General features: G+C 37.9%; 3 protein-coding genes across 7 annotated transcripts; 2 read left to right on the forward strand and 1 right to left on the reverse strand.

Annotated features, from left to right (window-relative positions):
- The first annotated feature begins 1,372 nt into the window (after positions 1-1,372).
- On the forward strand, positions 1,373-18,604 carry LOC102219078 (carnitine O-palmitoyltransferase 1, liver isoform-like). 3 transcript variants are annotated; one of them, XM_023345084.1, is made up of 19 exons: positions 1,373-1,478; positions 4,905-5,069; positions 6,234-6,376; positions 7,080-7,251; positions 7,936-8,037; positions 8,321-8,458; positions 8,605-8,682; positions 9,303-9,410; positions 10,941-11,028; positions 12,876-13,071; positions 13,771-13,959; positions 14,060-14,165; positions 14,648-14,761; positions 14,871-15,035; positions 15,327-15,458; positions 15,571-15,723; positions 15,849-15,962; positions 16,787-16,879; positions 16,971-18,604. In XM_023345084.1, the coding sequence occupies exons 2-19, from the start codon at positions 4,929-4,931 to the stop codon at positions 17,055-17,057; spliced, it is 2,319 nt and encodes a 772-aa protein (XP_023200852.1). In that variant the 5' UTR covers positions 1,373-1,478; positions 4,905-4,928; the 3' UTR covers positions 17,058-18,604. The 3 variants fall into 3 exon arrangements, with proteins under 3 accessions (XP_023200852.1, XP_005808901.1, XP_023200856.1); XM_005808844.2 differs by having other exon boundaries at positions 1,374-1,482; XM_023345088.1 differs by lacking the exon at positions 10,941-11,028 and adding an exon at positions 11,444-11,528 and having other exon boundaries at positions 1,374-1,482.
- A 3,807-nt stretch (positions 18,605-22,411) lies between these two features.
- Positions 22,412-49,250, reverse strand: LOC102221862 (SITS-binding protein-like). 2 transcript variants are annotated; one of them, XM_023342921.1, is made up of 11 exons: positions 49,008-49,250; positions 48,275-48,930; positions 45,726-45,897; positions 33,662-33,869; positions 33,430-33,580; positions 30,872-31,069; positions 28,440-28,708; positions 28,218-28,354; positions 27,401-27,522; positions 24,380-24,559; positions 22,412-24,235 (listed from the first exon to the last, which is right to left on the reverse strand). In XM_023342921.1, the coding sequence occupies exons 2-11, from the start codon at positions 48,743-48,745 to the stop codon at positions 24,062-24,064; spliced, it is 2,082 nt and encodes a 693-aa protein (XP_023198689.1). In that variant the 5' UTR covers positions 48,746-48,930; positions 49,008-49,250; the 3' UTR covers positions 22,412-24,061. The 2 variants fall into 2 exon arrangements, with proteins under 2 accessions (XP_023198689.1, XP_005808912.1); XM_005808855.2 differs by having other exon boundaries at positions 48,275-49,250.
- Positions 49,251-56,950: 7,700 nt separating this feature from the next.
- Positions 56,951-98,378, forward strand: LOC102219339 (39S ribosomal protein L23, mitochondrial-like). 2 transcript variants are annotated; one of them, XM_005808845.2, is made up of 5 exons: positions 56,951-57,089; positions 58,321-58,443; positions 73,975-74,057; positions 76,761-76,834; positions 97,426-98,378. In XM_005808845.2, the coding sequence occupies exons 1-5, from the start codon at positions 57,070-57,072 to the stop codon at positions 97,588-97,590; spliced, it is 465 nt and encodes a 154-aa protein (XP_005808902.1). In that variant the 5' UTR covers positions 56,951-57,069; the 3' UTR covers positions 97,591-98,378. The 2 variants fall into 2 exon arrangements, with proteins under 2 accessions (XP_005808902.1, XP_005808903.1); XM_005808846.2 differs by lacking the exon at positions 56,951-57,089 and having other exon boundaries at positions 58,307-58,443.
- Positions 98,379-144,179: the final 45,801 nt, after the last annotated feature.

Consider the following 144,179-nt stretch of genomic DNA (forward strand, 5'->3'; position numbering starts at 1 on the left):
CAGAAACCTTCCGTAAGTAGGAAAGAAATAAAAATACATTATAATTTGGACTATTTCTGAGTAATTATCGCGGGTAATAAATCATCTGACAGTTTTGATTGTGTCTCTGTTGTGTTCTAGTCTGAATGGTTTAAAGAGCTGCTTTCAGTGCCGCTCCATCTTCGCCTTAACAGATATAAACATTCAATAAAAAATAAATCGATTTTCAATCAGTGTTTTGCACCAAACAGTTAATAATAATAAACACGTTTTCACTGAGGCTCTGTAAGAGCCTTATGAATGAAATAAGTAATTATTGATATGACAGGAGCAGCGGCTTTGACACTTAGGTGTGTCGACGTGGGAGTGACGTCACCAGGTATGAATGGGAAGGATACTGGCTTTGTGTGTATTAGGAAGCGGTGAGTGGGGCGGTCAGTCCTTGCAAAGTTTGGAACCTGATCATCAAAATGGAATAAATCGATAATTGTGACAGAACAAAGAAAAGGTTTGGAGCTGATTGATACACGGACAGATGAGATTCCCCGAGTTAACCCAGTGCGGCCCTTTACCATCATTAGTTTGTCGTGTGTTTAATAATAAAAACTTGTTAACAGTAAAAACTGTTTGGTGCAAAACACTGATTGAAAATCGATTTATTTTTTATTGAATGTTTATATCTGTTAAGGCGAAGATGGAGCGGCACTGAAAGCAGCTCTTTAAACCATTCAGACTACGAACACAACAGAGACACAATCAAAACTGTCAGATGATTTATTACCCGCGATAATTACTCAGAAATAGTCCAAATTATAATGTATTTTTATTTCTTTCCTACTTACGGAAGGTTTCTGTTTATATCGTAGGTTTGTGGTGCCTTTCTATCCTAAAGAAAGATATAAAACTTCAGATATTTCACAAAAAGATACTAAAATTCATGGAAATACCTCACATAACCTTATATTAAAGCAGAAAGTACAGCGCCCACCGTAGGAAAGGCTTGCAGTATTCAATTATGCTGCATAACTGACCAGTACAGTATTGCGAGGTAACGCAAAAGTTTTGCGAGGTAACGCAAAAGTTTTGCGAGGTAACGCAAAAGGTTTTGCGAGGGAACGCAAAAGTTTTGCGAGGTAACGCAAAAGAAAAAAAATTCCCCATGTCCCCTAGAGGGCTCCGTAAGATACTTAACAGCCTGTGGGAACAGAATTAACATTATGTTCTTCAGGCAACCTACACTATCACGTCATTCCAGTTCTTACCTGTTCAAGATGAGCGTGCAACGTTTTCCATAGGAGTGTAACCGCCAGGGGGCGCTGCGTCCTCCACTCTGAAAGGAGTCATATGTGACGCAACCAAAAGGGGGGAAGGCCTTGTGTACAAGTCTTCGCTCCCATTCATGTAGAGTGCTGAGCTGTAGCAGCCATCGCAGAGTCCAGTCGCGCCACATCTTCGTTAAAGCAGAGAGCCTCGCCCTCCCAGACAGACAGAAAGAAGGTGTAGGTGAGATCTTTATTTTGTTTTTAGGAGGACCGCTTGTCTAATGTTGTGGGTTTCTTGCGTTTTCTCTTTTGTCGTAGTCGAGGTCCAGACGGTTGCTGCAGGGCTTTGAGAAAGGAGAAGCAATAGCTTAGATAAGTGAGAGGAAGCCATGTGAAAAAATATTTCCTTACTCAACCCCACAGTCGGCATAAACGTCAGCTTGTTGTGTTTCCTTGTTGAGGTTGAATTGGGTTAAAGGTTGTTGCTAAAAGACTGTTTGCGTCGTCATGACCTGAGGGCTTGGGAGCTTGTTTGGCCTGCAGACTCCACAAGACAAAGTTTGCGCTTTTTAGTTGCTGAAATGCACAATTCAGTGCTACGCCTACTGGGACAGACGGCTTAATATTTTATTTTTGAAATTCCTCCACTAAAAAAAAATACATTAGGGAAATGGCTCGACTGTCATTTTATTGTATTTTGTTTTAGGATTCATTTAATAACCTGTATGTAAATATTGTTGCCATTTCTCAGAGCATGAATGTAGGCAAAAGTCCAAGTAGAGGTCATTCACTGGACAAATCACTTGTCAGCTTCTTTACAGCACATAATTTATCCTGTTATTAAGTAATGTAATAATGCGAAGTGTGGACAGTTTTCTTCGCGTCTAATTATCGCAGTTTTGCAACTTTTAGAAATGTTAAATGTGTTAAAATGTCACCTGCCTGTTGAAGGTCAGTAATACCTGTCTGGTCACTGTGTCCCCAAGGTACGAGCATGATTAGATTTCAAACAAAAGTCATTGCTTTCCAACTTAAGGTTTGGTTTAGTATGGAAATTGATATACAAATGACCCTATTTTAAGTTAACCACGTGGGCGGCGTGGTTAACTTAAAATAGGTGATGGTGATGGAATACCGGACACGTTACCTATGTATTTTATGGTGAAATTGTTCATAAAAATGCTCCAGCTGATATTAGGTGCTGCAAAAGGGTTTTTAGCAGGTGGATGCTGACGTTTCTAGTAGCATTATTCAAATCGCCTCCACACAGCGTCTGGAAACAGGAGGGTGAGCCACATATTTTATCAGCGTTTGCCTTTGTTTTCGTATCTGCTTTTTCAAACAGAAAGAAAAGAAAAACGTAATCTGTTTGTTTTTAAACCATAAAGCCAGCAGTGCACTCCTGATTGCTGCATCGTCATCACAAATGACCGGGTTTGCTGGTTTACGAGGCGTTTTGCTCACCGTTGGCAGTTTTCTCCCTGTTTCTAAGCGGCGCAGCGCTGCGACCTTTCCCCTAGTTTCTGCAGCACAGGGTGGATCATGTGATGCTTCAGAGTGGCTGGGGGAAGGGACTGGCTGCTCAAACACTGCTGCTCTGTGGATGCTGCTCTGCTCCTTCCGACCACTGCTAGGGTAGACACGACGCGTCCTGATTTCAGAATGCACAAATCAAACCGCGAAATAGCAGCTTTGCAGGGACGTGCAGATGTATTCCTCTCTTCAAACATGGCTGAAACAGGGGAAATATGACTAAAGCTCTAGATTCTGAAATGCGTTTCTCGCCACAGAAGTTGACAAACTTGCAGTATTTAATATTTTAGATGCGCTGACCATGTGATATCTGGTCTTCTGTGAGGTCTGACCAATTTTACTTCCAAATGCTATATATAACATGCATGGAGGAAAAAAGGTGCCAGAATACAACAGAGTATTCCCCTGTTGTATATCAAAAATCATGTCCGCAACTATTTGATGTAAATCAAACTAAAAGAGCCAATTCAAGTACATGCTGTTGGTCTATCTATAGATTGATAGTATAGTGCAACTTATTGATGATACTATCCAAAATAATTATTAGATAATCTTCAATATAGCAAATTTTTCTGGCTGTGAGCAGTGATTGGCAGGTCAAATAGTGAAAGATCAGGCTTTTTATTTCTATTAGTTAAGATTAGGGGTGCATAACATCTGGAAAACATTCAGTGGCTGAATATTAACATTATAGATTATATTTAACTCATATTTTCTTTACTTTCTTTTTTACCCACCTCTCTTTGTGAGCTGAAGTGTCTAAAACACTAAAAATATACAGTGTGGGCATCAGGTGCATTGAAAGTCTACCCAATAGGCCAAAAATAAAACTTTTTGGGGTTGGTAGGCCTTTCTCAAAAGTGACAAGTGTCCAACAAAGGGCAAAAGAAACATACTGGACAAATGACTGCACAGATATAACAGCTAATGTAATGTAAACAGGATGGGTTACTTAATAATTTGTTTGGACTGTGAGAGGAAGCCAGAGTACCTGGGAAAAACTCATGCATGTGGAGAACTGCTGCCAACTGTCCCATCATGCAACATGTCTAGATAGTTTTAGTTTATATATATATATATATTCAGAACTTATGATAAATTTAAATGTGTGAAGATGTTGTCTTCAAAAAAGCAAAACACAATCTTTAAAGCACAAGTATTAATTGGCATTGTGATTATAGTGTTCTTTTCTCATGTTAATTAATCTTTTGAGTTTTAAGATTTTTTTAGCATCTTATTCAGTCTTATGTTTTTTTTTGCAGAGAATCCAATGTGATTGAATTGGATAATGCCCACTGTTATCACGGAATGTGGACTAGTGACTTTAAAGAACTGTGGCAGTAGCTGATCAATATGAGACATTGTTCTCTTTTCTTTCTGAGCTATTTCCAGCCTCATGCAGATATCGACATATTGGGACTGAATGTGTGCTATGATGCAACAGTTCTGCAAATCACCTAACCATGTTTAACTCTGATCTTCACACTGTGTAATTATTCCACCTACATAGTTATTAAACAGAAATGTTGCATGAAAAGGAATAGGACTGCATGGCATTATTAAAATGTCAGATATCACATTTAAAATGGTTAAATTCCTCAATCACAATATGAGTTACAATAAAGTGATTAAATTTAAAGATGTTTTTATTCAATCAATAATTTTTTTTTTGTTACTTGAAATGACATAGGCATCAACCGAAAGATAAAACAATGTACAAAAACAATTCATTATTTTCATCTACAGCAATAAATTGCTGTAGGAATTTACAGCAATTTAAAAATACGACTGGAAAATATTTACATTTTGTCAAATTAAAAGGTTAATTTTAATCTGTGAGGGGTATAAATACATTTGTGCCTAATTGTAAATGGCAACACGGGAAACAATTGCAATTTGCAATGTAAAAAAACTCAGTTGAGCTTTTAAGTGTAATACAGTTGCTAAATGTATTGGCAAAACATCTAAATATATTTTAAAACCTTTGCTACTGTAAACAAAAGCTAATTGCATTTCACTCTTATAATTAACTAATGTCATTTGCTTTCTTTGCAGTATTGATACTAGGCAAAATCAAGCTGCTGAATGATGATGCACATTGTGACATATTTGTTTTGTTTGTTATTTCAGTGACTTTACTTTAGAGCAGCCACCATGGCAGAAGCGCATCAGGCGGTGGCCTTTCAGTTCACCGTCAGCCCCGATGGCATCGACCTACATTTGTGCCACGAGGCTCTACGCCAGGTCTACCTCTCTGGCCTCCACTCCTGGAAGAAAAGGTTCGTTCGCTTCAAGGTAAGAGTTGCTGGATATGCTGAAGGGCAATGTCCAGATGGTTATCTGCAAAGAAAAAACAGTATTGACAAAGTAACTTCTTCATCTGGTTGATGTGTCCTGAACTCCCTTTTTCACTGCAGAGCCTGGCTTCAAAGCCGGGCTGAGCATTTTTGCATTAGCACTTCATGCCCTGTCCCACTCTACTCTCGAGCCTGCCAGACAGGTCTGGTTTGGAGTCAGCTGTTGATTGGTGCATTTCGCTGCGGGGCGGGACAGAGCCGAGTCTTCTTCCAGATCTCTGGGTCAGAGGAGCGCTCTTTCTCGATGTCTGTAATTTTAACATGCGACACCAAAAAATCCCATCATAATCTATTTTTACCTGTAAGTTTTTAAACGATAATGATGACATTTTCAATTGCATTTTTTTTTTTTTTCGGTTGAAATAATATTCAAAAAGCTGTACGGAGGATCCACATCATGTCATCACACATCAAGCAGATAAATGTATGTAGATTTTTTGGCAGTGAGAAAAAAAAACATACATTGATGTTTCTCCAATGACTGCATACAGACAATAAAATTAAATGATTGCAAAAATTCTGAGGTAAATGTTTCCCTCAGCTTTCTTGCTGACAAGTGCGTACAGAAAGAGCTGGACGCGACAAACAAAAACGAAAATATTCCTCGATCTCTGGGGAAATCGCTTCGGCAGCTTTCGCTGAAATTTGATTGACATGACCACCACTGGTCACCTTCGAAGCGACACTTTGCTCAATGCAAAACAACCAGGTCTGGGCTAAAGGGGGTCAGGCTGCAGTGCAAAAAGGCCTCTTTTCCAGTTTCTGGGTTTCTTTGCCTTAGTTTACAGGCAACAGAAACTTTCGACTGTCCACAGCACTATTCTGCCATACTGTAAATCTCTTTACTGTGGTGTTACTGTAAACTGTTACACCAGAAGGTTACCCCTGTCTGACACGAACTGCAAACAGTGACAGTAACCTTCCTGAGTGTTCTTTGTGTCCTCGCCTTTGGCCTAGTGGTTTTACACACAGTCACACTGAATCATTCAAAGACTTGCCACCTTTTTTTTTAATAGGCAATTAGTGTCTTTATCACCACGTGTGTTACAACATTTTACAGATTGTTAATCACAGCTTCTGAGTTTATGTTTCATTTTTACAGAATGGGGTGATGACTGGTGTGTACCCGGGCAGCCCGGGTGGGTTCATGGTAGTGGTCGTGTCATACATGTCATACAACAAATACAAACAACTGGATCCTTCTATGGGATTGATTGCCAAACTTGGCCAACACATACCTATCAGGTGAGTATGGTGTTGTTCTCAGTAAATAAACAGAAACGGTAACAACACCAATAAAACAACAGGCCGCTGAAGATTGGCCAAGAACTGTCAGCGATACTTTTTTATCCACAACACTTCTTTATTAGTTTTCTTCCGCGCCTTCTGTTTGATAACGATGTTAATCCCGATTAGGGAACATGTTGTGCTCTCTTGAATCCCATAGTACACCCTTTATCAACAAAGATGAGTGCTCTCCTCATTCAGTTTTTATTCTATAACATACAGCCAACTTGGGGCGCTGGAAATCCTTTGTAGTTTGGTTTTGTTGCATAATCTAAGAATATGTGGTGATGAAAGTCCTGTGTTTTTTAATGACGACCACACAGCGTTTATGATTTAATGAGTTGTGTTGTGTGTCTGCATGTGCACATGTCGGTTTGAATAATGCAACTGTTATCACTCATAATGCAAGCTGTCTTTGTTGACTTTAGACTAGGCCTTGTCTCACAGCTGCTGTGTGGCTCTTATTCTCCTGTGTTAATTGCGTGCTGCACAACACACTAGACTGGGATTTTTCTAAAAGTTCAGTTCTCCAAGGATCTTAGACACAATATTATGTCATATTTATTTTTGTCACATTTTACTTTCTAATGAACCTTTTTTTTTATAACATTAAGATGTGCCACTGAAAGCTTTTTATTCTTTTCTTCTCCTCTACCTGCAGCCGATACATGTCCACAGATAGCCAGAGGATACTTGGAGGGGTTCTGGTGGGTACGGGCCTCTGGGTCACCATCATAATGATCATGAGGAATGTTCTGAAGAGCCTGCTGTCATGGCACGGCTGGATGGAGTCACGCCACGGCTCTCTGCCTTTTGGTACTCGTTTGTGGCTGGTGAGATGTTGACGTCCTTTTTCAGCCTTACAAGGATCAGCTTAAGGAAAAAATATGTGAATAATATCTGTCTATAACAAAAGTTACATTTGGTACTTTTTCTTCGTCTATTTTTTCATTAGACTTATTTGTTTTGTATAATTTTACGTAAATGCTCTATATGCTTTCTTTTTTATAAAGGCAGGGGAAAAGTATGCAATTTAATTTGAGTATTTTCCAGGTTTGGATGAATATGGGAGAAAATAAAAGTACTAAAACATTTCTTTATTTCCAGAATTTATTTTGTATCTCGTTACATAAAAACTCCATCTATCCCTCCTTCTAAAATATTCGTTCTGTGGTTTTACACATTACATTTTTTTAAAGCCTGACCAGTGTACAAATATGTCATAAGTTCATAGCAAACACTTGTGCTTGCATTATAAAAAGGATTAATATCTTGGAAAATTTAAGTTTAGGAAAGTACAGAGTTGGGAAATATCAAAGGGTTAGAAATGTAATGTCTGTTAATATTGTTGGTAATTTAAATCTTGTTTGGTCTTATCAAAATTACAAACTAGCTTGTTGTTTTTTAGCCCTTTTTAGCTTAGGGCTTTAAGTACATATTTACATTTTGTATTCTACTCTTCAAAGAACAGATAAAGCAGAACTCTAACTTTGTCCTTATCTTTTCTATGTGTTCAGATATTGGTGAAGGTGTTCTCTGGCAGAAAGCCATTACTCTACAGTTTCCAGAACTCTCTCCCTCGGCTACCTCTTCCCACTGTCGAGGACACATGCAGAAGGGTAATCTTCCATTCCACTTGCTTTTGAGTTTGTACTTAGTTTGTGCCTATTTATTACACATAGTGCTTTTAGAGTTAGAAGGGAGATTATATTTGTGTTTTTGAGGAGTAGTAGAAAAACACACTAAAATGTTGAAAATCCTGCACAAAGATTTTTTTTATTTTTTTATTATTTTGAGCGACAGCAAAAAGAGCTTTCCAGGTTTTGTGGTATTTTTAACCACTCTCTTTCTTAAAATAGATAATTCCTTTGTATCTCCCCGTGGGACTCTTTCTGTTGACAGTACCTGGAGTCGGTGCGCCCACTGATGGATGACGAGCAGTTTGAAAGGATGAAGGCCTTGTCAAAAGACTTTGAGAAGAATCTGGGACCCAGGGTGCAGTGGTACCTCAAACTCAAGTCCTGGTGGGCATCCAACTATGTAAGCCAGAAGGAATTTTTTCTCCTTTATTTTTTTGTTATAATTTCGCACACTGTCCTTATTATTGAATAAGCTACATCATTAAAACCAGGTTGTCTGATTATCTTATACTATTGCTTTTTATCCTTTCTGCATATCTGGCACAGGTTAGTGACTGGTGGGAAGAGTATATTTACCTGAGAGGCCGTGGACCCATCATGGTCAACAGCAACTATTATGCCATGGTGAGTCACCTGTCTTCAGGTTGCAAGAAGTGATCTGGTGTTCCTTTTTTTTTTCTTTTTAATAATTTATTAAATTATTTTTGCCTCTTCTTTATTTTCAGAACTTGTTAAACTTTTTTTTTTCCAAATAAATGAAACACTTATTTCTCAAGGTGAGATTTTCAAAAGGTTAACTGTCAGATTAACATTTTGAAACAAATCTCACATTTCTCATCGGCTTGTCATGCTTCTAACAGTGAGGCATAAATTATCATGCGTTAGCCCAAAGAAAGCTTCATTATTCTAATACACTTTATTTTCTTGATTTTCTTTAATTTCTTGATGAGATGTCAAATATCCAGCAATAATTATGTCACGATCCTGTTGATGGCTACCAAAAAAATCTCGTGAAGGATACGCAACTTGCTTTTTCATTCTGGAAGAACTGTTCACATGCATCATTAAAAGCTCAAATTTATTTTGACATTTATGCCCATCGTGAGTGCATGTAAACTTCTGGCCAAACTCAGTCATTATAGTGATTACAAAGAATATCATACTGCCCTTATCTTTTTTTGTAAACGTAACCTGCTGAAATGCAACTGCTGATTGATTCATTAATAAGTTAATCTTTTTTGCAGGACTTTTTGTACGTGTTCCCCACGTCCAGCCAGGCTGCCCGGGCAGGTAATGCTGTTCATTCCATCATGCTGTACAGGAGAAAACTGGACAGAGCTCAGATCAAACCAGTGAGTACAGAGCCAGTTGGTCTTTTGCCTCAATCAATTCCTTTACTAAGTTGTACTTTGTCTATGCCAATCAAGCTGTAAATGAATAATTAATAACATTATATAGGAATATGTTTGACCATACCTTATTTTATAAATGTTTAACTTTCTTTAATACATTTTATCTCAGTGGGTTTGTCCTTTACGTTCACTTTAACAACTTATTTTTCACAACCTTTTTCTTTTTCCACTTTTAGGTAAGCTTGTTATCCACAATCCTACTAATTCTGCTAATATTAGGCATGGGCTGGTTTTTAAATCCTTAAAGTGTGAAAACCTGTTGTAAAAATACCAAAATATTTACATGAAAATCTAAAACATATTGCGACAGCTTTCTTTAAAAACAAAAAAGCAATAATAATTTCCACAACTTTAAAATTAAAACTTACAGATTATTATGAGAATAATAACGCAGTGGCCACTTTGTTTTTTCGTCATTCTCGTTTAAATAAGCACTTCTCTAACCTTTATTATTCAGCTTTAAAGTCTTTCATCAAAGAGTAGAAAAACAATTAGATTTTTCTGTATTTGTCCTGCTGTTTAAATTTAATTCAGATCTCTGATCAATTGATTAGTTAATATCTGTGAAACGTGTTTATTTTAAGCCAGACTTGTGTTAAAAATTGGAACAAAATTTTACTCCTATGTATTTTTAAATGTTTACAGTTTGGATTGTAATTATTTTGTGTTTTACTTTTTATGAAGTGGCAATAATATAACTGGCTGGTTAATTGATCCTGTTTTCAACTATTTATCTGTAATGCTATTAGTTTGCCAATAGTAGTTTCAAAATAGTGTCACCTTATTAAAAATATGTTTTAGTTAAATCGATTGTTCATTGATTTAACAAAAAATTTTCAAACTGACAATTTTTTTTATTTTTTGTCAGTAAGGGGGCAGGATAGTAGTCTTCTTTCAACCAGCTGACTAGCAGTGCGCAGCAACAGTTGGAGGCAGGGAGCTTGGTCCTACTCTCAGCTTGAAAATGCCGAAGGAAAAGAAAAAAAGTCCAGAAATTCCTCAGGAATCTCATAAATAGAATTTAAAATGTATAAATAGAATGACAAAAGACTTTAATGGTTTTGAAACTGTAACATTTTAAAACCTTGATATACCTCGATGCTAGTAAGTAGCCCATACCCGATGCATATTAACCCATCTGACTGTCCTACTCTTTAACTTTTAAAACCTCTGAGCTTTTTTGCTTTTCCTACTGGAAACACACAGTAGTGATAGCCGGCAATGCTTTGTTGTTTCCAGTTGCTAACACTAACTCACCGTCATTGGTTTAATTTTTTGATTATGATCTTTTCAGCATGCCTGTTAGAATTTTCATTCTTACCACAAAGTCGAAATGAATAGTTTGTTCTAAAATCAGTTGTTTGAATTTATATACAAATTCAAATGCATGAGCTCGCTGTGTTACACGCTCACGTTTGGTTGTTTCTGTTCTACTGTTTTGTTCTTTCGTTTTGACGGACGCTGCGTTAGATATACTTGCTGGCCAACAAGGTACCTCTGTGTTCTGCTCAGTGGGAGCGAATGTTTAACACCTCCCGCATCCCCGGTGTGGAGACAGGTAAGAGGAGGGCACAGCCGCCTTGCCCTCAGATCCTCAGCCATGTGACCCTACAGCCCTTGGAAACAGTGACTCTATCACTCATTCCCATCAGCACAACCCTGAAACAGTCCCATAGATCTCATAGTACTATTTCAATTAGTTTTTAATTGTCCAAAGTCTATTTAATTGTAAATAAAACCTTCTCGTTGCATCAGGGTTTTGATGGTGGCACTGAGATGGCAGCCAACTGGTTTCTGGTCCTTGCCTCTTTTCCTCTGAGGTTCTCCTTCCTAAATCCATTTTAATTCCTACTCCACTACATCCATGCTCTCCTCCATTTAGTCGTGTGTCTGCCGCTTCGTCTCTGGGGTTTTTAGTGATTTACTTTTATCATCTCTGTCTTTTTTTTTCACTCTCCCCTTTTGCTTTTCAGCTCATGCTCCTACAAACTATTCCCATGTGCTCAGCCCAATTCGAGCGTATGTTCAACACGACTCGTGTCCCAGGTGTAGAGACAGGTAGAGTCTTTAGCAGTGTCACCTCCTCCACTCTTCTCCTGCTGTCCTTCACAACAGGGCATTTCTGTGTTTGAATTAGAAATAATCAAACTTCCATGAATTAATAATGCATGCGTACATAAAAATGCACATTCAAGTTTTAATTTGCATGAGACTCGAAGCCAGTTTCTCTGTTTTGAAAAAAACTCATTGTATTCAGGTGTTCCAATCCGGTCCCAGTCAAACCTAGACATGTAGACGTGAAAGAATAGGTTGCTCCCAGAAACAGCTGCCGAGGCCATAGTGAACAGAGGTAGCCAACTTTCTGCAGAGCCAAATCTGATTTAGTCTTCAGATTAGCTCAACAACAGCATGGAGTGGACTTTGATGGCCAACTATTTGCATTCAAAGCTTATATCACTGACTACAATGCAAATTATTGGACTTCACTCTAACGTGTTCAACTTTATATGTCTCAGAAATGTCTGAATCACATGATATTTCTGATATCACACTGCCCCATTTCAGAAGGTTAATGTGAATAACAAAAATCAGGACTACCGCCAAAATGTAGTGGCGGTAGTCACTTATCTTAAAGATTAGTTAGGGTATAAGTAGATATTTCAACATGTATGTAAAAAAACAAACAAAAAAAAGGAAACATTCACCGATGTTATTGCACATTGCATGATATCCTAATGCCACCATACTTAGGTTGTTTTCTTGTGGTTTCCTCCTGGGTTTAAATACCATCTGTATATATTCTTGTCTGCTACATAAGCAATGCTTGTTTGAACACTTAATATCACCAGAAAATCATCAGTGAACTCAAAACTCAAAAGTAATTCTCTAGTTGTGTTTGTCTAGTTATGCCCTGTGCTGCTCAAACAAGCATTGCTGTAGTTCAATGTATTCCAGTCCAGCCCTTTCCCTAAATGGCTTTCCCGTTTCATTTTACTTCCTTCACATCCCTTTTCAAGTTACTTTAGTTTTGTAATTAGATGTTTGTTAACCACAAACTGCAGTTCTCCTGTAAATTTCACTCATTAAATGTTTATTTAATTAAAATTAAACTGTTTATGTCACATTGTTTTATTCATCAGTGTTGAATGGATTACTAACACAATTAGTGTTTTTAGAAATGGAACGATGTGACATTCATTATCTGTCCCTCAGTGTCTTAAAAAAACACAAAGACAAAAGTTTCTAACTTAACTTCAAAATGTAGTGATTGGAAACATAACAATAAGCATGAACTTAAAAAAATACAGTTTGACTGTCACCAAAACACATCTTTTCTCCAAACATGGTTCCAATTGTATTTGCGTCTCTGTCTCTTCTTTCCCCTCCCATGGGTACCTGTATCAGATACACTCCAGCACATGAACGAGAGCAAACACATTGCTGTGTACCATAAGGGCCGTTTCTTCAAAGTGTGGATGTTTTACGACGGACGGCTGCTGTTGCCACGGGAAATCGAGCAGCAGATGGAGAGGATCTTGGCAGATAAGTCTGAGCCGATGCCAGGAGAGGAGAAACTAGCTGCACTTACTGCAGGAGAAAGGTAGGTGGAGCAAGAGATGAAGAGACTGCAGTTGGGAAACATCCACAGCAATGTCTATTGACTACAATGGCTACAAAAAGAGCATTCAAAGATTTTCTTTCAGTTTAGAGCATAAGGTTTTTTTTTTGCAGGATCATAAATTTTTCAGGTTATTCATTTTAACGCTAGGCTTCAAAAAGTCTTAAATACATCAAAGGTTTCTGTTCTGGATTCTAGATTTAAGGTAACTATCTTGGATTTGAACATTTGTTCATAATATTTTTCTTCAGTTAACAGTTTTTGATTATTTTTTTGTTTTGTTTTTAGCTATGTGTTTACTGCCTTTCTTCATTCTGGGGTATTGTAGTTCGTCCTGAGGAATTCAGATGTTATGCTGAAGGAAAGCTACAATGATGCATAATTCAGAGCAGTTACCGGCGCAGTCCAGAAGGAATTTCAAAACATTCAGCATTCGCCTCTGAAACTGGATTATTATAGATTTTTCAGGCCAGTCATGATCTAACAAAAGAAAGGGAGGGGTAGCACCTCTTTCTACAAAAATGAAACATCTTTGTAGAGAATCTTTGTGGCTCCTGTCAGTTTATGCAGAGACCTAATTTATTTTTTGTTAGTACATGCAAAACCTTGTTTCCAGCCTTCTTGCTCTCTGCATTTAATACAGTATCAACACTTCCTTTTTCTGCTCTTTTATTTCTTTAGGACCCCATGGGCAAAGGCCCGAGAGCAGTTCTTCAAAAGCGGTAAAAACAAGCAGTCCCTGGATGCCATCGAGAAGGCGGCCTTCTTTGTAAGCCTTGATGACACCGAGCAGCGTTACGATCTAAACAACCAAGTCAAGTCTCTGGACAGTTACGCCAAGTCCCTGCTCCATGGAAAGTGCTATGACAGGTGAAGAATAACAAATAAAGATATTTTATTGTATCATGAACCATATTCAAAATGTTTATTAGTGGGCCTTGGATGTTGATTGGTTATATTTTTTTTTCAGGTGGTTTGATAAGTCCTTCAATCTGATTGTCTACAAAAACGGCACCATGGGACTGAACGCAGAGCACTCCTGGGCTGATGCTCCAATCGTTGGTCATCTGTGGGAGGTTCGGCACATGCTTTCTATGTTTTTATTGTTTAAATCAGTGCCTTTAAAACAACTTTCCTTCTTTGAACCTTTTTTACATTATAAACTCGAACCTCTATCTATATTGCTGCTAAGCTAATGGTATGTATGATGGAAAACTAATTCTTCCTTGTCCAGAGTTGATGGATGGAGCTTTACAGACGTACACCACACTTCTGGCTTTTTATGTGCCAAAGATTATGAAAACACTATTTTGGTCTATCGCATAAACCATGCGATGTTACATTACATTCAATGTAATGTAATACATTACATTGAATTTTGTGATCATCAGGTGATAAAATGTGAAAATGTTCACATGCTAGGAACATTTTTCAAACCACTACAACAAGAAAACACATTCAGTAACTATTGATCATTAATACACAAAAAATAAATGAAGGTGGGAAAAAAAATGCTAAAACATATAACATAGTCTTTTCATCTTTTCTTTTAAACCAGCATGTTCTGTCCATGGATCCTAAGCTGGGCTATACTGAGGATGGTCACTGCCAAGGGAACCCTCACCCAAACCTTCCTGGTCCCCAGAGGCTGCAATGGGACATCTCCACAGAGGTAACATTGGATACTTTACTTTTCTGAGTAAAACAGTGCATATGTTTTATTTACGTCACTTTGGCTCTTATTTTACAAACCAAACACCCGACTTTGTCCGATCTCATAGTGTCAGGAGACCATCGAGAGCTCACTGACAGTAGCCAGGGCTCTGGCAGATGATGTGGACTGCCACATAATCCCCTTCGATGACTTTGGAAAGGGGCTGATTAAGAAGTGCCGCACCAGTCCAGACGCCTTCATCCAGATTGCCTTGCAGCTGGCCCATTACAGAGTAAGTCCCAGTTGTATTTTCAGTTTCACTTTCCATGTACCAATTTACTGTACCAAAACACAAAACTCACCAGGGTGAGTCAGTGTGTTTAGCAATTGATGCAATTTCAAATTATCAACACTAGAGGGTGGTAACAACCAGGCCAAGACCCAAAGTAATTATTAAACCATTGCATGTTATTTGGATGTGCACTTTATGTATAAAAGAAAACTTCTTAATGTTGTGGTTCAGTTATATTTTTTTGTGGTATCACTGTTGAAATTGACACTAGATAATGTTCTTTCTCAACAGGACAAAGGGAAGTTCTGCCTGACATATGAAGCCTCCATGACACGGCTCTTCCGTGAGGGTCGAACAGAAACCGTGCGTTCCTGCACCATAGAGACCTGTGATTTTGTTCGTTCCATGATCAGACAGGAGACGGTGAGTTTTACTGAAGCCCTTAAACATTTTTGCAGTGCTACAGAGGGAGAATTGTTGCAATAAGAAAATCATCATCTCATTGTGGTTTTCTTCTTAACTCCTGACTGTGCAGAGAGAAGAGCGCCTCAAGTTGCTTAAAGTGGCAGCAGAGAAACACCAAAACATGTACCGCTTGGCAATGACAGGGCAGGGCATCGATCGGCACCTTTTCTGTCTCTATGTGGTTTCTAAATACCTTGGAGAGGAATCACCCTTCCTCAAGAAGGTCTGAACTATGTCTAAATATTTTTTCTGTACCTTACTTGTACAAAAAATAGTTTTTTCTTTACACTGGAGAACAATGTGTGTTTTTTCTGAACATGGGAATAAGTTGAATAACTTCCTGTGCAGGTCTTGTCTGAGCCATGGAGGTTGTCCACCAGTCAGACCCCTCTACAGCAGGTCGAGTTGTTTGATCTGGCCAGACATCCAGAGATGGTGTCCTCTGGAGGCGGATTCGGTCCAGTAAGTCCAATTTTCATCTGTCTGGAAAGTCACATTTAAAGTTTGAGGGAATGGTGGACTGTCGATCTAATGAGGCAAATTCTGTACTTTACAGCATCTTTAAAAAGTTTCCATTCTCCTTAAAGGGGACATATCATGCAAAATCCTTTAACCATTAAATAATTTTTTGTGTACTTTGAGTGTCTATGTGTGCAGAAAATGTACATTTATTTTCTCCCAGTGCTGTAAGATGGCTCTGTATTCCTTCTGGGTCACATTTCTCTGCCTGTTCATTTTTCTCAATTCCCTATTACGCTTTCTTGTCTATTATGTCAGTGCATTTACTGTGGAACTGCTAAACAAAGTCATGGATTGCTGGCTAATTGGTTTTGTGAATCTGCCATTTTATTTTATTTTTTCTTGCAGTGATTTTGTAGTCGAAGTTCAGATATGTTGAAGTTGCAAGTAGACAAGTCAAAGTGTTTGGTTTGGTTGAGTGGGGCGGATTGGAATGCTCTGCAGCCTGGAGGGGTCAGTCGGGTGTCCATGCTTGTTATGTGGACTTTTGCAAGTTTTGAGGAAGGCCACTTGTGACTTTCTCTGGATTTTTTCTCACATGTGGTAACTAATAGATGGATCTCTGTAGTTTCTCCATAGTTTCCATTGCTCTCCTTGCCTCAGTTTAGGTGAATGGCCTTATCTTCGCAGGCTTGGAGCTCTTCCGTGCGCTTTTAAATTTGTAATTATTGATAGAAAAACAAAGAGTTAGGTGTTGTTTGCATCCTTTGCCAGGTAGAATCTCCCAATGAAATTTGAGATAAAATATCAGATTTTATTTTCATTAGGTGGCTGATGATGGGTATGGTGTTTCCTACATCATCCTCGGTGAAGAGCTTATCAACTTTCACATCTCCAGCAAATACTCAAGTCAAGAAACTGTGAGTTTCCTAGTTTTAAGACATATCTTGTGCTCTTCTTTCAGGTATTTTGTCTTTCTAATGTTTTTTCTCTCTCCTTTTGGTGTTTCAGGATTCACGTCGTTTTGGTGACAACATCAAACAGTCCATGCTGGACATACTGGATCTCTTTCAGCTAGGGAAGACGGTGCCCAAGTGATGATTTTCACCATGTTTTTTTTTTTTCAGGTTTTCTGATTTATCAAAACTTCCTGTAGATTGTACAGAATCACTTTGTGGAATTGGGATTTCTATGTTAATTAATGTTACATAAATAAGGAAGGCATTAAAATGAGTCACTGTCAATATGTTGTGTAGAGATTTGCGTGTACATATTGGTTTAGGCGAGCCTCCAGCACAGGTGGTGTGCAGATCAAAGTATGTACTTGCGAAACCGAACTTTAGCGGTGCCTTAGTGACCCACTAATGTAAAAGAAAAAAGGGGCGGACATTCTAGATTGGGAACAAATCTGTGCTGTAACACTGAATAATATTCTGGTTGAAGATTTGTTCAGTAGCATCATCCAATTTTTAATGATGCTTTAAGTTGTAAGATGGTGCACTACTTTTATTAGTTTCCACCCTGTGCATGTGGGGATCATCTGCTTCCTTCTGTTGCAGCTATTGACTCACCATTACTGACTCAAACGGCAAACGTGATGTTAAATATCAGCTCGTTTTTAGGTTACACAGTGTCCACCTATTTCACTTGGTCCAGCAGATTAGATGAAAGTAAATTCTCCTAGTGGTGAAATTGTATATCTGTAATCACAAGAATCATAGATGGGAAGCTTTGATCTGATGTGTAACTCTGTCAGTGTGATTCTGAACAAAACGCAAGACAGGAAACGGGTGCCACTGTCTATTCTCCATGGCCTTTCTGTACAGTCTGTTCAGTTTTAGCTGCTATGATTTTTTATGAGGTTGCCATGAAAGCCGTTCTGATGTGTGCGTTTCATTTTCATACTCAGGTTTTGCTAAGCTACCCTGTTATCATAAGGTGCTTTCTGCAGCGCTCATTCTGGTTTCTGCGGATGATGATCCTGTTAAGTTTGTCGTTGGTATAAAGTAAAGTTTGTTTGAGAGTGAGAACTAGAATAACATAAGAGGGGAGGAAACTCGACACCATATGCTTAACTGTAACTTTTTATTCTGATTATTTAAGAAAATAATCTTTGAGATGATTTGTGAACTTTCATGGGCGATGTTTTGGTTGGTGGTAGTTGTACGGCTGTTGCCTCGTCGAAGTGTTTCAGAACCATAGCAGCCTGTTGGTCTCCAGGACTGTAGGAAAACTGAAGTTTCTCTCGAATAAACTCTCAAAAATGTTAGATTAAAGTTGGGAGTTTTATTTATATGTTGTCAATCCATTATGGTTTTTAATTTGTTTTTGTTTTGTTTAAACCTTCCTATCTCACACAAACATGCATATTTACCAGCTGAATGTGGTGAATGATGAGCACTAAGTTAAAGCTTGTTTTGATCTATGAAGATAAGTCATTTTTTGAACATGACATTTTTGTTATCGTACTTTGCCAGTCTGTCGTAGTTTGACTTTTTATCTCAGTAGATCTCATGTTTACACTGCTGCATGTTATTTGAAGATGATCTGTACATGTTTGCCTTTTAATTTAAAGTTGTGTAAAAGACAAGCAGCTGATATACCAAACAAAGTTTTAACAATAAAGTGAATGTCAGATAGCTGTACTGGTCTCATTTAGACTCTTATTTCTAGTGTGATTAACCTCATTTTTAAATGGACTTTATACTGAAAACCAGTAGTTGACATTTAGCACAGCTATTGTAATTACAAACATTGTTTTAATCACTTAATGGACTTCAGGGTCAATTTTATTTGATTACTTTTGAAGTAAATTTCTATTCTGCTCATTGTATTGTGTAGGTAAGTTTGCTCTCACCAACTTTGGTTCCCCAGAGAACATTATTAATTAAGTACTATTTGAAGAACGTGGCAAATTGGCCGGATGCTCTTTGCATCTCAAAATAAGTTTTGATTGATTTAATTGGTCTCTGTAGAGTTTGATTACTCTGTGTTTTACTCACAGTAGACAGAGTTCAGAAAAACCTTCAATTGGAGGAACGGATTAGTTCTCACCTGAAAGTCGGGTTAGACTTGTCAGAGTGGGACCAATTCACTCTGACAAGAGTAAATTGGTCAATATCACAAACATTTTTGTGATATTGAAACAATTGGATTTGAATAAAGTTTTAATTCATTCAAAATATTTGGGAGGCTTGTATATAACATCAAACAGACTAAAAGGTTAATTAAGATCATGCTTCTAAAAAATGTTCCATATGTGAAAGAAGTAATACAGTACTTCAGACTTGTTCAGTTTTGCTCAGAGTAAATATTTAAGGGGAAAAGTTTCAGTAGTAATGATTTTGCAGCATGTGATCTGTACTGTCTTTGCAATTTTTTTTTAATTGCAAAAAGGTGTTTTGGATTGAAGATTGCTGCAAACAGACCAAAGAGACTAGGTGTATAAAGGGGGAACTCAGATATTTGGCTGCCGTCAGTAGTGGCGCCAGTAGGGCACTAGAGGGAGCTATAGCTTCCCCTTGATAAGTCAGCATCTTCATAGTGCCTTCAAGAAAATATTTGCGGTCTGTGTGGTCCCTGGCAAAAACACAAAAATTAAAATAGTTAAATTCTGTTGTATTTGTCCAACTCATAGCGATAATTCCTCTGTTTATGTGAGATACAAACTAAAGTTGCAATGTATTTAACCGTTGACACAGACAATTTCTATAGGTGCTGGGTGGCTCAGTTCATAGAGCACCCTCCCAATCTGCATTCTCAATGTGGGTATCTAGGGTTGGATTCTTTGCTATTTCCTGACAATTTGCTGTTCAGTAAAGGCCACCAGTGTCATAAAAATGTGATCTTTCCATTCTCTTCAATCTCTATTTAAAGGGAAACTGGCTGGGGGCCTTACACTGACAAGTGGACAGGTGGCTTGGCTCATGTGGTTGTCGCCCAGGAACCAGTTCTGGCTCTAGGGTTATTAATAATTTATTTGTCTGAGCTCTAACAATATGTATTCAGATTAAATTTATAAAAAAAACTTTTTACAAGTGAAAATTGAGCAGAAAGAAACTGATCACATGTGAGATTTTCTATTTTACTTCTAACATACCTTGACAATGACACCTTCTTCCTCTTACTGTCGCCCCTCCCTCAGCTTCCGATGTGAGGCTGACATTTCCACCATGCATGCCTAAGGTCTTCCCAGGAGCTTACTGTGGGAATACACAAGGTCAAATCAGGAATAAAGGGTTATAACTCATATCTTTCTTAGTTTATTGTGCTTCATGATTTTAACAAGATCTTGTAGTGTACATGTTTCAAGCAGATTAAGAAGTAATCTAGGAAAAGGTGGCAAACAGCTCTTTCTGAGAATAAAATTCAAAACATGAGTAAACAAACCCACAAAGGATTGATGGCTGATTGTGCACAAGCTTTTAAACCAAATCGTACATCTAATTGGCAAACTGGAAAAGCCATTTGTTCATGAGCAGACACTGAAACCTAAAACCTTGACTTGCACTTTCTAAAAGTAGACTTTGGAGAGATCCAGGGCCTCTGCTTGTCACCAGTTTAATTCATGTGCCTCCTGCTCCACAACACACTCAAAGAAAAGTGTGGAGCCAGTGTGGCCCTATCTTGTTTTATGAGCTTTTCATGCACGCACCCGACGACTTTATTCCATTTTGTCACTCATAGTTGTTAACAGAGAACAACATTGTTCAAATTGTTGCTACTGTATGTAGTTTATATGTGCCATTCTTGATTTGTTTCTTTGGCAGGACAGCTTGTTTTTCTCGGTCCGTTGGAGAGGTTACGTAATTCTCTCTTATGCTCAAAACTAATTGGGTTGAATGTTAAATGGTTCTTCAGTGAATATGCAGAACTTCGGTGTTCTGCAGCCAGCAGTCTACGGGTGGGCGCCTTGAACCACAGCTTTTCTCGAAAGAGATCGACTATTGTGGTGGGGATTAACTTTAAATTTTTCTTAAACTCTAGACAGAAGAATCAGTAATGAACACATTCCTTTTATTTCCATGAATAGCTCCAAAGAAAACTAAAGTTATGATGATTTATAAAAAGAAACTGCAAAACGAATGAAAATGAGAAAAACAAGATTGAGCGAACTTTGAAATAAATTCGCTCAAGTCTCTCACATTGTGACTCCATCACCTCACAAACCACAGACCCACACCAACATATCAGGAGAACCTTATCCGACTGAGAACTGCACCACTTTTAAGAAGAGCCACATGAGTCTGTGATGAAGTAAAGGGTGTAAGCGGAGAGGGGGAGCTCGGTGGCGTGGAGGAACCCTGCAAGTCTGCCACCAGCTGCACCTGTCTAAGAAGCAGGGACTCACTAGGGCCTCAACATGGAGCTTGGCCAAGCGGCTGTGGGAGAGAGGAAGGTAAAGAGGGGAAGCTGAGAGACGGCAAGACTGAATATAAACCCACTGAGGATCTCTCCCACAGCCTCCACCAGACCTATAAATAACCTTCAGTAGATTCAAGTGGAATTAAGAGTGGAAATCCGTCTCTTGTGGAGTGCTGAACTGAAAAGAGAAATTAGGTTCAGTACCTTGCTGCTCCTCCTCTGTCTTATAAACACATGGACTTGGCTAATGAAACAAATAATTTTTTTTCTGACATGTTCTCACATTCTCATCCTAGTTGATTGATCATAGATACATGTAAAACATAAAATTCATGTCTCTTCTGACAAAAAAGTATAACACTAATTAATGGTAGTTTGAAAATTGTAGTCATTGCCAGATACCTTTCCAATTTACACCTGGAAAGGTATCTAGTTGCTGTGGGGTTGCAACCAGGGCTGTTGCTTGTCACATGGTGCTTACTCAGAAACAGGAATGACCAAAAACTAAGTATTTTTCAGTGCATGCTGCCACTGCCATGTTCCAACTTGGGGAGAGAGTATTTGTGGTAATGTGTAGTTTTACACACATTGTATTTTGCAAAGAGTTGGCCAATTTTATGGCCAACATTTTGGTCTCATCTGAGCAAAACATCTTTTTCATCAAGGTTATTTTGTCCCCTGTATTGTTTTATGGCTAATTGCAAACAGGCAATTAGCCATATCAATAGATTGAGTCTTCAAACAAAGTGGCATTCAAAAAAATACTTGAGAATAAAAAGGTGCATAATGCCATAAAGACAATTTGGACACAGTTGGAATCTGCCATTCCTGCAAAGAAAAAGCTTGAGAATGCGACAAGGAAGAAGTGGCAAAAATGACCAAAGGACAAAAAGAGGTTTTGTTGCTAAAAGAAATTTCTAGAAATATTTGTTGTGGAAGGTTCTGGAACCAAATTTTTTTCATTTCGTTTTCATAATGTTTGTGCCATGTGAAAGTCATTCTATCTGTTGTTGTCTAATAAATGCTGCCAGTGCTGCCCCTCTGTGTCATGAAACAAACATGAACTTAAAAAATTGGAGGACCTGAAATAAGAAAATGTAAACTTTATTGCATCATTCTACAATCCCAATTTACAGAAAAGAGAAAAGATAAACACATGTAATGGCACAGTTGCTAATACAGCAATAGTCCAGAAACACATCTTAGTGTGAATTTTAAGTTTAGCACATTAATAAGGCATCTGGTTCGCTCCATCCGTACATTAAAGGACCGACACGCAAAAGCTCTTCCTGCAACATGTTTAAAAAGAGCAAAAACATTCTTTTAAGATTTCCCATCAGAACTAGAACTTCTCACCAGAAAGGCTTTGGAAAATCCTTGTGTGCACATTGTACATTCTGCTCTGTGACAGATTAAGACATCAGTGTGATCACAATATACTAAGCCGCTATAAGACATTTGGTGAACTGATAAGATTCATTAGACCTGAGTGTATTAGCTGATTAGTACTGATATCTGCTCAGCTAATTTATATGGAGACACAAAGCCTGTAATATCACTGCTGGCCAATTAAGATAGTTTTGCAAAGAGCAAATCAGTTAAGAAAAACTTTTCTAAACATCTACAACAACCATATAAAAATACAAAGTGATTAATTATTGAGTAAAAAATCTTTTCTTTTATCTGGGCAGATTTTGAATTTAAACACAAATCTTATAAGAGCATTGGTTCAGAATATTAATAAGCTATTAAACCGAAGAGAATGACGTATGTGAATGAGGCCGTCTAAAGACACAGAGCCAACGAAGCCAACTAAGACACAGAGACTATTTGTGACAAGAATCCTATCAGAAAATTTCCAAAGTTTTACCAATAATTGTAAAAAAACAAAAAAAAAAACAATCAGATTTAAATGCAGAAATATGCACAGTTATAAAAAACAGTGGCTTGGCCTCAAGTTCATGTGAATACAGTACTAAGAATGTCCAACAGAGCTGTACTAAATTAGTTAAACTAATCACTGAAAACATGCTAGTTGGTGATCAACTGTTGTAACAGCTTCACAAAGCAGTGAGCATCCGAAATCTGAGGTACATTCATAAAGCATCTGCCTCTCAGCTCTTTTGGTTCAAGTAAAAGCCTTTTTTCCAATGACTGAGCAAGTCCTTCAATACCACAGTGCTAATATCCCAATTTGTGACTTTTGGTGTGTGACCCAGTTTTCTTCTACTAAGCAGTTCCCTCAAAAATAGCTGTTTCAAAAGTCTTCCTCTATTTTTCCATTTCTTCATTTGGTCTTCTGGAGAGATTCTTTTAAGCCTACAATGCTTTGTTCCTCTTTATGAAGAGAACCAGCAGCAACAATAACAACAACAACAAAAATTAAAGACTGTTGAAAGGCAGTATGTAAACACACAGATCTTTCAGGAACTATACACAAGAAAGATGATTGAATAAAAAATAAAAGCCCAGAAAATCAGCCGGGAGGTAACACTGATTAACTTAAAAAAGGAAGAAAACATATCACAAAGAGAAAAGGGTAACAATTTCAAACTTTAAAGTGCAAGTATAAAAAAAAAAGTCTTTCTACATGTCATCTCAAGTCAGACGTTGAGACAGTGTCAATGGTCTTTAGTGGAAAAGTGCAAGTTGAGATCAGAACACTTTCAGAAAAATATTTTTTTAAGAATTTGATTCAAAACAGTAACAGTTGGGCGACTAAAGAGATTAGTCAGGACTCAGCTTCTCCTTATGAAAACGGCCACCTCCTCCAGAGGAACAGGGTAATCCTCCAGAAACGTCCCGCCATCAAACACCTGCTCACTCTGGCTGTCTTGCCACTGGAAGCCCCCATCTGGTAAATAAATATCCCTCTGGACTGCTCCCTTCTCCACTATTGGTGCCACCAGGACCTGAAAGCACAAGAGTTCAAACCTGTTCATTTTACCAAAACTGATCTAGTGGCCAATTGGAAGTTGGATGGGGAACAGAGGCTGAAAACGTAAGCTAGATCCTCTCCCATCAGAGAGGGATCAGGTCATCAGGTCACTAGTCACCTCGTCTCCAATTAAAAACTGGTCATCGGTGGTGAAAGTCATGGGGTCACTGGGACTGAGCCACCACAAAGGACGGTAGATGGGGTTTCCGGTCAACTGCCACTCCTCTGCATACTTCTGTAGTAGTGGAACCACATCCGTCTGGTGCTTTGTGATATAAATCCGGGTCAGATTCAACACCTGGAGGGTTGGCACAGATCATAAAGTTAATGCGTATGGGCTTGTACTCTGACGCAACACCACACAGTGTAACTACCAGTCGGGTCAAGCAATGTAGTCTCTCTCTTTTACTTGTACGACTTCTTTTTTTGATTCACTGTCAAACGGTAAACCAAAGTAATGGCGCATTACTCCCCCCAGTTGATGTTGATCTGCATGTAAACTCTATGTAATCTCTGAACAGGCCAACTATTATTTGGCTGCTCTACAAATCTGGTTTATATGACGAAACCACTGTTGAAAAATAAAACTTAAGAAGTTATATGGAAGAAGGTGCTCTGCTGAGATCAGACTAAAGCTGACATTTTAGGCCAACAGATATGCAAACACGTTGTGCAAAACTATCATCTTAAGCACATCATTCCAATGGGAAGACACGGTAGTGGCAGCAACATGTTTTGTGGATGCTTTTTTTCCCAGCAAGTATAAGGAAGCTGGTCAAAGTTCAAGGTTCATCTTCCAGCAAAGCATACTGAACATACAGCAGGAGCCGCAATGCAATAGTGCAGATCAAAGCATTATTCCTCTACTTGGATGACCTAGTCAAATCCAGACCCAAGACTAACTGAGAATTATATCCACTTGCCAGTTGTGCACTACTTTGTGATGATCTATAATCATACCAATAAGATGCATTAAAGGCTGTGACTGCACTGTGAAAACTGTGAAATAATTTAAGGGGTTTAAATTCTTTATCAGCGTCCTGTGTTTAATAAAACAGTGCCTGCCAGTGCAGAGTGCTTCATTTTTCCTTACAGTGACTCCACTGTCCAAGCACAGCTCTGGACTGCGTTTAGCCAAACGAATGTAGCATTCCTAAAAAGGTCACATCCTCCTCAGTGTCCCGTGACAAAAACCTAATTTGACCACATCTATTAAAAAGAAAATGTATTTTCATGAGCTGGGGATTGGGAACATTTGGAATGAGCTTGAACTGCTGCCCAGGTTTGAGTGAATCTTGCTCTAATTGAGAATCCAGGCGTGTGTGTGGCTTTGAGGTTTTCGCTGCTATTTGACTCCGCTGCAGTTGTTGCTGTGACCTGTCTGTGACTGCATAACGTCTCACAGATTCTGAAAACAAGGTGCACCAAAGTGCAGTAAAAAATGCCATATTAAAGTTATTTACAACATGTATTTCAGCAGACTGTTTTACAGTAAACGTCACCTCGGTCTTGCGTCATTCAACTTTACAAGTTGAATGCTGCACTACATACCAAAGTGGAAAACTTGCTGTTGTCTAATGTTTAGCAGAACTGTCCAAAAGCTCTATTTTTACCTTTGTCATGCAATACAAATTGCTACCAGTACGCTTCCCTGCTTCCGTCCTAATTGCTATTGGTACCGAAAAAGCAATTCATCATTTTAACTCTGTCACAGTTGTCTATCATTAATGGAAACCTTCATTGCGACAGTAAAATATTTTTGCCAGAATTTGCCTTGGAATCATTATTCCAGCTGAGGTGACTCTAGAGAGTGAGAGTGAGCCATAAATCCAGAACAGGGATAGTAATTCAGAACAGATGGACTCTCAACCACAGGTGACTGAGATGACGAAAGACTGGAAGGACAGGAGGGGTGAAACAGCTGTCATCCTCTAGAAATAAATGCAAAAAATATTTTCAGAAATCTGAGCTCTTGCAAGTTGTTAGGAAAAGCATCATGGTCCATCACCGGAGATTGGTCACTCTGTGTTTCTGCTGAGCTTAGTGAATTGCTAATTTCTTCTTTCCTGTGTAGAAAAATGTTACAGTGCTACAAAAGCATCAATGAGAACAACTGCCAGTTTTCTTTTCTTTAAAAGTAGCTGCTTCTGCCGCTTAACCTTTTTAAGACTTTAAATAAGCAGACATCCCACCTTTCTTTACCCTGAATTTTATTCATTTTGAAGAAAATTGCTATCAAAATGTGAAACTTTAATTTTCTCACCTTTAAAAGAGGTGCAGCTCAGTAAACTGGAATATCTTTGAATTTTTTCATTCCAGTATTTCAAATCAGGGGAAGCCCATATATAATACAGATTCATTTTGTACAACCTGTGCAGTGAGGATTTATTTATAATTTTTATGATTATGGATTACAGCCAAAGAACCCCCAAGATTCATTTTCTCAAAAAAAAAAAAAAATAGAATATTACCAATTAAAATGAATTAAAGGATTAAAAAAAAAAAAAACAGAATTGTCAGATTACTACAAGGTATGTCTGCAGGAACTTCAGTGGACTGTATCACTGTGGTCCAAGTTCGGCCCTTTTTGCTCCTTAGCCTTGGTAAGACACCACCAAGTAGTCTCCAGGTAGAAATGTTTTAGCACAGGAAATGCAGCAGCTGCCATCTATGTCCTCTGCTTCTACCAAACTGTTGGAGTATTTTACGTCACAATACTCACAAAGCAGATCTTTTCCCTCTCGATGGGCAACTTTTCTACCATGTCTTCCTTCCACTCAACTTTCCATTATTCTACAACCAAGATTGTGGAGAGTATAAGTGACTGCCGCACAGCTCGCAAGCCAGCAGTTTTACCCAGAATCATTTGGGCCACAAGGTAACATTTTTGACAAAAAAACCCCACTTTTATTGTGATTATATATTTGAGAAGATACATTTTGGCATTTTCATTAGTTATAAGACATAAACACGTGAAATGTAATTACTGAGAACTTACTTAGTAATTCTAAGTAAGATTAATTATGCTTTAATTATGCATTATTAAAGCATAATTAATTCGCTTTAATTATGCAGATTAAAGATGGAATGTATGGTCTGTGATTGGTTAAGAGTATTGTCGGATTACAGTTGCATATACCTGGTCCTCACCAAAGGCCCAGGGTGGCGTATGGAAGCTGAGAACAGGAAGAAAAGCTGCTATCTCCAGCCACCGGATAAACAGCTCCTTATCGGTGACCAGGTCTCCAGACAGAGAGCCTCCTAAGAGAATAATAAGACATGACTCAGGGGCTAATAATAGTTCTAGAGCTGATACACTGAATAAAAAGACAAGAAGCTTTTGAAAAAGACAGAAATAGATATGTATTACTTAGACTTTGACTTTATTTACAAAAGTAGGAGAGTAATATTGCTTTAAATATTCACACAAAGGCTTTAAAATCAACTGCAACTTTGTATGTAAGGTTTACATTAGACTAGTGAGTTTTGACTGTGCTTCTCAGTGCTGCCAGTTCTTCATGTTTCAGATGAGTCTCTGCTCCAGCACACCTGATTCAAATGATTTAATCAACTCCTCATACTATAATTAAATGTGGCAGAAGCCCATTAATCACTGGTTAGTTTCAGTCAGGTGTGTGTCAGCAGGGAAACACCTAAACACACAGCACAGTCGGCCCTGAGGGCCTCAGAGAAATACTGAATTAGACTTAAGACAAATTAATGGATCACAGTGTTTTTTTCAGAAAGTGCCTCTTTTCTCCACTTCAAAGAAAATAGTTTTCACCCAGACATCATCTGTCTGCTTGGCTGCCAGCCACCATTGAAGGAATGTAGAAAAGGACTGGAGTATGCTTGATTTAGTTTTTTGCCAAAAACCAAAGTTTGTATATTTCAAAAAAAGCATCTTACTGAAACATTACATTGCAAAAAATGTAGTAAAGAGGCTGTTGTATTACCTACTGCATCGGGAATGAGGAAGTTGTATCCCACCAAGGCATGGTGCAACAAGGAGGGAATGACTGCCCTCAAACCCGTTGGACTCCAGTCAGATTGTAAGGGTGCCATCTTGATGAACAGAGGCATGTGGCTTGACCTGAGACACAAAATGTTTGTAATTAACAACCCTTGATATGAAAATATAAATGTCACATACTTACTTGAACAGGAAGATGCATTACCTAGTTCCAGCTGTCATGATGGTGGAGTCTCCTATGCTGGTGGCCATGTCAGCCAGAAGTTCAATGTATTTATCTCCACTCAGAACCAGCGGTGTTCGCAGGGCCTGCTCCTCAAACAGATTCCCCTCTCCCCCCTCCAGTACAATGTACTCCATCCCTAAATGGGCCTGCAGGGACTCCACTCTGTCCAGGAACCAGCTCACAGCGGCTGGGTTAGTGAGGTTCAGCTTTACACAGAACTTTCCTCGCCACTGGGTCAGCACAGGGATCTGCAGAAACGGACCAGGAAAACAGTGTAAGTGAAATGCCACTGTAGCATTTCAGTTTTGTAAGATCTAAATAATACCTTGATAGATTTTATGAACTTGGTTATATTCAGTGTTCTTTTTTTGAGCGTGCATAGCTTAAAATATTTACTTTTAGAATATTTGGTATCTATTTCACAATTTGAATGCCATTTATTTTAAAACCAGTGCAGGATCAAATGCTGTACAAGTAATCAAGTAAAAGTAATGACCCTGGGTCAACTTACCCCTTTGCCAATTCATAATTTACAAGCAAGCCCATAATCATTCATGGTTATGCATTTGATAGGTGCTTTTATTCAAAACAATGAGGATATAATAATGCAGTTAATATTAAAACCATCATGGCCGGGGCAGATTTAGATAGTGGTGGTTTTAATTTGGCTGTGAACCCTGAATTACATCAGCAAAAGAGGCAGGCATTTCTCAAAAAATAACCAAGTATTGTATAATGAGTGCCAATTTTGAAAATACAGTACATGTTTCTGTTTATATCCACACATTTGTGTTTTGACAATTTGTCATTGCTGAAGAGCTCCTGTTTTTCACCCTAATCTTTATTTCCCTTCACAGATTTTTGATAAAATTCCAATCCAGATTCTGGCTGTAACATCTGGCCGGAGGTGGCGTTGGACCCAAACGCAGACGTGAAAATGGCAACCTCATGTTCATGGTAAAGGAATTTATTTTAAAAAAGACTTACAAAAACCAAAGAACTGGCACAGAAGTACCAAGGAGTAAACTAGCTGGGATGAACAACTGAAGAACCAGCATGGGAGGAAACAAATGATGGAAAACTCAAGAATCCAGTGAGGTGGTAAGAAAACTGGCAATCTTTTAACTACGGGATGATGGGTAATTGGCATAAGAACCTGTTATGACTAAACAGATGAATGCAGTGCAGCCAGAGAAGACCCTAACCAGGGAAAATGAAGGGGAAGGAACAAATGAGCAGAAAATGAAGGCAGAAGGAACGACCACAAAATGGAATCTGAACCACAAACTAAGGATCAACACTTAGAGAAGAAACTACAGCAGTACACAACAAGCAGAACACCAAAAAGAACTAAACAAGTCAACACAAAGTAATTAATCAAGTATTCAACACCCTTAATGTCAGGAATTAACTGCTCAAAATAATACAAAAAACACAATCTAGTGAAAACCAGAAACAGAAAATCCCCATTCATTATGACACTGGCTCGGCCGCCCTACAGCGTTACGACTACATCCAGTCAGAAGAAACATCTTTGTAAAATTAAAAGATTACTTTAAACCAAGGGTAAGAATACCTTTGGGCTTTACTTTCTGTGCCTTTCTGTTCAAGTTTAAAACTCACATCATCACCATTACATAAACCATTTTGTATCAGGTTATTTCTTATGATAATCAAGTATTTTTGATTACTTTTGATTTTTAAAAAAACTACACAGTAAAATTCCAATATATAATTTTACTCATCTGTCCATTATCTTTACAGTTGATTCTTATGAAATTTGATAAATTATTAATTTGATAAATTATTAATCTTTGTCAAAGCAAAAATTACACTAAGTGACTCCCTGTTGTTAGATACTATTCATTAGAATCTTAAAGCAACATATTTTTACAGCAGGCTCTAAATGCAATCTGGAGAAGTCTTTTAAATTACGGGGTCAAAGAAGGTACATAATGTCCCTGTGGCAGAGGGTCACTACAAAATAAATCGTTTGTCTAAAACTATGTTTTACCACAGAGTTTAACTATGTGGTAAAACTAGTCACCATATAGTTTTATGTGGTAACTAGTTTTACCGCATAAAACTAGTTACTTTCTCAAAATCTGTGAGTGATATAGTTAACTTAAGAACCATGTCACTGAATATAATTTTTTAACATAGGTGCAAATAAGAAAAAAAAAAATTAATGATTCCCTTCAGACATTAGGTCCGACTTATGAGACACATGTTTTGACTTTCACTTGAGGCATTATTTGCAAAAAATAATAATAATACGATAATATGTAGGGGAGTAAATACTTTTTCACATGGAATATGCAAAGTAATAAATCTAGTTTAGGTGAAATACTGTAAATTTTAAGTGGTGTGACTGGTGAACATGGTGAATGTTTTTGCTGCTTGGTTCTCACCAGTTTCCCCTGAGTGGCTGAGGGAAGACTGAGCCAGTAGTCCTCTGTGCCGTCAGTGAGGGAGGTGTGGAACTGCGTGGTGTCCACGCCCAGGAAAGGAGACAGGGTGATGGAAATGTTAAGAAGCTTGACAAGTGGGAGGTCCCTGGTCAGTCTCTTGGACATCCCTCTTTTCCTGCTGTTGAGGTAGTCGTGGTCCTATAGAAAGAAACAGAGATGCCGAATGATGCTTTTCAACAGGGCATTTAGGTCACTGTGGACAATAAAAACATTCAACATGAGTTCTCACAAATGGAGATTTCACATTACGTAAGTGTGCAACCAAAGCTCTTAAGAATATAAAGTTTTATCCCAGGATGTGAATGAACTGTGGAAACAAAAGCTAGATTAACTTATATTGTGTAAGTTTCTGGGTTTGCTTTGTAAATTATGTATGAAAGCATGATTAGTTTACATAAGAAGAAACAAGAAAAACAAAAGCTCAATTTTAACCTTGATCTTTGTTCAGAAAGATGACAAACAATGAAAAGAAATAAATGATGGAAAGCCAGCGTAGTTGATAAAAATCTTTGTAGGAACTGAAAAGGAAGGGCAAAGTCCAGCTAATGATCTACTTACTCCTCTACAATATTGGATTCCTTTCAACTATACTTGTAAAAGTTTTCCATAACGCACTGTAGGACTGCTTGCATCTACCGTGTATCAAAATAGGGGATGAGGAGAGGAGAGGAGATTTTAGAAAAGTCTCATTCACCAACTACAGATATGTGTTATTACTCCCACGATCTACCTCCTCCCTTTGTCACTTCACACCTACTGATCTGTAAAAAAAGGAACATACAGTTACCATTGTGTATTTACAGTACAAACACAGATCCATGAACTCCTCATCTTTCCGCTCCAGTGCGGACTCCCAGTCAGATCGCAGCATCGCACTGGTGTCAGGATCACCTGCTGGAGTTGATCTTGGCTGAGATCCCTTTGAACCTCAGCACACCCAGTTCTTCGCCATCCTGCAGTTACCACACTCTCAGCAACCTGAGATCCTTCTGAGTGGGAGGCTCTATTTATTTTCTCCAAACTATATTTGATTTGTAATGGAACATCACCAGGTATTGACATGGATCCACTTAACTGTGGTGTATGTTTCTGTGCAGTTTGGAATATCACTCAGAGGATGCTACTTGATGGACATGAAACCATCACATACAATTCATAATATGCTAGTTTTATCCCAAAAATAATTACTTGTAAAATATAACAAAATCTTTGAGGAAGTTTTTTTCTTTGCTTTGCCATTTCAGTGAATCTGTTCCCCCTCTTTTGTTCCCTGTCTGTTTCAGTCACAGTGGAGGTCCACTTAAAAATATTCCTTCAGCTGTGTCAGTTTTATGCACATGACCTGTGAACCCTCACCAACCTCACAGCTCTAACTGTTAATTAGGAAGATCACAAGAGCCACACATTTTAGAAAAAGAACAAATGAATGAAAAAGCAAAACCCTAAAAAGAAAAAGTTGGACATCTTCAGTCAGTGGCTGACATTGGTGTCTACTTTTTTGTGACGCATGAATACAAAATTCCTGTGGCGATCAGACAGGGCTAAACTTGAATCACCTTGAAATCTTTTAAATCACTAAAGTGAAAGACATCATTGTACTTCACCCAGTAACACAGTTGTTCAAGAAAACTTGAGTTCATTACATTACAGCTTTCAGCTTCTATACTGTAAGCTGTAACATTTAAATAACCTGACCTTGTGAGATGAACATTATGATGCCAATAAGTGTGCTATCTGAGTTGTAAATGTGTCACATCAAAATAGACAATGTTTTAATGTTACACACACTCTCTGCTGCATTAGCCTGGCTTTCCTCTAAATGCCACATAAAAACTGCAGGACTGTAACTGTATTATTCAAATCAGAGGTTTATTTATTAATTGTTATATTTAAATTGCCAAAATGCATTTTAGGTGTCAGGATGTTACTGTAGCTTTCTCAACCTACTTGAACCCAGTTGGACTAACTTGTCGAGGACAATATGCAGAATCTCCAGTTGGGATAAAACATTTGACAGGAGAGTCTGCAGGATCGGATGAGGAAGTGATTGTTCTTAAATGTGTCAAGTCAGTATCAGAGATAAAAAATCTCTGTCACACATATCTTGGTGAAGACCACTGAGAAATTTGGTGTAATTCCTGTTAATGGACTACTTATTGTCGAAGCATATACCTAAACGTGCCAAATCAGCTACTTTTGGGTATCTAATGCCAAAATTATATTTTATTATATTGTTTTAAATACGTTCAGGCAAGAATGGGTGACAAAAAAGCTTCACTGGATCAGTATTTGTAGTTATGTTGTAATGTGATTGTATTTTTCCAGAAAAGCAGTTTTGCAATAATTATGGTCTTAACGTACTAAGGCTTTAAATCAAAACTTAAATCTGTCCCTCATTTGAATAGGCCTTTTCAGGGTAACTATTTAAAATCTAAACCTGAGAATCGATTTAGACATAAAAGTCTAAGTCAGTGCAGAAACGAGTGTACAGCATGTACCATTTCTGAAAGGAGGGTGGTGGAATGTTCATTGAGGCTAATGACTCCCTCCCCCAACTGGTGTCTCCTCAGACGATTGGAGAAGGTTCGCAGCTCCTTCTCCACTTTCGGCCCCGTGTCCACATTGGTGAGGAACTTCCAGAACGGCAGCCTGTCAGAAACACAGGGCTTGTTTATGACTCATGACAACTGAAGGGGAATAAATTAAAATCTTTGTTTAGCCCGAACTCACCACAACGTTTTCATGTTTGGCAGCTCCCTGCTAAGCTCGGAAAGCTGCTGCACGGCTTCCAGGTGAGCGGCTTTAACGTTGCGGGCCACACACACAGTGTACTGGAGAGGGAGGCGCTCCATACTAGGCAGCGACTTCAAGCAGAACTGCTGTCTACAGTCCAACCCGAGCTGCATGGGGATGTCAGGAGATACAAGCACTGTGACTCCTGCATAGTGGGAAAAAGACAGGGCAGGGGGTCATTAGTGTACTGCGTCATTGTTGTCAGAACCAAATAAATATTACATTTGGCAACCTTTCGCACAGATTTTATAAAACAGAGCCACGCTGACACAGGGATTTAGTCATACACTTTGCATTTAGTTCTCTAGTTGGCTTCCAACTGGAGGTAGTGCAAGTGAGATGATCCGTTGCAGATTCCACTTCCATGACATAGTGTATGAGTGTTACTGAGACCTGGATGAGTGCGGCAGATTGTTGTGGGAGGCAGAGAGCGGTCTGTGTCAGCTGATATCAGATGTAAGAAAAACACTGCCTGAGATGAGCAGTGGAAGCAGCGCGCCGTTGAAGGAGGCCGTTGGCAGCAGGTTGCACTGCACACCTAGGGTAGAAGAGTCAGTCGGGTAGTTGGGAAAATCCCTTTGCTAGTAAAAATTCACCAGCAGTGAAAATGCAGATGACTAATTCATGTTTTCGATTGACACAAGCGATGAAGTTTGGAAGAAAGACCATTTTTGCTATACATACGCAACACTATGAGTGGTAGAACACCATTGATATTATGAGACATAATGCTGGCTGCATCATACTGTGGGAATAATTTTCCAGCAGGTTACAGGGAGGTCAGTCGCGATGGAAAGATGGCTGATGTCCAGTGCAGGGCGATCACAGAGGAAAACCTGAAAAACCTGAAAGCCTGTAAGATGCATCTCTTATTGTTTATTGTTGTAAAATGATAAAGTATGAAAAGGTCCATCGTGTATGAATACTGTTGTGAGGTGCAGTAACAGACGTGAAGATAGTTTGGCTTAGAAAATATAAAGAAGTGAGGAACAAATCAAGACTTTTGCTGTGCAGTGGAAGTGTCCCATGAGCTCCAGTGTAGATAGTCCTTGCAAGCAGTGAAACTATAAAAAAATGCACGAGAAAATTTTGTCCCCAGATGTAACTGTTGCCCTGCAAGGAATGTCTTGTCCATCTCAGGTTACCCCTCCCCTCACCACTCTCCTGCTTTAAGCACCCGCTCTACCTCTCTGCTCTGTCCGGCTCCGGGCCATTCCCATCTAAGGCCAGCAAAGTCTGCTATCGATCAGTGCCGTTAACCCAGACTCTGACCCCGGCCCCTGGCTCAGGTTTTTTTTTGTTGTTTTCTTTTTGCCACAAGCTGCTTAAAGTGCCCAACCAGAGGATTTCAAGGTCTGCAGCTGGTCTATGAAGAGATTAAATAGTCTGAGAAGCTGGTGAGCGCTTGGCCTGCTTCCGCCACCCTCTCTGGTTTCAATGCTGTTACTGTTACCTACTGTTCTCATGCAGGCCACCACCAAAAGCGGGCAGGGTACACATGTACCAGTTTATAATCAGATTAATAGTTTCAGAGACCCTCATTTAAGTGCTGCATAAGGCCAGGGAAGAGCCTTTAACCAGAAGGTAATTCTCATGTGTTTGCAATGGATAATGTCAAAGAGATACTGGTAACACTTCAGCTGCTTCTCACAAGGTATTAGGTCACCACTTCTCTCCGTCATACAGATTTAAAGAGCTAAATGTTGATTTTTGCTTATAAAAATTGTGAAATATATTTGTAATTTGCACAGCACAACCCATGATACCTGTACATGAATTGTACTGAATTTAATAGTAAATTACTACAAAAGAATATTGTTGAATTAGTCTGTACTAAAGCAAATGTGTAGTGTAGCTGAAAGTGGAGCAGTGTAGAATTTCATCCCTTTATGACTACATAAAGGGATGAAAGTGAAACACAAGCAGTGAAAACAGATGAAGTGAGAGTAAACCAAACACCAAGTAGATGCACAGAATGATGAGCAGATACCGCAGGCTGCATGCTGTGTTTTACTAAAAGTGTGCACAGGACGGAACGTGTCACTTGAGTGTGACTTCCAAAGATGCTTACAGTTGAAACCAGATATTTGCATACAGCACACTGTATAGGAATATATGTGTAATCTTTTATTCACACTGTCTGACATTAATTCACACTAAACTATTGGCAGTTTATGACAGTAAGATTTAGCAAAATTACTGATATTTACAAAATGGTGGAATAACAACAAAATTTATACCTCTAGATCTTTTACTTAAATTTAGATGTTTGCATAAATTTCTTTCCTAATTAGAATTTATTAACCACAATAATTTGGTCTATCCCTCCTTGTAGAACTGATATAGCTTTACCTGGCTTCAAGACTGCTTTGCTCACATTCACCTTTTAAACCCTTTCCAAAAATCTTCTATAAAAGTGCGATCAGGTCTCAGTGCTGGCCACTCCAAAACACCAACTTTGTTGTACTTAAGGCATTTAGCAAATAATTTAATTCTATTCTTAGGGAACTCAGTCATTTGAAAGCTATAGATTGTCTCTAATCTATAGCTTCCTGGCTGATTTCTTGAGATGTTCTTCATAAAGCAATATATTTTATGCACTGGCCTTTCTTGTAGCAAAACATCCCAAAAACACAATGCCGTATATTTCCTACAGTCTATGCAAATAACTAGTTTCAACTGTAATTCTTACTGGCAGTAAAACAGAAGTGAGTCAAGGAAATGGGACAGCATCATCCAAAACTGCAGCAAAATCTACAGATCCAAAGTTTTACTAAATCTTATTTTCTATTTTTATACAATCTAACTCCCTTTGCATACAGCATGATGCTTTTTGCTGTCCAAGCGGAGTACTACAAGCTCTTTGCTTTGGTAAAAAACATCGCATATCTCCAAATTCACCACGCGAGAGCAGGAAATGTAGAATTTGAAAGAAAATGACGCAAAATTGAGACCTTGGGTAACAGCCAAGGTGGCATAGTGAGGAGGAAGCAAAAGGGGCGACCCTATTTTTGGAACACTTATTTAAACGTTCCGAGCTTCCCATAAAAAGAAAAAAATATCCACCAGCTCTCAAAGGTGAAATTATTTGCTTTACTGGAAGTATCCTCTTACTTTCAAAGCAGCAGCACAATTTAATGGGCTCAAATGAGCGATTTGACACATGCATTCCTCAATTTTACAGTTTGTGAGCAAGCGCACAAATCAAGTAACTTTCACACACGTGGATATGCATGTATTCACTCACACACTCATGTACACCTACCTTAGCGGAAAACTACAGACATCCAAGAAAAACAGGGTAGGTCTTATGGCACCATAAAGGCTCCATGCACTTCCTTTTTGCTGGGGCAGAGGTGAACACTTGGAGGTGGCATGTGGAGATAGATTGATACGCTTTCTCAGGGGTCAGAAAGATTTTAATGTGACATCTAGGGCCTCTAAAAGAGGGGGGAAAAAACCCGCTGCTGCCTGAGTTCCTCCTGCTGCAGACCAGATGGGCTGCACTCCTTTACCTGTCATATTTATACTGTTATTTATGATGCCAGTGCACCCTGACAAACCAGACTTCAGTTTTAAAAATGTGCACAATCCTCAATGCGTGTGGGGGTGGGCGTGTGTGTGTGTCAAGGCATGAATTTCCTTAACAATGGAAATTTAGTTTCTGTGCCCAACCTCAAGTAATTGATAGCCACAAAACTGGGTTCCTGCCATGTTAGTAAATTTCCAATCCCCCCTTATTGAAACAATAATGACACAATGAGGAACCTTCATAGCTCGACTCCTCTCATCACTCCACTTCATTACTTTCATGATTTTGATGAAAATAAAAGGTGGTTGACTGGAAAATGTTTCAGATTAATGTTTGTCGAAAAGAGTAGAGTTTGAGTTTCACCATAAACTTACTGGTGGCCTAATAAGGCAATTAAAACACATAACTGGTTCTAAACATCTCCACTCAAAAGTATAAAGAAGCAAAACAAAACATGACTATTTTTACAAGCTTTATCAATTATTTCTTCTTACTTAGTTTAAATATAACTGTAACTAGATGGCTACATATGCTGTATAAAAATACCCGGCTTTGTTTGCCATAGTCTGAGATTAAATAAATCTGAACCTTTCCTGTTTTTGTCATAATTCACAGCTGTTTCTGTTTTGGTTGTCACATTTAGATATTTATATCATCTTAATGTAATATTTTCTTCCAACCTAAAACCTAAAACATACAAGATATGTCAAACAACAAGAGGAAGGTATTTCAGTTACAGCTTTGTTACGTCTATTATATATTAACAGTTTTCTTCCTTCTTCTACTTTTCAAACTTATAAATTCTGTCACTTGTCCTAACTTTTATACATTCTGCTTCTGCTCTCCAGTTTTCCATTCATTGCTGCTATTTCAGTTGTTTGCTGTATGTTCTCTCTTAGTTTTTGAGATGTTACATTTCTGGCACTTTGTGGCTCCTTTCATAACAGGGGGAATTAGCTGAGCTACTGCTGCTAACAACTTAACATTGTCATTCTATAGATGAGAGTCTGGACCCGGTCTTTTAGTGTCTCTCTCCTAGACACTGACATTGGTTGAGCCTTTATTGCAACTAACAGTCTGTGGTCTTACAATCTGAAACCAGCTCAAAGCTTATCAGGTTCACTATGTTTTTCTCTGCGATGAAGCCATTAAAGGAGCTATTACTGCCATTAACTTTTCTTTGTACTCCTAGATCAGTGCATCTGTTTCTTTTTTTGAGTGTGTAATGCTCTGTCTTCTCAAATCCCCAGTCGGTCATTGTGGCAGATGGCCGTTCACACTGAGCACTGAGTTTTCATTTCCTCCGTCGTTACATGCATGCTCAGTATGAGGGGAAGGAACCATCAGCGACACAAAAACAAGCAGCTGACCACGGTCGCTTTGTGCTCGTCCAGGAGGAGGGACTGCTGCAAGTCAGTGACATAATGCAATCTTTTTTTATGAAGTGCCTTGAGATTACAAGTGTTATGAATTTGTGCTAAATAAACTGAATTCAAACGAATTGAAAATAAAAAACACAGATATTTTAGTGTGATTTTATGTGATAAAGGAACACAAACCACACCTTAATTTCTGCTGGTTCAAACACATGAAATTGCACTAAAGTCCATTAAAGTCTGTGGTTGTAATTAAACAAAGTTGAGCTATATATTGAAAGTAGCTTATCTGGTGAATTGTCAACAGATAATCTTTTACCTTCTGTTTTAGTGGTTTTATTACATCTTGTGTTTGTGCTTTCAATAAAACTTTAAGAAAATACTTTCAAGGTTTTATCAGCTTTGCATATCATCAAAAAGCTCAGTTTGATTGCAATCGAGTCAATGCAAAAGAGTCAAAATCACATGCATGACGGTTTTACAGCTCTTATCTCTGACTCAGTCATACTTGGCTGCTGCCTACTTGAACACACAAACCGTAAAGGAGCAGCAATCAACTATCATCCCACATGGAAAAACTGAGTCATAGAAGGAAACAAAGAAACATGGAAAAGAAATAATATTTCTAAGAGTTGTAGTTTAAAAAACGAGACAAGCTAAATTTCGATCTAATTTTTCCTCTGTGTCTAGAGAAATGCAGACAACAGAAAAAAAGTACTGACTCAGCACAACTTTTCCACATTTTTTAATGTTACAACCACAAACTTTGATGGTTTTTTTACTGTGATTTTATGGGATAGATCAATTCATAAAATTTTAAGGTGGAAGAAATAGGATACAGATTTTTCAGTTGGATTTAGATCTGGACTTGGACAGAGGCATTAAAACAGATAAAAATGCTTGGATCCAAACAATTCTCTTGTGCCTCTGTTTACAGTCGTCCGGCTATATGGTGAACCATCGCCCAAGCTTCAGGTACTTTGTAACGTCTAACAGAGTTTCTTTCTGGACTACCTTGAATTTATCTTCACCGTTCCTCCAATGAGTCCTGACCAACTTCCCTGTCACTGACAAACAGCGTAATGCCTCCACCACCATGATTTATGGTGGGGTAAGATGTCGTGTCAAGGTGTTGTGCTGAGGTGTTAGTTTGACTCCACATACAGCGCTGTTAGATTTTACAAGCAGATTTCGGTGTTGTGCCACAAACTGCACAAAACTCAATCACAAAGGGTAAATTGCCTGTAATTGTGTGACTCTTTATCAAATCCAGAGGATCCCAAAGCACTTCACTCTACATTCATTCCACCATTCACATGCTGATGGTGGCAAGCAACTGGATTGTAGCAACAGCTGCCCTGGAGCAGATTGACCTGACCACCACAAAAATAAATAAAATCTTAAATTGACTGTTTCTATGTTGTTGTTGTTGTTGTTGTTGTTGTTGTTGTTGTTGTTGTTGTTGCCATGACTTGAGTAATATATTCTGTGACACTTGTTAAAGGCAGCAAACATATTTTGGAAGGTAAAGATGTAAAAACGTAGGCAGGTAATTATATTTTCCTGGCAGCTGGATTCACGTTTGTGTTTGTCTTTTGTAAGTCATTTCAAAATTGAAACTTTCAGTAATGTTATTTGATATTAGAGGTTTTCCTAATCATGTGAAACCCTATTACAAGTACACATTAGTGACTGTGGGTATTAACCTGATTGGTTCTGATTCTGAAAAGCAAGCTCACAACATACAACCCAAACAATATGACACGTCCCAGGATAACTTCGGTTATTTTATGTCCATAGGCTGATAGCTTAGAGCGTCTATGGAAGGCGAGCAAAATCTTTTTAATATGCAGCTGGTCATAATGGGAATGAACAAAACAGATTAATTATTATAAAGTTAGAGTTGGATAACATTCATAGTATTTATTTATTTATTTACCATGGAGTAACAACACTCCCCAATATTCCTGCACACTGCCTGTCAGCTACCTGAAAGAAGGCCACTCCAACTTCTACCATTACATGAAAGACAAAAATTTGTTTGGAAAAATAAACTGCTGTTTGATCACAATAAACATGGACAGCCTCAGTGTGGACAACAAATGTGTGGCCATCACCATCTTTTTATAGAAGCATTGTACTAAAGGTGGCTCAACAGTGGCACAGATGTTAGCACTGTTGTTTTGTAGCAAGAAGGTTCCGGGTTCAATTCCGGGCCTTCACTCTCTGCCCTTCTTCCTGTTCTCCTACTAATGATTATCTGTCTGGATGATCTCAGTTTCCTTTTGAGGATATATGGCTGGAGCAGTTCCGTTAAATAAATGGGTGCCAAACAATTTAACACTTTAAAGCTAAGTATATTCTTGGAAAGTCTTTGAAGTTAGGAGACCTCATTATCATCACCCTAATCTTTCTCTCCCTTGACTGATTCTCAATGGTTGGTAAAACTAAATAACTTTGAAACTACATGCATTATTTTGGCCTTTGCTGTATGTTAATTATTTGCTAACATGTGTTGCATTAAATTAGATATACAACTTTTCAAAATAGATGCATGTCCCGGCAGGGAAAACAACGTTTTTAGGTGTTCCTCAGAAACGTTATTGTTAGTTTACATTCCGGTTTGGTAAGCTTTTTGCATTTGAAACAGAGTAAAATCCCACCTCAACTTGAGCAAAATGTTGTAATATTGACTGATCTGCTCCTCACAGCTCAGTTATGTTTGTATGGATAAAGACAGGTGGAGCTGTGAGACGTTCCCCTAGCTGCCAGCATTCTCAAATGTCAGCCACTCCTGTACTTCCATATATCCTCTATCTAATCTTTCTGCTTCTCTGCAAACACTTCTGCCCTCTTGGTTCTGCTCAATACATCTGTGCCAACAGCCGTCCGATATTTGTGTGTCAGCAACAAAATCTTCAGTTTCTTTGACTCCCAGAGGTCCTATTAGGTTGCACATGTCACTCAGAGCCTACCACATTTATAATGTGCTCCACTGACTAACTAAAGTAAGTGAAGACAGGTCACATGCCCGGACCCCGTGTGTAATGGTCAAGGAGTTCAAGCAGCTGTCCTAATATTATATCAAAGCTGCAGTATATTTGTTCCCCTAAAGCAGAAATGGAAAGAAAGAAGCTTCAGCCTGAAGCCGAGATGGAATTTCTTAATGACATTAAATAGTTATATCACTCAGCAGAATGTTGTGGAGCTGTGGTCGCTGTTTTACATTTGGTTATTTTCGGAGTATTTCTTGAATCTGTTAAAGGGAAACGTTCAGACAGCGAGTCTCAGATGAAACCAAAACAAAGAAGGAAAAAAAAACAGCAACAACATTCTTTTGATTTCATTAATTAACAACTTAGTAACTCAGTTGGAACTTCTCAATACTGTGGTGGGGCCCATTGATTATACCATTAAATAATGCAATTATTTTAAAATGTTAAACCTGTATGTTATCAGTATCAGGTATCGAACCATGCTGCTGGGATCTCTGAAGAAACCAAAGCATTTTTGAAGCTTGTTTGTTGATAGGGTGATGGTAAAACGTATAGCAGACACAGTATGACTTGGAGGCAATAGTGCAAAAATCAGCTATGCACTATATGCAACTGCTGTTGATCAGTAACAGAGTCACGGCACTGATTAGGGACCCCCTCCGTTCCTTGATCTCTCCTCCTGTCCCTTTGTTCCACACACACACTAAAGGTGATCCAGTGCGTGCCCTTTCGAGATCACGCTGTGGTGAGCCTGTTCTCAATTGAATCTTGTTGTCATCTGATGATATGGAGCTAAATATGGGGAGGCAGAAAAGAAAGTTCTTGGTGCAGAAAACAGAAGCGACATAAGAATAACGATGTCATAGGGATATAAAAAAAGGGGTTTCCAAAGCGGTTCAAAGACAGTAGATAAGTTATGCAGGTGTATGAAGAGGAGGCTTTTAAATATTTGGTCACTGCTGTCTTGCAACTACAGCAGATTATAACAAGAACAAAGAAGGAACTTGTTTTGAGTTATTTTGTTGTTCAGGCAGTAATAATTTGTTTAAATGATGAATCATAAAAGAGGTACATTTATAGAACTTGGCAGTGATACACTTGAGTTTAAATGTCTTCACTCAGTATAAAACTACAGTACTGTTCTGATATGTCTGATAAGTCTGACCAGTTGCAGCAACCAGACAGTAACTGTTATCCAACAATTTAAAATTAAAAGTCCATTTAAAATTAAAAGTTCATAGTTTTTTATGGTTTGAGAGCTGTATTCTTTAAACCTACTAAACACAAAGTTCATATCATTAATCTGTGAGGATAGAGAAAAAGAAAAAGGAAAGAGAAGAACCAGGACAAATAGCAACATGAATCAATTTTGTTAACATTCTTCCACAGAGTCCAGGCTAGTGTTCAATCGTCATAATTTAACATTTTTTAGGAACAATGTTAAATTGTTCCTAAAAAACAATTTAGGGTGCATGGAGTATTGGGTGCTGCTATTGTTACATTTTATTAAATTATCACGCAATTTATTTTTTGTTTTTGTTGAGCTAATCAATTATTTGCTAACCCTGCTGCAACAAAAAACTAAAAGTCTATGAGGGTTATGCACTAGAGCATTGGGGACCATATTGTGTCAACATAGAACTCATGATGTACACAGTTGTCCCACTGTGTGCAGGTTTACAGACGTATGAAAATTCTAGTTTACATAAATAGCTATATGAAAACAAGCTTGTGTGTGCTAAAAACCTGATCTGAAATGGAACAGAGTAAATCAATACAAATACATGTTGCTGCTTGGTTTGTTATTTGACTTTTCATTGAAGCTCTTGTTCAGTTCTTCTCCAAGTTCTTAAGAGTCTAAAGAGCGTTGTACAAAGTGAAGGATTGTGAGACTTAAAAAAAGAAAACTTCTGTTAGGATGTTGGTGTGTAGTTTGAATGGGAATTTATTATTTATTTGCAAAAGTTAAAATCAAATGTAGTGATCAAAAGGAGCCTATTGTTTTTTTTTATTATTAGTTACTTAATTTCCATTTGGAATACAACACATATTTTCTATTTGAATTAAATTGCTGTGGTTCAGAAATTAAAACTCATATTCAGCAGAATTATGGAGAGAGATTTTATTTCAAATGAAGTAACTTCTAGCTGCAATACATGCGATGTGAATTTTCTCCAGACTCTTTACAGGGTTTTGCATCACAAATCTTTTAAGGCTGGAGTTATTCCTCTTGCGCATGCATCTTTTGGTACCACAATTTTTACGTCCAATAAACTTTCCATTAATATTCTTAAAGTCATCACTCTTGTGAACATTTTGCCATCTTTGAACTTTAATTTTGAGGTGACAACTCATGTTTTCAAATACATGATCTTGTAACTTGTGCAATAAAGCATAACAATAATTCAAAAGTTAGGTAAAAAAATAAAAATCTTAGATTAAATCCAGAACTAACTGAGAAATATTCATTTTGTAGGCAAACCTTAGGAATGAAAACATCCTTGTACTTTTAAGATATCAGTTAGTTAATCTATAATGCCCAAACAAGCATACAGTATGTGTCTTTATTTGAATAACAGCTTGTCCTGTTTTAAGTCTATATACAGTACACAACATATCTGTCACACACTAATCAGCCATATTTGAGATATTTTAAATTCCACAGATAAACAAAGAACCAAAACATGACAAGGTTCTAATAAGTGCGCTCATGTCTTACAAGGTTAGAAGAAGGGATTTAGGTCATGTGACTTTCTTGTTAAGGCTGCATTGGTTATGTAACACACTGAAATGTGTGGATTTAGCTGCTGGGGTGTGTGTGGATTTATGCTATATGAACAGTAGTGATTGTGGTATAGAAGGAAAATTGTGCAGATTCTATTTTAGCAAATAATAACCTGAAAATTATAGCTTGCCTTTGTTTTCAGCCCTCAGAGTCTACTTTACATGTCTTCATTTTCAACAGATTTTCCGCTACGATTGTTCAGAACATGCAGTAGCTCCATCCATCACTTCATCAACTCTTTCCTACCTTCTGAAGGTGGCATGATGCTGCTGCCAGCACCAAATGTTATGTTTTACATGGGAACAAATTCATTTGGCCAGAGCACCTGCTTCTGGATGTTTGCTGTGTCCCCTCCATGACTTGCAGCAAACTGCAACAGGGACGTCTAAGAGTTATCTTTCAAAACTCATTTTCTCTTAGCACTTTTTCAAAAAGCTCAGGTTCATGGAGTTTAAATAGTTAATAGTTAGGTTTTTTTGAGATCCGATCTACTAACAGTCGGTTTGTAAAACACCTTTGAGAAATCATGGCATGACACCACCTCAATTATCACTGCGTTGCATAATGAAATATAGTTATTCGGTTTTAAATCTTTGAGGAACGAAATTTAATTTGTTGGAGAAGCTGCTCAGAGGCCAAACACCGGATTAAGACAACTTCAGAGTATTAAGTTGCCAAGGTTAGTGCTGTACTTTACCACACAAGCACATGTACACATTCCCCATCAGTCACATTAACCATTTACATCCGCTGGCGGTTATTGGGTTCCCGCTTTGCCCCCTGGATAAAATCTAACACCTCCTAAAAATAACCCAGGGAGTTAAACAAGTCGGGAGGGCTCTCATCCAAAACTGTCCTTTTAATAGAGACAAAAGGCAATTACGCCTGGATCCCAAAGAGTTAATTTAAGATGCCAAAGGTGGTTTGTTTCCCTTTGTGGTTTAATCCTAAAATTAATATAGCGGGCTGCCACAGACAGGATTATGTTACCCTCTATTTGTGGGTCAGACATCATACCAAATCAGCATTGTGATTTTTAAGTGCTGCCTTGAGAGCTGTTTCTTTGTTATTATTATTATTTAAACACAAACACGTGAGGAGTTTCAGATGCACTAAAACACAACAACACAACAGTCTCCGCTGGGCTTCCCTCACACTCTGCGATTGCAAATCTGCTAGTGCTGAGTCAGATTTCCACAATCCTTGATAGAAGTGTGCAGAAACAGCTGGCTCTGTGTCATGTTACACATTAGAAATATATCTCTGTTTGTGTGTTTATTTTGTGTGTGCGTGTCTAACAATGGCACCTTACCCGATGAACCCAGGAAGTAGCGTTCCAGTGGAGAGCCATATCCAGAGGGACTGTCCTTAAGATTGCTGACGATGTAGGGCTGCATTGTGATGTTCTGATCATTAATGGGCCAAGTCTGACCCTGGACATTCGCACCGCCGTACCAGGAGACATTGGCCATGGAGAAGCAGTCCTGACAGGATACAAACATACAGTCAAGCAATGAACCACAACTTGCAAGCAAAAGTTACACAAATACAGTTAAAGATGCATAACAATAAGTTAAAATGTAGAACGGATCAGCAATGCTTTTCTTGATAAGGAGGCTCTGACTTTCTGCAAAGGGTGTCAGTCCGTTAGTGACTCTAAAAAAACCTTTCTGTCACAACAGTAAAGGGTGTAGATTCCTTTTCAGCGCTAAATTAAAAGCACTGCAGCTGATCATATCTACTTCTTAATCTAAACTACTAACTGAGCTAGAGCTTAATGTGATCATTTCCCAAAAAATAGTTCTTTAAAACTTGGTTTGATATTTATAAATGCTTAATTCTACTTGTAAAAACAATTAATTCAAGAACCACCACTTTGGGTAACAAAGGAAGACTTGGAAAAACAACAGAAAGCAATAAAAAAGATACAATGCATCTATTACTACCACACTTAAAGGTAGAATAGATGATTAGAATATTTATGCTGAAACACAAATGTGGGTCACATTAGGGCTGTAGTGTATTTAAATTAGGCCTCAAAGATAGTTAGAAATGCATCTTAAAAATAACCTATATCACCTTTAGTCTTTTTAGATGCATGCTTTGTGTTCATTAAAATGAAGAAACCTGACTGCAGAACTGAAGAACCCAAAGTGCTGTGTGATGCAGGAACATGAAGCCATCTAAGAAAGTACAGCACGCAGCAGGGATTGAATGACCAAAGGTTTTCTAAAGGGAAGCCTCCATGTAAAATGTACAAACATGTCAGCAAATCTGGCCTCCGTTGCCAAACGGTCACCTGATAGGCTCTGCAGACGGAAGGGTTTGAAAAATTAGGACAACAAAGGCGACCTGGGCACAAAAGGATTTGCTGGGAACAGTCACGCCACAAGTTATATGGTGAGGAATGTTCCAGTGGGAACAGATTAACCTCCCTAAACATCATAAATGCTTCTGAAATTTAAGCTGGAGAGAGGGATGGGTGGATTACAGTGAGTAGACTATTGGATGTAAAGTTCTTAAAAGGTGCAATTCAACTGATTGCAGTTTAGGCTGTTATATATGAAAAAAGAAACTGAGCTGACTGCATTGTGATTTTTGCAAATGCCAATTATGCTGATTTGACTTGCTTCATTTTAAAATAATGTAATAACGCAAGAGCACACATTGGCATTTACCGAAGTTCAACTTGCTAAAAGGTTTGTCTGGAGCAAACAAGTTAAAGTTAAAAACAAACTTAAAGCTAATAGGTGTAAAATCATTTTCTTTTAGCAGCAACAAATTTTATACCATACAAAAACAAACTTTCATATGCACATGTAATGACATCACAATAGGCATATATTGATCGTGCTTCTTTTGAGTAGAGCCATTCGTATTTTCTTGTGTCTTTTTTTATATTTGCATTTATATTTGTCACTGTCTTCTTTTGAGAGAACCACACAAAAACATTTTAGAGTATTGCATGGAATTATTTTAAGCAAAACTGTATAAAGACAACATATAGTATGTTCAATGTGTTACATTAAGATGGTTTCCCAAGTCCTAATAAGGTCTTCAAGCCCCACTATCACTTCCAACACTTTGACTTAAGCATAGCAGAAACTTTTATAACTAAGACGAAGCTCAAATGCCTCAGAATCCGAGTCAAAATTTGCCAAAAGTTACATGCCTGACATAAAATTTACTAATGCAAACCAATTAGCTCAACTGTTGTGTCTCTGTGATGTCAGCATCATAATTTCTCCCTTGTAAAGCTTTATATTTATTGAAAATTCTTACTTCATTACCCTGTGGTATCTTTTAGTGACAAACACACACCACAGAAGTGTATTTTTAAATTCTTTCTTTAGCTTCTCATCAACAAATCAACTCTTCTAGTATGATTTTTATTCATTAAATTAAATCCTAATTAAATCCTGATAATAAACATATCAGTCTGACTCTCTCTGGGATGGTAATCCATCAAGTCGAACAAAAATACAGGTTTCCTGCAACTACATCTTCAGCTACATTCTAATAATAGTTTTCAGGTAGGATTATTGATATTGAACATTGCACACTGTGCTTAATCAAAAAAAGTTGAATGTACTTTTTACGGTAATGTTTAATATCCGACACAGTCAAATTATTTAACCACATGATCTGTAATTGTTATTTTATCTATGTTGCAAACGTCTGAATGACAAATTTCTCACAATTATTTTATTGGACAAAATTAACTGCATTCGCACATGAATCAGAAGCTGATAAAACAAATTCAATGCGCGCAAAATGAAGCTGGAAACGTTTTATTAGATCTATGCTGTGCGGAGCGAGATTTTCCTCTGTGGACTGACTGAATCTTGACCGAACACCTACCTTCAGCTCCACATGACAGTTCACCGGCGTCCAGGCCATGCTGTAGCACTCCGTCTCTGCATCCTCGCTCGCCTCCAGCGAGATCTTCACCTCGGCCACCGAGTCCCAGGTGTAGCAGAACTCTGTTTTATTAAGCCAACACAGGTTCCTCACAAAGGGAACCTCGATGTCGGGGTTCCCCACGTTCCCGACGTCTATCTCCACGTAGGTCCTGTCCTCCATCAGAGTCTGTATGACCAGCGAATGGGTTCTTCTCTCCCAGATCAGTCCGCTGAAAGTTCCCCTGAGGATCCAGTTCTTGTTGGGCTGGTCCACCACTTGCCAGTAAATAATCCCGATGGTCATTACAAAGAAGACAGCCACCCCCAGACAGGCTATTGCCCCTTTCCACGTCTCGTTCATCTCCTTCAGTCCCGTGTCCCATGTTACCTCCGGGATGGGACTGGGGTTCCTATTTCGAGCGTGGGGCATGTTTGTTTTTCAGATCAACAAAGAATCAAACTTCAAAAATGTAAAAACATCCGTGTGTCAAAAATGTCTGTTGCATCATCATATCATACTCTTTTTGTTCAAACCAGTAAACCAGTCTACTCCTTATCTGTACACCGTTTACTCTCCTGCTCTGTTTTGCGCGTAATTGTGCCAGCAACAGTGACCTGTCACGTGAAGAAAGCTGTGAGAAAAATAAATCCCAGCGAGGAGACGAACAAGCATGAATTAACAATTGACTTACCGCATACTGTCGCTGCTTTAAAAAGCTTGTGTTTTTATATTGCATTGGCTGCAGTGAGCTCGGGAGCAGCCCCGAGCCGGGTTTGGCAGCAACATCTACGTTTAGCTCCTCCGAGTCTGCCTGTCGTGCACTTTCTGACGTAACACCGGGTTTTTCGGGGGAACGGCGGAGGGGGAAGTGGGGGATCAAAAAGGGGTTGGCAGAGTCGTGGAGTTGCCCACTTCGGGTGAGAAAGGAGCGGGCAGCCCGGAGAGAAGGAACCCCTCTCCCCTCCCAGTTCAGGTGCGTGCGCAACTTCTCCTTGCGCTCTCCGTGCGTAAAAACAGTTGTGAGATGTCATATTGAGAGTGAGGGGTCTGATTTTTACGTGACATTGCTGGGAAACATGTAAATTACTTTGTTAAAAATAGCATCTTGTGATGGTAAGCATCCATAAGTACATCTTAATAACTTAGAGTATGAACAAAAAGTTCATTTATTTTAAGAAAAAAGTCAATTACATATATTACACAGGTCCATTCCCGTGTAATAGAGGAATATTACACAGTTTTGATATCAACTTTGATGACTAGAAATTGTATTCTTATGATGAAAATATCAAATTATGACCAAATTATGGCGCATGGGACGGTCCGTCCTCGTCACATGTTGAGGACCCTGCCCAAGTCGTCAACTTTTGACGCGAAGGGAGTACCCTTCGCGTCAATATGTGACGCATGGTCAGAAATCGTCCCAACTCGTCAATATATGACGAGTCGGGAGTGATAATGCGTTGGGTACACACAATCATGGCGAAGTATGTTGCTGTCCATGAGACCCTCCACAAGGGGGGTAAGATGCCAATGGTCACTGTAGAGGTAGTGACCATTGGCAATGTATTGACATTGCTGTATGCTAGCATATTATTACAATGATATGTGGAAGAAAAGCATAAGGTTGAAAAATGTGCACACGCAACAGGGTACAGAAGAAGAATACGAGGCAAAACCCATTCAAAAGAGTGGAGGAGATTCACAACTTCAAGTCAGGACTTAAATGACTGCTTGCTGGATGATTTAAGGTGAAAACAGAGATTACCACTGAGGGCAACATGTTTAATGTACAATGTCTCAGTGCATCCGGACCAGTCACATTGGTTCACCAGGATGAAGCAGATCCTTGTACTTCAGTCAAGAATGGTTCTTATAAGTTATACACAGAGCAAAACAAAAAAGGTGTCACTCACCTTTGACATATGTGTAATCTTTTATTAGTTATCTGATACTTTTATATGTAATGTATTGAAATGAGTGATTTCTCCTTTGCCTTTTCAATGTTTACAATCTCATGTGTTTGGGATATTACATGCATGATTTGTGATTTATGAATTATCTGAAAGCTCAACAGAGTTTTTGACAGATGTTTTGTGACAGTCAGAGTCTCCACAAGGAGGGTTGGTCACTAAAATCCATTTCTGAAGAAGCTGGTTGTTCACAGTTTTTGTATGAATTATAGCATCAGTCCAGTGTGAGATGAATGTGCTCAGTGTGGCATCACTGAGGCATTAAGGAAACTAAGAGGTGGTTGATGTTGTCTCTGGTTCAGGAGGGTCTTAACACAATGAATGTGAGAGTTGCATGTAATGTTCATGTATGCTGTGGCTCTCGAAGCTCTGACACCAGTTTTACCTTATGAATCTACCCCAAACACTTCACTGGGATTTGCTTCACAAGGCTGTGTCATCCCTGCTGCTTGTGCTTTTCTTGTCCAGGGTCTGCTTTTCTACAGCACTATTTTTTTCTTCAACTTAACTTTCCTTCAATCTAGTGTTTTGCATACATCACTCTGCGAACAGTCCGATTTTTTTTGCAGTGGCTTACCTTCTGTGTGGATCATGTCACTGACTCTTTGTTGGACACGTGTTAATTCGGCAGTCTCTCCCATGATTGTAAAAGCGATAATTCAAGCGCTAAGTCATTTCTGTATATATTTTTCTTATATATTTTATTTTTATCCAAAGCTAAATTTTGGACTTTTATTAGAGAGCCCATAACCATAAAATGCTCTTCTTGTATTATAACAACAATAATAATATGAGATTCGGTTTTTAACTTATTTACTGATATAAATGCATTTTCACTGATATTCTGTATTTTGATGCGTTTACATAATTTAGATAGATAGATAGATAGATAGATAGATAGATAGATAGATAGATAGATAGATAGATAGATAGATAGATAGATAGATAGATAGATAGATAGATAGATTGACTGATATTCTAAATGTGATATTTTTGTCTTCCATTCAAAATGTGATATCTTTTTAAATCTGAGTGACACATGTTGCTTAACATGAGTAATCAGGGTTGTTTTATGTTGTAATTTTTTTAAATAAATCTTACTGATGCAGAAGAAAGAAGAAGAACATTATGTTACACTACAGTGACAAAATCAATTTGAACATTTCCTGAAAACTGATGTTGGCATGTTCATTAGTATGTAAGAAGTTTATTGTCCTTTTAGGTTCATGTTATCCAGAATATATCTGAAGACAATATATCTTCTAAAACCAGTTCTGCATTCTTTTGTGTCTCCTTTGTGTTCTCAAACCCCCAGTTACTCACAGCTGATGACTTCCCTTTCCATTGTCACAACATGCATGCCCAATATGACAGTCTGCTGTAAAATTTATGACACATTACAAACTGTCAACCATCGTCACATACTCCGTTCAGAGAAGAGTTACTGTAAATTCAATGATGTGATGCAAGTGTTTTGGTTTCTTTAAACAAAAGCATTTTTACCATCTGTTAGAAGAAACTCAACTTAACTGCATTGGAGTATAAAAAGTAGCAAACTGGAATGTACATAACTAAATGAAATGTATTATTTGCATCTAAAACTGTCTTTCAGGTGGGACTGGGTTGAATTGATTTTATATTTCTGTACATACATTTTTTGTTATGTAAAGTGCCTGTGAATTGGCACTATATAAATAGACTGAACTGAAATGGAAACTGAATGAAAGAATGATGTTTAAGAGTTCTCAAAGGTAGCGAGCGATTTGATTCTTCAAAAGTGGCATTTAGAGTCCGTTTTTATTGTTTCTGAAATTATAAGCTGAAGGAAACAAAACTATTTCATCATGATGAGTCAAAGTTCATGTAATAATGCACAGCAATTATGCATATCCATATACTTAACTCTAACTTGATGAAACCTGAACTATTTCATTCCATGTCAGTGTCATTATGTTTCTTTCAAGATTGTTCTTCATGTACTATTTTAATGACTACTAGCATGTCATCTGGTGCGAAGAAAAAGAGTAAGACAGAAGAAGCCATAACATTAACAATGTTGCCATAATTTCAGATTGAGGTCTTCAGTGGTACTGTCCACCAGATATCTTAAGAGTGTCGCCTGACATACCTTGCAGGTCAGTTGCCCCGTCCCTGTTTATGCATTTCAACCCCCCGATCCATCACATAACTCTGGCAGCAACGGAGACACTGGATAAGGCTGTGGGAATCCATGCAAGCACTTCTTCACTATCTATCTAAAAACAATCCTCAGGCTGTTGGTGATTTTTAAAAAGAATTCAAATTTGTGTCGTGCGTTGATAATGTAGAGAAAAGAAAGATTTTTTTGCTTTTAACAAGAAACAAAAGTGATTTTATTTTCACTAAGTTCTTTCATCACGAGAGACAGAGACAGAAAAGCACCACAGTCAGTGGCCTCCTTTGTCATATGATGATGACTGGATCACAGAGAATGAGTGTAGTTAGTGTTCAGTACCCTTTGTGTCTTATCTAAACTGCTTTTCGCCTCAAACAGCCTGTTGGATTTCAGCAGATCAAATCTTGCACATGCACAGTGCCTACATATGACTAAATCTTTGTAAGTCTGTGACCGCTCCTGTTGCATTTGTACTTCTAAACCTCAAGTTCACCAAAGGTCCTGTGGCAGCCATGCTCCTGGGTCAGAGGTCGAGCTTATGACTTCAACGGAACATCCGCGGGGAATGGTCTAAATTTAAATGCCATCCAGATTGCCCATGACCCTGCAGCTATTATTAGTTGGAGTATTGCTGCGTGGCATGCAGACCCTCGCTTTGACTATATGAACACAGAGCATGAAAAAAAGAGAAGAATCTGACTTTAGCTGGCCACTACTGCTAACCGCCCATTTGATGATGGCAAGGAGGCAAGAGTTTAATTAAGAGCGGTGTGAACAGACTAATGGTTAATGTTTTGTAGGTCAAAGTGGATTGACCCACTTATTTAGATTACAGCAAGCTGCAAGCTACTATAATGCTGAAATGAAATTCTTGGAATTAATTTAATGGCAACAGTAATGGTAATCTTCAACTATGATTGCAGGAACAATCCTGAAATGCTCTGTTAATTTAAAGACGGCGAAAAAAACAAGAGGCCTATATTATTGCTAAACAGCTACAAAAAAAAAGTATCTTAAGGAATCTGAATATTTTTAATTTACACCCTATTCTGGGTTTAAAAATACAGTTAAAAAGTGCTAAGCTTTAGCAAAGTAGTTTTGATAAATAAACTCGTGTATGGTAAAACTAGCATATTGACCTTTACCCAATATGATTTGATTTATGGAAATGATGTATTTTTTATAGTTTCAAAGTGATTGTTTTATATTGACATAAAATACAACTCTGCATGTAATTAAAGTTATACATTATATAATTAAAGTATATTTGAATGTGAATTTGAATATACTTTTTAAAAAGGTATGATTTTTATTAACAGGTTAAATTCTCTGCTCAGTATTTAAAAAATGTATTGGTAGGGAACTGCTGAACTTTAATCACAATTACTAACAGTATTTTAAATGGTAAATTATGATTTTAAATATGAACCTTTGTGTATAGACATTCTGCTCCTTCTTTAATTCAACCACAAAAATGTTTTCTAAGTTTGTTTTGTATACAGTGTAAGCTTAATATTTGTATTACAACATCATGCTAAGAGATGATGTCTGTTATGTAGCCGACACGCAACTTCATTATTGAGTCACCACATGACCATAGCAAATTACAGTCGCTGAGTCTGTCTCCGATATCGATTATTGGATGGGTTTCCTCACCACTGATGCAGAAGAAATGAATATGGCTCATTATTTTTGAGCAAAGGACACTCAGCTAGTGTTTATTATGTTTCTTGTTTTCAAAGTAATTTTTATGTGACTCTTTTCTCACAGACCACTTTGAATTACAATACATGAAAATAGCACACCACAAATATTATTGTCATGAGGTAGGTTGTGTAGATCTAATCAAAGAAAGAGACTGAAGAACACAGAATAATGAAACCTCAAAAACAACTCAAAACAACCCAGGCCATAACAATTATGAGGTTCCAGCCACAAGAAAAATAAATGTTCCACATAAAAAAGTGTATAGTCTTGGCTTTGTTCTGATTTTTAGTTATTAGCTACAATATACTTTATTATAAACAGAACATAAGTTTTGATAAAGAATAACCAATCTTTTTTTTTACTTACTTTTAATTCACAGTATCATTTCAAAATGCTTTAGTCTAGTCACAGCACAACTTGTGCCATGCAAAACTATTTGCTTCGGCTGACGAACTTTTCCGTCTTCATGTCTGGATCTTCAATTTACTGCTACCATTTTTTTCCCTCTCTTGGATATTCAATACCGACAACATCTCCTCTGACTGCCTGAGCGTTAGAGGGGGAAAGTTTCCATGCTGCCTTCATGCTGGATGTTGGCGGGACAATCCCACTGTTCCCCCTGTTCACCTCTGCAGCTAGTGCACTCACTTCTTTACCAGAACTTTTTCCCTCTCTGGGCTGTCACTGAAACACTTTTCCTCTGCCCCAGACCTGAACCTTCAATATTTTCCCTTTCTGCTTCTATCTCTTTTTTTTTTTTTTGCACACATGCACAGCAAACTGTTGTGTGAGTTAAATGTAGTTGAAGTTTTAAAAAAAAAAAAAAAAGATTATTGCAATGCTCTCAATTAAGAGAAAACAAGTCCTTTTGTTACTGCTGCTCAGGGTTAATTTGATTATGTCAGAGGCTGTGTGCATATTTCAGAGTTAAGAGTATGTGTTGCAAATGAAGCATGTGTCAGTAAAAATACCAAGCACACACAAAGCCAAGACATTTATCAGAGTCTAATTACTGCAAAACTAATTTATGTTAACATACAAGAAGGAATGGGATCAGTTAAGTTACTCCACAGCAAGCTATCAACCAGTTTTTGAAGAAACCACAAAAATCTTCCGAATAAAGTTCTCAATCTCTTTGTACCCAAAAATTTAGAAAGTTAGATTACATAATTAGTTTATTTGTTTGTTTAAGATCCCCATTGGTCTCTTCCACAATAGGAACTATCGTATTCATCTGGAGTTCACACAATAAAATCATACTTTTACAAATATTACAACACGAGTAAACATGAAGCTGTGGAAAACTCTTTCTAAAAGAATTAAAGCTTTTTTTTTTTTAAACAAACTGCATTGATCATATTCTCATAATGGGACAGAATACCTGTGATTTCAGTTAAATATTACACCCAGCTAATAATAAAAACCTGACTTCACTCCAGCACCCTCATTTACCCACATACACTCACACCACTCCATCTTAAGTGACGGAAGCTTCCCTCCAAAGCACAGTGTTGACTGTCACTGTGGCCCATTTCCATGTAGGTCTGTACCGTTTGAGCCCGAGACTCGAGTTCCAGGCATGAGGGTTTAAATCATTCCTCTACAGCATCAGCTGGGAGAGGCTGGAGCAGAGATAGGACAAGTTCTCCCTCTGCTGCTGTAGCATTGAGAAAAAGAACACACCAACAATCTGGACAAAAAGGGATAGGGTATTCATTCCTCTACGTACACCTAACACTTCCAAATACTTTTTTTATTTACAACAATAACATGTCATGAGTTTTGCACATGCTCATTCTACTGAAAATTAAAGAATGAAGACTAACTCTTTGTTTTTTTTTATTTAACATAAAACCCTAGAAGGTGTAGAACTCAAATTGGGAAAGAAATCAAGAACATTCCTTCTGTTTTAGATTTGAACAATAATTCACTAATGTCCTAGTTGTCTTCAAATTTTACTTTGGTGTCTTTTAATATTATTAAAAACACTTCTCTGAGTTACATCTTCTTATCAGCAGTACTTTTAACTTTTCCAAAAGTGCAATTTGTCTGTGTAACTCTTGAAAGAGCCATTTTGTTATGCCAACTCATTTGTTACATAAACAATTGCAGCTCCAGTCTAAAGAAAATAGTACGCATTTACTTTGATGATATAAATTCATAATGTGCTGCAGCATGGGGCAGTGTAATTAATTGCACAGTGAAATATGTATTTTTGAAACAAAGAAAATATTTAATGACGTACTTCACTAGCAATATACTGAAATCAGGTTAAGTATGTATTCAGTAGTCTAAGCATTTATGATTTTTTTTAATTTATAGAATTAGGACAGTTTTGTTCTCTAGATATGGACAGTCAGTAGCGCTAATATTGCTGATTAGTCTCAAGTTTACTTACTGTTCAGTGTACCCAACAAGATTTGTTACTGATTTAGAAACATCAGTTTAAATTCTTTCATGGAACTATAAACACAGGAAGTATTAAATATTTGAATTAATTTGTAATTTAAAAAATATATATATTTTAATTTTTTTACATCATTTAAACATATAGTGAAGTAAAAATGTTAAAGTATCATTTTATGTTATGTATTAGGTGAATTATTTACACATTTAAACATATATTTCTTTCATATAATTAGTTTAATCTTAATAAGATTACTACATACCTACATATTCACTTGATTCTTTTATCACAAATGCCACTTTTGGCTCTCTCAGTTTAGGAACCAAAAGACACGGCTCTTTTTTTGAACGAAGCCATGTGACTCGGATCTCGGAGAAAAGCCGGAATTCCCATCACTGCAGCGCTCTGCTCCCCCGGAAGCACATCTATTCACGTGTAGCATTTTTCAACCTTGAAAAACAACGTAGTAGAGTTGTTAGCATTTTATCTGTCTGATTATATTGCTACAGTGATGTCAGTAACAAAAATGGTGTAAGTAATAAATGTTTATTCCTACTGAATGATCTGAGACCTCGTTGCGTAACGTAGTCACCATTTGTTTTAATTTTGCAATATATCAATTACCTACGGTTGGGACCTAACATTGTCCTAGCCCTCGTCTTATGTGTCCTCATGTTGATTTTGATTAGTTTATGTAATACTCTATAAACGTGTTTTATTTTTTTTTTTACTTTTAACTGTAAATTGACAGCTTTCTGCACGGCAAGAAAGTAGTTAGCATTAGCAAGCTAAGCTAAAAACAGTCAGCACGCAGCTCTAATGGCTTAAAGTTGTAGTTTAGAAGAATTTATTTTCTCTTAGTTATGCTAAGCATCGTTCCGAATTGGGTTCAGCTAACAGTGCAGATTTAAGAAATTCTTGTAGGCATATTCTTTGAGAAGAGCGCTGTAATATTTGACATTATTTTCCGTAAATGTTAAAGAAATAGTGCTCATTATATCACGTGGCTTTAGATGGGATCATCTTTAATGTCCAAATGTAGTTCTGCAGGGAAATGTTTTACAGTTTTTATCAGAGCTGCTAGTGACTTTGCTGCGTTCCTGTCTTTGAACGAAAACACTCAGCTCTGCTGCTGATTTTTTTTTTTTTATTTTATTTTAAAAAAACGTCTGAAGATTTGTTTTAAAAAGCAAATATTAATAAAACTTCCAAAACCCAATAGCTTATATGTTTGCGGTACCTGAAAAGTATGCAAATGAATTTGCCTCATATAAATTATTTTCATATTTTGACTATATAAAGAATCAATATGTTTTGTCATAAAGAGTTTGTGCTGTCCTGTCAGACATCATGGAACATGAAATAAGGTCATAGCACCTACATGTTTTTTAATTAAGCATTTATACTCAGATTTAAGAATACTTTGTTAATCCCCTCATAGAAATTCCCAACTTACAAACCTTGCAAAACCATAATTAACAGTTAATGATGCATAATCAGTTTCACGTGAGCAATGATTTTTCTGAACACTGTGAAGAATAACATTACCATAGACACTGGCTATTATTTGGATTGTAGGAAACAATAAAAAATTATCACACTTAGTTTTTGTTTAATTTAGACAGTTTAACATTAAACATTTGTAAATAATTTATTCTCGTCAGAATAAAAAATAAAAGAGGATTTTTTTCTTTTTTTTTTTTTTTACACAATTTTATTTTTAACATTTGAAAATATTTCATTGTTTCATGTCTCGTCTCAGCTACCCTCTCTACCAGTTGGGAAACCCCCAGCTGAGGATCTTCAGACCCAACTGGCTTCTGACTCTGGTGAGGCCGGGAAAGGAGCAACCTCCTGATACTGTCCAGTTTCGTATCCCAATGGAGTAAGTTTTTAGTACTAAAAATACTGTCTCATTGTATTATGAGGTTTTTGGACAATTGTGTACCATTATATTGACTGTTGTATAGCTTAGTAAAAAGCATTTTTAGTACAAATAGTTAAATTTTGAGGTGACAAAATGTTAAATTTTTACTGTACTCAGTTTTCAAAAAACAAGATCACAAGAAGGAATTACGCAAATCATCCCTTTGAATCTGTTCTTTGGAGATTATAAAAAAATCAAGTGAAAGGTTTCTTTGTATGGCTCTTGTTAGTCTAAGTTGCTCCAATCTGTATGTTATATATATAGACTTGAATGTTATAATGTACACATTGTGATGAAGTTTTGGGTCTACATATTATGGCCTCTTTAATGTGAAACATGAGAGATTATTGCCTTAATCCTTACATGTATTGATTTATTTCACTGTCACTGGTGTCCATTTGGCTAACATGTAAGCATTTTGAGGGTGACAGTTAAGGTGTTAAATAAAATGTGAATTTAACTGTACTGGCCACCAGATGGCATGATCGCTTCAAGAATAGAAAAAGTCAAGAGTGAACTGTATGTACTTAATACTGTACAAATCTTAAATATTTGAGCACAACAGTTTCAGTGATGTCATTTGAAACACTGTCAAGACGAGCAATATAGGTGACGATTTTCAAAGTGCTTTTCTTTAGCGAGATTGTGGAAGTTTAGAGGAAGTTGTTGACAGCAAGATGTCAAACATCAATCACCACCAGGAGCCAATATTTACACCTCTGGGCAAGAGAAAATGTTCTTGAACGTTCTCCAATTGTCATATCTAATGCAGTATGCTAAATGTTTTACCACAAGACTATTTCCAGGGATTGCATTATATTGCTCCTGTGATGGATTCGTGTAAAAGTCCAATATAAAGCAATAAATGCATGTAGAGATTTACTTTGATGGTTTTGGACAGCTCATATTCTGCGATAAAACTCTTACGCATGACTACTTCTCATCTGTAGTCATCCCAACTACAGATGAGCAGATTTTTGGGTACATCTGTGAGCCAAGGTTACTGAGGCTTGTAGTGTTCCTCAGGCGAAGAGAGGCCCAGAACCCATGCTAAGGAGAAAAATTGAAGTTTGCAGCAGATCGTCTATGTGTCTCTGGTGGGGTTTAGACCATAATCTGTTCATCCAGGTGCTTGGCCTCCCACTCTGATTTTTGCCTCCTCTCTGCCAAACTCCTAGGGTGCTTATGTAATTGTGTGTATGTGTGTGTGCACGTGCACTGTTGTCAGTGTGGGCGAGTCAGTTAGTGAGAATGGTGTGCGTCTCTGTGTACACATGCACAAAAGTGGGTAAGTGCAGGGTGCGTGTGTGTTTTTGAAAAGGGTGTGTAATGTTATTTTTCCTTCCAGTCTTTGATGCCTGCGAGAGGTACACAGCTGATTGATACGCTGCTGGGGCCTCATTGTGTCCTCAAAATGTTGTTATTTTTCTGTATTTATTCGAACATGTAGTATGAGTTCCCACATTGAGAGACGATGACACAAACTAAAGGTCACTCCCACTCCCAGCTTATTGATGAGTGAGTCAGGAAGGCAGTGAAAGCTGTTGTAGGCGTGGAAGCGTGAGTACACTCTTGAACTGAGCAGCTGTTAATGAGGGCTAGTGATGATTGTATCATGAAGCCAGTTGGTACTATAAGACCATCTATTTTAATGACACCCAGGAGTTACAGACCATCAACGTATTCATAACCCCTTGAACTTCTGCACATTTTGCCACCTTGCATTGGCAAACTTTGATATATTTTTATTTGGAGTTTATCTGGCAGTCCCATCACAAAATAGTAATGGATTATGAAGTAGAATGAGAAGAATAATGGTTTACATTCCTAGTTACAAAAATTGTAAAAACTATAATGTGAATTAGTGTTACTCGTTATTCTAACACCTCTAAATAAAATCCAGTGTAACCAGTTGCCTTCAGAAGTAACCTAAATAGAAAATGCAGTTCTTCTTTTGAAGGACTTAGAGGTTTCTTAGAGAACATTAGTGAACAGAAAGACTCATGAAGACCAAGGAGCATGTCAGAACAGTCAAAAATAAAGTTAAAGCGATGTTTAAAGCAGAGTTACTGTAGATTATAAAGAAATGTCCTGGGATTTGAACATTTATCAGAACACTGCTCAGTCAATCTGAAAATTGAAAGAGTATGGCACAACTTCAAACTTACCAAGACATGGTTGCCCAGCTAAACTGATTAGCCAGGCAGGGAGAGCATCAATGAATTTGTCCATAATAACCCTGAAGGAACTGTAGCAGGACTTGATCAGTGATCTCAATTACAGGCTGCTGAGATTGCAGAATGAAATCAGAATTTCGGTGACAGTCCTTTATCGGACGAGCTGTTAATTGGTTAAATAGAGAAACTAGGCCATATATGAAATTATTCTTACTATTAGCCGTTTGTAGCTTAGCCTGGTAAAAACCAGCCCCTTTTTCTATGGTTTGCTTCGTACAAAGGGTCTAGACCTTTGGCTTTTGAGAAACGATTGCTTGCTGGAGGGGTGGACTGTGTTGAGGTTTTAAATTTTACCCGATCGCTAATGTTTGCCCGTGATGCATGCAATGTGCCACATTGATTGTGAAGAAAGGTACTCTATGAAACTGTACGCACTGTAAACAACCATCCCCAGCTCTTGCTCTAAATTTAATTGCTCAATATTTGAAAACGTGGCCAACAAGAACTGAATGGCTTTGTCCACTTCCTCCCCTGCCATTGCCAAACTACAACGATGATCACTTAATTTATTTATAAAGCTAATTTTATGTAAACTAACCATACTAATTTCAACATTAAACCCCATATACATATGTTGTTTTTCTTTCTAAAGTTGAAGGAGCGTGACTTATAGACAATCATGATTTCTCTGCTTTGGCCGGTCAACAACATATTTTAATATTTCATGATCTAAATCTGTTATTTCTGACCCCTACTTTGTACTGTGTAGACCTCCTCAGCTTATTTTATTCTAATTTTTTCTCATCTAATTGTCAAGTGCTATTGTTAGTTTCTGCCCTTTTCTCTGTGTCACCCTGATCTTTACTTTTTTCTGCTTTCTTAAATACTACATATCTAAAACCAATCTCTCTTGTTTGAAACACCTGGGCAGTTTTTGTTTCCTTTCAATTCTGTTTTTGCCTGTGGGAGGGTGCATTTGTTCATCTTTATGATTGTTCTCAAGCCTTTTGTGCACTGTAAGTATTTCCTCTCTGCTCTAGGACATCATCAAATTTCCAGGTTTACACCCACATATACACACACTCACACCCCTCTTGTATCTCACCTGGCAGTGGCCTTAGGCCATCGGAGTTGAACACAATACATCACACAATGGCAATCGCCCACCATAAATGTTCCACTTAAACTCATTGTTGAAACCAGGTCATTGTTTAGGCTAATGAATTTTGAATACTGATTGTCTAAATCCTCTACATTCCCTCTATATGACTGTAACAAGCTTTACAGAACTGTCTTTATGTAAAACGTTCAGTCACTCCTGTATTTCATGTTTTGCTGAATGATTATAAGACCCAGATACTGAACAATAAATGTAATCCTTCACACGCTGCTCTTTTACTCTAATCTTCTCAACTGTCTCTTCTCTCACCAAAGTCTCAGGTTCCTCGATGGCTTTCCTCCAAACAATAGCTATTATGATCTTGATACTTAGTGTTGAGCAACTTCTGCACAACTATTGTTCTCCACTGATGGGAGGGTAAAAGTAGAGAGTGTGCATATCTCAACCCTGCCTGACAAAGGGTAAACCAACAACGAGGAGCGGCTTTCTTTTGCCTTTCATCTGCGCTGAACACAACTCCTGTTTCTTTTGCACCGCTAAGCCACTTTGATACTATGCACATCATAAGTGCACATGTGCTGTGTGTAGCTTTGTTTATAGAGTCACATTGAAAAATTAGGTCACTCCATGTGGTTCTCAAACATCTTTGGAGAAATTTATTGTGAAAATTAGCAATACAAAAGAAGTTTATTATTGTAGCTAAGCAATTAAAGAAAAAGAGGGAAAGACAGCTTAAAATTTAAGTCATACGTAACTAAAAAAAACACTGTGCAATATTTTTCAGAATAAGGTGTGCCCTATTTAAACCTCAGATATATAGTCTTTTGTGTTAACGACTGGGCAAGGTGAAAACTTTTGCACTCTAAAGCTGCTTCTCCATGGTCAAGTTTCACTCTAGCTGGTTAATTTCTGGCTCAGGGTGGTTTGGAGTGTGTTCATTGGAGTCTATTCCCCTTTAGTGTGGGTGTGAATATGGGTAGGAAAGTAGGAACTTGGGCACGCTGTGAATGCACGGGAGCTCTGGTCATTGCTCGGATTATGTTTTTTTTTTTTTTTTTTTTTGCAGTGAGACTCCGCAATGGAGAACCCCGAGGTTGTGTTTTTTATGGACTCCCACAGCTATTTCCGTTTTTCTTACTGAAATTCATTATTGGCCCAAACATAATAAAAAGAAATTACAATCATTTAAATTAAGTATTTATTTATTTAATTTCCCTTTGGGAACAAGAAAGTACTCGGATTAGTGACATAGTTTGCTCTCCGTACAAATCTATCTGTATTTTGACATTTTCCTTTTAAATAGGCAACCATTTTGGATTTAGGTAATGCAGTCAAAAGACATAAACCAATAGTCAAACATGAGAAGAAGATTCCAAACAAAGACTAAAATGCACATCACACCAAACTAATATTTTGTAGATCCGGTGTTTCAAGCTGGCCGATGTAAAAAATGTAACTTCCACAGAATATTGACCAAATGTTAAGCATATGCACTGACTGATGGCACCTTTTAAATTTCGTTGTCCTTGTGACAATGACAATAAAGATTTATCTTATCTTATCAAAGCTGCACCGTTTCTCTCTTCTTCATTGCGTATGCGTTCTTCAGAGAGAAATCACGGTCAACTGCTTGAGCGTTCTGTTTTGAGGTTCATTTCCAGGAAATGAACATACCAGCTGTGAAGTGTGGAGATGAAGGTGGACATATTTGACCTTGCTAGCTCACAATTATAAAATTAATCCAGAAAATAAATTCTTTGGCTAACACAAGGTTAGTTTTTTTTTTCTTGCCTGCACTTAAATCACATTCGTCAGAGATTAATTAAAAACAGTGGACAGTCCCAGTTGAGTTTGTCCTGTGCTTGGCATGTATCATATATCATCATGGTATTTTCCACTAGTCTTATTACACAATTTTTCTGTATTAGCTCACCTAAGAGCAATTTAGTTTATGAATTCTGTCAACAACTTAATATCTGTGTCAACTTAAGCACTGTTTGGCTGTCACTTATTTGATAAACGTTTTTCTTGGGCAACATGAGCCTTTTGGTATGAGATTCTTCCAGAATGCAGTAAGTGCCTGTCTGCAGCTTTGCAACACCTCCATTTGTTACAATGTCCTCCTCCCTGTCTTTCCCAGGGAATTCTTATATTTCATTCACCAACCAGTAATGCACTATAAAAAGCCTCAAAGTAGATTTAACCAAACTTGTATCAAACAAGGAGCCACATAAAAAGCCTTCCAGTGGTTTGCCAAGTCAACTTGCTAAAACAGGCAGCCTTTCTTAAAAGGAATCGTGGTAGCCACAAGAGTCATGAGGGTTTCTGAATCATCCCAGTGCCAAGGAAAGTTCATGTGGAAGCAAAGAAAGGAAAACATGACTTGAGGAAACCTCCATTCTTTGTTTCATATTTTTGCTCAGTTAAAAAAAAAGAAGTCATTATTCTTGAATAAAACAATCAACACAGAGCTCAAACCAGGGCACACAATGGTCCAGGCCACTGCAGGAGTTTAATATTGGTCCATGTGTTGTTTTGTCAGAACAGTACTTGGTGCCAGGAGTTTAGTTCCTCTGTTTTGAGTTTGTGTACCTCAAACAATGACAGCAGTGTCAAATTAGTTGATTTAATTGAGTTCTTGCAATGCTCAAGAGAGAATATCCAAGGACATGGTGTGTAAATGTGTTTTTTGTGAGCTGTCAACTATTTAAATGAGAGCGTGCTTGTACATGAATTTTGTTGGGTTATTGTGTGTAATAATTAAAATGAGCACAATTGCAGGCTGTTTCTCCTGGTTTTACAGAGGTATTTTCTTAATGAAAAACCAGGTTACACGATAAACTTGTTTAATTTGGGAAAGAGTTATGTATGCTTGTTGGACAGGGATCAACAAAATAAAATTTGAATAATTTGTCTTACCTAACATGCTCTTATTAAGAGTTTAGATTAATTTATACCTCATGTTTGACTCTACTACCAACTAGGATTATCACAGCTGTTGCACATTGTGTCTATGGGGGTCAACACTGTCCCCTATCAGTGCAGCATCGTACTGTCTGCTTCATCCTATGTACATTACTGCTGATTTATGGCCGATCAAAGAGATTAAATATGTCGCTCAGAGTTATTAAATATTTTACGAAGACTGGAACATTAACATGTTGTACACGGTGTTATCAAACATGTACATTGCCGATATAAAGATAACCACCAATGGGCATGGGCCAATTGTCTGAAAAGAAATATTGGCGTTGAAATAAATAATTGTAACCAAATATATTAACACTGACTCTGAAATAAATACATTGAAAATTTTCCATTGACAATAAAGAAAAAAGAATTCCATAGTGAAAAAGATTCAACTCTAAATCAACAAGTTGTATTAAATTAAACTCTGAAACAACTGACTTACAACCAAGTTTTGACACAGTTTTATTTACGCTGTTTATCAGTTTCGATCTTGTGATTGTTTTGGCATCCTTGGGTGAGCTTGAGGAATGGTCTTCAGAGCCTCATAGTACGTACAAACGTATAGAGACCAACTCTAGTGCTGACCATGCTACCAATGATTCAGTGGTTTAGTCCAATGGGACAGCAGACAATGAGATTACTTATCTGCATTTTAGCGTTTTCAGCTTAAGTGGAAGTAACCATTGTATTTCTTTTAGCTGGAGAAAGCATGTAGCTTACATGTGTGTGGACAGGATATGTAATTATCACAAACTACTTATTTGTATGTGAGCAAAGTAGAAAAAGTGAGCTACTTTCCAAAAAGTAGCTCACTTACTTTTTGGAAAGTAAGTGATGCGTTTTGCAGACCTTTGTTAATATTCTTATTGTTTAGACCTAGAAATGCTTATGGTTCCAAATTGCCTACCGATCTGCGTATCTGTGTATAAATGTGTGTGTTTGTGGGGGTGAATGGGTGAATGTGACTCTAGTGTAAAGCGCTTTGAGTGGTCAAAATGACAGGAAAAGTGCCATATAAATTCAGTCCATTTACCATTTATTGCTAACAATTTTTTTAAATTCTTCTGATTAAGCTTATTATGAGATGGGCTTTGACGTATACAGTGAACCCTCGCTAAAACGCGGTTCACCTTTCATGGCCTCGCTGCTTCTTGGATTTTTTTGTGCAGTTTGTTTTCACAGTGCATTGTGTTCTGCGTCCTGATTGGCTAAACAGTCTCTGCACTTCTTCTCTGCCTGTGTGCTAATAACGTTACGGTATTTCAATACATGTAATACAGCTTGGCAAATTTTGGCAAATATTTTTGCCCAGAATAAAAAAGAGCAACAACAACTACTGATAACTATGTTCTTCTTTTGAAAAAACACACCTGCACCACAGGCTTCTGAAGAAAAAGCCACTAGAGAGCAGAGTCATGCATCAGCGTCACAGTCAGAGGAACAGTGAAATATGCGAGTCACATTTTGTCCTACTGTACTTCGTATTGATGATTAAAATGATTATTTTACTGTAGTTATTTGTAAGAAAGCGTTATTTGTTAAAAAAAATGGTTGGGCTTGAAAACAGGTTTTGTTCTTTGGCTTCAATGTAGAGTATTTAATTATTCTGTAATAATTGTAAAAAAAATAAAGATAACTACTTCACGGATTTCGCCTATCACGGGTTCTTTTCGGAACGCAACCCCAGCGAAAAACGAGGGTTCACTGTATAGCATATGCTTGGACAGTTTTTAGGACGCTGACAATAATTATCAGCTTTAAATGTTAACATGCTCAGTCAACTCAGGCTGCCATGCATGATGATCTTTAAAAGAAACATGAGATGCAGCTTGCCACTGCTTGTAGGTTCATCAGATTTACATGCTGCTTCATATTTGTACTCTCATTTGACCAGTGTTGGGCGCTAAGTTGATCACACTAAAGGGGTCTGGCATTCACATAGTCACACCTCAGAGTGAGCTCATCGTTTTCAAAATATGAATCACCATGCTGACCAGTAATTCCACCCAAATGGAGGTAAACACTAGATTATCATTGTTTCACACAGTATTTATTCGACTGCCCACTCACCATCTGCCAAAGCAATTGTGTTGTTGCTAACTGTATGAAAGGGTTTACATCAGTTTGCCTCGTCTGTCTTAAAACGGGTTATTTTAGGTCAAACTTGCAGTTAAAAAGGGGATTCCTACTCAAACTTGAAATGTATGGAAAAATTTTTTTACCATTATCAAAGTCTTCAAAAAAAAAAAACCACACTTCCTTGTTGCCTTTAGTTCTAGAGAAAGAATTATGCAGGTCTTACATTGATTAATATGCAGCTGATATACTTTAGTTTTGATAAGCCACTCCAAGCCTTGATTTGAACATTTTAGCCATCAATGATTTGATCTTTGACTTACTGACTGAATCCACACAAATTTATTAAAGATTAAAACCAAGTCTAAGGCTGCAATTCTTGAGGGTTCCAAGAACGATATCAAAAAAGGATCCAAAGTTCATTAATGGGTTTTTAAATGAGGTTCATTCATGATAGGATTCTCCAGTCTTGATTTTGCGAGTTCAAAAGTGTGTTCAGGTCCTAATTAGCAGTAACATGGCCCTAGTACCACACTCTTTAAGTTTAAGCATTTTGCTTTTTTATTTACTTTGAAACTACTGAATATGGCAAACACTTTTACTCCGTTGTTCAGAATGTTATAAAAATGACTGGAAAAAATCTCGTAAGTGTAGTCTGAAAAAAATTTTGGAATCTTGAACTGAAAAGTGTGCAGTTGTATTTTTGCTAATAACTGTTTAAGACAAGAAAAGAAAAATAAAACAGCATTTGTGTTTTGTTTTGTACATTTTGTCCAAAAATATAATAGTGCAAAGGCACTTATGGCTAAAATTATTATTCAGTATTTATTGGCAATAGTGCATCACTGAATGTCATTTAAAATTAAATCAAAGCTGCCCCTGCCCTCTGTTTCACTTCTGAGTTTCCAACTGTGGCCTTTCACCTACTTCTCTTGTGCTTTTGGAGCACAGGTGTAAATGAAACACATTAAACTGTTGTAAATGATACTCATAATCCTCTCGGGTTTGCGTGAGTTAACACACATTTAAAAATAGGAAATATCCAAGAGCATGTAGATTAATGCTGATGAGGGGTTGCATTTAAAGCAGCTGATAGAGATGTATGGTCTAATCTGTAAATTGACGTATTGGCTGTGTTTAAGCATCTGTTTGAGTGAGGTAGAGTCCAAGTTGTTGTTCTTTTCCTCTGTGCACACAGTCATAAATATCTCCCATTTGCACTTTTTCCTCAAATGACGGAACAAAATAAGTTTAAAAAAATTATTTTTGTCATCAAGTCCAGTGTTCTCAGCCTAAGCTTGCTTGGCAACAACAGACCAAAATTGAACCTTAGCACTGGTTTGCGTCACTTGATTCCCTTCTAGGTTTTGTGCTTGGAGTTCTTTCATCGTCTCAGTCGAGGAATCTTTCTCGCATTTGCGTTTGCTTATAAATATATACCAGTTGGTGTGGAACGATGCCTCCGGCCTCAGCAGTTGCCCGAGACTGGTTTTTATTCTTAAGAGGCAGAAGTGTGAAAGGTTAGCTTGTGGAGTCGGGTGGATGTTTATACTGGGATGATGATCAGATGTTGCCTGCATCATTTTTAGGGACACCACACCCTTTGTCTAAGTTTAGCCTTGTTTATGTACAGTTGCAACTTGACATTTTCTCCTCAACTTTCAGCCCAGGGCTTTTTCCAAACTATATTCCAGTTTGTAGCCAAGATGGGAGGCTTAAATTGATTGAGGTTTGTGAGAAAAAGGTTTTCTGATACAACATTGCCTGTTGTAATCATATACATGAATTAGAATACATAGTGACATTGAGCAATATAGACTTGAAGTTTTATCATGATATTTTGGGGTATTTCTTGCAATGAGGAAGAAGAGGAACATAAAGAGCTTTTAAACAACTCCATTAATAATTTGTCACTGCCAACAGCCAGTCTTGCAAACCAAATGGTGGTCAAAAATAAAGTCCAAAAATAGCTTACTTTTCTAATTTAGTTAGATTACATGTAAAGATACAACCGTGCAAGCCTGCAGGTCAGAAGTTGAGCAACGGCTAGTTAACTGATGTTGAGGAAACGCACCCAGACTCTCATGTTATTGTTCTTGGGGATTTTTACAGTGCAAATCTTTCCAATGTACTTCCAAAATACAGAAAGCACATATTGTACCCCTACAGTGATTTAAAAACACACTGGACTACTGCAACATGGCTTTGAAAGATGCATATCAGGCTGTCACCAGGGCCACTTTGGGACTTTCTGATCATGGTCTGCTTCATCTCATTCCAACCTATAGGCAGAAACTAAAGACCTCTAATCTTGTCGTCAGGAAGTTGATGGAGCAGTCAAAGCAGATGATATAGGCTTGTTTTGACCGCATCTATTGAAGTGTTTCTGAAGCTTCAACCACAGGCCTCAATAGAATTGCTGAAACTCATCTGGCAAACGACCGTAACAGCCTCTACTGCAGGTTTGGAAGGCAGCCATTCATACCTCCTACCAACTCATCCACACTCATCACTCTGAGATAGGACCTCTCCTTACACCAAACACTCTGCTCTCCTCAGACCCCCTTCCTGAGCTTATGGTCTCTGACGAAGAAGTGAATAGGCTCTTTTAACATCAGAAGATTAAGAAAAGGACATGAGACATACTCAGGTATACTCTTTGTGGACTTCAGCATGGTTTTTGACTCCGTTAACCCAGACATTTTTCTCCACGTCACCTAACTCACAATCCCAGCCTCCACCTGTCAATGGATTACCAGCTTCCTGACTGAGCGGCATCTTCTCCTTTACAAGTTTTACACTATACACAGATGGCTGCACTCAGTAGATCTGTCTGTGAAACTACTGAAGTTCACAGATAATACCACTGTTATAGGTGTAATCCAGGACAGTGATGAGTGTCCATACAGATAGGAAGTGGCTCATCTGGTCCACGAGTGCTGTCAGAACCACCTGTAACTCAACTCGTTTAAGCCTGACCATTCAGACGTAAACATGACCATTCATTTTCATTAAACTCTCTGTGCACTCCTTTCTCAAGAACACTACATCTACTGTGCCTCCCTTAAGGTTCATAGGAGCTATCCTTTCTTGGGTGCTGAGATATTTCTGAGACATAGACACTTTTTGGAAATAGGCCCAGCAGAGACTTCCACTTCCTGTAACAAAAAGTACAACCTGCCACAGGAGCTGCTAGTCTCTTACACTGCCGTTATTTAGTCTGTCCTGTGTTCATCCATCACTGTAGTTTGGCTCATCCACAAAATGGGACAGGTCCAAATTGCAATGAAAAATCAGGTCTGCAGAGAGGATCATTGAGGCTGATCTTTCCTCCATCCAGGAGTTGTAAAGGTCTAGAGTTAGGAAAAAGACAGCTAAAATCTCTGTACCGAAAGTCAATTTCCTTGTTTGTGTTCACAAACTTGGCGAACAATCATGATTCTGATGACTTATTCTTATCATAGTAACTATTTTTGCCAGAACACAATAAACTATGTGCTACTGTTAATACCTAGGGAAATAACATTAATTTGTGCTTTCCAAGTACATGTACACTGATAAAAAAAAAGAGTTTTACTAAACACTGGCAGGAACAACTTTCATGTTTTATTTTAGCAGTCTTCATCAATATTTCTGAGTACTACAGAAGGGTTCTCAGCTAAAAGTGGCTTTAAATCGGTTCTTATCTAAATTGTCTATTAAGTTGAATGTGTTCATCTTGTTTATCCTTTGTTGCTACAAGGACAAATTTGGTGATGTAAATGGGGAAAAAAATGTTGCATCTTTTCTAACAAGATACTATGTAGACCTTTTCTTTGACCACAGCTATGATGTACTGTTCTAAAATTCAACTTTTACTAAGTTTCCCTGACTATGTTGGGGCCTCTTAGTTTGTTTTTATAACTCCTTGGTCTTGTCATCACAGAAAATAATTGTTTAACTCTATGACTATATACCTGCATGTTTGGAGTAGTTGTCTTACTGTATGTGGATTTAATGTAACCTTCTATATACAGTACATTAGGAGAGAGGGAACAAAATGCTTAGAAATCTACCTGGGAATCATCATCTGTTAACAGCTAGTTTTGATTTACATCTGGACATTTAATCCATTTCGAGGAAAACACAAATGTATGAGTTCCATGTATCCTTTTTCTCATGTCTGCTTTCATTTCAATTCATGCTTTTTCTTACATGGACTAACACTTTATATTTTACAGACAGTAAAGAAAGGCATTCCCAACATGGAGGAAGTTTCTTGCTTGTAAAAAATATGTTGATGTCTGCAAATAGTTTTGTTTATATGTTAAGAATAAGTGCTTTTAGCCTTGCTCTCCAAGGGAGGAGGGAGGAAGGATCACATTTTCCCCTTCTTTCTTTGAGAGAAGATGCAAAGCTTTTTCCAAAAAAATCTTGTTAGCTGGCAGCTATTTAAGATGATGTTTTTTGATGTTTTCTTTTCAGTTCCTGAGCTATGTCAAGTACCTATTCATTAACTACAAGCATAGTAAAAGACATGACTGTGCCAAGACCTCATGTATACCATCTGTTGGTTTGTGGTGGCTGGATATCTGAAGTGTTAAAAGCACTGCCTATTTAGAAAACGTTCTTCTCATTAATCAGGATCAGTGTTCGTCCTACTAATGATCCACATGAGACTCAACAGACCTCAAGCTACTTCCCTCTCCTCCAGTTCCCCGACCCTGCTTTCTAGGAAAACCCACCTCTCTAAGCAATTACTCTTTCCAGCTCTCATGGACTCAAGTACCCCTGGTCACTCCGCTCTGCTTTGCTTCCCTCTGGCACACTCTCTGTGAGATGGTGGTTATTGGGAGAGGTGGGTGCAAATGGAGCAGAAAGGCTCATCTGCGTGTTACATCTTGGGATCCTTCGTTCTAAATTTGCATAGGAAAAAAAAAAGGTTCAATGGGTGCTCTCCTACAAGCGTCTACCCTAGTCCTATAAGATAAAACATAACCATCCACCTTCTATTTAGATGATTTTGTGAATTTGGACACAGTAAAACTGACACTGACAATATAGTCTGTTTATTTATCAGTTTTACAGACTTCAGCTTTTATGATTGTATCTGTAAGCAGAGTATACTGATTTTAAGGCATCATATTTAAGGAAACCTTGAAAATGCTGAGATTACTGGAGTTGGTTATGAACATAATCAAGCAGATCCAACATAATTGTTTGAGGGGGAGAAAAACATTTGTGATGTTTATTACCAAATAAAGTTCAAGTTGTATCGTGCAAAGTCTCTTGTTCTGTCACCAGTGGATGACTGAGGCTCAGTTGGAATAGTATTTGTTTTGCTATCTAACAATTGTGGATTGGATTCCAGTTTCCTCCTGCCACATGTCAATATTACCTTTTGCAGGGCACTCAACCTCAAGTTGTCTACCAATCTGTGTCAGTGTATGAATTTGTGCAATAGGTTAGATTTCAGAGTAAAATACTTTGAGTAGTTAATATGATTGATACTAGATATGTTTGCTATATAAATTTATAACATTTCTAATTTACAAGGCCTGGTATAAAACGTTTTGTTGTAGGGGATGATTAGAGGACTGAAAACACCAACAAGTGCTGATTAGCCACTTAGTACAAGAGCATCTATGCACCATAGCCAAAGAGTTGACCATTTTCAATATAGTTTATGGTGAATATATTTTGGTTTCAGATTGCCAAATGTTAAGGTGCATCTTTTTTGCTTCAGATTGTTGACAGAACAATTGTAACTGACTGGCGAAGATGTAAACATTACTACCATTGATTTCTTCCTAAAAAAAAAAAAAACTATTAAAACTGAAACAACTGCGCTTACTAACCTTGAACAAATTTGAAAAATTCTCTCAATAATCTAAAAGTAAACCTTTTTATTGAAGTCAAGCAGCAGATGAAGAATTAAAAGACTGAGATGTTTTTGTGAAAAATGTCTTATGTTTCTTTTCTTTAAAGGTTTTATTTTTATGTTTTCACTTTCTATATATTTCTAGTTGAAATGTTGCTGTTTGCACAGATTTTCTAACTAAAAGGATAAAGAAAATCTAAGTGAGAGCTGGGAAGTTATTTTGTATCTTTCACCAAACACCCTCAGTTGTCTCAAATCATTGTTAACTCAGAGATCTTAATTAAAAACTCATTCTTTATTAAATGAAAGAAAACCTTTAGGAAGTAACGGAAATTATTGTGAACGTATGTAATCAAATATGGAGACATGTAATCATTTTAAAGTTGAGCCTACCTTTTTCCATACTCTCAAAATGCAAACATTGTCTTTCTACTTTACTGTGAGCTTTGCCAAAGTTTAACTTATTATGGAGGAACAGCAATTGTTAGTTACGGCATGGAAACAAATATTACATCACTCTTTGGTACAAAGAGTCTTTGCATTCACAGATGGGATTTTTCTCAGGCAGATCTTTGCTTCATCTTATATTGTTACTAAATACTCAAGGTGTCGAGCTGTTTACTTTACAAGCAGTGAAAATTACTGTGTCCTACACTGTCAAAGAAACATATGAGGTGATAGAAGACACCACATCCGAGGCTCTCTTGTCAGACCACAGCGTCGCTATTAAGCACTTTGTCTGACGCATTTGAGAAGGGCTTTCTACTGGGCTAATTCAATTGACTAGATTGATTAGCAGTTAAAAGCCTTTCTTCCTCTGGGCAGAGGAATCTGTTCCCAGTGCTACCCAGTGGGCTACCTTGAGCTAGGCCAGCCCGCCAGATCAGTTGGTGCCAGGTCCACTTCCTGTGTAGAATTTCACTGGGCACGATCAATACTCCTAGACAGTTAATTGGATGATCACTGACACTCACATTTCTCCTCTACCCACTTTATGGTCCGTTCAGTAGGAGCTGAATGGGTTTTCACATGAGTGTCTTGTCCCTTTACAGCACATGATATAACTGCAGAGATTATTGTAATGCAGTTTGGAAATGGGCTACATTATTCCTATATTAAGGTCGATTAAGTGAATGTGGTGTTAGATGATGAAATGTCATACCTGAATGTGAAGTCGCAGCACACATGTATTGAGATGGCTCTTCATGGCACTTAAACTGTGATGCTGCTGACATCTTATGACCTTTGCTTTGATCTATTTTCTTTTTCCTGTTTGTTCTGAACAGCATGACCAAATATGATGTGAAGAACTACTTGGAGAAGATCTATAACGTCCCAGTTGGAGTAATTCGCACCAGGATACAATTTGGTGAGGTTTCCTAGCTATTTGCACAAAAACGTATTGTCTACCAAATACTCCACTAATCTGTAAAGCTAATCATAAATAGAAAGAACAATTAATTTCTATATCTTGAAAACAATTTAGAATATTTTGAAATTGAATTGAGCCTGCTTTTTCTAGTAATTTGTCAGAAAACTGAATAAAGAATTTGAAAATCTACTGTTGCATTCTGAGCCATCCCATTTTTCTTAAACAATGTTTAATAGAGTTAAAATCATTTCTTTCATTTAGGGTTTGCAAAGTTTACAGAAAGAGTGTTTTGGGAAGCATAAAGTCAAATTGATTCTGTTTAAAAGACATTTAACAGTGATTAGCAGTTTCATCTTATGTGCACAATTTTCTATTGAAAAACAGCCGCAGGAGTGTTTCTCAGCGGCCAATTGTGGTATTGGTTCTCATGCCTAGTCCTCCTTTTTCTGTGCACACACACAGCTGCTTATCTGACAATCTGCTGTTGCAGCACTCTGGCCTCCAGCTGTTCCAGAACACACCATGCTTCCTCCAGACATGCACATACAGTTCACAGTCTACCTAACTTAAGGATCCTCTATTAGCAGCGTTGATTATCTCCTTGCCAAAAATGATTACGCAATCAAGATTAGTGCTATTTCACCAAATTAACAATGCTTTCTAACATCTTTTTTTTCTTTAAAGAAGAAAAATGTAGCCAAGTATTTTTTACAGACTAATTTGGTTGCTACATACAGAGAGCAAGCAAATTAAAAAGCTGTTTGCTTTCTTTTTTTGTTCCTAAACTTCCACTGTCTACCTGTGAAGGAGGTAGAGATTGGTCAGTCAAGCCAGTCAGACCAAGAAGGTATCATGGGGAGAGAGGCGCCTAGCATATAGAGTGGAGAAGCAATTAACACTGTTTATTAGGATTGTGTCAGAGGCTACAGGAGGAAAGAATGCTCCTTGTTGTAGCGAGTTCAAGGAAAGCAGCGAGTCTTCAAGGGATGAAGTGGGATGGAGAACAAAGGGCAGCTGAAGGCCCCTGGTATTCCCGAGGTGCGTCAGAGAAGGTATCCCTGTCTGCGTCAGGGGTTCCACTCCATTGGCAGTGTAAAGACGGGACTGGACCAAGAAGCGTGAGGGGTGCAAGCAACTCTTTCTTCCCTCTTGTGCGGCAGGGGTATTTTGGAAGGTGTTACCATGGCTACCTCTCCAGTCTGGGATTTGTAACGTGATAGCTGGTTGCCAGACCGCAATCTCAATGTGGGAGAAGTTGTGCTTGCGTTTGCGAGTGTTCTGTGAAAGCTCTGTCTGTGTGTCTTTTTGTTAGGAAAAATCTTCAAGAGGCGAAAGACGTTGTTTGGTGTCTTTTCAAGGTGTGCAGTTATGTTTTTGATTTGTCATAATACTACTGTACGAGATTTGTAGTAGTTTCCTTTTGGTTTTCCTCAGCAACCTGAACACATACACGAATGTGCAAAAACACATTGGCACATACACTTGGTTACCTCTGTGTCCCACCCACACAGGGGCCTCCATTTAAGCATGGTGGTGTGGAGGGGGTGTTTTACAACCGTGCTTAGGGCTTTCCCTGAGCTGTGCGCTGCGTAGCTAGTGATTACTAGCTATATAGTGTGTGTGTTTTTGTGTGTGTGGCACGAAGCACACACTTATGTACAAATGAGTCATTACAGGAGAATGTTTCCCTTGTTTTTCATGTCATAAACCGTTCCCATGGCAGTGGCAGTTACTCCATGGGCCTGTGGACTTGACCACCAGGGTCTTATTGAGATTTGCATCTCAAGGAGGGAGAATCTATTTGATAATTTGCCATTGTCCTTCACTGACAATACCATTTGTCAAATGCACACCTGTGTGAAATCCCTTGAAGTTATAGGAATTCATTGATCTCAGTTTGACAAAATACTGCCCCACTCCCACAAATGTACACATTTGCTACACTTAGCAGCTCAGCATGTCCCCTGTTTTCTAGACTTGGAAGGTATGTGAAGGATGAGACAGAAGAGGTTGACACTATTATCTGAAGTTAATAAAGTGCATAATCTATGCCACACTCTCAATGGGATGTAGCATTTTCAAGCATTTACACCAGGAGGGAAAATAATATTTTTATGTTATTCAATCACCCACAATGGCTGGGTAAAAGAAAAAAAAAATCTTTTACTGTGGGTGGTACTGACTCCCTTAACTTTGGGTTATCGACAGTCGGCCAATGGTTGCATATGAAAACGATTGTATCCAACAATTTATCTACCTTTACAAAGGTCTGGAAATCGTCTCCGTCGTTGTCTAGGAACCAATCAGAGACAGACACCTGCACACTCATATTTACATAAGTTGACAATGCCAGTTACAACACACATATTTATACAGTATTTGTCATGGATTCAATTTAATTGATTATTTTATTCACTTGTTCACCTCCATATGTTAAAAAATTTTTTATATGATATTACGTGCCATATATTCTATAGAGCCTTCTTTAGATTTTTTTTTCTGATTTCCATGTTTTCCAAATGAAGCGCATCCATTCTCCTCAAAACATTTCAAAGCATTTGATTTTAAACTGCTGAAGTGAAAAATACACTGAATATTTTTTTCTTTTTGTAAAGCTCCTCACAGTTATCAATAAGTAGTGTGGTAACAAGATTGGCATGCGTTTTGCATTTAAAAACCATTTTGCTCTGTGTTTTTCAGGGTCCAACAAAAAGAGGAATCACCTCAACCAGAAGGTTAAGAAGCCAGATTATAAAGTGGCCTATGTTCAGCTGGTGAGAACTCATGTTAACTTTCAGAAGTATTCATTCCTGCAAATGTTTCATTGCATGTCATCATATGGATGAAAATTAATACATGTTTCTTACAATTTTTTTCAACTAAAGATTTGACATGTGGGGTGCTTTTGTAGTAAGCCTCTTCTATTCTGATACCCTTAAATATGATCCAGTGCAACCTACTGCCTTTTTATATGAGAGTCTGAGAAATTTAGTTGATTAGATTGTTGATGTTAACTGATTATAATAGTCAATCTCACATTGACTAAATCTCTAATAGGCTTCCTTTATTTGATCTCAGTTAATTGGTACTATGAAAAAATACCAAACTGAATTGCATTTTCATTTGCCATCAGGTTAATAAAACCAAAGCTGCTTAGGGTGAATGGTACTAAACTTGCATTTTTTCTGCTTTTTCTCTGGTTAGTGTTTTGCGTAAGCAGGATTATTTTACTAACTCTTGTGAAGTACACAGTGGGAGGCAGAGACCTCACCACATTAACAACCAGTACTCCCTCCTTTTTTGTTTTAGTTATAAATCATTTACACTGCTGTGAAAAAAGTATTTCAGAAATCTGCCAGGGGGGCACCGACATTTTTCTAATCACCAACAAGGACGAAAGATGATCAAAATTCATTTTCTTATTTTTAAAACATTTCATTTATTAAAGAAAAAAAATCTAGCCTAACCAGCTTGGCCATTAGTGAAAAAGTAATTACTGCCTGTGCCACATTTGGTGCTAATAAATACCATCAAGCATTTGCAATAACTGGAGTCTTACACATTGACGTGGAGCAATTTGTCCCCCCTCTTCTCTGTTATGTGGGAAAAAGCCACACTAGAGTGTTTTTGACCATGAGTGGCCTTTTTAAGGTCATGCCACAGCATCTCTGTCAGTTGAACCGAGAGTTTGACTTTTGCCACGTCCAATTGTACTTCAGCTAGCTGTTTAAGCCATTCAAAGCTCCACAGGAGCACTTGCTGCTGAATTTTATCCTGCGAAAGCAAGGTCTTGCAGGATCAGGAAACTCCTTGTTCAGAGAGACTTGACGACTTCTGACCTCTTCAGTGGGAGAAATCTTCCCTGAACTTTGTTTGAAGTGAGGCTCGTAATTCCAGTCTCCATGACAGATCAACATCAAAACATCCATGATAAGTTGTCTGTCCAAGGCAAAGGTCCGAAACCTTATGACGATAGCCTGCGCAGCAAGTGCCCCTTGAGACATTTTGTTACGCACAAGCGGTAAGAAATTCAGGTTCATGAGAACCAGGAGGCAGTTGTGTGCGTTCAGACTACAGCAGGTAAATGGTTCATAAGTGTAATCGTTTAATTTCATTGTTTATATGTAGTTCCAGGGGCCACAGTCAGTGATTTTCATCACTGCAGAGAAAAAAGTTGCATGTATTTCTCTGCTTAATGTGGTGGCACAATTTGTATTCTTGGTTCAGCTTGTTGGAACTGAACATTAAATTCAGTGTGTCGTTACCATTTTCAAAATTGATGCACAACGATTATAACTGGATTGTTTTGACCCCATCTGTCAAAATGACGGGCATTAAAAAAGTCTACCACAACCTCTGCTTCTGGTTCTCACTGTGGTTCTCTGAAGTTCAAAGCTTTAAAAATTTAAAACCATTTTTAGATTGATGAATGTTAATGACTTTGTTTCCCATCTGTCCTTTGATTTCTTTTTAATGGGGCGTGACATGTTTAAACTACTTTATGTTATCACATAGTTATTTCTTAAATTTACAGTTCTTGCATTAATCAGAAATGGAATGGCTAATAAAAATGACCCCAGACTTTTAAAATTTATAAGCACATCCATTATTTCATAAGAGAAATGATGTTTTTTTTGTGTGTTGTCAGTTTGCTTTAGATAGATATTTTCCTTAATGAACTCAACGTTTAGAATCTACGTTTTGTATTTAGTCGTGTTATCTTTGATATTAAAATTGATAACAGAAAAGGAAAAACAAAACCGTCAAATGCCATTAAATGTTTTTGTGGGAAAAACCTGCTGGGGAAGGAGATGAGATGGTCAGTGGTGGTCAATTCTTACAGGCTTAATTGGGCGATTGTTGTTTAAGGTGAGTTTTGACTTGCTTTTCATTAAATACACTCATACAATTTGCACAAAAACATTTTTATTTTTGCATGTTTCTCTTTAGTGGCTTATGCACTCTATCTGCCCTTCTGAGTTCTCACAGAGCCTAAGGTGGTTTTCTTTGGTTACAGACTTTTACTGTTAATATGGAGATGGTATTATGTGGTGTACTTCTTCCGCTGAGGTTTGTTCATTGCGCCACACATTAATTGTACAAAAATGATACCATTTTAAAGCAGTATATCAGTTTTGATTAAATTCAGGGAGACCCATCCTTCCTAATTTTGGTTAAGTTTGAGGTTTGCCAATCTTTAAGACTGCTTTAACTCCAACCCCGCAAAATAATTTATCAACTTCTCCTGATGCTTACATGAAACACAAAGGGCCTTTGTTTTATGATAGATATTTTCGACTTGCTCAAATGAATCGGATGTGGTGTAGACATTTCTTTACCTCACATCATGAGGCACCTTCGAGCCATCAATCATGAGAGGATGAATAATGAAAACTTTTTAAACAAGACAGTTTGAAAGGCGATACATAATTGATCTGATAATGAATCTTTTATAGAGATGACTTCCTCTTGTTTGACAATAAGGAAGTGGCTTGTGATTTTTTTTTTTGAGGGATAGGGGGGGTGACTGGTTTTTCCAGCTGGACCAGACAATGACACGTAGGAGGCTGTTGAACACACACCTACATGTGCACATCTGAGACCTGCTCCATCATTCATTTACTGATGTTTTTCTTCAGTAACTTTCCTGACTCTCTGGATGAAATCCCGTTTAAGTTTCTCTGGACATGCTCATTTAGGGATGAACAGCATGCAGGCATGCTGAGATGCAAACTCTTTGTGCATAAAATGGCTTGATACAAAACCAAATATCCGGCCTATTTCTCTGGCAGGTTTTCAGAAAAACATGTTCCCTCAACTCCCTTTCCTACCACACACTTTTCTAGGTCCACTCACATAAGCTCACGCACGCACACACACACACACACACCCCAAGAAAAACCCTCCCTTCTTTTGCAGCGGTCGGGAGAAAACAAGATTGTTCCTAATTGACTCCACATGTCCAAGAGTGTTCTGTGGGTAGATGCTCACACCGCAGTCCCCCCTGTTCAACAACCCTCATCCTTCCCGCTCCCCCTTTCTCTTCCCCTGTTCCCTCCATCAGCTAGTGTTGCAGCAGTAATAGATTTGTGCACTTTCTCTTGCTCCTTGCTCTTAGGTTTTGGTTGAGGGGAGGCCTCCCAATAGCGGGGTTCCGTGACGGCCATTTTCCTCAGGCTGAGAGGGGGACCCCAGTATTGGGGCAAGAGATAGCATCTGCATGTGTGAAATCTGCGCTGTGTGTGGGAAACTGTGTATATATGTGTGTGAGGGGCTGCGAGGGGTAACCGGGGGTGGTGACTAAGGCCATGATGGAGTTATGCCAGAACAGGGAGGTCCAGAGATGGGGCAAAGCTCTCGGGCAGAGGAGGAGGAAGCTGAATGTAAGAGAAGGAAGGGGTGGTGTTGGGGTGACAAAAACAGCAGCAGAAAATGAAAAAACCTGGAGTCTGACCCTTTTACTTTTAGGCCTTACTGCCTTGTAGTAGGACTGTTGGGTTTAAACTCAGACTGCTTTTATCCAACACTGTGCCCAGGGTAACACTTGGTTCAGATTTTTGCACCCAACTCATATTGTTCCGTCTGTTTGATGCTGTAATGGGTGGATGCTGGAAAATCTGATCCTGGATTGCACTTTTTGACCTCTGTGGTAGACATTACTTCATGTACAGTTGGTATAATTAGATTTGTCTGGTCCACGGTGCATTCGAATAACAAAATTGTTATGAGGCTTTAAATAACCTCTGAAATTTTAAAAATAGCAGTATGTTTCTCAGAGAATCCTGGGTAGAATGTGTGCCGCAAAGCCTTTTTCAAAAAAATAATTCTGTTGCTCTAAAGCTTTTTTTGCTGTGATGTATTATTATTTCAAACCTTGTGGATTAACCCAGGTAATTTAATTACCTGGGTTAATCTCGCCCATCTAATATATGTTAGATTACTATTTTAAGTAATTGTTTTTCCTATTTAAAACCCTGCAGTTTTTTTTTCTTTTTCTTTTTTTTTAGATAATATAATTTCCAAACATTTACAACTTAGTCTTCCGTGCTTTGTTTGACAAAAATATTCTACACTTTTTAGGAGACTTTGTCAGTTCATCTAGCTGAGCAGCAAAGCTCGCATCAGTTAGATGCAAGCTTCACCAACTGGGACAAGCAGCAGCACTTCAGTGGGTTGAGTGCTCGAAGTGCAAGTTGAAAGCTGTTGAAGAGCGATGCTGAGTATAGAACATGTGACCATACCCATCTTTTCAGTTTACTGTTACACTGCTGAAAATGTCATCTGAGCCAATTTCAAAACAAGCAATGATGCCTTTCGGAGAATGTGCAGAGATTTATGCTCATCTTTTCTCACCAGTTTTTGTTCATATATGCATTTTGCTGTGGGAAATCCTTCACTGTTGATCCGTTGACATGACAGTGCTTCCTTTTAGCAATTTGGTTACATTTACACTTGCACTTTTGTATGACATTCACACACCTCACTAAGCAAATAGTACTATTGTCTTATGATTCTTATATGTCTTAAACGTGTGTCGTATTACTATGACTCTGCAGAAATGACCCACAGAAGGTCTCAGAGAATACATTTTCTTCCACCGAAATAGTTCCAATGCTAGATCATAGCTTGTGCAAATATGCAAACCATTTATTCTTATTTTTACTATTAAATGAAAGAAATATTTGGCGCATCCAGCAAGTTCAACAGCAAAAATCTCTTTTAGTTTGGGGATATTGCTGTGGCCTTATTTAAAAAATCTAACGAATTAGATTCATGATGAGAAGATAAAACTTGTGGAGGATATATAGAACAATAGTATTCTGATAACTGGGTTGCTGTTTTACATTATTAATTGTTATATAATTAATTTATAAATAAGTTTGTAAGGTTTGAGCACCATTTAAAACAGCTACTATCAATGTAGTAGAACTTGTAAATAATTTAATAATTATCGTTTACTTACAATGCAGTCCATAATTTATCATTGTATCATTGCAGTCTACAACTGTTATTTACAGTATATCATATTACAGTTAAGTATTTAAAAGGGCTCTGAGTGACTTAGCTCCCACACCACGTCTTGACTTTGCACCTCTATGTCATGAGCAAATATTTCCTTTTTCTCCCAGTTCTGATGTCTTCTACAAAAAGATGCAGTGTGCACAAAAAAAACTAGCCTGGTAAAATCCAGCCCCCTCTTTCTACGATGACTTGAAACTTGTTTCCCTTGTCTTTGTTTCCTCACAAAACACCAAAGGTTTAAAACATTACAAAACTGTAGCTATTTTTTGAGTATATCTGATGTTTTTACAGGCTGGTGGTTATAAATAAGGTATATACACGATCCGCTAGCTTAATCACACATTAAATATTATAAACATGTCCTTATTTATTAAAGAAACATTGAGCCAAAATAAAAAAGTTTAGAAAAATAAAGTACATCCCAAAAAAACCTAAATATGTATAAACTATATAAAACCCTTAAATGTAATGAGGGTGTATTTTTTTTTTTTTACCATAACTGTAACTAATGACCGTTCACAGCAGGGAAGGCTTGTTAAATTTCGCAGTATGGTTACAATAAAATGAATGAATGATTTAACAATGTAGCAAGTCTAATAATAAATCTGAGTTTTTGCACAAACGTTGTGACTAAGCCAGAGTTTTAAATGCAAGGCTTTAGGGAAATAAAAATATTTGTGATATGGTGTACATTTATGTTTCGAGGTGTGCTTTAATGTTTTAACCTGTCACCCTGGTACCTTGTGGAAATCACTCATTTAAACACCATTGTGATATTTGTGGATTTATGGTCACCAAGAGAAAGAAAGCTCTTCAACATTGACTTAGAAGACTTTTAAAAAAAAAAAAGTTTTATTATGAACAGTCGACTTTTAATACAACCACACATGAGAAGAAAATACTTAAAAATCTAATGACAAAAAATACTTCAAAATTGTTATTAGCAAGCTAGAGCTTTACAAGAATTCAAAACTGCTTTGGAAAAATGTACATCTCTATGCTCCTAGTTCTTTAAATTGTATTGGCATAAAGTCCTACTCAGTTGCATTAGCCAATCCCACTGTGCTCCTCCCTGGACCTTCCGTCCTCAAGCAGAGCTCCCGCCCCACTGAGCAGCCCTTCCCCACACAGCTCCACCAGACTAGCAGCAGCAGCAGCAATTGGCAAACACCTGGTGCAACTGAGCTAATCATGCAAACTGGAGTGCTCCAAATAACAGTAAATGGCACAATGGAGAAGCATCATTGTGATGATGTTCTGAAAGCGAGTGGGAACTTCTTAAAGAGACAGAAACAATTACAAGGCATCAAATTGCAAAGTCAGATGTCTTAAGTTATGTTTCAAATTTACCACATTTTTATAGCAATGTTGTATTGCTGTTATTGTGAGGTGTAGCTGATCATACAGTGTATGTTTAGACAAGTGCTTTGTTGAAAGAGTTAGAAGTATGTTACGTATGGTTGTTTCTTAATTTTACAGAAAATGGCCAGGCTTCTGATGACAACACAAGTCATTGTTCTCAGAATTGAAGAAATGTTAAGTTGTACTTTTACTTTGATGAAAATTCAGTGCATTCTATTTATTCTGTTTTGGTTCCATAACTTGCAAACTGTCAATGCCCAGGTAAGTTGAGAGTTGTATCAAATGAGAATATACAGCTGTAAGAGGGGAAAAAAAGACGTTAATAACTGGAAAACAAGCATGGAGGAGTTGAGCAAAATGGGAGAAGTGGGGGGAGGAAACAGCTGTATTCAGAATGATGATGAGAGTAAGGCTAAGTCATGTTAGCCTAACACTAGATGGCAACGTTTTGCTGTATAGTGTCTTTACAGGACTTCATTTATCTCCTATCTGTTATTGACTCTGTGTTGCTTAATAATGGACAAGAGTTGTGTGACGGCGTGTGTGTGTGTGTGTGTTTAGCTAGACTGACTAAGGGTGATGACAGAGGGGTACACGTTGGGGAACGAGGGTTTTTAAACCCCCAGAGACCCTGACCACCATGTCTCCCCTTCGTTCAGCTCTGAAGGAAAGTTTCTGCTTTTATGAAGCTGGAGGTGCTGAATCAGGGCTGAGCGGGAAATCTTGCTTATCTGTGAGGAATTTTATTATTTTCAAGTATTTGGATCGAAATCGCTCCTGCTCTCCCTCGTTCCTTTCCCTTTTCACCTTGTCACGCAAACACAGGCTTTCCTCACACAGGCCTGCCTGTCTGCCGCTGAGCTTCCTTCCTTTTCCTGTGCTGCCTCACCCTTGCTTATCGCAGCAATTAACATTTTTAATGTTTGCCACTTTTCTTTCAGAGCTTTCTTCCCTTGGTGTGCCTCTCATTTTTCAGCTATGAAAATTTGGGATTTCATTTATACCTGAAGATGTATTTAGTTAAAATTCCTGGGTGACCAGCTGCTTTTCACTTGATGTCACATATTTTCTATGCTTCAATATTGTTAAAAAAAAGTTAAATATATATTGTGTATTAAAATATTTGCTAAAATCTTAATATTCATCTTCAAAAAGGAAACAAATGATCTATTTACGTATCAGTCGTAGTTTTTTTTTATGATTAATGACAATTATGATACAACAGTTTTTTTAAAATTATTTTTAGATGACAATACTAATCCTGTGTATCTATGTTTAAAATTATTTTTAGTTTAATGCATTATTACCTGATGTTATGAACTTAATAAGTATATGGGTATGTATATAGATGGGGAGGGATAGATTTTTCATCAATTTTATCTTTCATGCTTTTATTTTCCTATTGTAGTGTTAGCTATAGCACAAAAATGTGCTTCTTAGATGTGCTTCTTGAAAAATACCAGGACTTGTTCAAATTGGGATTGGCAAATCATATATCTAAGAAAACTGGAAATCGGTATTGGTTTGATTGGTGGATTTCTTATTTGCTTTTATTCAAGTGCCAAGTGCCTATCTTATTGGTTATTAGCTTGGCAGCCAGTACAAATATACTCAGTGGTAATGTGATGTGTGTTTACTGCCCACCCTGTGTGTATTTGCTCATTTTTGTTAGAAATAACACATGCTGTCTTTTGAAGGTGAGGTGGGTTTTTGATTTTGTACATTTTTGTTGAAATAAGATATGAAAAAAAAAAAAAAAAAAAAAATATATATATATATATATATATATATATATATATATATATATATATATATATATATTTAGCAAATTTTGACAAAACACCATATGTTTTAAGAAAAATAATAAAAAAATTTTTTAGCTATTATGCAATTAAACAGTTTTCAGTTTCACCAACCAACAGGTTGTATTTTTATGCACTGGTTTTCAAGTTTTATAAATAGGAATAAACATCATATTAATGTTTATTCTTTGATGCATTAATGAGGATAATCTCGTAAACCTTTAATTTACTGTTAGCTTTAAAACTTAAGCTTTGACCAAGGAAAGATTGATTGTTGCAGCTTTTCAAAACAAATAAAACAACTTTTGTGTTTCTAACAAAGAAACGGTGATTTACTTAATTTCTTCTTCTGTTCAAATTTAGTAATCAGAAAAGCGATGAAATTGGGAGCCTCGGGGCAAAACCACCTTTCTAAGTGTTTCATTCTGTGTTGGCAGATTACAATAATTTGACAGTTGTAGGCAATGATCAGTACCCTGGATCTCACATGGCATAAAACATTAAGGACTAACTTCCTGATATTTTTCGCTGCGATGATGGAAGAACAGCTGGTGGGGCCAGCAGCAGGGTTGTGAGGAGCTCTGAGGGACTACCAATGAGGCTGCTTCTGTACACTTAGACTGAGAAAAATTGGCCTCATTAAAAAGTTAACAAAAATGTGATTGGACAATAAAGTCATTTATTATCCAGTTTTCATGCAATGCAGCTTTAGTTTCTCTTGAAAGTACTTGTTACTATTGTAGGTTTGTAGGCTAACAGAAGAATGGAATGATCTAGTGCACTCACTCATTGCATTTGTAGGTGGTGAGGCCAATCAATAGAGAAGCTTTGGTGCTGCTGAAACTTTGCTGAATCCTTCTTTGATTTGGAGATTTCTCTCAAGTAAAACTTTGTGTTTATGTGGCTTGTTAAGAGTGTATGTGTGCAGGTTTCATAAGAGCTTGATGGGGAGAGAACATGAATTATGGAGAACAGAGCAGGATCTTGCACGCAGATCTTTTTTTTTTGGAGGTTGAAGCTCTTTGCAGTAAATTCGTTTCAACTCAACTCATCACCATATGAAATACTGATGCAGTAAAGAAATGATGATCAGTATAGAAATGCAGAGCAAATGAACCCCTCTTTTTTCTCTCTCAAATATTTTCAATATTTCTGCAATCTGTCTGTCTCAACTCTGTCTTCTGTATCTTTTTTATCTTTTTTTCTGTGATTTGATTCTCAATTTGAGTTAGCAGCATTTTCTATTGCTACCCACATTTCCTTCAGTTCCTCCTTATCTATATATCCCTTATTCACACACCAATACACACTCCTGCACGTAACTTTTTCTTGAATTGCGTGCATGCAACTCACCTCTCAACACAGCTTCCACTTTGATCAACCAGTCGTCCATGGCACCACCCATGTTCTCTGAAGGGGTGCCACCAGCCTGATAAAGCCCTCTGATAGGCCCCAGTGATGCATTTCCTGTTTTGGTGTTCTATGTTTTTTATTTTCTCAACCAGCTGGTCCCAGCATTCCTGTTAGTGTCAGGGAGGGGGCAGGGGTGTTGCTTGGATGTTTATGTTCAAGTGCAAAGTAGGAGTGAGTCTGTGAGGTTTTGTTTAAGGGTCTCGGCGTGTGTGTGCGTGTGTGTGTTTGGTAGCCTGGATGTTTGGGTCTGAAGATGAGAAGTGGGTGGGGTTGGTGGAGGGGTTCTTGAAATTGAGGGGGAGGGTAGGTAAGGGTTGTTTTTGTGAAAGAAATGGGGTACATTGTGGGGGTTGTAGGGTTGAACGACATACATGAGGGGGGATAATGGTGGTGAACAGATGTTTACGTATATGTTTATACATTTTATGCAAAAATAAGGTTGAGGTGTCGTATGGCCTTAAGGTTTAATGACTAGGTAGGAATCACTGAAGTTGAAATGTTTTTTTGCCATTGCTCATGTGTTGATCATCACTGTTAATGTGGACAGATTTACTAATGTTATTATTGGCTACTGTTGTTGTTCTCCTAGAAGTGTCCAGTTCAAGACCAGATTGATGGGAATGTCTTTGTGGGTGGCTCGGTGTGTATTTAGATGGTGATGATCTTTTCCTGAGAGCTCTGTTACCAGGGTCCGATGTCTCCAGTAGCAGACTGGAAGCAGACATGCCCAGACATGAAAACTACCGTGCACACGCAAACGCACGCACACACATTTGTTCACCCATTCCCACTGTTTGTCTCTGGGCAAAAGTGTGTGCTTGTGCACCACCATACGTCAAGGGGGTTTCTGCGATAGATCAAGTATTTTCAGCTGAACACCAGAGGCGGTGTTTACCCATCTTTCCAACTCCTGGTCTTTTTCCCAGTAATCTTGTACACATTAGCGCTGGAATCTTATCATCCCAGACAATTAGATAAAACTGAAACACATTTTTCTTCTGCATGACGTCATGATAAAAAGGCTTGTGCAATATGTTAAAAAAAAATAAAAAAAGACAAGAAAAATATGCTTTTCACCACACATTTTACTGGAAATGGACAATTGTTTGGATTTTTTTAGAATGACCCTGTTTCTAGCAGAAAACTTGCAAATCTAATAATCTCTATAAACTGAACTGCATATGATGTTTATTTTCATGTAAATAACCTAATTTCATTCGGTGTCATTGATAATAAGGTGCAAACTCTCAACTTTATATATATATATATATATATATATATATATATATATATAAGAATACTTCTCATGTCACTGTTGCATAAAAAGGTATCCACCAGCAAAATCTTTAATTCAGTGCAACTCTTACTTTTTTGTCACTCTTTCCACCAATTTTGCAAAGAACGCCTAGTCCTTAGGGGTGTAATAATGCCAAGCACTCGTGTAAAGAAACAAGACGTGATATTGAGTTTTAAAGAATGACAGGGATTGATATTTTTGAAGAAAACTTCAGAGATAAAAATGTATTCTTCAAAAAAGCCTTTATTTAATATTTTTATGGATTTTGCTGCAAACTCAAGTAATTGATCTTCCTTTTTCTGATTTCTTTTTATCTCTTCAGACTTTCGACAGTGGTTTAACTATGCATGGTGTGCAGTACAACATTTCACAGTTGCTTTTGATAAGAGTGTACTGTGATTGTTATTCGGCTCAACGTACCCTTATTCGGTTGTTATTGAAACGTTTTCTGTCTCTTTCAGCATATGAACAACTTGGTCGTGTTTACACATTTCTGGTGTCTTGTTTGTTCCTCTGTTGCATTTATATCCCCCACTGGAAACCCAAAGCCCTGCTTAACAAATGACTGAAGTGTTGTTGGGGCATCTTCTATTCCAGCTTCATAAGGTGGGGCCATGCTGACCACTGCTGGCTAGTGCTCATGAGTCCCCTTAGCGGGAAGCATTGTGGTGTTTTAATATCACAATGTCTGGGGTGCTGTAGTGGAACAGGGGTTAAGCACAACCCAATTATGGAGGCCTTAGTCCTTGATGCGGCCGTCACAGGTTCGATTCCCGTTTTGGTGACCTTTGCCGCATGTCTTCCCCCTTCTCTCATTACCCACTCTCCTGTCAATTTACTATCAAAATAAAGGCCACTAGAGCCAATATAACCTTTAAAAAAAATAAAAATAGCAAAATCTTGCTACACACCTACTAGTCATCCAGTCCTAACAAACACATATCTAATATTTTTATATTGATAAAGCTCGGACTAATGCATTTTTCCATGCTAAGTAGGCATAGGCCTGTATAATATTCTTGCATTATTATAACCTCGAGTGAAAAATATAACAGTTTTATGGGCCATTTCCACAAAAATTGCTACCAATTTATTACTTTTGTTTGAAAATTGAAAAACAAGTATTTCTACTTCTTAGTTATTTCTAGGTGATTTAAAAAAGCAATATTTAAGGTAGAATAATGTTTATTACATTGTGCATGTTCAGATTATTCTAGAGTGACACAATCGTAATTATTTAGGATATCTCCTCCACTAGCCAGAATGCAGTCTCCTACTTAACAGATGTGCACTTTACAGCTTGAATTGAATTGAATTTGTTTGGTGATGGAGCAAATGAGTGCAACATTAGCACTTCATGACCACAATCAAGTATGTATCATGCAAACTCCACAGTCAGCTAATTCTCAAATATATGAATTTAAACAACCAGTGTTCAGACAGCATCCATAACATTGTTATGTCATCATCATGTGAACCGTATGTCACCATTAATATGAATGACACAGAGGCATGCACAAACATACACTGCTGTGAGCCAAAGCCCACTAAGTTATTTGACCACTGGCGGGATGTGGACATTTCTCTGTAATTGGCAGGAGCGCCGGGTTCATGACCCTGCGTGAACTCGTAGCAGGATGCTCTTGGTTAGTGGTCTACTCTCACTGCCACATACTTTTACAGACTGATGGTTTTACTTTTCTCCCGCTCTCATGCTCAGCAGTTATTTTTCTCAAAGTCTTTTTCATACAAAGTGTTGGACATTTGACTCTTTAATATCAGTTTAGGTTTTTGAAGGAAGTTTAAACACATTTTAAGTTGGAGAGAGTTTTTCTTTGACAGTCTGTCCCTACAAAGAAAGAAAGTTGTTCTGTTTGTCTTTTTGATACTGACATTCTTTACCCCTGCAGTCTGTTTTTCATTCAGGTTTCTCAGTTTCCTTTTCCTTGTTTTTATCAGAGCACTAAAGGAGGCACCACTCTAATATTGTGTCTATGAGATAAAGGGAGACTGAATGTGTGGTCCACCCAGAAGCCTGGTTGCAGGAATTCTCTGTAATCATCAGACTGTCTGTGTTATCTTGCTCTTTGGTAGTCATTAGGTTTTTAAATATTTTGGGGAGTTTTAGACAATTCTATATGGGTTTAAGAGGAGGAATTGATTATAGTTGCATTTGAAGAAAAATAATCATGTATGGTCAAAGTTTCCAAGGCATTTGAAAGAACTTAATTGATTTTAATGTATTTATTTAACATGGACAATACAAACACGAGTGTAAACCAGATGCATTGTATTTGAGCTTTCTCGCAAACATGCATATTTTCAACAATAGTCCATGTAAAACGGTTTTCTATATAAAAAGAGACAATTATATGAAACTTTCATATTTTGGGTTGGCTATATAATGAATGAAAGATGAGAAACACGATTTTAATATGACTTTGTGTTGGACATGAGAAATGTTTTGGAAGCAGCACAGACAAATTGTTAATATTTTTAAAATATATATATATTTTTCTTTCTCTTGCTAAGATTGTTCTGCTGAGTTTAATACTTGAGGAATGGTCTAAAGGCATCTGTGATCTGTATAATCTGTGCTTATAGCTCCCATATTTATTTTTATACACAATATCTATATCTCTTGCTATAACCCCTTATAGTCCATACATACATAGTCTTGTACATCTGTAAATAAATATTTATATCTCGTAGAGCACTTCTGGATAGATGCAAACTACATCTCGTTGCTTGTACTTGTGACAGTCCAATGACAATAAAGTTGAATTCTATTCTATTCTATTCTATTCTAAAGCAGCTATTTTTTTAAATAAAACCGTACAATAATTGTATTGTTAATTCTTGTATTTTCACCTAATTTTGTTGGCCTAAAAAGTGTTTTAAGATTATTTCCATCACCATCAAGAGCTTTTTTCAAAATCCCTGGCTAGCCCAGTTAAATAATGAGTTCCCAAGACTGTTTTTGACTAAAAGTCACTGAATGTGATTCTACTTAAAACTCTACTGAAGCACAAAAACATGGCAAGCAGTTTTTTTTCTGTCTTATGCTTTGTTCATTTGAGAAAAGCCATATTTGTCACTAAAAGTCTCATCCTAAACTCCAAAAGGTGTCCATCTGTATCAGCTCTAGTTACTGGAGGAACAAATTTTCACCATTCTTGAACTGCGGTCGGGGCCAGACAAAATTATTTCAAGGGCTACGAATGCCACCAAGCCGCACTTTGGACAGCCCTTGCGTAAAGATATTTCTTGATAAGTTAAGTTATAATAAAACTGATATTTTTTGTTGGATTGTATGTTTGATTCCAGCTTGGGTAAGACCCTGATTTCCAAGCTGTCCTCAGATCTGCATTTTAAACTGTAAACATCATTTGGAGTGGGTAATTGAGATGTGTAGTGTAAACACTGAAGGGAATCTAAAATAGATAAAGATATAAAAAAAACTGCCATGGTGCACCAGAAAGTCCACAAACTATCACCATTGCTTCTTCCCAGTCAGCCCAGTTTGTTTGCTCTGAATTCACGTTTGGTCTTGAGAGGTTTTGCGAGATTTCTCATCTGACATCTGAATGTTGGTGAGTGATTTTTTTGTGTTTGTGTGTGTGTGGTATGTTGCTCCCATCATGAAGCTCAACACCACACATTGTATGACCAAACCCGTTATTCCTTAGATACTTAATCGTCATGTGTGTGGTCTCTCAAGTTTTGAAAATTGGTCGCTAGCTGTAAAATCTTGCCTTGTGATCTAGGCAGTACCTGGTTTCTTACCTTTTCTTTAACTCTTTTCTTCTGAAGATCCCAGCATGATTACTCAAGCCATGCATATATGTCAGCTTTTGCATCATAGTGTGCCCAAATCAGACTAATAATCATGAAAACTGTTTCTTGTTATTTGGAAACATTTGTCTGAAGTAGCTCTGCCTCAGATGTTTGTCCTAACCACAAGCAAGTCAGTTGTAACGTCTGCTGAGTGTAACTGCTAAGAAAACAATGAGGCACCAATTGTTTACTCATTTTGGCAGCTGTTGTCAATTAACAGGTTAAAAGTGTTACTGTGGTCCCTAAATGTGACACAGCGCAGAAAACACAATAAATTCTCACTTTCTGAGACAAAACAAGGCATGAAATTTGGACTTACTAAAGACCTACGTATGTATATATTCGCAGAAATAAAGGACACACAAAGTATACATTATTCCTTTAATCCTTATTCCATTCCATTACTCTACACTACTGCTCCTCCTTTTCCCCTGTTGAGGGAAACTGTGGGTGTAATGGGTTGCTCATGTGCGTAAGAGGAGTATATTTATATAGCTAGCAGTCTAAGGCCTCTTCCCTGTGTTCCTGGATAGCGGCTAGATTCCATTGGTGGCAATATAAAGATCATGGTAGAGTCAGTGAAAGTATCCCCTTCCTCAAGTTGTTGTGTAGGAAGTATAGGGAACAAAAATAAATCCCTTGGAGGCTCATAATGACTTAATTTTTTTCTCTGCTTTTGTCCTCCTTGGCCAGTCTTTGCAGGTCCCTGCCATAAATCAATCAACATGCACACTGTATATGACATGCACATACACAGGGAGAGGTAGAGTCAGGAAAGATTGTTTTAAACATGAGCTCATGGAGGTGGAGAGGACATGGGTATTTGCTTCTGCTGTGGTGTGATGTACATATTTCAAAGAAAAATATGAATGCTCTCTGGCAGCACTTACACTGGCTGCGGAAATGTGTCCAGCAGACATTGGATATACACACACGCGGGCTGTAGCCTGCTGCCAATAATAAGACTTGTTTAATGAGTCTCATCGCTTTGTTGATTTCAGTCTCAGGGCTTTGTTGTTCTTGTGAATCGCACTCTCTGAGGCCGGTATTAATCTTCACTCAGTGTATACATAAGGCGTCCAAGGCAGCGTTGTTAACTGGGAGTTGTCATGCGACAATGTTTGGTTCAAGTTTGGAGAAGTCTTGTTTGGTTCAATGCTTCATTGGTCAACTTGTTTCCAGGTCTGGTGTTTATAGCACAGGGGTAGACCCTTTTTTATGTCACCTCTGCTTACTTCTTTTCCCAGCTTTCTCCTTTCATCCATCAAAATATTTCCCTCTGCTTCTTGGTGTCCTCCTTTTAACTCCTGCAGCAAACTTGCCTTTGCCTGATTCAGTGTTTGTACTCGGGATTCCTCAATGGCAGTGTGTGCAGAAAGACACAGAGGACCTTGGCCATGCCGCTGGTTTCCAGGTGCTGCTGTGGTGTTTGGCAGCTCTCTGCTTGTGCTTGACTAAGCTTTTTTTCTTACAACAGGGTTTGCAAATTTGGCTTTTTTCACGAGAAAACCTCCTGTAGCTTGAATTTCAAGTGTTGCTGCAAAACAGAAGCAGAAAGGGGTGGATTTTTATCAGAAGGTTGCTATTTTTTAAAGCTTTTGTTGTAGTAAAACAGATGATTAACTATAGAGAATGGGGGATGACACCTTTTGATACCATATACCTTTCTATAGTATTGCTGGTATATCCATACTTAGTATCTGCCTAAATAAGGGTGCATCTCAATAAATAATATCATTGTAAAAAAAAAACTTTATTTCAGTAATTGGATTCAAAAAGCAGGTCTCAAATAAGACTTCTCTCAAAAATAAGAACATTTGCTTTGGGGAAATTACAGCTTTTGAATAAAACTTCTAAAATAGAAAAATATATTTGACACCAAAGGTGACGTATACAGATGATAAAAACCATAAATGGGTTATACAAATACCTCTTCTGCTGAAGGCTATAATTGCTATTGGAAAGAATGATTTTTTTAATATGTGTGTGTGTCTGTGTGTGTGGGTGTATTGCCTTGCTGGCCAGTAGGACTTTGTATCTCTGACCCAATGGGAGGAGACTGTGTGACAGAAGGGATCATAGGGTTCCTCTGAGATTGGGATGCCTTTACTGATCACAGTGCGCTTTGACAGATGGGACACTGAAGTTTGTGGTGAAGCAGTTATTTGCTTTATTTGCTCTTTGTAAGAGTTTTGTTTTCTTTTTGAGTGATAAAATGTATAATTGAAGGCAAAAACGGATTCTATAGGTGAGTGGTAAACCATGATTGAAATCTTTTTGCTAACCTTAAAATCACGCGAAGATGGAGGGACTGGAGGACTTTATTATAACTTATTATTATTTGAAAGGACCTTCAGGTGTCCATCGTTTTTCCCAGATACCTAAAACATTGTACCTGGTTAATTTGCTTTCCATGAATAATCGGGTACCTTTGAAACAACTGTTTACATCCCATAAATGGGACTATTGCAAGGACCACTTACTGTACTTGTATGCTGAGCAGCAGAGTGAACAACATTTTTGCTACTGAGCCTTGTTTGCTGCTGTTTATTGGATTTCATGATTTTAGTTTTGAAGAAATTTGAGAGCATGACATTTTTGAGTTATTCATTTATCTTCCAGGGTCCTAAGTAGAAACCCTGCACACACCCATAATACCCTGATAACTCCTCCTCATTGTAACAGTCTGAGGTTGAAGTGGACTGATGTTGGACACGTTTGGTCCAAATATGCTGAGATGGGATTGTTGTGACTTAGCAAATGTAGTTGTGCTTTTCATTCTGGCACAAATGGCAAGTTGATACCACAGATTAAAATGATTATGTGATCTGAGATCTTATGAGACTTTTCCATTCTCTCCACTTCCGGATTCGGGAGGTAGTCTCTGCTAAACTCTTCCTCATGGAGGGGACTGTTAACATTTTGGAGGATATAGTTCAATCCCAGACTGTGAAGATATTGGATTGCCGAATCTTATCTCCCGGCATTGAGATTAACTAGTTTTCAAGTGGTTGATATACCTCCCCACATCATCACACAGCCTCTACCAAAAGCTGCTACCCTCTTGGTACCGTAATCTGTGTAGCTTTTTTTTTTTTTTCATTTTATTAAAATGTGTAGACAAAATCTGGACACCACATTGAAAACCATAATCCTTAAAAAAATAAACGAACAAAATAAAGTAAAGATTTTTTTAGTTGAAATTCTAAATGCAAAGTTCGCAGTTTTGGGGTCACAGATTTGGTTTTGGTTCACTTTTTTGTTAACATTTCATGAATGCCATAAATCAGCCTTAAATTATCCACCATTTATGGTTTACAAAATGCTTTATTCTCAAGGGCATGTCATGTTTCCTTGTAGAAACACAAGGAATGTGACAGTTTGGCATTAGGCACATTATTGTGACAGCCTGAGGTTAAAGCTGGCTGTGATTTTTATATGCTAAATGAGGAGATGTTGCTAATTTCAAAATGCTTTTAATTTCCTTGGCAAAAAGAGTTTGCAAATTTTTACATTAAATTTTTTTTTTGCTTTGAGCTTAACTAGATAAGCACTCTCTTAAACCCATCTATTAGTGGATCTGTAGAATACAGAGACAGAAACGACTCAGATTTACAGACTGCTTTTGGTCTGACAACTACTTAGAAAGAGAAATATAATTTGGTTATGGGACTGTGCAAAAACATATGTTGTAATTTATTTTATTCCGCAATTTCCCAAATTCAAAAGAACAATTTCAAATTTGTTGTCAAAAATGACTGCACAAAATAGCTAAGGATAAAACTTGGATGCCTCCCGACTAAACATACATAGATACATATGCAGTTCATATGTATCTATATATGAACTGTTCAGATACTGTGCAATTGTCTGAACTGTACTCTACGACCTACAATACCCACGCCGTTGTCCAGGGGCATGTAGTGGGATCTGGGCTTTAAATATTTCTAGAGTAAACAAAAGCTTGTATCTCTGCGTCTCCCACGTTAGGATTTAAAACATGCTGCATGTAATTATATGCATGTTTCTTTTGGTATTTTGGGGGTTGGAGACAAAGTAACATTCACATTAGAGCCAGACCATTCTTTGACGCCTACACACTGACCCCAAGCAAAAATATTTCATATATTCAAGTTGAACAGTTGATTGACAGATTTGTTCACTGAAGCAATTTATTTTTTTGGTGGTGGGCCACTTTAAAGTTGTTGAAAAGTTTATGACTCTCATCCAGACATTTGACTGTCACTATTAAGCTGAAGCTGCTGGTGTAAAATCTGTTGTTTGTGATCTTTAATCCCTTTGGTGTATTTTGTGAGCATTAACATTTTGCATGAAATACCAACACAGTATTGTTGACATGTTTATAGGACATAAACATGTCATATAAAAGTGCTACAAAAGATTTAAGCAAACTTTATGGAGTTGTTCTCGAAAGTCTTAATAACCCCTGTTTTGTGACTGATAAGACCGTAATGCATTATTTCAAGAACTTTCTTTACATATGTGCAGTTATTCCGTTAAATATCACTGAAAATAGGTGCAATAACCCAGCTGCATAAGTCTGCACAAACTTTCTGTTTGTGCAGCTTATTCTCATCTCAGTTTTTGATATTTGCTTGAGATAGCTTTGGAGAAACATCAAGTTTTTATAAAGTCACTGTGGTATTGCATTTTCATAATCGGACATTTTTATACCCATCTGCTGACAGATACCATTGTATTATAATTATTAGTTTTATCCTTTATAACTTCTCGACCAACTATTACTTTAGCTAAAAGAGGAAAGCATGGATACCTCATGAAAATTGTACTAGGACATCTGAACATTATTCAAGATTCCATATAGCTGATGTCAGGTATGACCTCAAGAAGGAGGTGCTTCATTAAGCACTAGTTTAATGGGTGCACACACTTTTGCAACCAGGCAATAGCACCTTTTTTTAATTTTCTACATCCCCTTCCCAACAGTTTATTTCTCAGATGAATTGTACTTCGTAGATGTCACAATATGTGGAAAATGCTGTTTTTAACGATTTTAATGTGGGCTTGTTTTTTTTTTTTTGTTGTTTTTGTCACAAAAACGCAAAAGTGCATGGGTGTGTGCACTTTTAGAGGTCCACTGCGATTGATAAAGCTCTTGTGTAGTTTCTTGGTGTAGCTCTTGTTGCCAGGTATACTTGGAAGGAACTAAGAGTGATATAATAGGCGTGTGCATACCTGTACTGTATGACCTCTTATCTTTTATTTAGCATTGTGCGTGTGTGTGTACTGTACTCTATAGCACCCTGACACAGACTACAGTTGGGCCAGTAATGCATTAGCTATGGCCAGAGATGGGTCGGTATGGAATAAATAATGGATACCATCCTTTCCCTCTAAATAAATCAGGACCAGAGAAATGGAGAGAGATTAAATGTGGGAGAGAGTTGGAGACATTCAATGCCAGATATAAAGAGAGGATTTGTGTAACTGGAAGAAGGATATAGTGGCAGAAATAGTGTCCTGAGTTCCAGATGGGTATCTCATTTCTCTTGTTCGTGTTTTATTAATTGACATTCAGTAGAAAACTGAAGTGTAGCTGTTGTTATTAAGTTTAAAAAAGCAGAACATTCACAGCTTATTTTATTCCCAGGCACAAGGCCAGACATTCACCTTCCCCGACATCTTCCCAGAAAAGGACCGGACGCCGAAGGAGGGCTCCATGGAAGAAATGCAGGAGAAGTTCATGGAGGACGAGAAGCAGAGGCAGAAACTCGACCCCAGGAGAGGAGGGGTCACCGAGTGGTTTGGACTCTGAACCAGGGGGCCCTTGGAGCAACGTGTATTGATTTGAAATGCAACCTCTGTGATGTCACTTTTATTTCACTGCTGAAACATGAGCGTGTAGCGAAAAAGAGCAAGTGTGTGTGTGTGTGTGGGATATGGCGGACGTGTTCAGTGTGTTTGTGAGGCTGGAGTCCAAGAACCAAAAGACAGGAGGAATTGGAGAAGGAGAGCAGCAAGGCTTCATCTTTAATGAAACAAGCCCACCACACACATTGTCCATCACCTCAGATAACCTCTTCTTCTTTCTCATCCTGATGTTCTTCCCATACATATGCCACATTTGTTTCTATTTGCTTTTTGTTTTGTCAAAGTATCCTTCTCATCTGTCAGCCCTGTTGTCTCTCTTGTCTCTATCTTTCTGCGAGATACTTGATCCTCGGTCCCATCAGAAAGCAGCATATATACAGTATATATATATATATATATATATATATATATATATATATATATATATATATATATATATATATATACATATATATATATACATATATTCCCAGCTGGTTGGATCCATCTGCCTGGACATCATTTCCTCTTCTATGAGTTTGTCTTGGATTAATTACCTGGATTTGGTAAACAAAGGATGGGATGCTGTTTCAGAAAGCAGATATGTGCAGTTTGCAGTGGCATCATTATATTTTGTGGTAACAACTATTGCCGTGACCATAAATAAAGCCTTTACCCGATGTTTGTGTATGTGTGTTTAAATGTTAAAGTTGTTTTCAAAGGAACTATTAAACGGTCACCTTTTCAAAAGCACTCTGCCTGCTCTCTCACTGATGCCGTGCCGAGAAACTGGCACTTCGAGAAGCTGTTTGCAGTGCATGCTGGCCTTCGCAAGTGCCAATGTGGTCTGGTAGCTGTTTTGACAAAGTAATGATCTGTGTTTTGAATCGGGCCAGTGAAGGACTGAGTTCTCTTACCGTAATAAAGCCCATAAAGCGGAGGGTGGGGAGACCTCTTCTGGGCTCACTCAGACCCTCCATTATGCTTAGAGGCCAAAGTTACAGTAAGTGTCCCCCAGCCATGACCGCTAATGTCGGCTGGCTAACAGAAAGGTCCGGTCCCTGACCTCATCCAGCCAACTCATCTATCACTAAGGAGAATGTCAATATTGATCCTGTTGGCCCATTGTCTGCTGCCTAGAACCACTGAACCCCACCATCCTCCACTGTTACTATAAAGCAATCAGATTTTGAACAAAACAAGCTTCTTGTTTCACCATTAGTATGTGCCTTTTCTTTCTGCCTTTTCTCTCTTCCTCCATCTCGTCTGTTGCCTAGTTTTGAACCTGTGAGAAATAGCTGAAAAACCAACTAAAGTGGGAGACCAAATTCATTTTGTTTCACACCTCCTGGCCTGAACAGACCCCTTTATGATAGTTGGATAATCAAGTTCTGATGTTTGCCAAGCCATAATCTTTCCCTGTTGTCCCCTTGATCTTTGTGCTGGGGATACCCTGTTCCTCTTAAAACCAGCAACACATACCTACCACAATTGTTTCTCATTAAACTCCTGATTAAATCACTTCTTTTTTAAAGCCTGTTAGGAGTTTTGGTTGTGTAGCGTTTTGCGTAAATTATTTTACTGCTTTGCGATAAAAAAAAAAACAACTACAGTTTTTCTCAGACACACTTTGTTAATGATCTAATGTCTTGACTAAATGGGTACAACACAAGGAATGGGAAAACAATTTGATGTAGGATTGAAACAACACAAAAACAGATGAGTCAAGTTTGCTTGATTTGTACGTGACAGACTAACACAAACATTAGTCTGGTGAGGCAGGAAAAGGATGCAGGATTCATATTTGTATTGCAAAGAAAACTCTAAAAAAAAATTGTGAACATTTAGTACAGATGAAACCAGAAATTTACATACGCAATTGTCTGAAGTGAAATCACAATGACGTTTACTGCTTTAGGTCAGTGAGAATATCAAAATTTTCCCATTTGGTAAATGCCAGAATAATGAGAAAGATACTTTAAGGCAATTTGTATTACTTTCTTTAAAGTATAAAGTTTAAGTACACTCAATTAGTATTTGGCACTGTTGCCCTTAAACTATATAACTCTTGGATATCCTTCCACAAGCTTCTCACGATAGTAGGCAGGAATTTTTCTTTTGCCCGTTTCTCCTCATAGAAGAGGTGGAACTGAGCCCCATTTGTAGGCCGCCTTACTCGCACATGCCTTTTCAATTTAAAAGCTGAAGTGCCTTTTCAGCTTTAACATTTTTCGATAGGATTGAGATCAGGGCTTTGTGGATGGTCACTCCAAAACATTGACCTTGTTATCCATATACCACGTTGTGACCAGTTTGGCAGTATGCTTCGAGTCATTGTTCATTTGGAAGACACATTTGTGCCCAAGCTTTTACTTCCTGGCTGTTGTCTGGAGAAAAAGTTTTGGTGTAATTAATTTACCACAACCTTATTCTCATTTTCTGTCAGACAGTGTGGAAAAAAATACTATTAGAGCTGAAACGATTCCTCGAATGATTCGAGTACCTCGATTATTAAAATTCCTCGAAAAAAATGTATCTGCCTCGAAGCTTCGTTCAAGTTCTACTTTATTATTTAATGCACCGTGTTCGTTGCGCAGCGCTCTCGCTTCCGCCTGAGTTGTTGGCGGAAGCTAAGTATTAGCAGCATAAAGTCTACTTTTCAAGTTCGGCCTGGGAGGATGTTACAGCTTGATGATGGTGTCCAGGTTTTTGTCGTTTTCGGGGCACCAATAAGCATCCTTAAAATGACGGGAGCGATGCTTGGAGTCCGGCAGCTTTTCTCCCCCTGGAGCTGCCGGTTCAGAGCGAACGGCGGGATTATTTATACAGGTGAGCGGATAGACTGAACACTGGGGGCGGCTGTGCTTCAAATGCGTAGATTTACTGACTAACCGGAAAATAAATTTCATATCATCCCGTTTGCATCAAAGGGGTGGCGGAGCGCATCGTGACGGTACATAGCAGGTGGATGTTTCTATGTGTGACGAATGCAGGTGTCAAATCCCATCGCTATAGGCACAAGACAAGACTGGACAAGGTGAGAGTTTATCTATTAAACTGACTGAAGATGAATACATAAACCAAAAACTGGAGTATAGACGTTTTTTAGAAGCGTATTTGTGAGCCCGTCTCTTTATAATTAAATTGAATATAATTTCAGATTTTTGTACAACTTTTCTTCATGTTAATTTAGAAAGTGAGCTATTATTTTGATTATTGTTAACTTTGTTATTGTTAACAATAACTTTGTTAATAAAGTTATTGCTAGGGAAGCTCAAATGTGAAAAATTGCACTGATGTTGATATCTGATAGTAACACTGCTGTTATGTTAGATTTACCAAAGTTTTATTTTATCTTTTTTTTTATCCGATTACTCAATTAATCATAAGAATAAAGCATAGATTACCCGGTTACTAGAATATTCCTTTACAACAGCCCTAAAATAAATATGTGTCTTATTATGTAATGTATGTGAACTTCTGGTTTGAGTATATCCATCCCACCTGGAGAAAAACAACTTGTAGAGGCACCTTTTGGGTGCAATAACAGGGGCAGGACATTTGGTGTATCCCTTTTAGTAGCTTCTTCTTTTGAAATTAACTCCAGCTCTGATTGGATGGAAGCATCTGTGAATGGCAATTTTGAAATCTGGTTCTACAATTCATTACATTGCTCCCTGACATCAGAGACTCCTCAAAGTTACATTTTATTTTTATTTTTTTCTTGGGAATGTACCCACATCAGCGGGGAAAGTTTGTTTGCACGGAGCACTTAAGGACAAGTGCTTCGGCAACCTCCGCCAATATCAAGAGGGATTTTCCGAAGTACTTCATTTGATTGAGGGTCAGTTTCTTCTCTCTGTGGAAACGAGGTACACAACAGAGCAGTAAGCTCCAAATAACACTAAAATAACAGGGAAGCTTATTTTAGACATGAATTTTGTGTGTTGATAAGATCCTGGTCATTGTGTCTTCTGTGTCTGTTAGCGCTGTGTGCTATTTCTGCCTTGTTGAGGATGTAATTGGACAGATTGTGAATATTGCAATAACACCATTGTGATGCATTAATTTGAATTCATGGTTCTGCAGGTTTATCGTCTTCATTCTCCTGCTCTGGGTCAGAAGCTGGCTCCAACATGTAAGGTCGGATGGACAAGTCCGTTGTTGACATCTTTAATAAACTTGGTAGATAATTGTATTGCTGCTGTGAAACAACAAAAATGGGCGAACAGGGCGGAGTCAAAAGCTCTGCGAACTGGAGGGGGGCGGGGCGTGAAATGTTTCATCAATATTTAAAATAGACGCAGCAAAGCGAGTTGCTCTAAAATGCAGGGGTCTGTGGAGCTACAATAATAATGAATTTAGACCACATATACATGTACAGTTCTACTTTATGTAACCCATAAATGGTTTATATGTTAAGCATTAAAAGCATGTCCACCTTAGCTTCAGACAGTGAGAAAAAAAAAACTGTTTTACTTTTAGTCTTTTTAGTTGCAGATGTGAAATATCATAATGTTCTGCAAGTCTGAGTTGTACACTGAATTTTTTTTTGACATTGTCAAAAGAGGTTTTTATGCCTTGTCATCCTCGCGTCTTTTCAAGCCACATGAAAAGCTGTTGACACCAAAACAGACCCGTTCTGTCCGTGTTTGTTTATGGAGCGCTCTTGTCTGTGAAAGACAAGTAGGCGTGCCGCGCACTTCCTATTTCAATCAAACTAAAAATAAGTGCACGCAGCTCTTGATTTATATTTGATCTCTGTTTGGAGAATACCACCATATTGTTATGCACCACACGTTGTGTAATTGCAGAGGAGAGGGAAAGCGAGCTTGTTTCGTGCAAGATGCGGAAAACTCTGGAAGGCCGCAGTGAGAAAGCAGGAGGTGAGGGAGTTAGATGACATCACTGAGAAAATGCTGAGCTGGATTTAAGGGCTACTGGATAAAACAGGTCTGATCCCACAGTGCTACCACTCCGCACCCTCCACACCTTCCTACCTCCATCTCCTCTCACTTTCTCTTGAGATGTACAGTGCGGGCAGTGTTCTCTTCCCTACATGATGAGTTAATGGAAGGGGGGTTGAATATTTTAAACTGTGCCTCACTCTCATCCTTCCTCTCCTTGCTCGTCTGTCTTTTTTCCCCCTCCTCCTTCAGCTGTGCATTAGTAGAGTGCAGACATGACCCTGTTTCTGTCACTGCAGTCCACTTTTGGAATCTGCATGACATCATTTTGTATTTTTGGGATGAGCAGCGGTACAGTGAGTGTCTGTTCTGCCTCTCTGCAGCTGAGGGAGGCTGCAGAGCTCTTCTTTTTTTTTTTGCTGGCTGTAATAACAGCCTTCTTTAAAGGTCTGCGCCAACGGCTGGTTGTCTGTATCAAATAGCTGTTAAAGACTTTACTATATGCAAAACGGACACAATGCACATTTTTTTTAAGAAAAAAGAAAGGACAAACTGACAAACTTCAACACATTTATTTGCACTCTCTGTAAAGTTACATGTACACATACTGTAAGACCATTATTACTCCTACCAGTCCCTTGTGCAGATGCACAGACTCTCACACACTCACTTCTGTTCTCTAAGACAACCGGGATTGCCTGCTGAGGATTCTGACGGCCTCTCTTGGACTATCGCCATACGCATTCCTCCTTCCCCAGGTTGCCGTTGGTTCATCTGAGCTCAGCCAGTGCACTCTGTCACCCCATAAGTGTGTGCATATATGCGCGTGTGTGGGGGGTGTGCGTGTGCATGTTTGTTCCAGTGTGGGTCCATGTTCTGCATGCATCTTTAACTTAATAGAAAGTTATCTTCAGCATTTGTGTACACACAAAGGCATGTTTGTATGATTTTATTCATTGCTTCTTGTGAACCACTCAGCCATGCAGAAAATTACCATGATATGGCCCTCTGTGCAGGGCCTGACTGCACTCACTACTGTGTGCGCGCTGGCTTAGAGCCAGGAGCAACAACTGAAGGACTGCACAGCAGAAAACAGGTCAACTAGATGTATCGCTGTTTGGATGAAAATAAATCAATATGCAATTGAGCTTACCAATTGTTTTCTAATGTTGAGAAGGGAGAGAAGGCTAAATTTATGTAAACTACTCGTTTAGCTTGATGTGCAAACTAAAGTTGATTCTGCGTTTCTACTGTAGTTTTGCAGTTATATGAGTACCAAGCAAAGTATTCATGGCTCTTGAGCCTTTTCACATTTTATCCAGTTACTACAACAAACAACAAGACTAAGAAGAAAGGGTGAACATACAAAAAGACAAAAAATGTGCAAAGAAATTAAGAGTCCAGTTTCGTTCATTTACAATGTACATTTTAGCATGTGTGTTAATTGATATGCAAGGTATCAGTTAACACACAGTAGGATTATACTACCTGTTAGTCATGAATAAACTATAAAAAATAGCTCAAATGAAGTCAGTCATAATTTGGTATAAAACACATTTAAAGAACCTCAGAAAGAGACAATCACAGATGTATGGCTACTTTTCATTTATTAATTTATGAAATTGTGAAGAAAATAGGCTTTTTCAAAAATAAAAAAAATTGACAACTGTGCAGCAAGTTTTTGTGCTAATTAAATAATGTAAAGCAGGAATAAAAAGCACAATTTTAGTCATCTTTAGCATTAAAATACTAAAGAAAGATCCAACATTATGGTATCCAATAAAAAAACCCGGAAAAACAGCAGCATTTCAGATTTTAAACCTATTGATGTTCTTTTATTAAAAATGTCTACATTCAATTATGTTGTCTTGATTTTTTATATTGTTCTTTAAATAAATTCAACCTTGAGATATTACTTGAGATTTGTGCATTCATAAAATATTTTATCTATGTGACAAAACCAACTCTATTCATGACATTATGTATCCTCTCACCGCAAGGGCACTGTAAATTAAATGTTCTCAGCAACTGGTAGTTGGCACTGAGAAAATTTGTTCGCAGATATTAAAAGAGGATGATCAGGCTTTTGTCTAAAAAGGAAGAATATATAGTTTGACCCTACGTTTCTACTGACAACCTAATTCTCTACAGTACTGGTGGCCCTGTTGCTGCCAGCTGTTGGAACATAATTTTTATTTTAAATAACTTGATAACAGTGATACATACACGAGAAGGAGCGAAGGAATCGAAGGCAGCTGGTTTAATCTGCAAAGTATGCGTGCATGTCAGAGAGAGAGGAAAATGAGTTCAGCTCAACAAAAATCAACTGGGACCTGGCCACCCATCTGGACTACAAAGCACTTAGCTCCGGTCTACACACATACACATATGTGCACTTGTCAGTGAACCCCTCGCCGGTGGAATCATACTGGCGGGAGTCGTTGCCAAGTCAATAACACAGACTGATCCCTGATGCTGAACTTCTTGGAAGTCCAGGCTAGTCTCAGTGCTTCATGTACCTGCACAGCGGTCCAGCTGCTGCCCGGCTAAAAGGTGAACAGAAGAGATCAGCAAGTCTATCACCCCCTCTGCTCCTGCCCGCAGGTCACCCTAACTGGAAACACACTTCAGAGAAGAGATCATGGGAACAATGAGCCTCTGAGATTGGTAGCATTCATTTCCTTGGATCAATGAGCTCTTCTGTACTTTTACCAAAGTTTGTTTTTTTTTCCTGCTCTGCACAATGACATTGGAATAATCAACGTTTGTTATATGACCTGAGAATCACATCTTGCCTCATTTTGCTTTGTCTGACAGGTTTGTCAAAATAACAGGTTTTTGTAAGAAGTCTCAATTTATATGGCACTTTTCTTACCATACTGATCGTTGAAATCGCTTTACTTTAAAGGTGCCATCGAAATGTGACAAGAGGGATCTGGAATCGAAGTTCCATTGCAGGAAATCTATATTATCCAGATGGCACATTTTCTGAGATGTATGTGGCATAGACATTGCTATATCTAACTTAAAAACAAACAACTGCATTAGACCAAATGTAAAAAAAAAATGCAACATTCTAGTTTCATATATATCTTCATATAAATAAGTAAGTAAATTTTGTTTATATAGCACCTTAGAGAGATAAAAATCACAAAGTGCTTCACAGATAAAACATAATGACCCAAAGTAAAACAAGACAGCCATTCTTCTCAGGAAACCCAGCAGATTACATCGAGTCATTCATCAATATTGGAAGAAGATTTGGATCAACAGAGACATTTCTAAAACTGGACGTTTCTCTGTAACTGATACTGGAAACTTGTCAGAAAGCTGGAGGAGCAACAAGAAATTCTTATGAATAGTGATTGTGTTTAATATTGTATGAGACAAATCCCTTGTATTCACCATAAGTCTGTATTAGAGACAGAAAGACAGAAGCCTTTTCTTTCTAAAGAAAACATCAAGGCCTCACTGAAATCTCCCAATACCTTCTGGAAGGACATGTTATAGTCTGAATAAAGCAAACTTGTATTTTTAGATAAAATTCAAAAAATGTAATGTGGCACCAAAACGACACCATATCCTCTGGGGTTACCTTTCTTCAGATTGAACTAGACTTTTCATCAGAATAGGTGATATTCTAAACAGTTTTAAACACAAATAAGTGTTAAATCACTACTTTCTGGCGTGTCCTGCAAAGTTGAGATAAAGAAAGATTTCATTTGTTTAGAGTCACAGTGAGCCCCGTTAACAAACAAAAGTATACCTTTTCTAAAAGAGCATTTAAGTTATGAAATTACTCAGGTAAATTTAAGTATTAATTTTGACACTAAATCAGCGGGCTTGGCTAAGGAGGGCTATGGATAAGAGCTTTTTTCACAATACAATTGGTCTTGAAAACATATGCAGACATAAGAAAATAACAGTAAGCCATCTCTTACCCAAAACAATGAAAAGCTATTTTGTAGTTATGCTGCTGTAGGCCAGGCTACTGGAAGACAAACTGGCCATCTGCTCTTACTTTCTTCTTCTACTACTCTCCAATTTGCATTATGTTATTTCAAATGTTAGCTTTTTGTGTTCTTTTCATAGAAGCTACACCTGGTCTGGTAATCCATCTGGCTTTGGTACCTCCCTGGAGGAGGGCATCGGCTAAGATGATGTTCCCATCAACTACAATCATTCTCCCTCTCCCGACATTGACTTTTTAACTTTCATGAACATCCAAAATAATCCAATATCAGTTCTTTCTTCTCATGCATTTTGCTCTGTCTTCTCAAATCCCCAGTCGGTCATGGCAGATGGCTACTTATACTGAGCCAGGATTTACTAAAGGTTTCTTCCTGTTAAGAGGGAGATTTTCCACTCCACTGTTGCTGCATGGATGTTCAGTTTGATTGATTGCTGTAAAGTCAATGACACAACGCAAGCTATTGTCGCTACGTGCTCGTCCAGGAGAAGTGACTCAATGCAATCTGCATGGTTTCAATAGACAGAAACTTCTTTAAGTATTTTGAATAATCAATTGATCATGCTATACTGTTTGATAACTAGGATCAATTGGAATGTATGTGTGATTGAATGGAAATTATCATTTTTTTGTAGAGTACCTTGAGATTTGTTGTGAATTGTCTATATAAAAAGTGAATTCAATTGAATTTAAAACTGCTTAGCCAGCCAACTTTTTTTCTGGTTTGATCTCACCAACCACAAGGTTTAAATACTAATTTATTTAATTATTTTATTATTTTGTTTTCATATTAAAGGGTTTGACTTGACAGACCTTGTATGACCATCAGAGGATGTAACTGACTTGAGCTTGAAAGGTATGTCCTCTCAGGCATGGGTCAGAGAATGGGTACTCAACTAGGATGACCTGAATTTGACTGTCTGGCTGCCACTGATCTGACACAGGTTCAGGAGACAGTGTTTGACTGGTATGGCCTGAGTTCATCAAACCGAGGCCAAGTTTTTGGCCCGGGCTTGTCAGACCGAGCTCAACTAGTGTGGGCTTTGCAGATGCAGGGATCTCTGTGTGATTGAGGATGTGTTTGCTTTCCAAGCTGAAAGAAAGACACAGGTGGCGGTATTACTCCTGCAGAAGAGAGGACCTAATATGGAGAATCAATAAAAAAATGACTCTCCATGGTTACTTCTCATATGCCCTTGTGACCTCACTGCTTCAGGTGGAAAGGAGAAGAGATGGTCTATAGATATGAGCAGGAAGGGAGGGGGAATCTTGTGGTTTAGGTTCAATCTGTAAAGGACAGGTCTAAGAGAACTGTTGGTGGCAAGAGAATTGAGTGAAATCAAACAGGGTCGAATAATAAACTTTTGCCTGTTTTCTTCAGAACAGTTTATTTGGTCTCCAACATAGTTCGATTCACAGAGCTTTCCAAAGGTTTCCATGTTATAACCTAAACTTCATTGTAATTTGATGGGATTTTATGTGCTACATCATCAGCAAGTAGTTGTGAAGAAGGAAAATGAAATGTAGTTTAAATTTTTTTTTTACAAATAAAATTGGAACAGCTTAGCACACAGCAGTATTCAGATACATTTACTCTGATGCTACTAAATAAAAATCTATCTATCTATCTATCTATCTATCTATCTATCTATCTATCTATCTATCTATCTATCTATCTATCTATCTATCTATCTATCTATCTATCTATCTATCTATCTATCTATCTATCTATCTATCTATCTATCTATCTATCTATCTATCTATCTATCTATCTATCTATCTATCTATCTATCTATCTATCTATCTATCTATCTATCTATCTATCTATCTATCTATAATGTGAAAAGAAAGTTGACAGGGTGATAGAAAGGGAGTCTTGTCGTCTGAGAGGTGGTGTGGTTCGGGTTAGATTGTGGTTGCAGTCTTGAGAGAGCAGGAGGGGAGGGAGTGGGAAGGCGCAGGGGGCAGGCAAGGCAGCGCATACCCGCAGCATTCAAATGGAGCTCCCATTGGGAGGTTTTACGCTTCAAAATGGTTTCCTGTGACGTGGATTGTGTGTTTGATTTGAGCTTTGAGGGGTTTGTGTTATTCTCGAGAGGGGAGAATCTAGCACGCTCTCATTTCCGCACTGCCAACAGCCAACAGAAAGTTGGCAAGTCAAAACAGGGGGATTGTAAAGACAGATTTTTCTCCCCCTACTTGTATGAACCACATTTTTTTCCTGCTTTCACCTTTTTTTTGCCATGTTTTTCTGCTGAGCCTGCTCCAGGGCTTATCCTGAATATTGATCGATAGTTCTTAATAATTACTCCTGGTAAGACCTTGGTCCTTGCATAGCTTTCTCAGACTGCCTGGTTTTCTGCTGATCATCAAATACCCCAAATATGTTTGTATTCTGATGCGTACGCACATTCGCTGCCTGGCACACACATGAATAAAGTAAGAAAAGAAAAAGCAAGTTTGCACGTATACAAGTGCGCATGCTGTCAAACACATGCCTTAGAAGTAATTGCAAACAATGGATGCCAGCTGGGCAGTAGGTGAAGCAAGAAGCACAAATGGATCCAGGTTCATTGTTGTTGGGTGTTTTTTTTTCATCTAATTTCGAGGAACGAAAAAGAGAATTGATGGCATATTACTGAATGAGGCAAAGTTCAGACTTGAGAGAAGGCAAAGGCGGCCACAGAAGTATGGAAAGGGCGCATTCTGTGGCAGAAGGAAACCACCTCCAACACCAGACCAACCAGTTACACAAAACCTTCTGAGAACTTACTGTTCTACCAGCTACTGTACCTCACAGAGCCAGGAAAAAAAAAATTAGCATTGGAGGTGTTTGTGTTAGGGGAATTGTCAAACCCCTCTCTTTCCTGATCAGCCCTTTTTTCCTTCCCTCCCTTCTCTGTCTCTCAACATGCCTCTCCTCTTTATTTTCTTACTGTAAATACTGCATAAGAGCATTTGGTGACGTAAAAAAGCCAATTATTTAAACAGCGTTTTTACTGTGTGGTACAAATGGAAAAGCTAACCACTGTGAGCCAATTTTCTCCATTAAGTTATATAAATAGTGCTGATGGAATGGATAGGCTTTCCCCAATATGTGGGGGGCATAACAGGGTCTGAGGGGTTCCGCTGACATTCTAGTTTTAAACCCTAACCCTCCCTCAATAAGAAATTCCTCAAACATATAAGCAGCTCTGCTATACAGTTATACAGAATTTTGTATTTTGCAGCCATCAATTATAAGATTGAGCGACTGCAGCAGTCTTCAAGAGGTGTGTTTCTGAGCTTTTTTCACGTTTGCTTTTATTGTATGTTAGTCAACATATAATATTTTTTGATTTAAAGATGCATATTTTTAAAGTATAAACAAACTGTTGCATTTTAGTCTAGTTTGAATAGAGAATTTTCTCAGTACTTTGTTTTTGAAATTCAAACCCAAAACTTTCTTGATCCTCAAAATTATATTAGTACTGCTTACTAGGACAATGCTGAACTATATTTTTCCATGTTAGAAAACTAAAATTAAAATCATAATTTAAGCCAGTGAAAACATCAGCATTGAGCAATGTTTGGAAAATGTTTCTGTTTCAGAATTACTCCATTTCCAGACATGAGGTATGTTAAAAGAAAAGGTGTCCAAAAACTGTGAGGAAAATATTTACACTTTTAACAGAAAAGAAACTAACGAGCCAAGTCAAAACCTGGTACAGAATAGTGGCATGAGCAAAGACTGTGCTCTTTTAGTTTGAAAAATGTTACTTGCATAAAAATTGTGAACTCTAAATTTACAAGACATTCAGTGCAAACATTTTTTTTAAGCTGTGGATGCTTTTGTACAAGTGTACACTATATAATATGCACTTATATTAAGTGTATATTAACAAGAGAAACAGTCACAGAGCATTATGGATCTTCCCTCATATAATCTTGGCCATTAGGTACTTTTCCATAATAATATGTTTCACACTAGATCAACCTAGATTATTTTTTATCGAAAAGCCTAAGCTTCGTCTCGTCTAGTCAGTTAACTACTGTTAGCAAACCCCATAAAGAGAAGGATTTGTCCTGCCATGCCTCCGAAACGATGCGCCATGTAGATAGTTCCTATTGGTTGTTTCTGAGACTTTGTGGTTGCAAGATGCCATTGTTTGGGTCACATCTTAAACAGCAACCATCAGTCGCATTTCCAAGTTGTTTAAAATGTTTTAAGTATTGCGCAGTCTGAAGTTATGTAGAAGTTGCTATCTTCCTGATTAATAAAACTAAACACATAAGTCTTGGTTGAATATTGGAATTTCCTGTTTTAGCCACTTTAAAGTGTTCATCATAGTAAGTAAATGATAAATTAATAAGGGTGTCAGTTGCATTTAATTTATACGAGTTGTTAGGCTTGCCACTAAGGTGGTGATTAATTGCCCTGTCACACCACTGCATTACTATCTTAAGTTTTAATGCAACTGGAGACACAATGTCATGGGAAAATAGTGTTTTTATGCCACCTTCTCATGGATTTGATGGTATTGCATTTTGATCACCAGATAAGCCAGGCTGCTTCAGATTTTTTTTTTAGCGTAGTTATAAATTCTGCCACTTTAGTGCCACTGCTCTCGCACACCATAAAAACTATGAATATGTGCAACTGCTACAGAGATAATGCAGTGATTAAATCTTAACATCGCTTAATCTAGTACTACACTATCCAGATGGTTCACCAACTTGAAGAGGCTGGATGTTTTAAACTGAAAGTAAAACAACACCATGCTACCTGAAATATTTACAATTACATCAATTTTAAATGAGATTGTGATGTCACAGAAAAGTATTGTACCACATTATGACCCAACATTGCACTGTGAATTCCACCACACCAATATACTGTATGTACACCGTATGTACATTTCTTGGAACAGAATCATGTCAAAAGTGACACATGTACTGTACTTCAAAGATGTGACAGGGCTTGATGTTCGACAAAACAAAACATTATTTCACTATGTTTATATTCACATAACCTTTATTTCAATACTCAACACACATACGCGCGGTGAGTGCATGCCCCCGCACACACACCAATATATTACATATGATTAGTTACCCAACCAACTCAAATTAAAGGAAAGATTGTAACAATCATATTTACTGTACTTGATATGTTTTATTAAAAAAAATTTATACTGTCTGTCATTCCATAAAGGCTCAATTTATTTTAACCCTCCCGCAGTCTTAACTGTGGGAGGGTTAAGACTTCCCACATAATTCACCAGAACATTGTTCTTCTTACAGGAAGAACGTAACAGATGTCACGGTTGGACAACTGGGAAGCTCACGCGGGGTCCATTGGACCCCCTCTTAAGACCGCAGGAGGGTTAAGACTGTTTTTTGGTATTTATCAGGCATGCCAAAATGTGAGGTGTACCGTTAATATGCAGTATGTTTAAAAAAATCATTACCTATTCACATTCTTAACTGCAGCAAATAGTCTCAAACATCTCAGTGTGGATTCTTGTCGTAACTAGTGACGCACAAGAACAACAGAGGCTGATCCAACAATGACAGAGACCCATTGCCTGAATAAAAGAACACTCTCTGGCTGATCTCCCATCCCTTCCTTTTGCAAATTAGTCGCTGATTGTCCACAGACATTGCTGTTGGTGCTCCTCTGTACCAATAAAGCCCTGTGTAGAGCAGTGTTGGAGCCCTCCAGGTCTTGTTATTGTAACCAAAGTGTGTTTTGGCCAGGGTTCCTGTTCTCAGCACGAAAAACAACAATAACAACATCAGCAGCAGCACACAAGCCTCCCAAGTCAGAGGCAGGCCAGAAGAGGGTGGGTGCCCCGTGAATGTTGCTCTCTGTTCTTCCAGTGGAACACAACACTTCAGGTTCTAAAGTGACTGGAACTTCGATTGACACCCTAGGTTTACAGAAAAACAAGCTAAACAATATGCACTAGTTCAAAATTCATGTGCATGCCTTCCCGGTATCCTCCTTCCCACATGTTTCCTTTTGCTGTATACAGATCACCAGAGCAAGAGAGATTCCTGGGTTTCCTTAAGACAAACAAAAGAGAAAGGAATCTACACAAGTCTCGAAAACAAAATAGGGGGAGTTTACACAAAGACCACACAACAACATCACAGTGGTCTAATCTATTTGTAATTAGAAAGTTTGTTCTGTAGTGTCCTCGCCCAGACAACAGATCCATCTTTCGTTGGCCATGTTATGATTTTGGCCCCTTTTTTCCTCCTTTCCCCTTATGCTCTCTGTTGTTGTCCCTGTAACATAATACTTGTTTGTGCGTGTGTATAAAAGATCCCTCTGTTGTGTTGATGACTTGACGAGAAGTCAGAATGTGACCCACTTAGAGGCTAAGGAAAAATTGAATATTAAAGTCATTTTGACCTTGCTCCAAATCAGAAGCTGTTTAAGCCATCTTATAAAAGTGCAATTCAGTAAATACGTATTTCTGATATACAGGCATTAAGATCACATTAGATGTTGATACCAACAAATAAAAACAAATTGAAATACAAATTTAGAAATTTCTGATTAAGTTGAACAATTTTAGAAATAAGTATTGGAAAATGTTGATCCCCGTTAGTGCAAGTTAATACCAACTTGTTTCTAACCTGCCCCCAAAAAGGGTTTTAATGTAACGGTTTAGCACAAGCAATATCTTATGACTGGTGTTCAGAGAAAGAAAAGAAAGCTGCTACAATGACACAGTAATTCACTTAAATTTAATAATAAAAAAGCAAATAACAAAAACAAGGATCATTGCGCTTATAAGTGACCCCTGAACGGTAAGGATATTTAATTAATACATTTCAGTAACCCTGGCCAATTCTTTTTCCCTAAATAATTTTACTTTATCTCTCAATTTAAGGACTAATTTATTATTTATTTGTATTTATGGATAGAGTTGCTTCTGACATCTGGCAGGAATTTATTTCCAATAACCACATTACAAATTAATTTAATTTTAAAAATATTGATAATTTCAATACTTGTTTATCCCACTGTGGCTTTTCGTTTTCTTATGTTCAACTTCAAAGGCAGAATAATAAAATAAACAAAGAACAGCAAGAAATTGAATGAAAATGTTACTGTACATACAGGGAGTTACAGAGCAAGAGGGCTGAAGTGACTCAGCTTTCCCCTGGCAAGAAGCAAAGGGAGCCGGGAGCTTGAGCCCCCCCAAAGTTTTACTAGAACAGTGGCTTTTTAACAGTAGGGAAAAACAATGTTATAACAGCTTCCTGCACCACTCGGTGTTCCCCACCAATAAATACAACAAGGATTGGGTCATAATAGTATGGTTTGGCATCAGGTGAATACTGTGTACTCCCCTCTGCCCCCCAACACCACCCACCAACCCATCAACTCCCTCACCCTTTCCATCATTTCCCCTTCAATCCGACTCTTGTGCTATTTTCCATTAGGAGTAATAGGCTGCAGTGTTAGAGAAATATCAGTCATTGGAGTCATTGCCTACTCACTTACTCCATCCTTCTGCAGTACCACTCCACAGACTCTTTGTGTTAAGAAACACTTTTGTAGTGCTTTCCTTTTCCATTTCTCTCACCACTTATTCTTTCTGTTTGCTTTTGTGTTTTTTCTTTTAAATGCCACTAATTAATTTACCACCATGCTTGAGCCATTTGCTGTTACAATATGAGAATTTGCATTGTCATGAGTACATGTGGAAGTTTCCTTGTGTGTAAATAACTCAAGGTTATGGCACAAAGGTGCTCTGTAAGATTCAGTGCTATGGATCGGGTTTCCTAGCAGCTGACTCTGGGACAGTAGCTGTTAAAACAAACAGAAGTAAGAGTTTTTCTGGAAAAATGGCAGCTATGGCAATACCGGGAACTGATCCAGTTTCCATACTGTGTTGCATTTGGCAGAGGGGGAAAATGGCAAAGGGGTAGAATAACATAAAGGCATCTGTAATGGGATACTGTAAGAGGGTGATTTAGGAGCATGTGTTCTTATGAAGGGTTACATTGTATCTTGTTGATACAGCTTGTGATGCATAGTCAAAAATAGTTATTGTATCTATGAGTATGTGGCAGCTGTGGAACTATAGCTGAACCCTATTTCCCTAAAACCTCCTTCATCCCCTATCCTTACCATTATCTCCAGATTTTAAATTTTATTTGCCTTAAATGAGATTTAGATGGCTATTTAGTTGAAGTTAGAGAAGATAATGGATACAACAAACCAGCTCAAATTGGCACTCAGCTTTAGGAATAATTTATCCATTTGCAATTGTTTCCATTATCCAAACATAAATGTTGTGATTTTCCTTTCAATACAGTAGTATTACCTTATAATGGTGGTAGACAAGAACCTTAAAAATCTGTACACATTTAATTCTTTGGCACTGGGTAATCAGGTAGCAGAGGACTTATAAAAATACACAAATGTACCTATTACTTTAATTCATAGAATAAATTACATTAATATGTATCCCACTCAGGCTGCAGTATCTCTTCCAGTCACTACCCATTCCAGTACCTTGTAATTTCTTTAAAAATCTCAATAAACGTATCAGAACATTTATATGTAATAGTTAATCCCCAAGGGTCTCATTAGAAAAACTTACTTGAGATCATAAATTTGGTGGTCTTACGTTACCTAACTTGGAAAAGTATTACTTGGCTGCTGAAATGTGATTTGCCTCCTTTTAGTTAGAAAAATAAAATGTAACTTCCTGGAATTATTTGGGTTTGCATGACCTTACAGAACGTTTATCCCTAGACGTCATCTATAAATGGACACCTACAACTATTTCTAACAGAACGGACAACTCTGTTGAAATTCATTTGATCAAAATTTGACACAGAACTCAAACAGCTATTGAACTAGAGAACATCATTTCACCTCATACACCCTTGAAGAAAATTGACTCATACCTACTTTACCAAATAACAAGATTCTGGAACAATGGCATCAGAAAGTGGTTTGCTACATCAAGGACTGGTATGAGAATGGATTCCTGATGTCCTATAAAAACCTGTGGAAAAAGTATGATCTATAAAGTTGATTTTTTTTCTTTTATGTCCAGCTGAGATCCTTTCTTATTCATTGTGTTGTCTTGTGGGTTAAAAGTGACCTAATACCATGTATACCTGTAGAAAAAATACCCTAAACAATCTTTTTCTGAGTAGCAATGTTATGACTTTTCCTAAATTGACCCCATCATTAGAAAAACGATACTTTGTTTTTGTTTATATTTCCTTGTGGGCTGTACACCACTAGGGTACAAGGATTGTCTTATAGGTCATTTTGGACCTGTGAATTATAAAAGCATTTAAGCACCAGAAAAAGAGTTCAAAGGCCACACAAACTTTCCCTAATACACACACACACACACACCTACACCAGCCCCCCCAACACACACACAAACCCCACACACAAAGAAACTGCATTGATGTACGAATTGAACTTGCATTTGACCTGCACCTGCACTCTCAATCTGCAGCCAACCCCTCACATCACACAAGTTCCCAAACACAACAGAAAAAAATCTCAGACATAATAAAAACAAATTATGTATAAAGCATATGAAGGTATTCTGAATCTGAATACCCCTAGATGGTTCCTTGTTGACGCCATGAGTAGACGTTTCACTGCCCAACAGGTGCTACATTGAATGTTTGCACATACTGTCCTACATGAGATCTTCAGCATAAGAAGTTGAACATCTTATGTTGAACAAATTCTTGTGGTGAAAATGTTCAACGTAGGAGAGTCTTCACCCTGTGAAGATTTTGTTGGACATCTTGGGTTCTTCATCTTATGTTCAACGTGGGATGGGAAGCGTAGGATGTTATTCGTCTTATGTTGAAGATGTTCAACATAAGAGCATCTTTATAAGGTGAAGAACATCTCATGTGGATGTTCTTCATCTTAAGTTCAACGCCTTATGTTGAACAGAAAATGTTCTTCATCTTGTGTTGAGGATGTTGAGGACAAGAACATCTTCATTTTATGTTCAACACCTCATGTTGAGCAGAAGATGTTCTTCATCTTGTGTTGAGCATCCCATATAGTTATGAGATGTTGATGTTGACCAACTCAACATCAACATAAGAACTGATGTTAAATTGTTCAGAAAAATCAAACATTTTGTTTTGTTGTGTTACGAGAGGTATTTTTATAATTCACTTGAACCGTTGACAAAAAAGTTCCAAATTGTTGACTTTTTTCTGTTTCAGTATAATTAATTCAAAAGTAATAACTTCACATTTATATAATTACAATAATAAACCTTTACTGTGTAAAGAAGACTGCTACAATTGGTGGTAAAAAGTAAACAAGAATGTAATATTGTTGATCATCTTTTAGTATTATGTAACAAAAAGACATGATAAAAAATTTATTAAATTGAGTTGAATTGATAAATATCAGATTGTTTCATCTTGCAAAGTAGATTTTGGATTTAGAATTCAATTAATCTGCTTTATTTTGGGGTTTTTTGTTAGGGTGGGTCATTTTTTACCCATAAGGCAAGAGGAGTAAATAGAATGTTAGGATCCCACGAGGGTTAAAATCTCTTTTAGTCCAAAGATGACTCTACCTGCTCTGAGAGACCTAGAAAAACTGCTTCATGAGAGAAACTTGCCTTGTCTTGTCTCTCAAAAGTATATTTTGTTTCAACATGTGCTGTTTCAAAGTTGGGGTTACAGGAATCAAGGGAGAAATTGGATATCAACTTACATGTTGCAATTAATGCGCAATAATAGTCTGAATTATGTCAAAAATGTTCAATTGTGACCATTGATTGTAGATACATGTCAACCTATTGCAACGTTCTTCATCAAAGCTACGATACATCACAAAAATTACATAGGTCCAGACAAGAGTTGTTTCATCCATGCTTTAGAAGTGGCATTGAAGAGGGTTCAATATTCAATTTTCCCAAAAAATTACAGAGCACCCTTATGCTCTGTAGAAATGTTTGCAGGAAACTTTACAAATATGGGTAAACAATAAAAAATAATTCAACAGAAATTCTTGAATTTGGCGCTTTATACAGGAAATGTATAGCTTTTATGTGGTTTAAAAATCAAGGATAAAAACTTTTTTATTTGCTGTTTCCTACGCTTAACAAATATTTTTTTTAATTTTATTTGATTCTGTTTTAAAATAATTTAACCTAAATACTTTTCGACGTGTTTTATCTTAAAATATGCTGCTTTTAACTTCTGTGTATAAGCACTTTGACTCGTCTTTGGCCAAAAGGTGTAATAGAAATGAAGTTGCCTTGCCTATGTGGAAATCTGATTCCCAACTCCCGAGATGGTTTTCAGAGATTGTTGTGCTTCACTTCAAAAGATCACCTACACTCTCAGAAATTATTAGAAAACTTTTGTTAAGATCTGCACCCTTACTTGACTTCGATGAGAGTGCTGTACATTGTATAACCAATGGTACGGCCAAATACATACGACATCTCATATTGAGTTGAAGGGCTTGGAGTAAAATTGTGTTTTCTACAATATCAGTCATGATAAAACTGGGCTATAGCATAAAACACATAGTTGAAGTTATATAAAACATGCTTTATGCCAAACATACATGTCTAGATAGGAACAGGTCTTGAGAGAGTGCTTTGCTTCCCCAACAGAGGATGATTTCTGTGCAATACCTTGATTTTGAGAGAGCACTACACCTTCAGTTAGCACAAAACCAGTAGGCTAAATGTAAAAGCAACTATGTTCTCATAGATTCTTGGGAAGTAGCTGACCATAAAACTCTCTTGCTAGATAGGATGTGAAAATCCACTGACATATAATTTTCCTGTTTTGGAATCTCTCTTGATCCAAACTTGGTAATGAATATTTTAAACATTAGACAATACTTGGCTGGACATAGATGTATTTATTGTTTTTCTGGCAGGTGATCAGATGAGTAACTTAATTCGTAAATGAATAGGAGCCATGTGCAAAAGTTCCTGTCCTTCGTATGTAATGGATCATCCCCTCACTGTTTCATGTAATTGTTTGAGATCAGACAGACCGTGCCGTGGAGCAAGCTGGGGGGTTGTTTTTGTGTCAGTGGTGTGCGTGGAGTGGGGTATGGGAAGGAACTCACCCCTGAGGGCTTGTTTTCCTTTGGTCAGAGTCAGACAAACAGTCATCATCGGATCTCCGTTATCTCATGTCTGAAGCGTCCAGATGAGAGCCAAGCTGCCAAGTGAACACATTTGAATGGCCTGAGTCATTCTGCACATGTGCGCATGCCTTTCTGTCTTTGTGAGGACTTAATAAGAAGTTTACAGATCTGTGGGAAGGACTGTATCAATGTTATTTTCGATTCAAGCTTATAGTCAATTCATAGATCTTGGAAATTAAGCTTGTCTGTGGCCATCTTTATAAAAGTTGTATAAGATTAATTTGGGTGTGCTTGTGTGTGTTTTAGTTAGTACAATAACCAGCATATCCCTGGCCTGAAACATGCTGAGCTCATCTGAGGGGGGGCGTAGGTGTGTGTGTGTGCTGGCGTGGGTGTGTGTGTGTGTGGTTGTGGTGTATGGGGGCAGGGGGGTTCTAATAAATTCACTGCAGGTGATGAATACATAGCTGCAATCTAAAACTGGAACACTTGAAAACAGCTTTGCGATTTGGTTTCATTGCCCAAGTATATTGTAAAGACCAGAGGATTATCCGGTTGACTTTCTTCATTAAACGACTGCCAAGAAGGGACCCTGTGCAGTTCAGACTCTAATCATTATTTAAACTGGAACATCCTGTGCTGTACAGTACGTGAACTGATTATTCATGGGGTGCATGATGCTCACTAGTCTGAGTTACATGTGTGAAATCTTCATAGGAGAACTAAAGAGCTTCATTCCATGGCCACGAAACATTGAGGAGCTTTTAAGGCAGCAGGCTTGTCTCGATGGGTAAATTCCACAGAGGAGCACAGCCTTCCCACAGCCTCCTCAGAAAGTGATCTCATCTCTGTTTGTCTCTCCTGCACAGTGCAGATTGTATTATTGACAAAAATTTGGCCAAGTCCTGCTATGTTACAAGAAGAGCAGTTCACCTAATAAGGTTGGAGCAGTGTAACAGGACACAGTTACTATAAGGACATCAAAACTACTATCACTTTTTTTTTCTCCCAAGGGATAGTCAGCATTTGATTATATCTGACTTTATCTAATGTCTTTTGGTGCCAATGAGATTTAAGGCCTAATGCTTCTTCTAAAATGCTTGAGAAGTTATAAAAAAAGGATTTTACAGAGCGCATGCATACCGTAGATTTACACTTTCTCCTACTGAAGCCTTCACAGTGCCCTCTCCAGAAGTCCCACCAGTTTTGTGAGTGAAACTGCAGCCCGGTTTTGGACAACAACAAGGTGCACAATTCTTATTTAGTAGCAGTTCTGATGCTGACAGCTGACTAAGCTTCTAAAATCTTGAAATACTTAATTTCTTTCTTTCCTGTCAGACTGACATAGAGCCAGATGAACTCTTTAAAATGTTTGATGTTTAATGAAAGTCTTGTGAAATACATCTTTACTTGTCTGTTTGTATTTGAAGTAGAGATTGCTCAATGAATGGCAAAATAAATAATAATTTGGTAGATTTTCAGATTGATTTATTCATTGTAATTCAATTTTTGCAACTATTTACAAAATCGGCCTCTAGTAACAATAAATATGTGTCCATCAGACACAGTGGCTGAAATACCATTAACTCTCCACACATAGCCTTAAGGGCAACAGGAACAAAGTCATAACACGCAGCGCACGTACCATCACCCTGAACTCCAGTAGCGTCGTTTTCTGAATACTGCCTCCATCAGGCTGCAGATGTAGATTCATCTCCTTAACATAAGCAGCACTGTGGCAGGTATTTTACACACAGCATTTTGGAACCAATAATGGTCATGTATAAAGTTGTTTTTTTTGTCATGCAGACATGTAGGAATCACATTTTTGGCATGCATGTGTTCACATGAGCCCATAAATTTATTTACGAGTTTTTTTTACAGACAGATTTGTGCTTAGACTTCTAGAATGTCCAACCATAGAGAACACTGCATCCCTACTGGAAAAAAAACAAGCTCAGACCAGTTTTAGCTGGTGTTAGTAGAGCCAGACTGGTTTTGCTGATTTCACTGAAGTAAGCCTTAAGCTATTGCTTGTCTCCGTTGAGGATGATTGGCCAGCTGGGTCTGTTGACTGTCCACCAAAGCTACTAAGTTGGTCACTGAACCTAAATCCTTGTTGGATGCATTAGTAGGGCTGAAACGATTCCTCGAATGATTTGAGTACCTTGATTATTAAAATTCCTTGAGGAAAATTTACCTGCCTCAAAGCTTCGTTAATTTATGTTTTGTTATTTAGTGCACCGTGTTCCAGCCGGAACATTATTTGCGTTGCGTGGAGCTCTGACTTCCGCCTCTGAGTTGTTGACAAAAGCTAAGCGTTAGTGGCATAACGTCCAATTTTCAAGTTCGGCCCATGGGGCTTATATTGATTGATGATGATGCCTGGGTTTTCATTGTTTTGGGGGGACCAATAAGCATCCTTAAAATGACTGGCGCGATGCCTGCAGTACGGCAGCCTTTTTCCTCCGGGAGCTGCTGGTTGAAAGCGAACGGCGGGAAGAGCGCTGAAAGAATATTTATACAGGTAAGCAGATAGACTGAACACAGCAGGTGGCTGAACTGCATAATAAATTTCATATCATCCCGGTCTCAACAAATAAGTGGCTGAAATCATTGTGGCAGTACATGGCTGGTAGATGAGTTCCTGAGTGTGACGAACGAAGGTGCTTCCTCGCCCCTTCTTACTTTCGTCCCCTGGTCTACCGGTCCCCGGACTTATGTTCGTCTGTCCCCTGGTCTATTTCCTCCACTCCACCCCCCCATCTTACATTCGTTCGCTCGCCTGCCCCTCACCTCCATCCCCACCCCCATTCCAGACGACATTTCCCATATTCTCAAACCCAAAGCTTGACAGGTATGGGTCAAGGTGAGAGTTCATCTATTAAACTGACTGAAGATGAATACATAAACTAAAAGCTGGATCATAGACATTTTTATAAGCGTATTTGTGAGCCTGCCTCTTTATTATTAAATTGAATAGAATTTCAGATCCTTGTGTTACTTTTCTTCAGGTTAACTTAGAAAGTGAGCTATTATTGTTACAGGTTAGTTTTCTAAACTACAGAAAAGTAACTGTTAGGGATGCTCAAAAATGAAAAACTGGACTGCTATTGATATCCGATAGTAACACCGCTGTTATGCCAGATTCACCAATACCTTTATAAATTTTTTTATCTGATTACTCGATTGATATAAGAATAATCAATAGATTACGTGTTTACAAAAATCTTTGTTTACAACAGCCCTAATTAGTGCAGAACCATCCTTTCTAATTGATTGTACATTTTAAAGTCAAATAGTTTCAACAATTTATTGAGATGGATTTGTTCTTTTCTCTGCATCTACTGATCATCATCTTTAGATTGTAGAAATGAAAGCAAAATATTCTTCAGATAAATTAGGTATTTTACCAAAGTTACATCCAATGAAAAAAAATGCCTCAAAATAAAGGAAAATGGATAGATTTAAGGAATTACAGAGGCTGACTTCTACTTCTAGTTCAGAATTAGTACTCAGAAAAAAAGACTGTTGGATGATTTGTCATCCAATCATAATAAATCAGTGACCTGTGCCTCAAAGGTTGGGAGAAAGCATTGTGATGTCCCTGAATGCTGTGTAGGGCAGAACTGAAGCTTGATGTATGTGAGATACAGTCCTCCAGAATTTATCAAGTTCAAGACCATAACAACTGCAAAAATGTGTCTACCAAATATTCAACTAGAACTAAACTTCTACCATAACAAGAAGTGTACTCCAACATAGTTAATGTGACGTGATGAATTTTTTACTTTGTACTGTAAGCGTAACTTCAAGATGATCCTATAATGACCACACATTTCAGTCCATTCCTGATTGTCTTATAGTGCTCCTTTTCCCAGGAAAGACTAACAGCAGACATTACTCCATCTCCCCCACATTCCATTAACATCTTATAATGTTTAGCTCTATCTTTTGAAAGCTCTCCAGTTTTTAACTGGGCTCAAAGCATGTGAAGTCAGTCTAGACATCTTCTGTAAAACATGCCATATTAGGTGCTATCTCTTAAAGGGGCATTATTATGTATTTTTTCAGGCAAATAGTGCCATTTTATAGTTCAATCAAGTAACAATGTTACCTTTAGTTAAAATAAAAATGGTGTATATATGAAACTTGACTTAGAAATTTGAAATAGTCATTAATTTAAGGTATTGAAATTGGGTCTCTGTCTTTTTAAGAAGCTACTGCTCTTTCCGACACTACGCCTGCTGGGTGTTATCTCAACAACATCTCTCTGTTAATCTGTTTACAAGCGTTCTTCGAAGCATTGTACTGAGAAGTAGTTCCTGTGATGAACTCAGCAGATGTGCAGTTCCACCAGGTGTTTGCTAATTGCTGCTGTAGCTAGTCTGAGGAGCTAAATGGGAAAGGACAGGGGAGGACTGGTCTGTGAGCACGACTTGGAGACTGTAGCTCCAAGGAGGAGCTGTGTTTGGTGAGAGCAAGTGTTTAGGCAACCACGAATGATTGCCACGGGAGGTTTAATGATTTCTCAAATATGCATGAAAGAATCAAAGTGACACGACATACTGTATATGTCTCTGATGAAGGAATAACATAACAACATGGCATAAAGCTCAAAGTCGATTTTAGATGATACAGCAGTGACAGCAGTGAATACATGCACATTGTCTGTAATCTGTGGAACCTTTGCTTTATTGAGATTCTACAGTTTTCCTAAATATGGCTAAAATTTTCCTGTTTCTTTGAGCTGCATTTATTTTTTATATTTCTTAGTAAATTACACCTGTTGTAAACGATTAATTTATTGAGTAATCTATGAATTATTTTGACAATTAATCAAGTATCCAACTAAAAACTTGTCCCGTTCTGTAGTAAGTACTTAAAGTGTCACTGACATGATAAAACCATTTACATGATTTAAGAAGCTGAACTACTGTGTACACAAAAGCTTTTAATAATAAACATTTCTCATAGAATACTATAAATGCAGTGTCACTGATTTTGTGTGTAGTTAGCCTTATATTACCTGAAGAATATTTCCAGGATAAAGGACTAATGTCCCAGCAAGATCTAGAGAAACTCAGGATTTGTTCAAACAATCCAATCAAGGTTGGATCACAGACTAAGTTACAGTAGGAAGTCGACTTGGGATAACGGCTATCTGGCTTTCTGTAACTGAAACCTCAGTTATGCTCATAGTTACCCAAGAATTTACTCAGGATTTTCACTTATCCCAGATGTGTGGGGCCCAGATGTACACCATGTTAGACTGGCAATACAGATTAAAATTAGAGGCTTTTGCTAAGAGAACCATAACGTCACCTGCTTGCAGCCACAAACGAGCTGAATACATAAGGTGAATGTTTCCTGTTGAGGTGTTTGAGGAACATTGATGATGTGCTATTGTGAAACCCAAATTCAGTTTATCAGCACACACGCTGAAGTGTGTTATCGTTCCTATTTAGTTTCAGGTGATGCTTTGACACTTTTTGCCTCTTTTTGTTTGCAGTCTGCCTCCATAGCTACTCATAGCACTTAGCATTTGTCGACAACTCATTGGTGGAAGAAAGAGCGTTGCACAACACAAATAATAATCCAGCCGGAAAACATGGCACTGTATAGTTAAACATCATGTTACAAAGCCACAAGGCAGATAAGTTGTCTCGAGGAAATGAAAAAATTGAGGTCATTGAATCATTTGATGAAACGTTACAGCTCTAAAGTAAGAACTCTTGAGTTTATTTTATGATTTAATATTCTTTTTGTTTATTCAAGCAGTGGTGTTGAGTATTGTAAAATACATGTGCAACCCTGTGTGTCCTTCTCTTGAAAATCTCAACTTTTGTGTTTTTTTTCTGCACAAGACAGCAAATTCATCTGCACTGAGTGTTGAAAATATTCCTATTGAAGCATAAGGTTGAAACTTTGAACGTAGCGCTGATAAATCTTCATGACATGCACATGTGCAGAGTCACACAGAACTCAGGTTTGTAACGTGTAATTGCTGCAGTGTTTTGGTTTCAGAATCTCTTTCCTCATCTAGACACAAGTACAGTGGATGTCCACTCAGTGGGGTTCCATTCATCAAGTAAAATACTAACAAGTCACACATTGAGCTTTTTTGATTTATGCTGTGAAGTACATATGAGCCACAAGGTTGCATTACATTGTGTGGTTGACGAAAGCATTTGGCACAAGCTCTGTAAAATACGTTTTATGGACCAGCTTTTTCTCATGGCTTCATATTTTAAAGGCAAACATAGAGCTTGCATAAATAATGTGGCTTATTGTATAAGAATCATTATCATTAGCCTCTACATGTCTTGTAGTAAATTTGCGTGTAAAAATAAATGTTTGTGTGATGGAAAGTGAAGGGATACTTCTTGTTTTATCCTTGCATTTGTGCAAAAGTTATTTTAGATTCTTCACTCTATTTATTTTACAGTGCGACTAATTTTCTGTGTACAGGTTCTACACATTGCTTTGAACTACACACAGTTATGCTATTTGTTTGATGCCTAGAGTTGTGCTGACAGCGTCACCCCAGATTTACACTGCATGCGTTTCTGCTCCTTTCCACCGGTGTTGTGTTGAACACAACCCTTCCTGACTACCCTGACTTAGAAAATGGACATCGATAGAGACATACAAACCATGGTTGACAGATTCCAGGAGTTTGTTGAAAAGCAGGTAACCAAACATGTATTACTGGGTCATATCGTCAAAATGGACAAGGTACTGCTCACGTATGACAATATCTAAATAAGTGTGACATGTTTTATCCTCATCTCAATGCATTTTTTGACTGATGCGACTTATGCAGAAAATACGGTCATTGCACATGATTTTACTTAGGAATATAAGATAAAAATTCTACACTCGAAACAATTGAAAACCATCTGTCCTTTTCTTTCCATTTCATAGCACATTTGCTTTCCATTACACTTCACTTTGTAAAGGTGCATCACGAATAATCCTAAGGATGTACACTGGTGCTGTGGTTGATACATTTATAGAAGGCAAAAAGGTTTATGAAGAATTAATGTTTATGAAAGGTACTTTAATTAATTAATTTATTTAATGTATTTATATAATGAATATCTTTATTGAGAGCAAAGCAGAAATAAAGTCAGTTTCCTTGTTTGTGTGCACATGCTTGACAAATATAGCTGATTCTGTTTCTGATTATTGGAGTGCTCCTTTCCCTTTGTTTGATTTTGTCTTAGCTGGAGCACCTTGGCTAAACAATGCCCCACTGAAATAAATGAGCGGAGCAGTTGTTTTTAGCTTTTACCAGTATAGAAGTGTTTTAGAGAGGATTTCCTCTTTGGAGACATCTCTCTGGTATAGGGTGATCCAGGGGTCAGAGGACCGGCTTGAACCCAGCTGTGTCCGCTTCCCCCCTTTCCTTTTCCTGGGGACGCTCCCCAGGATGCCAACCTGACACAAAACCCTGCCTGTTAATCAAGATATTCTTTTGTCAGCTGTAGGGTCAGCGAGGTTTAAATTTGATAAAGGATGTGTTTTTAATCAAATGCTGTTTTTAGCCTGACGTGTTTTTCAGGAACTCTGTGTTTTTCCACAGTCTGGTGTTTGGATTTCCTGGAGAGCCTTTTTTTATAGATATATACATCTATCGGGAGGACAGGTGTTGAGTTTTCCATGAAGATAAGTTTACCATTTCAAAGCTGTGGATTTGACATGTTTAAAGAGCACTGTAAAAATTAAACACCATCTCCTGAACTATGTATGTAATTTATTTTTGTGACATTCTGGAACACTATGAACATAAAACTTGAACTCAAGTTGCTGCTTCTGAGCATTTTTTTTCTTTTGCAACATTTTGGTCACATTCCCCTAACCAAAGTAATTTTATGTCGATGCACAGGAACACAGTGTCCTGAATCATAAATTCAAATTTCACCTCTGCAGTGGTGCATTCCCACATGAGTCAATAAAATATTGCCTAAATATTGCATTACCCCTCATCAATTTACGCTTAGACAAGGGAAAATATGAGACTGAAATAAAATTAAATTTAACAGTCAAGGCTTTAAGAGAACATTCAGTCAATGTGAAAACTATTATGCATTGAGGAGTTTAATTTATTTAGAAAAAAAGGAACTAAAGCTCAACAGATTACTATATCGGGTGTAAAAAAAATTATATTGTGAACAACAAATTTCACTGAGCGTTTCCAGTATTTTTAACTGATTTTCTTACTCTAATACTTTCTAAATTTTGAAATTAATGTAAGAAACTAAAACGTTATTAAACTTTTAAAGTTGCAGTACCTAACTTTCATAAAAATGTGTTTTTACATACCTGCTTAAATTGTCACTATGTCCTGACAGTATAGTATGAGACAGATAATCCGCAAAAAAAAAAAAAACCAAAAGAGCTTCTCAGCCTCCTCCCAGTGGTCCAACTGCCAACAGCAGATATATACAGCCTCTGGTCAGAAACGATGAATCACAGCCAGGAGGAGTAACTTAGCAGTGTCAATCATGGCCTTTGCATGTTGCTCACACCCTTCGTCCGCACATAGTACACAAACTCAAGATTGCCTGTTTGCCACTAAAAAAAATCTGCTAAAAACAGTGACAGGCTTTCTTAATGCCAAACACTTGTCCCTGTCAAAACTTAAGTGATAAATGGAAACTGGACGTTCAACATCCCTTTCTCTTCATTCCATAGCTACCACAGAGCTACCCAGCCTGACTAAAATGGTTTCTCATCACCTGGCAGAGGATAGCTGCTTGAATTTTGATGCCATTGCTTAGTTTTATAAGACGAATGCCTCATTGGTCAAAATGGGCTTTTTTGCATGCACCATGTTTGTAGATCTCACACTACAGCAAATCTTACTAAATTGACAAAAACATGTTGACCTTTTCATTTTATGTGATAATGCAGTACTTCTCAAATAGCGGGGCGCGTGGCGAAGTGTCAGGGGGGGGCGCGAGAAGCAGGACTTTATAATTGTTTTCATTCATGTTAACTGATAAACAAGCCTCCGGTCACTAGGTGGCAGCAGTGTTCAAACTAATCAACAGGCTGCCTGTTCAAGCCAGTAGAGGTAGCCACACAGCACTGTTGTAAATGGAGCAGAGAAAAAAGAAAAAAAAAACGGAGGGAAGGATACAAGCGCGGATGTTTTGAAATATATCTACTGTCATAGAGGAGAGAAGTTTGACAGTGAGAAGAAAAACGGCAGCAGAGGTGTGCAAAAAATTGTGATCCATAAGGGGGCCATGACAGAAAATAATTGAGAAACACTGTGATAATGTAAGAAACGCCAAAAAAAAAAAAAACCTAGGGATTCCAAAAATAGGCTGATTAGTGCACAATAATCAGTTGTGTGTTTATGAAGGTGCACTGCTGCTAACTCCTCAGTAAGAAACTTAGCTATTTGCTTTGCTAAAACTTTATGGAAGTTGTGAAATTACATCACCCCCTAATTTGCATAATCATCCCTGGACAGACTATCCAAGACAGGAGAATAATGTCGAGAGAGGTGAGAAAGTGACAAAATGTGAGTTAAAAGACATATCTATAGAATTTTTTTTTGCAAATCTTGTTTCTTCAACGTCACAAAGATGGATTGCCGCCTGCAGGTTGGGGATCAGTATTTTCTTCTAGCAGAAGAGTTAAAGTATTTTGGTGTCTTGTTCACAAGTGATGGTAGGATGGAGTATTAGATGAATAGACAGATTGGGGCCTCATCCGAGGGATTGCGGGCGTTGCTCTGGACTGTCGGAGTGAAGAGAGAGCTCAGCCAAAAGTGAAGCTCTTGATTTACCGTTCTGTTTACGTTCTAACTTTCCCCTATGGTCATGAGATATAGATCATGACAGAAAAAATGAGTTCCCAGATGCAAAAATTAGTTTTCTCCATAGGGAGCTCAGCCTTATAGACAGGGTGAGGACCTCCTCTGGATTCAAAGGAGGTGTTTGGGGGAGTTTGGGGATATGATCAGGATGCCCCCTTTGCGCCTCATTTTGGAGGTTGTCTGGCTACATCCCATTGTGAGGAGAACCCAGGTAATGTGCTGGAGAACAATGATAACCATCCAAACCTGTGGACGCCTTGGGATCCCCTATAATGTGTTTGATATTGTTGTAGAGGAACAAGATCTGTGAGTTCCCTATAAGACCTGCTTATCCTGTGACCCTATTTGAGATAAGTGTAAGTCAGACAATAGATGAATGGAGGATTCAATGGATGTATAGACAAATCCCACTTTTTATGGACTGGGGGAAGGTTTGCGACAGCACTTGAGAAGAGTCAGAACATGAACAACACTAAATATACAATACTTAATGTCATGACTCCAATACGTATTGCCTAAAATAAACCTCGATCGGGACTTTCCTTACATTAAGCATTGGGGAAAATATTAGGTGTGCTCTGGCATCGTCATAACATTAAAAAAACACCATGCTCTATATGTTAAAACTTGTCTGGAATATGATGTGTTCAGGGAAAATAATATGACTCTTGAATTGTATCTACGTAAAATTCAAAACAGTTTAAACCCATGTCCTAAAACGGTGTTTAATGATAGAAGATCTATCCAGCTACCATAAATCCTCTAACCAGAGACAGAAACAAAAATGAGCAAAGCTACAGCAATTGGCAGCTTGAGTTGCACAACCCCATCTCTACACTACCTCAATGCCTCCACGGAGCCCGCTGATAAATTCTGCACGTTACAATGAGTGAGCCTCAATATTACATTCACTCAGGTTCTGTTTGGTTCAAGAGAGAAGTATTAAACATTTGAGAGAAAGCTGTAGCCACTTTCTGTATGGTGGTGAAGAATCACCACCATACAGAATAATAAAATAATAATAATAATAATAAAATGGATCAGGAATATGAAGCTGTTTTAAATATTGTAGTGAATGAAGTCGATTCACATGCCAATGTAATAACAATGAGCTGCTTAGGGGTTGATAAAGATCATTCACATGCAGCGTGGAGCAAATTGTATCATAATTTAGAGCTAATTGGTGAGATATTGACATTTGCTGCTCCGCCACACCACACAGTCTATTAAACAGTCATTTTTCAGAGTGCCTCCTTGTTTTGTGTCACCAGAAACAACTTGAAACCTTTATGAGTTAGAGCATGGAGAGAGGATGTCCACCAGTGAAACAAGTCACTTCCTGTTCTAACGGGGTGGAGCAAAAGTGATTTCAACAAATGAGCATGTGAATGGGTTGAACGTTCTGGGATAACACAGCATGGTAGGCACAGCTTTGACCTTCTGTGTGTGAAAGTTATTGCACCTTTACTTTTTATGGCGTGCATGCCCACATGCTTTGATGGAGCAGAAAAGCTTTTAGCAGCTTTTGATCCCCAATGCCCTAAGACTATAACGGCTCATTTTCAAGTCTGTAAGTCAAAAGCTCTAGAAGTTCCTTCAGATACGTGTGTAAAAGGCACTTTCTGTGGGGTTTGGATGATGGCTCCATGATGTCACAGATTGTATGAACTGTGAATTTTAAGAAAAATTGGTTTAGATCAATTTGGAAATTAGGTCAAATTAGAGTTTCAACTAAATCAGGTTAGTTTGCACCAGTATAATCAGTGAATTATTCACACAGCAACACCAACATACAGTATTTAAGGATGTAGAGTATATCCTGGACCTGGTTGGTTCAGGATATACATGTCTTTTATCTTTGGATTTTGATCTACAAAGGTTTACAAATAAGGAGCTCTTATTACTGGCCATGCAATTAAAACCATTGCATGGCCAGTAAGTGTGCATGCTGCATGCAATCTACAGAGATTGCTGATGCAGTTGATTACATGTGCAAAACCACCCTCTTTTAATGAGGGCTTTGCGTGTGCTATTGGCTGCTTTGAGCTGCTGTCTGTCCTGAACTCTTTTCTGATTATCATAAATAAAATAAAACTTTATATTAAAAATAACTCATTCACCAACATTAATATATGTCCACATTATATATTTTTTTTCAATTAGCTTTTAGTTATACTGAGCCATGTACTACATTGTCCTTAGTGACTGAAGTACTTAACGTGTTTGCTTCTGTCAAAAGTAATACAAAAGAGCAGCTTGTGGCATTGAAAGAAATTTTAGTCATGAAACATTGAAAGGTGAAATAATCGTGTTTTTATTGTTATTTAGAGTAATTTAAAACATTTTCTATGACGAGGGTTGTTGCTTAATATGCATATGTTCCATTTGAAAAAGTGTGATATCCACACTGCTGAGCTTTTCCTTCAGGAGAAAATTACTTGATGAGGTAAAAACCTGACATACTCTAAGCAGTGGACCATTTACTTATGAATTAGAAAACATCTTACACTTAGCAAACAAAACACCATCGGCTTGAAAAACTTACATAAGATGTTTCACAGATGAGCCAAAGAAACCAAAGTTCAGAGGAGGGATGACACACTTGCGAATTTCTATCATCTTTAGCAACTGGAACTTCAAAAATGTCAAAGCTATATATAGCATTTCACACTCTATTGTGCAGTTTTGCACATCTCTGACTGTCGTTTTCTAAACAGAGAACGCACTGACTGCAGTCTACGGTAGAAAAGAGTCTTACTATTTATAAGTGATTCACACAACCCATCTTGAAAGAGTCTGATCCATCCTGTTATTTTTCCTTTATGCCGTCTGAGTGAACTTACACCTTTAGCAAGAGGTTTTGACATGTAGAAGGAAAAAAGCTCTTGATATATTTTAATTACCATGAGCTGCAGGTTTTCTTTCATTCACTTAATAAAAAGTATTTAATATTCAGTACCTTACAAAAGTCTGTTGAACTTCTAAACATTTTGTAATTTCATGTGATAGACCAACACTAGTGTATAGAAGGAAAGGTGTATCGTTTTCAATTGTTTTGCAAGCTAAAATCTGGAAGTGCAGTGTAAATTTGCATTCATATTTATTCATTACTTTGACACCCCTAAATTAAATCTGATTTAGGGGTATCTGAACTTCAAGATAAGAGTTGGGTTCTTAAATATTATTTCATCAGTCAAATCAAAACAGTTTTTAGTTGCTTGATGAGGTAACTAAAAACCTCATCAAGCCAGATTCACATTGTGAAAAGATGCTGAATATCATTTGAGAAGTACTCATCAAATGCAAAGAAAGCTATAATATTATAATAATTTAATAAGTAGTTTTACCAATACATTCTGCCACAACCGGCCCTTTGAGGACATTGATGATCTTAACATGGCATGAAATGAAAATATGTTTTGACACCTCTGCTTTAAAAGAGCAAGCTGACATCATCAGCTCTCTTCAGTACTTCAAAGCTCTGGTTGGACAGTTTGGGAGAGGACAGACCTGTTGGAGACAAAGTGGTACTGGACCAGTCCACTGTGGGTGGCCTACTGGGAAGAGCTTCCACTAGGATGCTGAAAGTAGTTCAGACTGTGGTCCAGCTCAAACCTCACCTGTTAACCAGGGACATTTATCTTAATGATCCTTGAACATCATAAAGCATCTCTATGTGAGAGCATTTCAGCTTGTCTCACTCATCTCTACTGCTCTGTGGCTCAGCTGAGTCATTGGGCTGCACAGGTGATGTGGGGCGTGTCCCAGAACAAGGAGGAGTCTTCAGCGAGTGTTACCACGGTGATCAGGGAGCGCTGAGTAGTGTCAGTGTGAGGACATGTATCTGAGGTGTCCCAGTTAAGATAGACAGTGGATTGAATCATTGATATATAATACTATTCATGTATATTGATGAACTGAACCCGTTTCTATGTCTTCTGTTACACTTTGTCCCACACTGTCTATTTGTCTGTCTGGACTTCTTCCTTGCTGTTGCAGAAGCTGCTGTCTGTCCTCTGTTTCTCCATGATGGCCATTTAGGCAGACGTCTTATCCACTCATGCTGCTACTGTAGCCTTGTATTTTGACCTTCAGGAATTAATTTGATTGGTCAAAGAGAAATGAAAAAGCTCCGCCACCTTGTCTTATCTTGAGTCACATTCAGAGGATTTCAATAAAAAGGAGACATCAGATGAGACATAAACCTGCAGTAGTCTTTCAGACAAGAACCCGGGGTGAAAACTGAATTCGACAGCGTCTCCTGACATATTTTGACATACTTCCTGTGTGACAAATGGTGCAAAACTACAGTGGGCATAGAAAGAAGATGTGGCTTGTAAAGCAGCATTTGTAACTCGCATCAGCAAAACCCCAATAAAACAGAATCAGCTTTGTGGTTGTAGCATGACAAAGTGGAACAAATTTCATTGGGTGTAAATATTTTTTCCAAGACACTATATATCAGTGGTTACCAAACCTGGTCCTGACCAAGTATCTCTGCCCTGCATGTTTTAGATGTGTGTCTGTCTGTGATTCAAATGATTGAATAGCCTTCTTTGCAGTCACCAAATGTGCAGTCACCTGGCCATTCATTTAAGCCAGGTGTTCAGAAGCAGAGACACCTAAAACATGCAGTGCAGGTGCACATGATGATCAGGGAGTGCTCTATGTGTACACCTCTCTTGGTTGAGCTACATTGCAGTTTTAGCATGGCAGTTATAAAAGCAATCACACATTTGTCACTCTAGTTTTAAGCACTGGCAAGTTTGGTTATTGTACTGTGCTCCATGGTTCTGAAAAGTTTAACAAAAGCAAACAGCACTATAGCCAACATATTTATATTCAAAACCAGCAGAGAGATGTGTGATTAGGGGGAACGTTCCCTTTAAATAATAATACATGAGGGGCACCAACCGGGGTTTATTGCTTGCAGTACTTTCAGTGAAGCAAGCATTCTGTTTAAATCCCTGCTTTATTAGAGCATCGGCTAAAAGATGAAGATGAAAACCTTATTGAGTGATCATTGTGGGGAGTCTGTCCTCCATAAGATTCCTGTTCCAAAGCTCCGTTACATGCTCCCCTGCTCATTTCCAGACATCCTCTTTCTTTCCATAAGGGCTCCAAAACAGAAGGAAAATACCTGTTCAAATTAAAACCGTTAAGACTTTTCCATGTAACTGCTAAGTTTGACCAGACGGGTACTAACCCCTGTCTGAGAAAATGGGCTGCCGAGGTCTTATCTAAATCAGGACCAGTTGCAGTGCCACGGTGTTGACCTTGAGACTGAAATAATAAACAGCCCCTGTCTTACACATGCAAGCACACAAACGCACGTTCATGCATACATCATACCCACAAGGGACACCCTTAGGAAAAAACACATCTGCCTTTCACTGTCGAATGACTTGATAGTTCATGGTGCTAGGGGTTGCTGTGGTGGGGGGTGTTGTTTTTACAGGAACCACATGTTTCAGAGATGACTGTTGGCTGCTGAATATCTGTTAATGTAGCTGCCCTCTGACAGCAGCCTCCAGTTCCACATCAGAACCCGGTGACTTGTACTTTCCCTGATAAAGTCATGCTTGTTTTTCCCAGGAAGCTCAAAGAAACCAGGTCGTTTGTTCCCTCCAGCAATTGGGCTGAGCTGTGAGAGCCAAGCTTTACCACTCACTCTCTTTCATATAAGTTCCCCAATAACTCTTAAATACTTTCATGGGACCCCATGAGCCACGCATTACTAGAAGCACATTTTACACAGTAATCTACACATGCAAAAGTGCAAAACCAATGTTTAAATGTAAAGAAAGACGCATCAATGTGAATATTAACCTATCCTTAGGAGACTTATTGTTGTTGTTGTTTTCAGGTAATAACGTTCATTTATTAGGGAAAAGGGAAAAAGTAGCCTTATAAAAACTAGCTCCTTTTTCTACGTATTGTTTTGTACAGAGGGTCTGGATATTCAGCTATTTAAAAGCGATTGTTTCCTGGAGGTGTGATCTCTATTGAAGCTTTACACTTTACCCAATCGCTAACCATAATGTATGTAATGTTCCAGGTTGACGCTATGAAGCTTGCCAGAAAATTTGCGCACTGTAAACAACCATCCTCCACTGGAAGAGAGAAGTGCCGAGTTAAATGATGTTCATTTTGATTCAATATTATGAATTGTGGCAATACATGAACTGAACAGCTTCATTCACTTTCTCCACTGCCATTGATAAAACTACAGGTAGATTGCAGTTCTAACAGCGCAGCTTAACTGCATCATTCACAACTTCTCCCTTTGAATATTAATCGGCCCTCTTGAAATCCTACCAGACAAATCCAGCTCAAAGGGAAAAAACCCAGATGAGCTGAAGGGAGATGAAAATTGAACGGAATTGACATGACGCCGGCTCCAACCCCATGCGGAAGTAGAGCAGTCCTCCAACAACCACACTGTTATTAAGGCAGACTAACGGACCTCAATGCGTTACCTTAGACATTTTTTGAGTCATTTTTGCCTTATAAACCAACACTGAGGCAAAGATGGCAGGCAAGAAAATTCTGTAACTAGTCCTACATCAGGTCTGTAAGGTTATTAGTGGGAAACAATGGAGAAATCAACGATAAAGCCCAAGAGGACAAATGAGGGACAAAAACGTCTGATTGAATGTAAATGTGAACACTGCGGGACAAAATGGGTGAGTAATTACTTAAATAATACCTGCTTGTGAAAATCTGCCTTCAGGAAAATGCTTAGAAATAAACAGTAGTATGAAACTGTGTTTAAATGCCAATATAGCAGTTAGGACAGTCTGTTTTCATGCTGCCATAGAGTTACCGTTGGAATCTACACGCATAAAATCCAGCATAACTACCTTTGCTTATTGATCTGGAAATGATTAGATGTTTAGCATTGTTATTTTAATTTAACTGAGCTGTGAGTCCTTAGCACGGAGCCTGAGCCATTAGCTGTGAGTTTTTAAGTCTTAACACAGAGGAGCCCTGAGTCGATAGCACAGAGTTATCAGTAAGTATCGTTATGACAAAAACTGGGATGTTTACTACCAATTACCTTCGTGGTGCAGACTAACATGGTAGTTCCCGTCCATCAGTTTCATCCAACTGGACTTGAGGTGGGCTGCAGTCTATGATCCATTTCTTGCCTTATTCCAGACTTCTTTTTGATTTTGGAGATGTAATAAATTGTATTCCGCCCTCTGTATGTTCTGGGTGACGGCTGTCAGGATTTCATATTACCCACTGACAACTTGGACCGTGATTATCTATTATTTTCCTCAAAATCTCTCTGACTTCAGCGTGTTTTCTATGATAGATACTGTCAAATTTGTCAGAGTACTGTACTTGGAACGCTGATTGGTCAGTTGCTGACAAGTGCCCTGGAATGATTAGGGGAGGATTGCTCTACGTCAGCATGTGAGCGGAGCCGGCGTCATGTCAATTGGATAAGAAGACAATGGCCAGACAAGGGTAAAGGCATCCATAGCAGCCTTTTCCTGTAGGGTAAAAAGTAACTTCCCCCAAATATCTGTTTGTCTTATTTATGACAACTGTCAATGTGTCTTTAACATCAATCTGGAGAAATTGTGGCTCACTCTTCTTTAAAAAAATGGTTTAAATCAGCCAGACTGAAGAATTGCTTAGCTTTAATGGCCTGTGCAGGGGCATACCAAAGCATTTTTATGAGATTTAAGTCCAAAAATGTAGTAGAGAACTCTCCAAAATATATTTTTTAAGTAATCAGTGTTGGACTTCCTGGTGTCCTTCAAATCAACGTTCTACTTCAGGATTTTTATAAATTCATTAATCAATCAGTGCAGCCCCAAATCATTTCATTGCTATGAGTATGATGTCCATTTTTTAATACTATGATAGTTTTCCACCAAACTTAAATTGATGAATACCTATCCAAAGGTTTCACTTAGTCTATTTTGTTTTTTTTCCCAATACATGTTCTTTTGAATTACGTATATTTTTTTTCTTATATGTAGGCCCATCTGGCAATAGTGAAACTCTGTTTTACCAAAAAAGTTATTTATATTTAGTCCTGAAATCATCATTGGAAATCTGCCTTTTGTTTTTACTTAAGTTACCTGTTACTGAAATGACGTTTAATCTCATGATCCCAAACATTACATATAACAAATTAGCAGAAACAAAGGCAATATCTAAGCATGTGAATTTCTAAGCTCTTTAAACAGAGCACTATTTTAAAGCATCACATATTGAAAATTGAATTGTTTTATGAAAACTCCCCAAAATTGTCTGTATTGGATTTAAAATCCCCCAAAATATTATATGCTAACGATTCATTGTAAAATCTATTTATTTGCTCATTAATTGATGTTTAAACTGAATGCTTTTGTTTATTTTTTTCTTAATGATATTAGGCAGATTAAAAGAAAAACTGACTTTGGGTTCTTGATCACAGAGCTCAAAACATTTTGGTTAGTTGTTGCTCTCCAACTTGCATAAGAACAAAATCTTGGCCAAAGGAGAGACTTTGTGACATTTCAGAACTTACCTCAAAAATGGTGATATATTTCCACAATCATGTTAAGAGGAAATAATTGAAATTGAAAATGACACCTAACACTCCCAACTATAGTAATTTTGCTCCAGATGTTTTCAGTTTGCTTTTCTGCTCATTTTATGTTGAACATTTTTTGAATGAAGATTCTGTATTTTTCAAAAAATGGTGTCAAAATCTGGGAAATAGTCCTGAGTTAGAAAGATGATTGGTTTGAAAAAATAGGAAATTGAGAAAAACAAAGGCAAACACGGAAGCAAATAGATGAGAACATAACAAATAAAACAATCACAAGATGGACAGAAAAAAGGAGGCTCCTTCGGGGGAAGATAAAGTTTTATTTTTCCTATTTTTCTTCAGCCTTTTTTACAGGCCAGTTGATGTTTCTTTTTTCCTTTCCATTCCTTCTTTTTTAGACACAGGCAGTCAAAACTGGATCGCCCGAGTAAAACCACCTGGTGTGTCACCCTCCCTTTCCACAGCTTTAATCCCGTATATGCACTCAGTGACCATCATCATCCCTGGCTACATGCCAGGAATCCTTGGCAGCTTCACCCTATTACAGTCTCAATGGAAATATTTTTTCCTAATTTTTGTTATCTTTTTCTTTCCAGCTAGCACAGTACCCTTTCATAAAGTATTTTTGTTGTTTTTCCTTTAGCTTAGTTTTTTTTTTTAGTTTTCCTCTAACCCATATATACCAAGTATTTTCCTTCTCCGCAGAGCGCGGTAAAGAAAATGTGCAGCTTGCTTTAAACTTTAAGAGTTGCACAGCTTGCAGCTGGTCTTTATTACTTCCCATTTGGTTCATTGAAGCATAATTACATTCTGACTTCATCCCAACCTTAGCATGACCTCTGCTCTCCAGTCAGACATTCTGGCAACCCTAGACGCTCACCCACAAACAAACTCACATATATGCACAGCCACTGGTGCAAATGTAAACTCAGGATATTACTCGAACACTTTTTGCATGGTCCCACACACATGCTGAAGCACAAACACACGTGCAGACTGAGAAGACTCACATGCACGTATAGAAAATCCCACCTACAAACAGGCAGACACAAACATTTAGCTTCAGTCTGAGCTGAGATCATACTCAACCAATATAATAGTGTAAGTGAGCCCAAACACAAATTGAGCTCCTGCTGGAAAACTCTGCTCCATGCAACGTTTTGTTTGTGTGTGTGTTTGAGGATTGCCGGATGAGAATGAACCCCAGCGACCTTGTCTTTCCCTCCCTTTGGTTTTCCTGTCCTATACTGTTGTGAATGGAAATTGTTTATAATCAGTCGCAAATTATAAAGTATTCCTCCCTCGCTTTATGTACTTGTATATTTTTAATTTTTAATAAATGCAGTGATTTCTGTCCTTATACCCTCCCAATGCAATATCATATTTGTTCTGTCTTACCTGAATAACCATTGCATTTCACAGGTATATATAATTAGATCATCAGGCCGTCACAGGTTCTTTTAGAATAGCCCATAAAATTCCTCATCATAAGTGCTGCTGTTCTAGAACGTCATACTAAAAAGATGCGCCTCACCGCTGCAGCATTTATTCAACTCCTACTGAAAAATCTCAGTAATGACCTAATTACAGCATTACTAAATCCAAACATTGTGTAAACATTCAATCTGGATAAAGATTCTCTCACATTAGAATACTGCACGCTCAAAACTGAAAGTGTAGCTTATGGCATGATTTGTCTGATTTGTCTGGCATTATTATCTGACAACTTGAAACCTCTCTTGAACCACTGAAGTATCTCTTCCAGAAGGTCAGTTCATCTCTAAATGCTGGAAAAGAAATAAGACTGGAACATTACAGCAATAGACAGACATTTCAGTCCCATCAAAATGGTACTCTGATCCGACTATGACCCAAGTAGAAAGCTGAAGAAGCAACTTTCTACTTCATTGATTGCTTATATGTTATACTTTTCTAGTTCAAGGGTGTAAAACCAAAGGTGATAAAATGGTAAAGAGAAGTTTTCATTATATCCTGTGAAGGTGAGCAAATTTTGCTACTAAACGTCAAGCATCACTTTTTACGCATTCTTATTGATACTCCGCCCTTCATCTTGTTATAAATTCTTCTGCCGTTTTCAATTCTTACAATAAACACAATAGAAAGAAAGTTTTTGGGCCAACATTATGGACCTAAAATGCAACCAGACGCTTAATTTTCTCACATTTAGACACACAATTTTTTGATAGTCTAACATGGCAAGGTAGAAAACAGTCTGACATCAGCTGCTCTTTTTGGGTGACGGTGTTATGGGTTTTCCAGACTATAACTTTTTTTTCTAAGTCTTTCAGTAGGTCAACACTAAGTTGCCCCACATCTGTTGTGTGGTGAAAGTGCAAACATAAAAATGGCTTAAGGAAGGTCTTTGCAGAGCCTCTTAATTGTCTTTTGTTAACCTAAAATAACATGGAGAACAGCCAGATTACTAGGGTGTTCTGCTCCTTTGTGCTCCAATAGAGTTGAACAGGGGACACAGGTTGTATCGGGGTTGTTTATGGGGTGATGCTGGACTGGCTAGGCTTGTTAAACATCATTAAGAGCCCCTGACGTCACCGGGCTAATGTTTGGGAAACACAAAATATCCCTCTGATGTGCCGATGCCATGCTACTCAACTCACAGCAAATATTTACCAGTGCGAAAGCCACACTGCTGGCAGGCCCGAGTCGGTGCAGAGCCAAGTAATCTGTTTGATTACTCTTGGTTTTTATTCCATGACAGTCATTATAAAGATTCCCGTTCAGCTTCTAGTTTGGATAAAAAAATCAGGACTCATCAGTACTGTGCTGTAAATTCAAAAGGACTTGTGTAATTGGATTGGAGCCCTACAATGAAATCATTTTTGCTTGGATCCATCAGTGTTAGGTGGACTCATTGGCATCAAAAAGGAAGCAACGGAGTCAAAGGCTTACGTCATGTGGCATCTCTCCTTGCCAGTCTTTGTAAAATCATGTCATTTGGTTATATGAGATTATTATCGTGCAGTGAAAGAGACATCAGGGTGCCGTCCGCACTGTACTATGATCCAAAGTCTCCATCAGGACTTTTCTTAATTTAGAAGTGAGATCATTTTCATATGACAACACAATTCTAACTTTAAACCTGGTTTGGTCCACTGTTTTCCCCACTCCACCCTTCAACCACACCAGGAATATCCGTCAGTGGTGTTGTCTGAGAACACAGTTCTGTATATGTGAGTATAGTTTGTGGGGGTGTGCGTGTGTGTGTGTGAATACGCATAATGGTAAAAAAAGAGTGAGGGTTCAACAGTGAAGCAGAGTGTGAGACTATCACGTTCTCAGAATAAAACAGAGCTCTGTTTGTTATGTGGATACGCCTTGGTAAGTGATGTCAGATAGATTTTTATAAGTATTCAGCTGTAAGATTGCTTTGTATTTCTACCATTACTTCGAAAAAAATAAACAAAAAAACATATTGGCTCTTCACCAGCTATGTCAGTGTTTTTGTCAGGATTATGATGATTAATATTCACAATGTTCCTTCCTTTCTTCTCTGCCTGTTGTCTGCACTTTTCACTTTGTAAGTGTCCAAATTTAGCTGCATGCCTATGGTTGGATGATCATTTTTTTGATGGTGCTTTGTTTAAGAAGGTGTGCTAGTGCAGCGGAGACCTTGGAATAACAAATTCATCTGTAACTATGTATTTTTAGTATTCTATTAATTTCATTCCTCCCCCTTTAATTTAATTTCTTCCTTTCTTCTATTTTAAGGATCCAACCATGGGTGTACATTTCTAAAACACGAAACACCAAATGACTGTAAAGTTGCATTTATACATCTGTGTCAGGGTATTGAAGAGTACACACATTGAGGGATCAAATGAGCTTATGCTTAGAGCTATGTAAATATCCACAATATTTTACTGACAACATCTTCATAATCTAAAAACAGCAACCACATGAACAACAACAACACAAAACTACGTCCTCTGTTTTTGCAAATGAGCTCATTCTGACTTCATGAAACCATGACCTTCACTCTACGTGAGGCGTTATCTTTGGTTATCAGGTGCTCTTGTCTGAGGCACTAAAGAAGGAGCTGAGCCAAAAAACAAAACAGGTCTCAATTCATCGGGTTCACCTGTGATCATGAGATTTGGATCATGACCAAGAAAAAAAACAAAAAAACATCTGGATACAATCAGCTGAAAGGAGGTTCACTCTTTAAGATAACATGAGAAGTTCAGTCATCTGATCGGGACACCTCCTGACTCCCTCTGTTTGGAGGTTTGCCCACTATGTAATACGCTTGAAGACCTCTGGCCAAACTCTGAATTTGCTGAAGGGAATGCATATCCCTTCTGTCTTGAAAACATCTCAGGGTTACCCCTGGAGGAAATACAGAGTGTTACTCAGAGGGGGATGTCTGGGTTTTTACTACTGTTAATGCTGCAGAAGCTGAAAAAGAATGGGTACATTGTTGCACGTACACATATATTCATCTTAAATACGTTATTTGTGTTTGATGTGAGTGGCAGAAAAATAACAGCTTTTTACATATTTGCTTAAAATATGTAAATATGGGACTGAAATTTTGTGGGAAAATAAATATTATACTCCTTCACTGCTCCTGGTCAGAAACAACCAATCAGAGCAAGGACGAAGGTCTTAGTGCTGTCAATCAACTTTGTGTAGGTGCTACTCACTGTACTGATGGTGTAGAAACACCGTTCCAGGAAAACTGTTTTTCTGTTGTCATGAGTGGCCATGCTAACTAGCCTGACCATTTGTGGCAGACTCTGCTCTGGGAAATTGGTCGTAGTGTAGATGAGAGCAAAGAAAGGGTGCGAGTAGCACGTACACGAGCATGATTGACAATGCCAAGACAATCATGTTGGCTCTTATTGGTTATTCTGAACACTCAATAACCTTCCACTAGCAATATTTACAAAGGAAATTGGAGGTAATTATCAGAATGTGTCCTGGTTAACAAAATTAAAACATCCATTTAAAGTGAAATTCTAAAGCTGGACATTTCTCATTTGTACAAATAGGATAGAGGCTTATAGACTGCCTCTATCCTTGGTGTGTTTATTTGAGATGTAAGGTTTTATCTTTGCCTCTGCTGTTTTTCCTTGCCACTCTATATCTAAAGACAGTGCATCCATGAGCTGAGGTAATGTGTTTTTCCACATTCTGAAACCACCAAAACCGACTTGTCAGCATTAAACTTAACTGCTGTCTGTACATTTTTAGCTGAACTAATTGTGAAAGGGCGGCACATTTCATAACACTGATAAAATATTGCTTTTGACCAGCGTGTGTCTCCTAACTTGCAAATAAAGCAAATTTGTAGGATTTCCTTTGGTCAGTTACACAATATTTACAAAAATAGGAACATTCTGTCTCAGAGGGATGCAGAACTACTACTTAAATTTCTTAGTTTCATAAGTGCATTGATATGCTGTCACATCACAAATTCTCACACTGATTATTTATTTTATAAATGAAGACACAGTTGATTCACTAACCTTTCCCCTTGACAAATTGCATGAGTTAGCTACAAAGAGTGCTAAAACAGCAATTCTTTTCTTAAATTTCCAAAAAGCACTAAGAACATCATATCTGTGTTTTCATAGAACAGATATCTTAATTAGTATGTTTCAAATGGTAGTTGGTTTTTAATTCAGAAAGTGATTAGCAGTTTTGAAATATCAGGGTCAAAAACAAAAACTCTTCTCATTTTACGATCCTGCAAACATTTATTTTACATTTTAAATTTATATATATACATATTCTTTATATTTGCTTTATTCTAGTTGTCCTAGAATAGTTACACTAGAATAAAGTGCTATGGAGAGATATTCCAAGGTTTGGGATCTGTGGTTTCAACTGTTGTTTCCAACAGATGCAACAGCTTCATCAGTTTTCATTGACCCTGTATGTGAATTAGAAATATTAAAAACATAAACACCACTTTGGCTCCAAGATGTGTCTCTAGTGCAGTTTTGCATTCTTGCTCACTGTGGATAATGGAAGGATAATTTCCAAAACCCTGAACACACCATCCTCGAAGCAGCAGCATCACGCTGCGGTTGTGATACTCTTGAAAAGGAACAAGGAAGCTGGTCAGAGATGATGGAAAGAAGGATGGAGTCACAGACAGGGCAGAGTCCTGGAAGAGTGTGGCAGATGTTCATACTCCAACAATGAGACAAAAAAACCCTAACAAAATTAATACAGCAGTGGAATAGTTTAGAGCAAATTTAGATTTATATGATATGGGGAAAGCCAAAGCCTTGACCTAAATTTAATCTGTGGCTTCACTTGAAAGCTGTTGGTCCATGGAGTCTGATCAAACTTGAGCTACATTACAAAGACAAATGAGACACATTTTCAGGATCAAGATAGGCAAAGCTAGTAGAGACATGGCTTAGCTGTGATTGTAGCAAAGTGTGATTTTACAAAGTTTTGACTCATGGGGTTTAATACAAATTCACACCACACGTTTCAAATCTTTATGTGTAAAAAAATGTGAAGTCTTTTATCAATCTCTTTTTATGTCTAAATCATGTCCTGCATTATGCTAGAATATGACTTAAAATGTAAACAAAATACACTTAAATGTGTGGTTGTAAAATGACAAAAAAGTGAAAAAGAATAGAGAAGCTTGTGAGGAACTGTGTTAGATGTTTGAATAATGTTTTCCAATAATAAATGGCACCTAGAAAGGGTTGCCAACATAGATTTAATGTGTTCCTTGTAACTATACCTACATTAAGTGAAAAGCTTGTCAACAATTATTTCGTTTTTAACTAAGAGACTATTTTAATACGAGGCAAGCTGCCATTTATTTTACTATGTTTTTCAGCCACATTTGTTCCTGCCGGGAGTACATGAGTACACGAAGAGGTCAAATGTGACCTGAGCTGCTAATTCAAAAAAGGGATGACATCATTCTTTGGGAGAACATGATCTAAACTATCCCCTCTCAGATGATTCCTCTGCTTCAGGAGTAGCCACAACAAAATCCTGTTCTGGCTGTTCGTTTGCCTAACATGTGTCTACAGCATGTCACATGATCCACAACATATGCTGGGTACATCTATAACTGTATATGAGATGAAATCAATTCTTCCTGTTTCCTCTGTCCTCTTTCCCCACATCCATTTTCACAAGATAGCATTTCCC

The sequence above is a fragment of the Xiphophorus maculatus genome, chromosome 2 (genome assembly GCF_002775205.1).
Source record: "Xiphophorus maculatus strain JP 163 A chromosome 2, X_maculatus-5.0-male, whole genome shotgun sequence".
NCBI lineage: Eukaryota > Metazoa > Chordata > Actinopteri > Cyprinodontiformes > Poeciliidae > Xiphophorus > Xiphophorus maculatus.

Excerpts from the sequence above, each read along its gene's own strand:
- LOC102219078 (XM_023345084.1), top strand. The coding sequence starts at position 4,929 with ATGGCAGAAGCGCATCAGGCGGTGGCCTTTCAGTTCACCGTCAGCCCC. Across the intron at positions 5,070-6,233 it reads AAAGGTTCGTTCGCTTCAAG|AATGGGGTGATGACTGGTGT; the intron begins GTAAGAGTTGCT and ends TCATTTTTACAG. Across the intron at positions 15,459-15,570 it reads CCATGATCAGACAGGAGACG|AGAGAAGAGCGCCTCAAGTT; the intron begins GTGAGTTTTACT and ends CTGACTGTGCAG.
- LOC102221862 (XM_023342921.1), bottom strand. The coding sequence starts at position 48,745 with ATGCCCCACGCTCGAAATAGGAACCCCAGTCCCATCCCGGAGGTAACA. Across the intron at positions 33,870-45,725 it reads CTACTTCCTGGGTTCATCGG|GAGTCACAGTGCTTGTATCT; the intron begins GTAAGGTGCCAT and ends CCCACTATGCAG. Across the intron at positions 33,581-33,661 it reads CCAAACATGAAAACGTTGTG|GCTGCCGTTCTGGAAGTTCC; the intron begins GTGAGTTCGGGC and ends TGTTTCTGACAG.
- LOC102219339 (XM_005808845.2), top strand. The coding sequence starts at position 57,070 with ATGTCAGTAACAAAAATGGT. Across the intron at positions 57,090-58,320 it reads ATGTCAGTAACAAAAATGGT|CTACCCTCTCTACCAGTTGG; the intron begins GTAAGTAATAAA and ends GTCTCGTCTCAG. Across the intron at positions 76,835-97,425 it reads AAGTGGCCTATGTTCAGCTG|GCACAAGGCCAGACATTCAC; the intron begins GTGAGAACTCAT and ends TTTTATTCCCAG.